At 38.1% G+C, this 144,179-nt stretch overlaps 1 protein-coding gene across 1 annotated transcript; it reads left to right on the top strand.

The window, feature by feature from the left end:
• Positions 1–26,225: 26,225 nt before the first annotated feature.
• BRDT (bromodomain testis associated) lies at positions 26,226–132,319 on the top strand. The gene is given in 18 exon segments (XM_049875564.1): positions 26,226–26,417; positions 33,112–33,249; positions 35,734–35,848; positions 36,657–36,829; positions 43,932–44,285; positions 48,626–48,754; positions 49,369–49,557; positions 50,175–50,347; positions 50,426–50,715; positions 50,814–50,927; positions 51,003–51,143; positions 58,147–58,208; positions 59,475–59,528; positions 61,625–61,781; positions 78,496–78,596; positions 100,904–101,109; positions 131,045–131,225; positions 132,251–132,319. Coding segments are annotated over 18 exon segments (2,835 nt in total). The 5' UTR covers positions 26,226–26,228.
• The last annotated feature ends 11,860 nt before the right edge of the window (positions 132,320–144,179 follow it).

Genomic DNA, 144,179 nt, shown 5'->3' with positions numbered 1-144,179 from the left:
GTACATCACAAACAAACCTGATAGAAATTCTTGCCCTTATGGTACTGAGTATTTAGTAGCGGGAGGAGCCAATGGATAAGATACCCAAATCCATTGCCTTTGACTCATAGCGACCCTATAAACACAGTACAACTGTCGCATAGGGTTTCCAAGGATGTAATCTTTACAGAAGCAGACTGCCACATCTTTCTCCTGCAGAGAAGCTGGTAGGTTTGAACTACCAACCTTTTTGGTTAGCATCTGAGCACTTTAAACACTGTACCACCAGGGCTCCTCAATAGATAAGATAAATAAGTAAAAGTATATCTTAGTGATTAGAATTAAGAAGAAAAGTTAAGTAGGAAAGTAAACAGGAAATGTGTGTGGATGAATAATTTTTCAATTTACATAACCTAGCCATGAAGGCCTCACTGAGAAGTTGATAGCTGAGTGGAGACCTGAAGAAAATGAGTGCAGTGGGCTATTCAGCTTCCAGACAAAAGGAATAGTTACAGCAAAGACTCTGAGGCATGAGCGTGGCTATTGTGTTCTAGGATCAGAAAGGAGGCCAATCTGACTGCAGTTGAGTGAGCAAGGGGGAGAGTAGCAGGCAAAAGGTTAAATAATAATGCGGGTGGGGGTGGGAGGCGGGGGGCAGGTGATGTAGGGCCTTGAAGATCATTGCAAGGACTTTGGCTTTTACTATGAGGGAAATGGAAAACCACTGGGGGGTTCTGAGGAGTGAAGATGTGGAATGACCTAGGTATTATCCAGGTCATTCTATTGTTGTGTTGAGGCTAGCCTGAAGGGGGCCAAAGTCAGAAGTAGAAGCATTGGAGAACAACTACATGTCTGTTGCAGTAAACTAGCTGAAAAATTATATTTGGACTAGTGATTGGATTCTGAATATGTTTTGAAAAAATGTAGCAATAAGTATTTGCTAATGATTGGGCATTCACCATTTTCAATTGCCTCATACATGTGTGAAAGCTGGACAATGAATAAAGATCGAAGAAGAATTGATGCCTTTGAATTATGGTGTTGGTGAAGAATATTGAAAATACTATGAACTTCCAAAAGAATGAACAAATCTGTCTTGGAAGAAGCACAGCCAGAAGGCCCCTTAGAAGCAAGGATGGTGAGACTTTATCTCACATAGTTTGGACATGTTACCAGGAGGGATCAGTCTCTGGAGGACATTGCACTTGGTAAAGTACAGGGTCAGTGAAAAAGAGGAAGACCCTCAACGAGATAGGTTGACACAATGGGCTCAAGCATAACAACAATCATGAGAATGGTGCAAGACTAGGCAGTGTTTCGTTTTGTTGTATGTAGGGCCGCTATGAGTTGGAACCGACTTAATAGAACTTAACAACAACAACAAGAGATGATTGGGCTGTAAACTTTCACTTCCACCCATTGCTGTCCAGTTGATTCCGACTCATAGAGACCCTACAGTGACCCTATAGGACAGAGTGAACTGCCCCACAGAGCTTCCAAGGAGCGCCTGGTGGATTCGAACTGCTGCCTTTTTGTTTAGCAGCTGTAGCTCTTAACCGCTACACCACCAGCATTTTCAAACTTTCACCTAAAGCACAATTAAAAAAAAAATTCGCTAATGAATCAAATACTTTTGGACTTGACTGGCTGATTCGATTGGCTGTGATATGTCAGAAAGCAGATGAATATGAAAATTTTGGCCTGAGCAACTATAAGATTGGAGTTGATATTTACTGACATGGAGAGGATTGCGGGTAGAGCAGTGTGAAAGGGGATTGTGAGGAGCTCAGGTTTGGACAAATTACGTTTAAGATGTTCATTAGACATTTCAAGTGAAGATATCCAGTAGGCAGTTGGATATATGAGCCTGGAGTTCAGAAAAAGGTTCCAGGATAGACATATAAATTTGAAAACCAACAGCAGATAAGCCTTAAGACTAGATGTGTTCCTCAGGGTATATAAATGGGGAGAAGGTCCAAGGACTGAGCACTAGAGCATTCTAACATTGAGAATGAATGGTTAAGAAGAAACCAGCAAAGGAGACTGAGTTTTGGCTGGAGAGCTAGGAGGAAAAAAAAAAAGGAATGGGTGTTCTGTAAGCCAAGAAAAGGAAATGTGCTTTGAGAAGGAGGGAATGATCAACTATGTCAAATGCTGCTGGAAGATCAAGTAAGATGACGTCTGAGAACTGATTTTTGGATTTAGGAACACAAAGGTAACTGAAATATTTTTATTTTTAATAACAAATTTTCTTATATGTCTCCAATGTATTATAACCAAACCAAAACCAAACTCACTGCTGTAGAGTCAATTCTGACTCATAATGACCCTATAGGACAGAGTAGAACTGCACCGTAGGGTTTCCAAGGAGTGACTGTGGATTTGAACTGCCGATCTTTTGGATAGCAGCCACAGCTCTCAACCACTGTGCTACCATGGCTCCCCTGTATATTATAAATAACCAAAAAAAGGTAAACCCATTGCAGGCAAGTTGATTCCAACTCATAGCGACCCTATTGGACAGAGTAGAACTGCCCCCATAGGGTTTCCAAGGAGTACCTGGTGGATGTGAACTGCTGCCAACCTTTTAGTTAGCAGCCAAATTCTTAACCACTACGTCACCAGTGTTTCCTACATATTATCAAAAAAAAAAAAAAAAAAAAGCCATTACCCATTGCCGTCAAGTCAATTCTGACTCATAGCGAACCTACAGGACGGAGTAGGACTGCCCCACAGAGTTTCCAAGGATTATGAATTATATTGCCTCCTAATTCCTACACAAAATCATTTGTAAATTTAAATTCTTTAACTCTGAATTCTGGGACACTTGTCAAGTCATAACTGCCATGGAGACTAGAAAGATGGGCTTGTTCTTCTTAAATCTGATGCTAGAATGAAGGATGGAAACTTTAAATAAAAATGTCTTTTACCTATATTTGTGTGATATCCTGATTTAAGCTAAAACGCATGCTACATGGAACTACATGGGAACCTGTGCTGAGAGAAGTACAGCCAGAATATTTCTTAGAAGCAAGGATAGCGAGACTTTGTCTCAAGTACTTTGGACATGTTATCAGGAGGGACCAGTCCCTGGAGAAGGATATCATGCTTGGTAAAGTAGAGGGTTGGCGAAAAAGAGGAAGGCCCTCAAAAAGATGGATTGACACAGTGGCTGAAACAGCGGGCTCAAACATAGCAACGATTGTGAGGGTGGTGCGGGACCAGGCAGTGATTCATTCTCTCATACATAGGGTCACTATGAGTCAGAAATGACTCAATGGCATCTAACAACGGCAACCTACACTCCTGGAGTTAATTCCTCTGCTTCTTCACTTTGCAGCCATTCCAACCTTAAAAAACCCAAATCTGGTATTTTTACTCTCTGTCACACTCCCTACTCCATACGCCGTTAATCAGTTACAATCTGATTTGCCACATTCCTTAAAACATGGCAGGATCAAATGAGAATGTACTCAATAATAATACACTTTAAAGGCTTTTGATACTCCACGCTGATAGTGCGTTCATGGCTGCATATAATTGCTATTGTAATAAGTGCTGTTGTAATTAGGATCCAAGGAGTACATAACAGGAAGACCTAATCTAGTGGAGGTTTCCCTGAGGAGGTGACCTTAGGCTGAGACCTGAGGAATGAGTGTGGGAGTGGGAGAAAGGAAAAGCTAATGATAGAAGCCCTAAGAGAATGGGGACAGGGTACTGGGAAGAGCTGAAAAGTCAATGTAGCTGGAAACAGGGGTGCTGCTAGAGGCTTTCTTGGAGCTGAAGGTAGAAAAATCATGTAGGACCTTGTAGCTCATCCTAAGGGTTTTGATCTTCACCCTGAAAAGAATGGAAAGTAATTGAAAGGTTTTAAGGGTACATATTAACATGATGAGATTTAGCTTTTTAAAAGATCGTTCAGGCTGCTCCATGAAGTGTGCTCTTCTCCTTTCCGTTGGTTCTCGGTTTCCTGAAGAAAGCTAAGAAGTTGACAGTTGGACAAGCTTTGCAATGAGTCATTTCTGGCTTTTATTTCCCTTGACCTCCCTCAGATGGAGAGAATCACACCCTAGGTCGGTACCAACCTATCTTTTCCCTGCATAATAAGATTTTAAACAACAACAACAACAAAAAAAGAGCAGGAAAATCAAACCTGAGCAAAAGCTACACCATGTAGTGACTCTTCTATACAATTCTTGATCATCAGGCTACTTGGAAATAAGGGTCGCCATGATGGCAACTGGTGGACTCCTTTTTTTTGACTAAAGTAGGAGTTTTGAGTAAAAAGCACCTTTGTAATTTAAAAATACCTGCTGCTTCAGCTATTTGGCACCTAAAAATATTTGGTCCTAATGACCCCCAGATTTGGACCTCAGGAAACTGGAGTTTTATTTTCTGTAGTGGTTATCAAGCAGCTCATCAGCTTCTTCTGTTTTTGCCCTTTCCTCCCCATGCATTCATCTATCCATCCATCCATCCATGCAGGAATTTAGAAACATTGTTTGCAATTGGATCCTAACATTCTCCTAATAGATGTCAGCACTTTTAAAGTATTAAGAAACCATAAGGTGGTAGTTACCAGCCAAACCCACTGCCCTCGAGTGGATTCCAATTCATTGTGACCCTACCGGACAGAGTAGAAGTGCACACATAGGGTTCCAGGGCTGTAATCTTCACGGAAGCAGACTGCCACTTCTTTCTTCCGCAGAGTGGCCGGCTGCGGGTTGGAACTGCCGGTCTGTCAGTTAGCAGCCCGACGCTTTAACCACTGGGCCACCAGGGCGCCTTGGTAGTTACCAAGACTCTCAGTATCCTAAATCACTCTCCTCACGCAGCTGTTGTGAAACAGCTAAATGCCATTTTAAACCCAGCAAAATCCTGTTGCCTCTAGCCTCAGCTGCTACCTAACATTTACTAAACACCCACTATGTGCAAGGGTTGAGGAGTGGTGTGGACACTGGAGAAAAATTATGAAAGAGATGAAAATACCGCAAGCCAAAACTCACGAATCCCCAAAATAAAAACATAGGGTTAATGGATTACTTGAAAAAGGTGCTTTTAGCAGTAAATGCCTCGAGAGCACCACTCCTACTCCTAAGTCCCCAGGGCTTTTCGTGGTGTCAGGTCTTCAGTACCCAAAATCCATTGCCCTGGAATGGATAACGACAGTATGCACCCAACAAACAGAAGCTGAGTAAAAACTCCTCCCCGCCCTGCCCACCCAAAAGCCCCTGACTGCTGAGTTCAGACCTCACACACCTCTTTTGGGCGGCTTTGGACTAGGTCACGTGACAGGCCCAGACCAATGGGCGAGCCGCCCGCCGCGGGTCTCCTATAAAAGCGCCTGTCGCAGCCCAGCCAGCGGCCGCCATTACGGCGAGAGCTGGCGGCGACGGACGCCGTGGTACGCTGCCCTGCACAAATTCATCTTGTGCAAGCTGAAGGGACTGATCATATAAGGTCCTATTCACAAGAGGTAATACAGCTCTTGAAGGGAGCACTGCCCAGGGATCCGGGTCCAGGGTGCGACCTCGGGCGAGAGACAACCGTTTTTCCTCTCCTCCCCTCCCCCATCAGCGTTGTGCGACGGCCCGGACAGTTAAGAAGCGCCATCCCGTGTGTGGCTGCAGCCCAGGCGAGTTGTCAGTTACTTTCCTTTGGCCTTTGAAAACTCCAGAAGCCCCAGTGGACCCTTTTTTGTTTTGGCTTTGACTCCAAACGCTTGTTTTTTCTGTGAGGGAGGACTGGGAGGGAGCTTGGGACGAGGGGGATGGAGGCCCAGTTGTGCTCTTGCAGCAGCCTCCTCCCTACCCAGGAAATACTCGTGGTCTTTGTGGTTTCTCTTAGGTCATGGATTGGTGGATCGCTGCCTTCACTGCTAATTTCAGGGCTGCAAGAGAGTACGGAGCTTTAGCTGGCATTTTCCTTTATGTTTATTATGTGCATCATCATTTCGGACAGGAAGGCCCTTGATTAATTTGTTAGTTCATTTAACCGTGTTAGGCCTTTGGAACACTGTAAACTCTCTGCTGGGTGCCACAGAATCAGATGTGGGCCTGACCTCAGGGCACTAGATTGTACTCAGACATAAGATAGGTATGTACAGGGTACTTATGGGACTTGTGTATGGAAGGAAGCCATCCAGGGTGTTTTCTGAAGGAGGCTTCTGGGTAGAGATGATAACTGAACTGGATCTTGAGGGATAAATAGAAGTTAGGGTAAAGAGTGATGAGGGGTGCTCTGGTACGCTACTACAGAGTAGTGTAGTTTGGTGGAGAACTGCAAATTGTTGTGTGTGGCTGGCGGCAACTATGGGTTGAAGGGAGTAGCAAAAAATAAATCTAAGGAGATAGACAATAGGCCAGATTATAAAGGTATTTGTAAAAAGAGATTATAAAAGTTTTCACTCCATGATCTTAAGCAAGTTGCAGGATAAAAATAAAAACACCATTGTTGCATTAGTAATTCAGGTGGTGACAAGTGGCAGTTTTGGGGGGATGGAGAGTGGGAACGCAGTAAGTATCCAGAGTATGTAAATTTATATTTGGGAATCATTTGTGTAGAGATACTTGATACCTTGGAGTGGCTAAGATTAGCATAAAAGGAGTGTATAGACAGAGTGAAAAAAAGGAAAGGGCAAAGCAAGACCCCTGGAGAACATAAATGGGTTAGCAGAATATGAGATTATGAAGGAGACAGCTTTCTTTGGAATCCCACTTTGATCCTCCTATTTGTTCCCTTAGCACCTTGTTCTTACCTCTGTCACAGCGCAAATTATATGTACTGTGTTATACTTGCCTGTTTACAAGTCTTTTTACAAGACTGTATCCCTAGTTCCCAGCTCAGTGCTTGGTACCATTGTAGGTGCTTTATAAATATTTAACAAACGAACAAATAGAACCTGAAAAAAAAATGGTGTCCTGGAAACAAGAGAAGAGTTTCAAGAGGATCACAATAGTTTAGTGACAGATGTTGCTGAGGTGTCAAGTAAGATAAGAATCAAAAAGAATCCATTGGATTTAACAACTGAAGATGGTAAGTGTTAGCCTTAGTGTAAGGGGAGTTTTAGTGGAATGGTGGGCATTGAAGCCAGAAAGCCAAGTGTGAAGTGGGGCGTAAAGACAGTGTAGTTATTTTGGGTGCTTTGGTGTGAGGTACAGAAGAGAGATTGAGGTCTCAAGGAGGCAGTAGAATCAAGGGAAAAATTTTTCAGACTTGAATGTTTATATGAAAGGTCAGATGTTTAGATGCAGGAGAAAGATGTGGCGGTCTGTTTCCATAAAGATTTACAGCCTTGGAAACCATATGGGGCAATTCTGCTGTGTCCTGTAGAGTCGCTGTGAGTCTGAATCAACTCAGCAATCATTTTTTTTTAGTGTCTCTTGAAGGGAAAGAATGAAGGGAGGAGATGAGAAGACTGAATCATTGTGAAGAATATGTTTTCTACAAATTATCTCTGCTTGATCTTAACTGAAGCCTGATTTTATTTTGAAGAAGCCATTTTTTCTCTTGAATTGAAGACTGCTCATTTGATGATACAGAATTGGGAGTCAGTTTTTGAGCTCATCACAGGGCAGATTCTCTGTAGTTATGTTATATTCCTTTCCTGCATGTGTAAGATCCACTTGGAAGTCCTACCAGAAGTGCTACTCAGCAGAATAACTTAAAACATTTATGAAAATGCATCAAAAGTATTTTTTCAAAAGTCTTTCTTTTTAAAGCCTCAAAAGATTCAACTGTATTTATCTAAAGTGGAGGCTTGTAGGCTCAAGATGTTAACGTATTTTTTTGGTTTTTAATAAGCTGAATTCCTTGAGACCTCAGTATGCAGATAGGGCAACACAACTTAATGTCTGCACCATTGAGATAATTGAGCAATTAAATTTTTTTCTTGGCAAACTCAAGAAATTGGTTTGTCCTGATGTTTTTGAAAGAGTGAAGGGCAGATGAGAGGGTAGGGGGGTTCGAAGATGGCGAAATGGACACGAAAAGAGAGGGTGGAGGGAGGGAGCTGGCTGTCTCATTAGGGGGAGAGCAATTGGAAGTATGTAGCAAGGTGTATATAAGTTTTTGTCTGAGAGACTGACTTGATTTTGTAAACTTTCACTTAAAGCACAATAAAAATTAAAAAAAAAAAAGAGTGAGACCTTTGTCAAAGATTGGACCGTTCCTGATATGTTGTACATCCATTCAATTACAGGTAGACTTTTATGTTTCTTGTAACATTTTGGAAACTTTTTTTAGTTTAATGTATACGTTTATGAAAATCTTTGGTATATATAGTATTGTCAGGGATAACCTTGAAATATTCACAACTACCTCAAAGGCTCTCTTTTTCTTAGAAATTTAAATTTTTACTCTTGTACACTGTTGTTAGGAATATAAATTGGAATAACCTTTGGAGAACAGTTTAACATCTAGCAAAAGTTAAAAGCATTGGTCAGAAATTGTTTCCAATACCTATATCCAGTAGGTATTGGCGTACATATTGAGTGATGTATTTATAAGGGTATTCATTGCCACACTGTTTATAATAGCAGAGGATTGGAAATAGCCATAATGTCCATATGTACACATCCATGTGATGGCATTCTGTATAGCCATTTAAGAAGAAATGGGCCATAATGTATGTGCTGACCAAGGACAATTTCTAAAATGAATTAAGTACAAAAAACCAGGTTATTTCTGAAAGGAAGCACAAGAAATTGCTAACACTAAGGAGGGGATCTGACTGGCTGGGGGACAAGAATGGGAAAGGAAACTTTTTGTTGTATACTAGTTTCATCAGGATTTTGTAACACATGGATGTTAAAATTCAAATAAACTGGTTTATTTTTAAAAGTTCTTAAATATTGTGTTATCTCTTAGCTTTAAGAATTTCCCCGGAATTCCCAAAGTTGTTTTATAATGAGGTATTGAGTGGGCAAGAGACTTCTGATTTTCAGGCAACTTGCTTATGGAACCATGGAATGTTTTGACAAGATAATGCTACACTAAGCATGTGATTGTAGTCATCAGAGTAAACCAGAACTTTTCATAATCATTTATTATACTTTGTAACTGGCAATTACTACCCAAACATGTGATTCTTAATATTAGATTCATTTGCCCATGCCATCTTTCTTTTTAGAAATGTATCCATGAGTGACAAATGTTTTGAAACCACAAGTAACAATAAGATAAGAACTCAGCATAAACATTAGAAACAACAGTGGACTTTCACACAGACAGGGGAAAGTCCCAGTCCTATGTTGCAAGCAGAGAGCGTCACTTCACACTAATAACCAGGGCCTCCAGCCAGGATGTGTAGAGCATCTGCCTCATCAGATTATCAAATATTATCTATTCTTTTGCTCAGTGACAATTATCAGAGCTCTTCTTATACCTGGTCCATCCCTCTACAGGCTTCAATCACAGTGTACTTTATTATTAAAAAATTTAAACACATTCCTGGCTCTCTTCCAATCAGTTTTTAAGGTTCCATTCAGTAGGAACTCCCAGGAAGACTCCTCTTCTCTCCTAGGCTGGGTTAGGTATCATACACCCAGGAGTTCCCACAGCACCCTGTACTCTCTTGCCTCATAGCCTGCATCACACTATACATGGTAATCCCATGTTTACTTGTCTTTCCAACTCTAGAGTAGAAGCTGCTTGAAAGAAGGGAATGATTGGTTCTCAGGTGTATGCCCAGAACCTAGCATACTGCCTACCACACTGCACAAGCTCAAAGAATTTTTAATGAATGAATGAGTAGTGTGGGAATAGATGGTAAAAGGAAAGACCTTTGTTGAGAAGTACTGCTGCCAGAGAAGGAAAGTAGTAGACCTGTAGCTAGCAAGAACATCAAGGTCAAGTGAAATGATGACCTTTCAAATTAAGGCTGGTTTGAGCCCAGTCCTAAAACCATCTAAACTGTAAACTAAGAATGTACCCAACATCAGGCTTTGAACTCAGCATTAAGACAACATCCGTATTAGTCTTGTCTCTTGGAAGACCAAAAAAAAACTAAGCACATATCATTTCTGGTCTTCTGTGCACAATCGACAATCATGTGATAATGCAGATTCCCCTCATATTTAGTCAACACAGCAACATTTGTGGAAGGAGAAAGACGTTATTCTGATTTATTGTTATTATTTGAATGTTCACATTCAAATTGGTAGGCATTCTAGATGTAACTTGGAATAAAAACAAAAATCTAAAAAAAAAAATTTCAAACACAGAAAATAGTACAAAGAACACATATATCTGCCACCTAGATCCAGCAATTGTCAACATTTTGTCATGTTTGAGTATCTGTATAGGTTTTTCCCCAGACCATTTTAAAGTGTATTACAGATGTGACTATTCATACCAATTATTTGAACACATATTTAAAAAAAAAAATGTTTTTTTCTGTATAATCACCATACTATCATCACACCTATCAAAATTTACTCCCTAGTTTTCACTGGTTGCCTCCTAAATGTCTTTTTTAGCTAATTGTATTTTCAAATCAGGATTTGATACAGGCTCATACTTTGATTTTTATTATGTCTCAATTTAGAACAGTTTCTCCTTCCTTTAAGGACCTTGACCTTTCTTTTTTTTAAGATAGGCCATTTATCTCGTAGATGTTTCATATTATAGATTTGTCTGTTTCCTTGTAGTTTTAATTTGTTCTAGCATTGTCCTATAGAACTTTCTGCAGTGACGGAAATGTTTTATATCTGTACTGTCTAGTACAACAGTCGCTAGCCACATGTGGTTATTGAGCACTTGAAATGTGGCTAGTGCAGAACTGAATTTTGTGTGGTAATGGGCTATCATGAAGGATAGTACAGATGTAGCCTCTAAATTTCTTGTGTTAGTCAAATGAAAGTTAAATCTTAAAAAGCTTGATTACATTCAGTTAAACAGTTTTGGCAAGAATCCTTCATAGGTGATGGTATGTACTTTCATACTTGGTCTCGTCAGGAGGCACTTAGTCTTTTATCCCAACATATTCTAAGTTCTTGCTGGTTAGTATTATCTTCTTAAGTACTACAAAAAAACCCTTAATTTTAGACTTGACAGACTTGGTACAGAAGTTATAGTTTGGTCAGAGTGCTAGAAGCAAAAGAATTATGGACAAGGGTGGCTGGAATGTAAGGTTCATATGAGGAAGCAGTAGTATGTAGCTAGGGATGTATGGGATCCAAAGGAGAAGAACAGTTTACAAAGCGCGTTATTAGCCATGTTATATACTGCAGAGAAAGAAGTCTTCAACGATAACTGAGGAAGGCCAATGAGAGATTTGAAATGTTTCAAGGTACTGGTGACTTTTGGGAAAGCAGTTTCAGACAAGAGTTGAAGTAAGAAACAAAAACAAAACTTGGGTGCAAAATTTTTATCAGTAAACAAGCAGGTAGACGGAAAGGTGTTTTTAAGGAAAAAAAAAATTTTTCAAAACACAGACCAGAGCATGTCTTTAGGCAGAGATGATAGCAGAAGTTAATTCCAGATAAAGAATTTTTTTTAATTTTTATTGTGCTTTAAGTGAAAGTTTACAAGTTAGTCTCTCATACAAAAATTTATATACACCTTGCTATATACTCCTAGTTGCCCAGATAAAGAATTTAATGTAGAAAATGAAACTTAAGACAGAGCAGAAAATAAAAGCAGGTATTGTATAATCTTTAAGTAGGGAATGGCCTTCATAAATCTAATAATAAAAGAAATTTTACACAATAATGGCAATACACAACAATGAAACAACAGGGTTCTGGAAAAAGGAAAAGATCCTTATGGAAAAAAGATAAGGCACTTATGAAATAAGAGAGAATGGGAAATAGAGTTAGGGGAAGTTAATTTTTAAAGATTTTCTCTTGTAAACGAAGAGATGAGGTCCTCTGCAAATGAGTGTAGTGGAATTGAGGGTTTGAGGAGTGGAAAAGGTTTGGAAAAAGCTTTTTGCAATTAATAGTCTTTATTTATTTGAAGGTAGGTTCTTAAACAGCAGTGAAGGTCTAACTTAGAAGTAAAGCACTCTTGATTTCTCTCTCCACTTCCTCCCTTTTATAAATGAGTCATATCTACTCCATCTCTAACATAAAACTGGATCTGAACACTTTAACATATGTAGGCTGTTCCTAGGCATTTGAGTATAACTTATATCAATACAAACAAGGTCCCTGATCATCAGGGTGGGGTGGGGAGTAGAGACAGTAAACAAGTAGACAGAAAAATAAGGATGATAGTGGTGCAAGCAGAGTAGTTGATGATTAAAGAATTGGAGTGTTAGGGAGCAGGGAGTGAGTATGCCTGTTTAAAACGGGGTTGCCAAGAAAAGGTCTCCTTGAGGAGCTAACGCTTGAATAGAGATGGGAGAAGAGCATTTCAGGCAGGCTGTGAAGGTTCGGAGGCTGAAACGGCTTGATGCATTGCAGAGTACTGAAAGAAGAGCATGGCTGGAGTGAAGTGACTGGGCAGGGATAGTGAAGGCAGAAGTAGTTGAAAGAGCAGTAGAGGCTATGACATTAGTCCTTTTGAGAGATGATGGGGTGGGCTGTGGCTAGGGTCATAGCAGTAGAAGTAGTGAAAAGAACTTGGGATTTGTTCTGAAGGAAGAGCTAAAAGCATTTGCTGATGAATTGATGGGGGGAAGTGTACACTGGTGGGGGGGCTTAAGGAAAAGAAAAGTTGGGAGATCCTACATTTTTGTCTTGAACCATTGGTTAAATGGTAGTGCCGTTGTCTGGTAATGGGAAGGACTGAGAGAAGAACAAGCTTGAGAGATGGTCGGGGCTAAGATCAAGACCAGTCATGATGTCTCTTGCCTGGACTAGTTCAAAAAGCCCTTACTGATTTCCCTGCTTCTGTTACTGCTCTCTAGTTTTCACTTACACAATAGCCTGCATTTAGACATTTATAAAATTCAAATTCTTATCATTGCACAAAAGTCCTACATAATCTAGTCACTCACTGTCTACACTTTTTTTTAGTACTTCATCTTTTACAACTCTCACTCCCATTGTCTATACTCTGCTGACCTCCATGCTTTAAGCACAGAAAACTTGTTCCCACCTAAGGGGCTTTTCACATGCTGTTTTTTCTGCCCAGAGCTCTTTCCCCAGTCATTGCAGCTCCAGTGTCATCTCAGAGTGGCCTTCCCCGACTACCTTCCCAACAAATCACATTATTTTTTTTCTTTTTGGTCTTCCTCCATTAGAACGTAAAAGCCCTTAGGCTGCGAGCTCTATTTTGTGTACTGCTATATTGCTTTTTTTTTTTTAGAACAGCGTCTGGCCTAAGCCAGTGTATAACAAACATATTGAATGAATTGAATTGGGTAACGCAAATTTGTATTGTCTGGGTCCAAGAAGAGAAATTGCAGGATTTACCAAGAGCGGGCTGGGGCTTAGGCCCAAAGATAGGAGATTAAGGAGAGAAGGGAACATTGGATGCTGGGAAGAATATAATAGAAATTGCTGTCAGGGGAGAGGGCTGTAGTCCAGGCTGTATAAGGAGACAAATGAGTTGAAAAAGCATTGGAGGAAATGATGAAGGTCAGTAGTACAAGCAGTACTGTATAGATGAGCACAACCCAATATAATTTTCTGCAGTGATGGAAATGTTCTACATCTGCTCTGTCCAATCAGTAGCCGCTAGCCATATGTGGCTATTGAGTACTTGAAATGTGGTTAGTGCTACTGAGGAACTCAATTTTAAATTTTATTAAATTTTGATAAAAGTTTAAATATCTCCATGTGGCTATAGTATTGGACAGCGTCACTTTAGATTAAGGAGATAAACCAAAAAGAAAAAAACAAGTTTATTCAAAGGGAAGTTTAAAACATATAAAGCACTTTCTTTAAAAAAATGATTATAAATGGTGCAATGGTTAAGCATTTCGCTGCTAACCGAAAGGTTGGTGGTTTGAATCCACCCAGTCTGCTCTGTGGGAGAAAGACTTGGTGGTCTGTTTCTGTAAAGATTACAGCCTGGAAAACCCTATAGGGCAGTTCTACTCTGTCACATGGGGTTGCTATGAGTTAAAAATAGACTTGACAGCACCTAACAACACAACAACAAGAACTTTAAATCTGGTTCCTTGGGACTTCGAATTACTAATACTTCGTTAGATATATTCAGAAACAAAAAAATAAATTCAACTTTATTCAGAGAGTTTCTTCTGTATTTGTTAACTTTAGGAATATTTTATATAAATATATTTCATTAACAATAATAACTTCACTTCATCCAAAGACACCATTTAGGGACTGAAATGTAAGCCACAGCTTGAGAAAAGATATTTGCCACACACGTAAGAGCGAATGTTTCGTATTCAGAATATGTGAAGAACTCCTACAAATGAGTAAGATAATGGCAGACAACTCAATAAAATGGGTAGAATGCTTCTACAGGTGCTTGACAGAGATAATATTCATGCAGCCAATAAATATACAAAAAGATGTCTAATATCGTGAATTATCAGAAAAATGCAAATTAAAGTCACAGCGACGTGCCATAACACACTCACTAGAACAGCTGAAATGGAAGACACCGATGATACCAATCATTGACAAGGATATGCAGTAACTGGAATCCTCAGAGTGCTGTTGTATATATGAACTGGTATAACATTTTGGAAAACTGTTTGGTAGTCTCTGCTAATGTTGAACGTATAGATAACCTGTTGTTAGGTGCAGTTGAGTTGGTTCCAACTCATAGCGACCCTATGCACAACAGAATGAAATACTGCCCGGTCCTGCTCCATCCTTACAATCGTCGTTATGCTTGAGCTCATTGTTGCAGCCACTGTGTCAACCCACCTCGTTGAGGGTCTTCCTCTTTTCGGCTGATCCTGTACTTTGCCAAGCATGATGTCCTTCTCCAGGGACTAATCCCTCCTGACATGTCCAAATTATGTAAGATGTGGTCTCACCATCCTTGCCTCTAAGGAGCGTTCTGGTTGTACTTCTTCCCAGATGGATTTGTTCGTTCTTTTGGCAGTCCATGGTATATTCTCCGCCAACACCACAATTCAAAGGTGTCCATTCTTCTTCATTCTTCTTATTCATTGTCCAGCTTTCACATGCATATGATGCAATTGAAAATACCATGGCTTGGGTCAGGTGTACGTTAGCCTTCAAGGTGACGTCTTTGCTCTTCAACACTTTAAGGAGGTCCTTTGCAGCAGATTTACCCAATGCAATGTGTCTTTTGATTTTTTGTTTTAATTTTTATCCTACTTAAGTGAAAGTTTACAAATCAAGTCAGTTCTCTCACATAAAAACTTATATATACCTTGCTCTCCGCCTAATGAGACAGCCCTTTCCCTCCCTCCACCCCATCTTTTCATGTCCATTTCACCAGCTTCTAGCCCCCTCTACCCTCTCATCTCCCATCCAGGGAGGAGATGACAACATAGCCTCAAGCGTCCACCTGATCCAAGACGCTCACTCCTCCCCAGCATCCCTCTCCAACCCATTGTCCAGTCCCATCCCTATCTGAAGAATTGGCTTTGGGAATGGTTCCCGTCCTGGGCCAACAGAAGGTGTGGGGGCCATGACCACCAGGGTCCTTCTAGTCTCAGTCAGACCATTAAGTCTGGTCTTTTTATGAGAATTTGGGGTCTGCATCACACTGTTCTCCAGCTCCCTCAGAGGTTCTCTGTTGTGTTCCCTGTCAGGGCAGCCATCGGTTGTAGGCCGGGCACCATCTAGCTCTCCTGGTCTCAGGCTGATGTAGTCTCTGGTTTATGTAGCCCTTTCTGTCTCTTGGGCTCGTAATTACCTAGTGTCCTTGGTGTTCTTCATTATCCTTTGGTCCAGGTGGATTGAGAGCAATTGATGCATCTTAGATGGCCGCTCGCTAGCGTTTAAGACCCCAGACGCCACTCTCCTAAGTGGGATGCAGAATGTTTTCTTAATAGATTTAACTATGCCAATTGACTTAGATGTCCCCTGAACCATGGTCCCCAAACCCCCGCCCCTGCTACACTGGCCTTGGAAACATTCAGTTTATTCAGGAAACTTCTTTGCTTTTCGTTTAGTCCAGTTGTGCCGACCTCGCCCGTATTGTGTGTTGTCTTTCCTGTCATCTAAAGTAGTTCTTATCTGCTATCTAATTAGGGAATACCCCTCCCTCCCTCCCCCTCATAACCATCGAAGAATATTTTCTTCTCTGTTTAAACTATTTCTCGAGTTCTTATAATAGTCATTTCATACAATATTTGTCCTTTGCAGCTGACTAACTTCACTCAGCATAATACCTTCCAGATTCCTCCATGTTATGAAATGTTTCACAGATTCCTCACTGTTCTTTATCGATGTGTGATATTCCATTGTGTGAATATACCATAATTTATTTATCCATTCATCCCATTGATGGGCACTTTGGTTGTTTCCATCTTTTTGCTATTACAAACAGTGCTGCAGTGAACGTGGTTGTGCATATATCTGTTTGTTTAAAGGCTCTTATCTCTCTAGGATATATTCGAAGGAGTGGGATTGCTGGATTGTATGGTAGTTCTATTTCTAGCTTTTTAAGGAAGCGCCAAATTGATTTCCAAAGTGGTTGTACCATTTTGCATTCCCACCAGCAGTGTAGAAGTGTTCCAATCTTTCCACAGCCCCTCCAACATTTATTGTTTTGTGTTTTTTGGATTAATGCCAGCCTTGTTGCAGTGAGGTGAAATCTGGTTGTACTTTAGATTTGTATTTTTCTAATGGCTAATGATCCTGAGCATTTCCTCACATATCTGTTAGCTACCTGAATGTCTTCTTTAGTAAAGTGTCTGATCACATCTTTTGCCCATTTTTTAATTGGGTTATTTGTCTTTCTGTAGTTGAGTTTTGCAGTATCATGTAGATTTTAGAGATCAGGTGCTGATCGGAAATGTCATAGCTAAAAACTTTTTCCCAGCCTATAGGTAATCTTCTTACTGTTTTGGTGAAGTCTTTGGATGAGCACAGGTGTTTGATTTTTAGGAGCTCCTTTTTTTTAGTTACCTAGTTTTTCTTTTGCACTGTTAGTAATGTTTTGTATACTGTTTATGCCGTGTATTATTATTTTTTTTTTTATTAGGGCTCCTAACATCCCTATTTTTTCTTCCATGATCTTTATTGTTTTAGATTTTATATTTAGATCTTTGATCCATTTTGAGCTCATTTTGTGCATGGACTGAGGTATGGGTCTTGTTTCCTTTTCTTACAGATCGATATCCAGTTATGCCAACACCATTTGTTAAAAAGACTGTCTTTTCCCCATTTAACTGTTCTGGGGGCTTTGTCAAATACCAACTGCTCATGTGTGGATGGGTTTATGTCTGGATTCTCAATTCTGTTCCATTGGTCTATGTATCTGTTGTTGTACCAGTTCCAGGCTGTTCTGACTACTGTGGTGGTATAACAGGTTCTAAAATCAGGTAGAGTAAGGCCTCCCACTTTGTTCTTCTTTTTCAGTAATGCATTACTTATCCGGGGCCTCTTTCCCTTCCATATGAAGTTGGTGATTTGTTTCTCCATCTCATTAAAGAATGTTGTTGGAATTTGGATCGGAATTGATCGCTTTTGGTAGAATAGACATTTTTATAATGTTAAGTCTTCCTATCCATGAGCAAGGTATGTTTTTCCACTTATATAGGTCTCTTTTGGTTTCTTGCAGAAGTGTCTTGTAGTTTTCTTCGTATAAGTCTTTTACATCTCTGGTAAGATTTATTCCTAAATATTTTATCTTCTTGGGGGCTACTGTAAATGGTACTGATTTGGTGATTTCCTCTTTGATGTTCTTTTTGTTGGTGTAGAGGAATCCAACTGATTTTTATATGTTTATCTTGTATCTGGATTCTCTGCTGAACTCTTCTGTTAGTTTCAGTAGTGTTCTTGAGGATTCTTTAGGGTTTTCTGTATATAAGATCATGTCATCTGCAAATGGAGATACTTTTACTTCTTCCTTACTAATCTGGATGCCCTTTATTTCTTTATCTAGCCTAATTGCTCTGGCTAGGACCTCCAGCAAAATGTTGAGTAACAGCGGTGATAAAGGGCATCCTTGTCTGGTTCCCGATATCAAGGGGAATGTTTTCAGGCTCTCTCCATTTAGGGTGATGTTGGCTGTTGGCTTTGTATAAATGCCCTTTATTATGTTGAGGAATTTTCCTTCTATTCCTATTTTGCTGAGAGTTTTTATCATGAATGGGTGTTAAACTTTGTCAAATGCCTTTTCTGAATCAATTGATAAAATCATGTGATTCTTGTCTTTTATTTTTGTGATGGATTACATTAATTGTTTCTCTAATGTTGAGACATCCCTGCATACCTGGTATGAATCCCACTTGGTCATGTTGAATTATTTTTTTGATATGTTGTTGAATTCTGTTGGCTAGAATTTTCTTGAGGATTTTTGCATCTAAGTTCATGAGAGATATTAAAAAAAACCAAACCCACTGCCGTCAAGTCTATTCCAACTCACAGCGACACTATAGGACAGAGTGGAACTGCCCTATAGAGTTTCCAAGGAGCATCTGGCAGATTTGAACTGCCGACCTTTTGGTTAGCAGCTGTAGCACTTAACCACTACGCCACCAGGGTTTCCGTGAAGGATATAGGTCTGTCATTTTCTTTTTTAGTGGTGTCTTTACCTGGTTTTGGCATCAGGGCTATGGTGGTTTCATAGAATGAGTTTGGGAGTATTCCGTGCTTTTCTATGTTGTGAAATATCTTTAGTAGTAGTAGTGTTAACTCTTCTCTGAAAGTTTGGTGGAACTCTGCAGTGAAGCCGTCCAGGCCAGGGCTTTTTTTTTGTTGGGAGTTTTTTGGTTACCTTTTCAATCTCTTCTTTTGTTATGGGTCTATTTAGTTGTTCTACCTCTGTTTGTATTAGTTTAGGTAGGTGGTGTGTTTCTAGGAATTCATCCATTTCTTCTAGGTTTTCAAATTTGTTAGAGTACAGTTTTTCATAGTAATCTCTTACAATTCTTTTAATTTCAGCTGAGTCTGTTATAATATCGCCCATCTCATTTCTTATTTGGGTCATTTGCTTCCTCTCCTGTTTTTCTTTTGTCAGTTTGGCCAGTGGTTTGTCAATTTTGTTGATTTTTTCAAAGAACCAGCTTTTGGTCTTGTTAATTCCTTCAGTTGTTTTTCTGTTTTCTATTTCATTGAGTTCTGCTCTAATTTTTATCATTTGTTTTCTTCTGGTGCCTGAGAGTTTCTTTTGTTGCTCTCTATTTGTTCAAGTTGTAGGGATAATTCTTTGATTTTGGCCCCTTCTTCTTTTTGGATGTGTGCATTTACTGATATAAATTGACCTCTGAGCACTGCTTTTGCTGTGTCCCAAAGGTTCTGATAGGAACTGTTTCCATTCTTGTTGGATTCTATGAATTTCTTTATTCCATCCTTAATGTCTTCTATTATCCAGTCTTTTTTGAGCAGGGTATTGTTCAGTTTCCAAGTGTTTGATTTCTTTTCCCTACGTTTTCTGTTATTGATTTCTACTTTTATGGCCTTTTGGTCAGAGAAGATGCTTTGTAATATTTCAGTGTTTTGGATTCTGCTAAGGCTTGCTCTATGACCTAATATGTGGTCTATTCTGGAGAATGTTCCATGTGCAGTAGAAAAGAAAGTATACTTGGTTGCTGTTGGGTGGAGTGTTCTGTGTTTATGAGGTCACGTTGGTTGATTGTGGCATTTAGATCTTCCTTGTCTTTATTGAGCTTCTTTCTGCAAGTCCTGTCCAAGTCTATTTTGTCAGAAATTAATATTACTATTCCTGATCTTTTTTGATTATTGTTTGCTTGATACATTTTTTTCCATCCTTTGAGTTTTAGTTTGTGTCTCTAAGGCTAAGGTGTTTCTTTTATAGGGAGCGTATAGACGGATCGTGTTTTTTAGTCCATTCTGCCACTCTCTCTCTCTCTTTATTGGTGTATTTAGTCCAGTTACATTCAGCGTAATTATGGTTAGGTATGAATTTAGTGCTATCATTTTGATGTCTTTTTTTGTGTGTTGTTGACAGTTTCTTTTTGCCATGTAATTTTATGTGCTGAGTAGATTATATATTGTCCTTTCCTCATATTTGTTGTTGTTGATTTTGTTTCTGCTGAGTCTGTATTTTTTTGTTGTATTTTATTTTGATCAGTAGTATAGTTTGTATCCTTTGTGGTTACCTTATTATTTACCCCTATTTTTCTAAATTTAAACCTAACTTTTATTTCTTTGTATCGCCATTATCTTCCTCTCCATATGGACGACCTATGGTTATATTTCTTAAAAAAAAAAAAAAAAAAAATTTTTTTTTCTTAGTCCCTTGTTATTGTTTTAATGTTGTCTTCTTTTATAAAATAACATGACTGTTATCCAGTTTTGAGCTTTTTTTTTTAAATCTTGTTTTGTTTTTTTGATTTCCTTGCCTGGGCTAACTTCTGATTGCTCTGCCCAGTGTTCTAGTCTTGGGTTGATACCTGGTATTATAGATTTTCTAACCAAAGAACTCCCTTTAGTATTTCTTGTAGTTCTGGTTTGGTTTTTACAGATTCCCTAAACTTCTGTTTATCTGGAAATGTCCTAATTTCACCTTCATATTTGAGAGACAGTTTTGCTGGATATATGATTCTTGGCTGGCAATTTTTTTCCTTCAGTTTTTTAAATAAGTCATCCCATTGTCTTCTTGCCTACATGGTTTCTGCTGAGTAGTCTGAGCTTATTCTTATTGGCTCTCCTTTGTAGGTGACTTTTCATTTATCCCTAGCTTCTCTTAAAATTCTTTCTTAATCTTTGGTTTTGGCAAGTTTGATTATAATATGTTTTGGTGACTTTCTTTTAACATCTACCTTATGTGGATTTTGATGAGCATCTTGGATAGATATCTTCTCATCTTTCACAATATCAGGGAAGTTTTCTGCCAACAAATCTTCAACAATTCTGTCTGTAATTTCTGTTATCCCTCCCTGTTCTGGTACTCCAATCACTTGTAGGTTATTTCTCTTGGTAGAGTCCCACATGATTCTTAAGGTTTCTACATTTTTTTACATCCTTTTGTCTGATTTTTCTTCAAATATATTGGTGCCAAGTGTTTTATCTTCAAGTTAGAAATTATGCCTTCCACTTGCCCAGTTCTGCTGTTCTGACTTTCTGTTCAGTTTTCTACTTCTGTAATTTTATTGTGAATCTTCTGAATTTCTGATTGCTGTCTGTCTATGGATTTTTCCACCTTATTAAATTTTACATTATGTTCCTGAATAATCCTTTTCATTTCTTCAATTGCTTTATCTGTGTGTTCCTTGGCTTGATCTGCATATTGCCTGATTTCCTTCCTGATGTCTTGAAGAGTTCTCTGTATTAATCTTTTGTATTCTGCCTTTGGTAATTCCAGGAAGGCACTTTGATCTAGAAGATCCCTCAGTTGTTTGTTTTGAGAGCTTGTTGAGGTAATCATGCTCTGTTTCTTTATGTGACTTGATATTGACTGTTGTCTCTGAGCCATATATAAGTTATTGTGTTAGGTTATTTTGTGTTCGCTTACTGTGTCATAGCTTCTTGCTTTGTTTTGTTTTGATATGCCCAAATGGGTTGCTTGAGTGAGCTAGCTTGATTATTTTCACCTTTGGAGCTTTGACATCCTGTCCCCAGATGGCTAGAGCTGTTATAAAGTGTATCCATCTAGGAGTCCGTTCAGTTTTCTTGTATGAATTCAGTTCAGGTGTCCAGGTGGCTGATCATCAAGTGTGTGCTATAGGCTCTGTCCTACAGTCTTTGAGGGGCAGTGGTGATTGGTGTAGGTACCGGTACCTGGTTGCAGCAGGGGGTTACATTCTGAACAAGGCAGGGGGCTGAGAATCATCCCCCACGTGACTCTTAGGAAAGCGTGTCCCTGTACCCTAGAGGGTACAGTTGGTTGGGTTCTGCAGGGGGACCATGGGCACCCAATATTTTTGGTTGTAAGGACTGGGAGGTATCACTTATCCTTGGACCCCTGTCATGGGTGGCTGGGTAACCTGAGTGGAACTACCAGTCCTTAGGCCCCTGATGTCGGTAGGTCAGGACCCTGTTTAATTGGCAAAGCAATGTCAAACATCAAACACCCAGTTCTCTGCCGCACAGCTGAAATGGTTGGAGTCTGCCAGCAAGGGCCTGTTCTACTGAAATAGGCCCACACTGGTCCATGCGGAGGGGAAAGGTACTCGAAGTCCCCGGACCATTTATGCCTGGTCAGGAGCCCCTTCTGACCTGAGCTCCTCTGGTTAGTGGAGCTGGCAAATTATCTTTTCCCCAAGTTGCCTATTTTTTCCTTCTCCAAGGTTGGGAGGATGGCTCTAGACGCTCAACAGGGCCTATCTCAGCCCCAGGGAAATCAGCTGCTGAAGCTGGCTTGGCAGCGGGGGTGGTAAAATATACGCAGGTACTTAGCTTTTGCCGAGAGCTCCGTTCTTCTCTGGTTCCGGAGGTGTGAGTGGGCTGTGTGGCTGGCTTCTTCTCCCTGAGGAAACTGCGGCTGAACACTAATACCAGCCTGCCACCGCTGCTCCCTGGAATGGTGCCTGAGGTCTCCCTGCGGTTCAGGTCTGGTAACTTCTCTCCGCTTCTCATTTCATTTTCTAAGCTTGCCTTTGATGCTCAGGGCTCCTAGCTTGTCATAAATATACTCGTTTCATTTGTTTTTTTGGGTCTTTGTTGTAAAGAGGGCTCACCAGAAGCATCTGTCTATTCTGCCATCTTGGCTCCACCTCATCTTTTGATTTTTTGACTTTTGCTTCCATGGCTGTTGATTGTGGATCCAAATAAAATGAAATCCTTGACAACTTCAATCTTTTCTCCATTTATCATGATGTTGCTCATTGGTCCAGTTGTGAGGATTTTTGTTTTCTTTATATTGAGGTGCAATTCATACCGAAGGCTGTGGTCTTTGATCTTCATGAGTAAGTGCTTCAAGTCCTTTTCACTTTCAGCGAGCAAGGTTGTGTCATCTGCATAATGCAGGTTGTTATTGAGTCTTCCTCAAATCCTGATGCCCCTTTCTTCTTCATATAGTCCAGCTTCTTGGATTATTTGTTCAGCATACAGATTAGATAGGTGTGGTGAAAGAACACAACGCTGGAGCACACCTTTCCTGATTTTAAACCAATCAGTATCCCCTTATTCTGTCCGAACAACTGCCTCTTGATCTATCTCTTGATCTTTCTAAAGTTTCCTCATGAGCACAATTAAGTGTTCTGGGATCCCCATTCTTCGCAATGTTATCCATAATTTGTTATGATCCATACAGTCGAATGCCTTTGCGTAGTCAATAAAACACAGGTAAACATCCTTCTGGTATTCTCTGCTTTCAGCCAGGATCCATCTGACATCAGCAATGATATCCCTGGTTCCACATCCTCTTCTGAAACTGGCCTGAATTTCTGGAAGTTCCCTGTTGATATACTGCTGCAGCCGTTTTTGAATGATCTTCAGCAAAATTTTGTTTGCGTGTGATATTAATGATATTGTTCTATAATTTCCACATTCGGTTGGATTGCCTTTCTTGGGAATAGGTGTAACTATGGATCTCTTCCAGTCAGTTGGTCAGGTAGCTCTGTCTTCCATATTTCTTGGCATAGATTAGTGAGCTCCTCCAGCGCTGCATCTGTTTGTTGAAACATCTCAATTGATATTCCATCAATTCCTGGAGCCTTGTTTTTCGCCAGTGCCTTCAGAGCAGCTTGGACTTCTTCCTTCAGTACCATCGGTTCCTGACCATATGCCACCTCTTGAAATGGTTGAATATTGACTAGTTCTTTTTGGTATAATGACTCTGTGTATTCCTTCCATCTTCTTTTGATGCTTCCTGTATCGTTTAATATTTTCCCCATGGAATCCTTCACTACTGAAACTCGAGGCTTGAATTTTTCTTCAGTTCTTTCAGCTTGAGAAATGCTGAGCGTGTTCTTCCGTTTTGGTTTTCCAGCTCTTTGCACATGTCATTATAATACTTTACTTTGTCTTCTCGAGATGCCCTTTGAAATCCTCTGTTCAGTTCTTTTACTTCATCAATTCTTCTTTTTGCTTTAGCTGCTCGATGTTCGAGAGCAAGTTTCAGAGTCTCCTCTGACATCCATCTTGGTCTTTTCTTTCTTTCCTGTCTTTTCAGTGACCTCTTGCTTTCTTCATGGATGATGTCCTTGATGTCATTCCACAACTCGTCTGGTCTTCACTCACTAGTGTTCAGTTCATCAAATCTATTCTTCAGATTTCTCTAAATTCAGGTGGTATATACTCAAGGTCATATTTTGGCTCTCGTGTACTTGTTCTGATTTTCTTCAGTTTCAACTTGAACTTACATATGAGCAATTGATGCAAGGATAGATAACGTATGACCGAGCATTTTTACACCTGGATACATACCCCACATAAATGTATGCATATATATACTACAAACATATTTATAGCAGCATTATTTGTCATAATCAAAGCTGGCAACAGCCCAAAGGTCACCAACAGGAATAGATAAATTATGGTATATATTTCTATAGAAGAGTACTATACAGGAAGGAAAATGAGCAAACTACAGCTATAGGCAATAGCATAGTTAAATCTTGCAAACAGTGTTGAACTAAAGAAGTTAGACATGATGTAATACTTAATAAATACATACTATATTTATATAAAGTTCAAAAACAGTCACAGCATCGTGATTACCTTTGTGGAAAAGAAAGGGTGTAGTGTTTGGGACAGTCAGAAAGAAGTAAGCTAGCTTTAAATAATTACAAAACCAGGATATGAGTCAGTTTTAGTTGTAACAACCTTTAAGAATATCTCCATCTTTTTTCTCAACGACTTTTATTAGAGTTTTATATATATAGCAAAGAATAGGAGTCCCTGGGTGGCACAAATGGACTGACTACTAACCAGTTGGTGGTTCAAACCCACCCAGAGGTACCTTGAAAGAAAGGCCTGGTGATCAGCTTCCGAAAGGTCAGAGCCTTGAAAACCCTATGGACCACAGTTCTGTTCTGCAACACTTGGGGTCACCGTGAGTCAAAATTGACTTGCGGGCAACTGGTACAGCTGGTATATTAAATAAATAAATATATACCCACACAAACTCACATATACATGGAAGAGAGAAGTCAAATCATGAGATGAAATAAATTATAATATTGGTAATCATTCAAAGTTAATTCATTTTAATGCAGTGTTCTTAATCCTGGCTACACATCAGAAGCCTCTGGGGACTTTAAAAAACGAGCAAAATCTGATTTCCAGGCCCTATCTCCAGAGATTGAGGCCTGGGTATTGATATTTTTTAAAAGGGTCCCAAGAAATTAATGTGCAGCCCGAGTTGAGACTGACAGTGAATTAATGCAAAGAAAGATATACTGGTTAAGTGTAACATCAGTCTCTAAAAATGAACAATTTACTTGATCATTATATTTTTATTTTGCTAATATAGTTGAGCAATTGTATGCACACTGGTAGTACCTTTGCTCTTTTATCGTTATAGTAATAATACTTTCTAGCAATATTAAATACTATCTGAAATACTCATGAAGTTTTAAAGTATTTTATATGTAGCAATATGTACCAAAGAGTAACGTTTTTCTATCTAATGAATTAAGTTTTTTAAATAAATGACTTTAATTAGCTAGAAAATTCCTTTGCTTTGGCTTTCTCCCTTCACTGAATTATTCAATTCAAGAACACCTATCTACTAATAGTCTCTTTAACATTCTTCTGTTATTTCTTTTTTTGCCAGGAACTTAGAGACTTTTCCTGCTAAGACCTCAATTTGTGTTTGTTTTAGAAAGGCAGAAAGAAATACTGTGAAAGGTTGAAATAACTTAAACTATCCAAAACTAAGGCATACATAATGAAGCTTTAAGTACTTGTATACAAAAAGGTTTGTATTTGTTAAAATTGATTCATTTTTGTCCTTTGACTTTTTTTTGCCATCTTAATCATGATATGGAAACCCTGGTGGTATAGTGGTTAAGTGCTTTGGCTGCTAACCAAAGGGTCGGCAGTTCGAATCTGCCAGGCGCTCCTTGGAAGTTCTATGTGGCGGTTCTACTCTGTCCTATAGGGTCGCTATGAGTCGAAATCGACTCGACAGCACCGGGGTTGGTTTTGGTTTTGGAATCATGATATGCTTTAAATACTGCAACTGTTACTTTTGAATAACACTAGTTTTCTGCTTTTATAGAAACCGTTTTTGAAGTGCTTCTGCGATAACTCAGTCTTATAACAGATTTTTCTTTTCAGGACATATATTTGTAGACAACATTAAAACATCTGTATTTGAAGCAGTTAAGAATGTCTCTACCAAGTCGACAAACAGCTATTGTTAACCCACCTCCACCAGAGTATATAAACACTAAGAAGAATGGCCGATTGACAAATCAACTGCAGTATCTACAAAAAGTTGTCCTGAAGGCTTTATGGAAGCACAGCTTTTCTTGGCCCTTTCAGCAGCCTGTGGATGCCGTGAAACTAAAGTTGCCTGTAAGTGTGTCTTATAATCATGTCAGTTTAGAAAAGAAAAGTCCGGTAAACCTTCAAGAAGTAAACTAGTCTTTAATAGTATAAATACATTTAATTTAATAAACATCTGATTTATTCAGCACTGTCAAAGAATGTTCCAATGAGTATTTTTTCCTAATTAATGACAAAGTTTGTTTTTCTGAGCATTGAAATTCTTATTTTAGTAGTTTGTGATAATTGTAATTTTGTATTTTTACACAAATATCGAGCACAATTTACAAAAAAATTGACATAGCATGGTTACGAAAATACCCCACAGGGGGAGGGTGCCGTTGGGAAACGAATATACAACACGTGAGTTTTTGTGTAAAAATAACACTTTCTTGTTATAGCACGTGTCACTTGACCTTCTGACTCAGGGCAGTCCTCATGAATGCCTTCAGTGATTATCGAGCTATTAGGCTTTTTATAGTATTTTATTATAGATAATTCATATTTCTACATCTGTGTTGTTATTGTCATTTCTAACTATTGACACTGTTTCTACTTTTAGCAAACCTTCCCAAATTACACTTTCCTTCTACGTGCTAACACTTCTAATCTCCTATCATTATAACTTACAGTAACCGGAAGACTGTCAGGAAAACTGACTGGTAACTTAGCTGCAGAAGTTTAATGGGCTTTACTGTCTTTGGGTAAATATAAATAACCTGGTATTTCTGAGCTGAAATGAATTTTGCAGCATAATTGTATGGATCCCATAAGAATAGCTAACATATTTTGAGTATTGTTCATTTAATCCTCACAATGATTCCATAATATGTTGTTGTTGTTGTTGTTGTTAGATGTCGTCGAGTCGATTCTGACTCATAGCGACCCTATGCACAAAAGAACGAAACACTGCCCGGACCTGCGCCATTCTTAAAATCGCTGTTATGCTTGAGCTTATTGTTGCAGCCACTGTGTCAATCCACCTCGTTGAGGGTCGTCCTCTTTTCCGCTGACCCTGTACTCTGCCAAGCATGATGTCCTTCTCCAGGGACTGATCCCTCCTGACAACATGTCCAAAGTATGTAAGACACACTTTTGCCATCCTTGCCTCTAAGGAGCATTCTGGCCGCACTTCCTCCAAGACAGATTTGTTCGTTCTTTTGGCAGTCCATGGTATATTCAATATTCTTCGCCAACACCACAATTCAAAAGCGTCAACTCTTCTTCGGTCTTCCATATTCATTGTCCAGCTTTCACATGCATATGATGTGATTGAAAATACCATGGCTTGGGTCAGGCGCACCTTAGTCTTCAGGGTGACGTCTTCGCTCTTCAACACTTTGAAGAGGTCCTTTGCACCAGATTTGCCCAGTGCAATGCATCTTTTGATTTCTTGACTGCTGCATCCATGGCTGTTGATTGTGGATCCAAGTAAAATGAAATCCTTGACAACTTCAATCTTTTCTCTGTTTATCATGATGTTGCTCGTTGGTCCAGTTGTGAGGATTTTTGTTTTCTTTATGTTGAGGTGTAATCCGTACTGAAAGCTGTGGTCTTTGATCTTCATTAGTAAGTGCTTCAGGTCCTCTTCACTTTCAGCAAGCAAGGTTGTGTCATCTACATAATGCAGGTTGTTAATGAGTCTTCTTCCAATCCTGATGCCCCGTTCTTCTTCATATAGTTCAGCTTCTTGTATTATTTGCTCAGCATACCGATTATATAGGTATGGTGAAAGAATACAACCTGATGCATGCCTTTCCTGACTTTAAACCAATCGGTATCCCCTTATTCTGTCCAAACAACTGCCTCTTGATCTATGTAAAGGTTCCTCGTGAGCACCACTAAGTGTTCTGGAATTCCCATACTTCACAGTGTTATCCATAGTTTGTTATGATTCACACAGTCGAATGCCTTCGCATAGTCAATAAAACACAGGTAAACATCCTTCTGGTATTCTCTGCTTTCAGCCAGGAACCGTCTGACATCAGCAACGATATCCCTGGTTCCACATCCTCCTCTGAAACCGGCCTGAATTTCTGGAAGTTCCCTGTTGATATACTGCTGCAGCCGTTTTTGAATGATCTTCAGCAAAATTTTGTTTGCATGTGATATTAATGATATTGTTCTATAATTTCCACATTTGGTTGGATCACCTTTCTTGGGAATAGGCATAAATATGGATCTCTTCCAGTCAGTTGGCCAGGAAGCTGTCTTCCATATTTCTTGGCATAGACAAGTGAGCACCTCCAGCACTGCATCCGTTTGTTGAAACATCTCAATTGATATTCCATCAATTCCTGGAGCCTTGTTTTTCGCCAGTGCCTTCAGAGCAGCTTGGACTTCTTCCTTCAGTACCATCGGTTCCTGACCATATGCCACCTCTTGAAATGGTTGAATATTGACTAGTTCTTTTTGGTATAATGACTCTGTGTATTCCTTCCATCTTCTTTTGATGCTTCCTGTATCGTTTAATATTTTCCCCATGGAATCCTTCACTACTGAAACTTGAGGCTTGAATTTTTCTTCAGTTCTTTCAGCTTGAGAAATGCCGAGCGTGTTCTTCCCTTTTGGTTTTCCAGCTCCTTGCACATGTCATTATAATACTTTACTTTGTCTTCTCGAGATGCCCTTTGAAATCTTCAGTTCTTTTACTTCATCAATTCTTCTTTTTGCTTTAGCTGCTCGATGTTCAAGAGCAAGTTTCAGAGTCTCCTCTGACATCTATCTTGGTCTTTTCTTTCTTTCCTGTCCTTTCAGTGACCTCTTGCTTTCTTCATGAATGATGTCCTTGATGTCATTCCACAACTCGTCTGGTCTTCGGTCACTAGTGTCCAATGCGTCAAATCTGCTCTTCAGATGGTCTCCAAATTCAGGTGGAATATATTGAAGGTCATATTTTGGCTCTCGTGGACTTGCTCTGATTTTCTTCAGTTTCAGCTTGAACTTGCATATGAGCAATTGATGGTCTGTTCCACAGTCAGCCCCTGGCCTTGTTCTGACTTTTGATATTGAGCTTTTCCATCGCCTCTTTCCACAGATGTAGTCGATTTGATTTCTGTGTGTTCCATCTGGTGAAGTCCATGTGTATAGTCACCGTTTATGTTGGTGAAAGAAGGTATTTGCAATGAAGAAGTCGTTGGTCTTGCAAAATTCTATCATTCGATGTCTGGCATTGTTTCTGTCACCAAGGCCATATTTTCCAGCTACTGATCCTTCTTCTTGTTTCCAACTTTCACATTCCAATCACCAGTAATTATCAATGCATCTTGATTGCATGTTTGATCAATTTCAGACTGCAGCAGCTGATAAACATCTTCTATTTCTTCATCTTTGGCCCTAGTGGTTGGTGTGTAAATTTGAATAATAGTTGTAATAACTGGTCTTCCTTGTCGGTGTATGGATATTCTATCACTGACAGGGTTGTACTTTAGGATCTTGAAACATTCTTTTTGATGATAAATGCAACACCATTCCTCTTCGAGTTTTCGTTCCCAGCATAGTAGACTATAAGATTGTCCGATTTAGAATGTCCAATGCCAGTCCATTTCAGCTCACTAATGCCTAGGATATCAATGTTTATGCGTTCCATTTCATTTTTGACAATTTCCAATTTTCCTAGATTCATACTTCGTACATTCCAGGTTCCGATTATTAATAGATGCTTGCTGCTGTTTCTTCTCATTTTGAGTCGTGCCACATCAGCAAATGAAGGTCCCAGAAGCTTTACTCCATCCACGTCATTAAGGTCGACTCTACTTTGAGGAGGCAGCTCTCCCCCAGTCATCTTTTGAGTGCCTTCCAGCGTGGGGTGCTCACCTTCCAGCACTATATCAGACAATGTTCCACTGCTATTCATAAGGTTTTCACTGGCTAATTCTTTTCAGAAGTATATTGCCGGGTCCTTCTTCCTAGTCTGTCTTAGTCTGGAAGCTCAGCTGAAACTTGTCCTCCATGGGTGACCCTGCTGGTATCTGAATACCGGTGGCATAGATCCACCATCACAGCAACACACAAGCCCCCACAGTACGACAAACCGACAGACACGTGGGGGATTCCATAATATAGGTACTATTATTCTTCCCCATTTTGTAGTTGGGAAGACCAAAACAGATAAGTAATCTGCCCAAAGTCATCTTGTAGGTAGCAGAGCTAGGATTCACTCTTTGTACTTACTAAAGTTTAGAGGGCCATGACCCAACAGATTAATGAGAAGCCAGCTTTAAATGAAACTAGAGAAAGTGACTGACAATTATACAAATTAACCTTGAACCCTCCAGGTCTCTCAAAATTCAAAGTGTCAAGTATAATGTTGTTAGGTGCCATGGAGTTGGTCCTAATTCATAGTGACCTTATGTACTGCAGAATGAAACACTGCCCGGTCCTGCACCATCTTCACAATTGTTTTTATGCTTGAGCCCATTGTTGCAGCCACTGTGTCAATCCATCTCCTTGAGGACCTTCCTCTTTTTCGCTGATCCTCTACTTCCAAGCATGATGTCCTTCTCCAGGAAGTGATCCCTTCTGATAACATGTCCAAAGTCTGTGAGACAAAGTCTCGTCATCCTTGCTTCTAAGGAGCGTTCTGGCTATACTTTTTCCAAGACAGGTTTGTTCATTCTTTTGGCAGCCCATGGTATATTTGTTGCGGGACAAAGCTCCGAAGCTTGGGACCAAGTCCTTTTTAGGTTCTTGCCTTCTACTGACCAAGAATGACCAGAAGAGGCTCAGAAGTTCCACACGAACAAAGGTTTATTAGTGACAGAGAAAAAAAAACAAAGGCTCGCCAGGGAGGGACGGAGAAGGGCTTCTACCTATGCTGGGCTCCAGTCTCTCCCTGAATGGGGGTTTTCCTGCAGTTTACAAGGGGCTTTAGGCACGAAGGATCTCATGTTTTATTCACTGCTTTCCGGGGAAAAAGGCAGGGCTTTCGGAGAAATAGATGGGTTAAGAAATTAGGTGCATCCTCATCTGGAATCCAAGGTGGAGTCAGTTTGGACATTGTCACGTCATCACTGTGCAGTCTCAGTGGCCACTTGACAAGACTGTAATGTTGTACCCATTCTCACTGCGCATGTCCTGGGGATCAGCTGATTGTGTTCATCTTTGGAAAGCAGCTTGTAGGGAAGATATGTGGAACTTGGTGTGTCAGGATGTGGGTTATCTTGTAACACCACCCCCTATGGTGGAGTCCTGAAAAACAACTTACAAGAGAGAGATGCAGGATGCCACCCCCATAGTGGGGTCCTTAGACCCCAGCTTGGGAGAGAGATATGTAAGACTTTGTGCATCACGGGCTGCATGTGTGGGTTGTCTTGTAACGTCCCCCACAGGATAGAGTCCGAGATCAATGGGCCTGTTATTCCGGCCTTGACGCTCTCCAGCCTTCTGTCCCTGTCTCATACTCAGTATTCTTCACTAATGGCATAATTCAAGGGCATGAATTCTTTGGTCTTCCTTATTCATTGTCCAGCCTTCACATGCATATAAGGCGATTGAGAACACCATGGCTTGGGTCAGGCACACCTTAGTCCTTAAAAGGCCAATATGATACAATTCATTTTTTTTAAATATTTGAGTGTTAACTCTATACCAGACTTTTTTACCCAAGTTACAACCTCTAAATTACCCAAACCAAATGCTGACACCTAAAGTTGATGCAAGTTCTCCCTCTCCTATGTATTTCCACCACACTTTGTATGGATCTCTGTTTTAACAATTTAATGTGTTATGGTTACCCATTTATATGACAAATTCCTTAAACCTAGTAAGCTAAGGAAAGAAACTATCTTCATCCCCACAATCCTTGTTTGAAGACTTTATCCCCTCTTCACAGCCTAGAGTTCTAAGCCCAAACTCCTTGAAAAACAACACAAGGGCCTTGACAACTAAAATACTTTTAACTCTCTCCATCCATGAATGACCCTGTGCTGGAGACACGAGGAACTTTCACTGCTGTCCAAACAGGCCATCCCTTTTTCAAGTTCTTTCTTCTGCCTGCAGCACTCCTCCTTACCATCTTTACACAGCCAGATGATGATCAGGCTCACGTGTTACCTTCTCCATCAAGTCTCCCCTGACACTTCCAGGCAGAAGTAGTTTTCTCACACACAGAGCTTAACATTAGGTCTTATGTTAAGAATTTTTAACCTAATAATAATCTGATAATACCAGTTCTTACATAGAGTGGTTAAAGGATTTGTAATATACCTAGTTAACTGTGGAGCTGGGATTGAACTTTGGATCTGTCAGAGAGACTCTATAAATACTAGTTTTTTTCTCATACACTTTACTTTTTATTTTCCAGGATAGTTTTGCTCTTAAATTCTTATCTTTGTTATTATTTCCTGGTTTTTTCCCCCTCTGAAAAGTAATTCCATGGCAGTCAGCTTTGTTTCTCCTTACTAAAGATTTTGGTTTCCAGCATATGGCTTTTTTAAGGTAATCAGTTGCTCTTTGGAGTTACAGGTGTATAAAACCAAAAAACCAAACCCATTGCCACCGAGTCAATTCCGACTCATAGTGACCCTATAGGACAAAGTAGAACTGCTCCATAGGGTTTCCAAAGAGCGCCTGGTGGATTCAAACTGTTGACCTTTTTTTGGTTAGCAGCTGAGCTCTTAACCACTGCTCCACCAAGGCTCCTGCAGTTGTATAATCATGTACTAATAGTTGTAGTGAATCATTTTTATTACTAATATTTAGAATTTCTTCTTCAAAACTGTAGGATTATTATACCATTATTAAAAACCCAATGGATTTAAATACAATTAAGAAGCGCTTGGAGCATAAGTATTATGTGAAAGCTTCAGAATGCATAGACGACTTCAATACAATGTTCTCAAATTGTTACTTATACAACAAGGTATGTAAACTTTATACTTGCTATTCTTTGCTATTACCTATAGGAAATATAGTATAGTATATATAATATACTATAGTATTTTTTTATAGTATATATATATATTTTTTTATTTTATATAATATAAACAAGTGTGCTGATTTCAGATTTTAAGCCTTGATTTGAGGTATTTTATATATTTTAAGGAGAATATCTTTTTCACTGAATTCTGTCATTTTTACATATTAAAATTTACACAATCTATTTGCCATGACGTTTCTTCCTCAATAGCTGTAGTGGCTTACTTGTTCTAAAAAATGAAATACCAAATGATAACTGGTTTCTATGACTAAAGTATTATTTTAAAATGTCCTCTACCATACTCCTAACATATTAATTGTAAGATGAATGAAAAACCTTTCTATACAATAATCTTAGTTAAATTTTCATGGTGTGGATCCCTGGCAATAAGCTAAGAAGTCAAAGAAATTAAGCTGTTCTCTGACTCATGTGGTTGCCATGAGTCTGAATCGACTCGATGACAAATATTCTTTTGTTTTTAATTCATGACAAGATGATTTAAAGATGAGACATATTCTTTGTTACATCCTGGTGATAGTACTTGCATTCCTGTTAATCCGTTGTCCTGTGTGATAATGCATGTGGACATTCTGAACTTGTTCTTCACGTTTGCGCTTATCTATAAAATTGTATTTGTATCTTTGTTTTTTCCCCATATTGTATTCCTGTTTCCCAGAGTACTATATCCTTTTCAAGCTGTTCTGTGGTATCTAAAAATTTTAAAGCACAGATCCCATTTAAAGAATTATGCTGTTATCATTCATTTAAATATGAGAAATCCAAGTATATGCCATGTAATTTATTTAAAAATCACTAGTAATACACAAGGAATTCTTACTGAAATGTAATAGAAGTTTTGGCTTGGTTCCTAATGCTACCTTATATGTGTAAAAGATTTAAGACATTAGCCAATGTGAATTTTTTAAAAAAAAATTTTATTGTGCTTTAAGTGAAAGTTTACAAATCAAGTCAGTCTCTCACACAAAAACTTACATACATTTTGCTACATACTCCCAATTGCTCTCCCCTACAGCCCACTCCCTCCCTCCACTCTCTTTTCGTGTCCATTCCACCAGCTTCTAACCCCCTCTACCCTTTCATCTCTCCTTCAGGCAGGAGATGCCAACATAGTCTCAAGTGTCCACCTAATCCAAGAAGCTCACTCCTCACCGGCATCCCTCTCCATCCCATTGTCCAGTCCAATCCCTGTCTGGAGAGTTGGCTTTGGGAATGGTTCCTGTCTTGGGCTAACAGAAGGTCTGGGGGCCATGACCACCAGGGTCCTTCTAGCCTCAGTCAGACCATTAAGTCTGGTCTTTTTATGAGAATTTGGGGTCTCCATCCCACTGCTCTCCAGCTCCCTCAGGGGTTCTCTGTTGTGTTCCCTGTCAGGGCAGTCATCCGTTATAGCCGGGCAACATCTAGTTCTTCTGGTCTCAGGCTGATGTAGTTTGTGGTTTATGCGACCCTTTTTGTCTCTTGGACTCTTAATTGCCTTTTGTCCTTGGTGTTCTTCATTATCTTTGGTCCAGGTGAATTGAGACCAATCGATGCATCTTAGATGGCCGCTTGCTAGCGTTAAGACCCCAGACGCCACTCTCCTAAGTGGGATGCAGAATGTTTTCGTAATAGATTTTATTATGCCAGTTGACTTAAATGTCCCCTGAAACCATGGTCCCCAAACCCCTCCCCCTGCTTCGCTGGCCTTTGAAGCATTCAGTTTATTCAGGAAACTTCTTTGCTTTTGGTTTAGTCCAGTTGTGCTGACCTCACCTGTATTGTGTGTTGTGTTTCCCTTGAATGTGAATTTTTTTTTAAAAATTGGAAGAAAGGTTATCTCAAAGTATCATTTGCAACTATGTTTTAACAGTTTCAACAAGTTCTTTCATATTTAACATTTTAATATGAAGTTGACTAATTTCCCTGTACTACCTAGTCTGGAAATAAAAAAAAAAAACCTAGTCTGGAAATACTTCTCTGCTTTAGGCTGTTACTTTGTAATTCACTTAGTTTTTTCTCAGTAGTAAAGTAAAAGCAAGAGGAAGTCTTCTAAGCAGATAGTTAGAATTGTAAACTGAATCACCTCAACTCAAACTGTAAGGTACTTTCATGGCCATGAAGTTTTGTTTTAACCTATTTATGAGGTCGAAATTCCAAATTCTAATAATTTTTCTTAATTAGTAGGATTGGTTGGATTATAATCTTCTAGTGCTCAAATAGACATACTGGATCCTTTTTAGACATTGAAGGGGTAGGATGCTAGAATTTAAAATGTGAACTGCTTCACTATTTTCTATAGTTAGTTTCTATGAGATAAATATTGTCTAGGATACCATATCACACCTTCTCTTGGGCAGCCTGAATTATAGAAATGTGATACCATAACCATGTGGTATAACCTTATGGTATATTTAATGTATTTTGTAGCCTGGAGATGACATTGTTTTAATGGCACAAGCTCTAGAGAAATTGTTTGTGCAAAAATTATCTCAGATGCCACAGGAAGAACAAGTTGTGGGTGGTAAGGAAAGAATGAAGAAAGGTAAGCCAGAATATAAACAACTTATGTTCATTATATGTGTTTCTCTTATATACTCGCAAGCTTATTTCAATATCGGTTCTAGCCTTACTATACCACCAGAAGACAGAGCAAACAGGGTTTGCTGGTGGATTATATAACATGTTTGAGAGAGAGTAGAGTCAAAGATGACTCTGAGGTATTTGGTCTGAGGAATTAGAAGAATGAAATGCGTTGATGGAAGGGTAGAATTTGACTAGGACTTTTGATGTAATAGAAAATCTTAGAGTGATGTGATCCAAATGTCTCAAGTCATGGCATTCTCTGAGAAAATACAGGGGAGAACATGCATAATTGTTCATTTGGCAGAATTGTCTGAAGGACATACTGATAAAAGAGTCATGTGCACATCTGTTACTCTGTGTCAGCCAGCGATGGATGGTGTATAATCATTTTGAAGTCCATGGGTGTTTATGCAGAGCACTCTGAAGACCTTACATAGTACCAGGTAGTTTGTCTCCACGGTGTCTGAAATGTTTGCTTGGGTCCACAGTTACCTGACACTAGCCACAGAACTTTGTGTGAGTTTAAGCCAGGCACCTTTCTGAACAACAACCATTGATAACAGGTTTTGAGATCTCCAGTACTTTGTGTAAATTGGTCCAACACTGTGAGTAAGTGTGGGGAGTGTCAAAGAGGAATGGAAGTCGACTGTGTTTATATTGCTGAAAAGCTGAACTACATGAATTAAAATAGAATAATAAGAGAGAAAATGGTGTTAGCTTTATATTTTACTCTCTCAAATATTTGACTCTGATTTCAGCTTTACTAGGCACACAGCAGGATATGGTGGTTTCTTCTGTTAAAGAAAAACCGTACACCAAAGCACCAGAAAAAGTCGTTAAGCAGCAAGTGATTCCGTCTGCGTTTCCTGAGAAATCCCTGTCGACCTTAAACGTGACACGAGGAGCTGCACTCAGCTGTGCCTCGCAGACAGTTGCTCAGGTAAGTTTACTGTACTTTAAAATCATCGGTTCCTGAAATGTTTCGATGTAAGTTTGAATGTTGTGATATTTATGACTTTTTTTAAGTTGATATGAAAATTGGTCTTAGGCATACAGTAATCTTTTTTGTCATGTTATTTATATGTCAAATTATATCTATACATTTTGTAAACAGTGACACAGGATAGAGATTTCTTAGATAGACTTTGAACTATTTTAACATCTTTGCAGTATTAATATCAGAAGTTGTCGAACTACTTAGTTTTTTTGTTAAAATTCTATACCCTACCATCAACAGATGTATGGATAAACAAAATGCAGTACATAAAATACATACAATGAAATACTTTACAACGATAAATTATAATGATGAGTTTGTAAAACAACATGGATGAATCTGGAGGACATCATGCTGAGTGAAATAAATCAATCACAAAAGGACAAATATTGTATGATACCTCTTTTATAAAAAGTCAAGATTAGGTTTACACATAGACAGCAATGTTATTTGGTGGTTACGAGGGATGGGATTGGGAGGAAGAGAGACTCACTCACTAGATGGTAAACCAAACTAAACCCATTGCCGTAGAGTTGATTCCCACTCATAGCAACCTTGTAACAACCCTATGGGACAGAGCAGAAGTGCCCCAGAGGATTTCTAAGGAGCAGCTGGTGGATTCGAACTGCCAGCCTTTTGGTTAGGAGCTGAATGCTTAACCACTGCACCAGCAGGGCTCCCACTAGACACATGTTAATTCTGAAGGGAAATTCAATACAGAAATATGGGGGAGGTCAGCACAATGTGACCAGGGAGAATGAAGACACTGAGAGGTGCACAAGAATAAAGGACACCTACACTAAATGCTATACTGTATACAATTCTGCAGCAACAGAATCTGTAAGTGGTTATGCAGGTATATATGTATGCTATATAGGTGACAGAACATGCGTGGGAGCGCATGCTTGTTCATATATAGGTGTGGTGGACATCTTGGTATACTTATTTGTATGTGCTGCATATTTGTTAATATATATAATAGAACACACGGGGCACAGTTATGGAAACTCCTTAGACATATTCAGATACCTCGTGGGACTGAGTTACTGGGCTTGAAGACTAAGGACGATGGTCTCGGGACATCTGAGTCAGTTGGCATAACATAGTTCGTAAGGATAATGTTCTACATCCTGGTTTGGTGAGTAGAGTCTGGGGTTTTAAAAGCTTGCAAGCAGCCATCTAAGATACAACTAGGAAACCAAAGACTCAAGGAAGCAACTAGTCCACAGAGTCCTGGCCCACACACACCACAGCTTCCTCTAGCCTGAGACCAGGAGATCTAAATGGTACCCTGCTACCACCACCTACTGCCCTGACCAGAGACACAATAGACAGTCCTGGTTAGAATGGCAGAAAAATGTAGAACAAAACTCACATTCATAAAAAAGACCAGGCTTACTTGACTGATAGAGATGGAAGGAATCCCTGAGACTATCGCCCTAAGATACTTGTTTAAACCTGGAACCGATGCCACTCCTGGAGGTCACCTTTTAGCCAAATAATAGATTGGCCTATAAAATAAGTAATAACACCCTTGAAGAATGTGCTTCTTAGGACAATCACCTGTATAAACGGGCAACATTTGCCCAGAAGCAAAGATGAGAAGGCAAGGAGAGGCAGGGAGACTGGAGGGATGGAGTTGGGGAAGGCAGGATGGAAATGGGGAGAGCACTCACACATTGTGGGGTTAGCAACCAGTGTCACAGAATAAATTGTTTATAAATTGTTGAATGGGAAATTAATATGCTATGTAAACTTTCACCTAAAACAGAGTAAAATGTTAAAAAGACCATGTTAAGCAGCCCCCAGCCCCCCCGCCAAAATCTATACCCTGGTTGATTTCATATATTCAGAAACTTTCTTGGCATAATCATGAGTTTTTCCCCTACATTTCATTGGTCTCGAGGGTTTGTACGAGCAAATTCTCTGGGGTAGGGGAAGAAAATGTTGTTGTTAGGTGCCACTGAGTCAGTTCCAATTCGTAGTGACCCTGTGTACAACAGAATGAGACACTGCCCCATCCTGCACCACGTTTACAATCGTTGTTATGCTTGAGCCCGTTGTTGCAGCTGCTTTGTCAATCCATCTCATTGAGGGTCTTTCACTTTTTTCGCTGACCTTCCACTTTACCAAGCATGGTGTTTTTCTGCAGGGACTGGTTCCTCCTGATAATGTGTCCAAAGTACGTCACATTCCTTGCCTCTAAGGAACATTCTGGCTGTACTTCTCTGGATTTGTTTGTTCTTCTGGAAGCCCATGGTATATTCAGTATTCTTTGCAGCACCGTGATTCATAGGTATCGGTTCTTTTTCAGTCTTCCTTATTCATCGTCCAGCTTTTGCATGCATGTGAGGCAATTGAAAATACCATGGCTTGGGTCAGGCACACCCTAGTCCTTGTCATAGATTGAATTGTGTCCCCCAAAAACATGTCAACTTCATTAGGCCATGATTCCCAGTATTGTGTGGTTGTCCTCCCTTTTGTGATTGTAATTTTATGTTAAAGAGGATTAGGGTGGAATTGTGACACCCTCATCCAGGTCACATCCCTGATCCAACGTAAAGGGAGTTTCCCTGGGGGTGGGGCCTGCACCATCTTTTATCTCTCAAGAGAGAAAAGGAAAGGGAAGCTAATAGGGGGGACCTCATACCACCAAGACAGCAGTGCCAGGAGCAGAGCATATCCTTTGGACCTGAGGTTCCTGTGCTGAGATGCTCCCAGACCAAGGAAAGACTGATGACAAGGACCTTCCTCCAGAGCTGAGAGAAAGCCTTCCTCTGGAGCCAGCTCCCTGAATTCGAACTTCTGGTCTACTGGACTGTGAGAGAATAAGCTTTTGTTTGTTAAAGCCATCTACTTGTGGTATTTCTGCTATAGCAGCAGTAGATAACTAAGACAGCCCTCAAAGTGACATCTTTGCATTTTAACACTCTAAAGAGGTCTTTTGCAGCAGATTTGCCCAATACATCATTTTATTTCTTGACTTCTGCTTATGAATCTAAGTGAAATGAAATCCTTGACAATTTCAGTCTTTCCTCTGCTTATCATGATGTTGCTTATTAGTCCAGTTGTTTTCTTTATGCTGAGGTGCAGTCTATACCGAAGGCTGTAGTCTTTGTTCTTCTTCATAAGTGCTTCAAGTCCTCTTTGCTTTCAGCAAGCTAGGTTGTGCCATCTGCATATCACAGGTTGTTCATGAGTCAACCTCCAATCCTGGTGCCACATTTATCATAGATTGAATTGTGTCCCCCAGAAATATCTGTCAACTTGGCTAGGTCATGATTCCCAGTATGATTGTCTACCATTTTGTCACCTGACGTGATTCTATGTGTTGTAGATCCTATAACTATGATGTAATGAGGTCCATAAGATTAGAGGAAACAAGATTAGGTAGTATCTTAAGCCAATCTCTTTTGAGATGTAAAAGAGAGAAGCCAGCAGAGAGACAGGGAGACCTCATAGCACAAAGAAAGCAGCGCCAGGAGCAGAGCATATCCTTTGGATCTGAGGTTCCTGGGCTGAGGTGCTTCCAGTCCAAGGGAAGACTGATGACAAGGACCTTCCCCCAGAGCTGAGAGAAAGCCTTCCCCTGTAGCTGGCGCCCTGAATTCAGACTTCTAGCCTTCTGGACTGTGAGAGAATAAACTTTTGTTTGTTAAAACCATCCATTTGTGGTATTTCTGTAACAGCCAGCACTAGATAACCAAGACAGCATTCTTCTTCATATAGTCTAGCTTCTCAGATTACTTGCTTAGCATACAGATTGAATAAGTATGGTAAAAGGATACAACCCTGATGCACACCTTTCCTGACTTTAAACCAGGTAATATCCCCTTGTTCTATTCGAATGACTGCATCTTTATCTGTGTGCAGGTTCCTCATGAGTACAATTAAGCGTTCTGGAATTCCCATTCTTTGCAATGTTATCCATAATTTGTTATGATCCACACAGTCGAATGCCTTTGCATAGTCAATAAAACACAGGTAAATATCTTTGTTGTAGTCTCTACTTTTAGCCAAGATCCATCTAACATCAACAATGATATCCTTCTGTGATAGTTAAGATCTTGTGTCAACTTGGCTGGTTCGTAATTCTCAGTGTTTTGGCAATTGTATAACATGATCACTTCCCTGTTGAGATTTGATATGTGATCACCCCCATGATGGGATCTGCCATGAGTACCCAATCAGTCAAAAGGGAGTTTCCTTGGGCATGTGACCTGCATCAAATATAAGTAGACATTGTGGCAAGTCTTGGGTGCTTTTTCCTTGTGCTGGATCCTACAGCTGGCTCCTGTTCGTCTGACTTCCGGTTCTTGGGACTTGAGTTAGCAGCTTACCTGTGTTTTTGCCTGCCAATCTTGGGATTCGTCAATCTGCGCAGCCTGTAAGAGCCCTGCTCCCTGACCTGCCGATCTTGAATTTGCCGTCCCCTTTTCTTTTTTTGGCTATGTGAATCAGGAGAAGCCTCTATCCTAACCCATGGACTTGGGACATTCTAGCCTGTACAATTGCATAAGCCATTTCCTTGATATAAATCTCTGTCTATATATATATTTATTGGTTTTGCTTCTCTAGAGAACCCAGCCTAAGATGCCCTCATTCAACATCCTCTTCTGAATCTGGTTTAAATTTCTGGCAGTTCCTCGTTGATACACTATTGAAACCACTTTTGAATGATCTTCAGTAAAATTTTACTTTTGAATGATATTAATGATATTGTTTTATAATTTCCACATTCTGTTGGATCACCTTTCTTTGGAATGGGCACAAACATGATCTCTTCCAGTTGGTTGGCCAGGTAGCTGTCTTCTAAATTTCTTAGCATAGAAAAAGGAGCACTTCTAGCGCTGCATCCTTTTGCTAAAACATCTCAGTTGGTTTTCTGTAGATTCTTGGAGCCTTGTTTTTCCACCAATGCCTTCAGTGCAGCTTGGGCTTCATCCTTCAGTACCATCTGTTCTTGATTATGTGCTGCCTCCTGAAATGGGTGAACATCGACCAATTCATTTTGGTATAGTGACTTTGTGTACTTGGTTCATCTTCTTTTGATGCTTCCTGCATCGTTCAGTGTTTTCCCCATGGAATCCTTCAATATTGCAACTCAAGGCTTGAATTTTTTTTTCAGTTCTTTCAGCTTGAGAAATGCTAAGTGTTTTTTCCTTTCAGTTTTCTAACTCCAGGTCTTTTGACATTTTATTATAATACTTTATTTTGTCTTCTTGAACTGCCCTTTGAAATCTTCTGTTCAGCGCTTTTACTTTGTATCTTCTGTTCACTTTAGCTACTTGAGGTTCAAGAGAAAGTTTCAGAGTCTCTTCTGACATCCATTTTGGTCTTTTATTTCCTATATTTTTAATGACCCCTTGCTTTTTTCATGTATGATGTCCTTGATGTCATTCCCCAGCTCATCTGGTCTTCGGTCATTAGTGTTCAATGCATTAAATCTGCTCTTGAGGTGGTCTCTAAATTCAGGTGGGATATACTCAAGGTTGTATTTTGGTTCTTGTGGACTTTCTCTAATTTTCTTCAGCTTTAGCTTGAACTTATATATGAGCAATTAATGTTCCGTTCCACACTTGGCCCCTGGCCTTGTTCTGACTGATGATATTGAGCTTTTCCATCATCTCTTTCCACGGATGTTGTCGATTTGATTCCTGCGTGTTCCATCTGGTGAGGTCCACGTGTATTACCGCCATTTAGGTTGTTGAAAAAAGATATTTTCAATTAAGACGTCGTTTGTCTTGCAGAATTCTATCATGATCTCTGGTGTTGTTTCTATAACTGAGGCCATATTTTCCAATTACCAGTTCTTTGTTCCCAGCTTTTGCATTCCATTCACTAGTAATTATCATTGTATCTTGATTGCATATTTGATCAATTTCAGACTGCAGAAATTGGTAAAAATCTTCAGTTTCTTCGTCTTTGGCCTTAGTGGTTGGTGTGTAAATTTGAATAATAGTCGTATTAACTAGTCTTCCTTGTAGGTGTATGGATATTATCCTATCACTGACTGTGTTATATTTCAGGATAAATCTTGAAATTTTTTTTTGTTGATGAATGTGATGTCATTCTTCTTCAGTTTGTCATTGCTGTGGTAGTAGCCCATGTGAGTGTCCAATTCAAAATGGCCAATACCAGTCCATTTCAGCTCACCGATGCCTAGGATATTGATCTTCATGCATTACATTTCATTTTTGACGATTCCAGTTTTTCTAGATTCATACTTCATAATTTCATGTTTTAATTATTAATGAATGTTTGCAGCTGTTTCTTCTCATTTTGCAGCGTGCCATATCAGCAAATGAAGGCACCCAAAGGTTTACTCTGTCTACGTCATTAGGATTGACTCTACTTTGAAGAGGCAGTTCTTCCCCGGTCATATTTTGAGTGCTTTCCAACCTGAGGGGCTCATCTTCCAGCAGTATATTCAGAAAATGCTCTGCTGCTATTCATAAAGTTTTCACTGGCCAGTTTTTTCAGGTCATTCTAGTCTGTCTTAGTCTGGTATCTCCACTGAAACCTGTCCTCCATGGGTGACCCTGCTGGTGTTTAAAATGCTAGTGGCATAGCCTTCCAGCATCACAGCAACACGCAAACCACCACAGTATGACAAACTGACAGATGAGGTCAGTATTTTGCCTATAAAAGAGGAATTAGCCCTGGTGTACAGTGGTTAAGCACTCGGTCGCTTACTGAAAGGTTGGCGCTTTGAACCCACCAGCCACTCCACAGGAGAAAGATGTGGCAGCCTTGCTCCCATAAAGATTGCAGCCTTGGAAACCCTATGGGGGTGTTCTACTCTGTCACACAGTGTCCCTATGAGTTGGAATCGACTTGATGGCAACGGGTTTGATTTTTTAGTTAAATGTTTAATACATGGATTCACAGCAGTGTGTGTAAGTTATCTATCTATAGATTTGGTACAGGTAATCCTTTCCTTTTTTAAAACCAATAGGATAATGATCAAAAAAAGAGTGGGGAGTATTGCTCTGAATGTTACTTTAAATATAGTTTTTGTTGTTGTCGAATTCCTTTGTTTTAGGTTACAAGAGGTGTGAAGAGGAAAGCAGATACTACAACTCCTACAACTTCAGTAGTTAAAGCAAGTAGTGAATCTTCCCCAACATTTACACAAAAAAAATCATTGAAAATGCCACCTATAAAAGAAAGTGTGCTGAAGAATGTTTTACCAGATTCTCAGCAACAATATAAAGTTGTAAAGAATGTTAAAGTAACCGAACAATTAAAGCACTGTAGTGAGATTCTTAAAGAAATGCTTGCAAAGAAACACTTATCATATGCATGGCCCTTTTATAATCCTGTTGATGTTAATGGTTTGGGACTCCATAACTACTATGATACAGTCAAAAATCCAATGGACCTTGAAACTCTTAAGGTAAATGTTGTCTTAATAGGAGGAACTTCTTTTCTTGGTTGTAAAAATAACTTCGTTGTTGTAAAAATATTTAAAAATCCCGAAGAAGATCAGGAAGATAATTAAAATCACCAGTAGTCATACCACCTGCAGTGTATCCTTGGTGACATTTTTAAATATATCTTTATTTTCTTCTATTCAAACACATCTGTGGTTCTTTACCACAACATTTGAGTTACAGTACATACTGTATACCCTGAATTTTCACATACTGTATAGTAGACATTTTCTGGTTACATATTCTTAAAGAATATTTTATAATAATTGCCTGATTCTAATGTAATTTTTTTTTTGTTAAGATATTTGTGTAACCTCCAATCCCCTTCCTCCTTTTTTGTTTTTAAATCTTTTGCTGGATTGGTAAGATTTCTATATTGCTGATTTGGAAGCTTTAAATTACTGAAAAAAAATTTAATTATTGAACATATCATTAATATCATATGCAAGCAAAATTTTGCTGAAGATCTTTCAAAAGTAGCTGCAGCAGTATATCGACAGGGAACTGCCAGAAATTCAAGCTGAATTCAGAAGAGGACGTGGAACCAGATATATCGTTGTTGATGTCAGATGAGTCCTGGCTAAAAAGCAGAGAATACCAGAAAGATATTTACCTGTGTCTCATTGGCTATGCAAAGGTGTTCAACTGTGTGGATCATAACAAATTATGGATAAAATTGCCAAGAATAGGAATTCCAGGACACTGAAGAATCTGTATGTAGAACAAGAGGCAGTCGTTCAAACAGAACAAGGGGATACTGCATGGTTTAAAGTCAGGAAAGGTGTGCATCAGGGTTGTATCGTTTTACCATACTTAGTCTGTATGCTGAGCAAATAATCTGAGAAGCTCGACTGTATGAAGAAGAACGGGGCATCAGGATTGGAGGAAGACTCATTAATAACCTACATTATGCAGATAATATACAACCTTGCTTGCTGAAAGTGAAGAGGACTTGAAGCATTTACTGATGAAGATTAAAGACTACAGCCTTCAGGATGGATTACACCTCAACAAAGAAAACAAGTATCTTCACAACTGGACTAATAAGCAACATCATGGTAAACGGAGAAAAGATTGAAGTTGTCAAGGATTTCATTTTATTTGGATCCACAATCAACACCCATGGAAGCAGCAGTCAAGAAATAAATCTGTTGCAAAAGACCTCTTTAAAGTGTTAAAAAGCAAGGATGTCACCTTGAAGACTAAGGTATGCCTGACCCAAGCCATGGTGTTTTCAGTCACCTTATAAGCATGTGAAAGCTAGACAATGAATAAAGAAGACCGAAGAAGAATTGATGCCTTTGAATTGTGGTGTTGTCAAAGAATATTGAATATACCACGGACTGCCAAAAGAACAGAAAAATCTGTCTTGGAAGAAGTACAGCCAGAATGCTCCTTAGAAGCAAGGATGGCAAGACTGCGTCTCATATACTTTGGACATGTTGTCAGGAGGAATCAGTCCCTGGGGAGTAACATCATGCTTGATAAAGTGGAGGGTCAGCGACAAAGAAGACCCTCAACAAGGTGGATTGATGAACAGTGGCTGCAGTAACGGTCTGAAGCGTAACAATTGTGAGGATGGTGCAGGACTGGGCAGTGTTTCATTGTGTTGTACATAGGTCGCTATGAGTTGGAACCGACTCTACAGCACCTAACAACAACAACAACTGAAAGAATAGAGCTGGAGCATCTACAATATTATTCAATATCTTAATCTTCCTCCTGTATAACTACCCATTTCAGTGATTTCTTTATTACTATGTAGAATTTTTGTTAGTTGTTGTTCTTTAGGTGAAGGTTTACAAACTAGTTTCTCATCAAACCGTTAGTACACAGGTTGTTCTATGACACTGGTTAACAACCCCACGACGTCAGCACTGTCCCTTCTCAACCCTGGGTTCCCTATTACCAGCTTTCCTGTTCTCTCCTGCCTTCCAGTCTCTGCCCCAGGGCTGGTATGCCCCTACTGTGTAGAATTTTGTTCTTCTTTTAAAACACTTTAATTTTTTCTTCATGTACATTAAGTTTATTAATATGTTACCAATTTTTGTGCTAATCCTTATTTTTTGCATCCTAGTCTCATCTGGGTTTGTGTTTCTTTTTGTTGACATGCAAACTTTAGTGATTCTTCCGTGAGCATCTATAGATAGTAAACTTGTATTTGTGTCTGAAAACGTCTGTATTTTGTCCTTACTCTGGAATGGTACTTTAACTGACTTTGGAATTCTAGAATGACAGTTATTTTCCCTCAATACTGGGAAGATATCTTCTGACATTTATTATTGCCAATAAGAAGTCTGCTATCAGTCTATTTGTCATCCCTGTAGGCAATCTGTCTTTCCTCCGTCTAGTTTTGCATTTAATTTTATTCATCTTGATTGCAAATTAGCACTTTCAGTCTGAAGATTCATGTCTTTCTTAAGTTCCCAAAAAGTATAAGCACTGTCTCTTAAAATACTGCTTTTCTACCTTTCCTTGTATTCTAACTCAGACCGAGAGGTCATGGACCATTACCTGAAGTACATAACATTTGATCAGAGTCTTAAAGGATAAATAGGATATAGTAAGTTATAGGACAGTCCCGGTATGGGGAGCCACTTGTAGAAAGGCTTTGAAGTGCGCAGAACATATTCAGAATACTATATTTAGGCCAATTTGGAACACATGGAAAATATGAAGAAATGACTGGGGAAAAAATGAGATTAGAAGGAAATCATTAAAGCCTTATTGTAAAGAGCCCTAGAGCAGCCATTTTCATATTAAATGCAAGAGTAATGTCCTCATATTTGATCATCATAGTGGTTACTGTAGCAGCAGTGTGGAGAAAGGTTTGAAAGTGGGGCAAAACTGGATGTAGGGAGACTAGTTAGGGGGCTGTTACAGAATTTCAAGGACGAGAAAATTGTGACTTTATTTTTGTTCTCTATGCCTATTATCTGACTGATGGAAAATTATGTTTCCTCTTTTATTTTAATAAATGAATTTCTTTAATTACAAATGAGGCTATCATGTTGCCTTTGTTGGCTTTTATATTTGTGAATTGTCTATTAATATATACATGTTTTGCCTTGTAGTCTACAAGATTATCTTTTTTGTTTGTTTTCTTTTTCTATTGACTGTCTAGTCTACATCTCCACTCTTCTATACACTTTTATGCAGCCACCTAATATATTTCCTTATATATACATTTTTTTTTTAACTCTTCAATTTTTAATGTCTATTCATTCCCAGGAGAATTTTTTTTCCCTTTGTTTCCTAATTTTATTACTTATTGAAATTGAGCATATATCATATGTGCCTAACTATAAGTAGTTAAAGTAGTCCCCGATTTTCTTTATAAAAAAAGTCCAAAAACTATTTTTTTGTCAATTTGAAAACACGTATACTTTAGGTATTTTATTTGTTTCCTGGGGCTGTGGTAGCAAATTCCCACAAACTGGGTAACAGAAATTTATTGTCTTAGAGTTCTGGAGGCTAGAAGTTCAAAATCAAGGTAGGGGCGACGCTTTCCCTAAAGACTCTAGGGGAGATCCTTCCTTGTCTTGTCCTTGCGTCTGGTGGTTCCTGGCAACCCTTGACGTTCCTTGGCTTGTAGATGCGTTGGTCCAGTCTCTGCCTCAGTCTTCTCATATTGGATTAGAACTCTACTCCAGTATGACGTCATGTTAGCTGATAGCACCTTCAAAGACCCTATTTCCAAACAGGTTCACGTTCATAGGTACCAAGGGTTAGAACTTTAACGTATCTTTTTAGGGGACACAATTCAATCCATAACAGGTATGTAGATGAATTAATCAAATGCCTAGATTTATGAAATTTATATTTTAAATTTAGGTACATATACCTGTTTAAACTTGTTACTTTGTAAAATAACACTAATTTAGACACACTGTTTTCTTCCCCTTATTATTCACAGAACATTTTTCTTCAAACCATAAACTTAAACTCTTCATTTAGATGTTCAAGGTTGGTTTAAAGGGTTCATCTTTTAACTGCATCCCTTCTACAGAACTTGTCTACCCAAGGTTATCTGAAAACACTGTTGTTGTGGCTTTTTTTCCTGTTCTTTTCTTTACCTGCAATGTCTCCCTTCTTTACTTGTCAAAAATCCACTGGATTTTTCAAAGTCTAAAGGTATGAGACAACTGTTGCAGAGTTTTAACATTTGTCAAATCTAGCTGGTAGGTGTCTGTTTTTTTAGTATTTTCTGTATGTTTTAATTATTTTATAATAGAAACACTTACTATAAGTGTTCAAATAATTATTGAATCGAACTATGTTGTTTGTGAGTCCCTTCATTTAGTGAAAAATGGACAACCAAGAATATAAGGATGCATATGAATTTGCTGCAGATGTTAGATTAATGTTCATGAATTGCTACAAATACAATCCTCCACATCATGAAGTAGTGACAATGGCAAGAATGCTCCAAGTGAGTTGTTACTGTCCTCTGAAAGTGTTTTTCCTCTGAACACAGTTTAGAAATTTTAGAACCATAATTCAAGAGATAAAAAATACACACACACACACACACACACACTACTCCAAGTAGTAAAAAGCAGTTTTACAAATTATACTCTTAAAACGTTGTGGTTTTTTTTTTTTTTTTTTGAATGCTGCTACCTTGAATACAGAGGAAATTGTGAAGAGGGGACAGTCGATATCTGAGATAGGGTTGATTGGAGCCCATGTCTCACTGAAGGGAAGGCCACAGACTGTTGAAACTGAGTCATTGAGAGGTAGTAGAATGATGCACCAACTAAAGAATGAAAAACCCTTTGAAGAGGGTCCCCTGTATAACTTCAGAGGTCCTAGAAGCCTGTCTTGTCTAAAAAACAGAGAAAAGTTGCCAAAATTGGCAAGAAGGGAAGCATAAGTCTTTTTACTTATACTTTCTGCTTACTATATTTCTTCTATTATATCTTAAAGGGGAAAAAAAATTCTGACAAAAATATGATACTAAAATGCTCCCTTTGTTAAAAAGTATTTCTGTAGCATTAAATTAGAAGTGCAGAAAACCTTTACAGTCTAATTTTTTTGTTATAGGATGTTTTTGAAAAGCATTTTGCAAAGAGCCCAGATGAACCTGTTGAGAGTATGCCTGTATGTTCCAACAAAACAGATACCACAAAAACCCACGGTAGAGAAAGTAGTAGTGATGCTTCCTCTGAAGATAACACTTCTGATGATTCTGAAGATGAACGAGTTCAACGTCTTGCAAAGCTTCAGGAGCAGGTATTTGACTGTATTGATACAGCTTTTGTTATTCCTTTCTATGAGCTGTTACTGTTAGATCATTTATAAAATTCTTCTTGTAGATTAAAAGCTATTGTATTTAGACCACCTAGCAGCTATGGCTTTATTTACTTTTTAGCACAATTGTAATGTTTAATAGTGTTTCATACTCAAAAATCTATGTATCTTAAAATTTTATTTATATTCCTAACCACAATAATTAGTGGTTAGGAGTATAAATACTGAAGCAATTTATATGATATAATCTGAGATGTTTTATGGATGAAATCTTTACTTAACGTTTGCTACCTTTTGTGATAAAATGTTAACCTGCACTGAGCTTAAGCCTGAAAAATCAATTATTAAAAACTTAAGACTACCAGGAAATGTAAACTATTCTTGCTCAGTTATGGATGAATCTTCTAAGGTTGTGCACATGATGGTGTATGTAGTTTAATGTATGCCCTTCAAAACAATGAATTTATGAAATGAAATGAGAACTTGAAGGAAATATATGAATTTCAGGAAGGATACTCGACTTTTGAATACCTTCATTTTTTTCTAGTGTCTTTAGTTATTTGGAGCCATGAATGTTTAAAGACTTTTTCCTTTATCAGCTTAAAGCTGTTCATCAACAACTGCAAGTTCTGTCCCAAGGACCTTTCCATAAGATGAAGAAAAAGAATGAGAAGTCTAAAAGAGAAAAGAAAAAAGAGAAGTTTAATAACAGAGACGAACAGCCAAGGAAAAAGGCTAAGCAAACGAAACTAAAGGAAAAGTCCAAGAACAAGTAAGTATCTTTTACAGTGGCTTATTAAAACATAACATTATCTAAAATAAATCAGACTAAACCTAATTTTTGTTACAGTCAGCCAAAGAAGAGGCAACAACAGGTCGTTGCTGTGAAATCTGAGGTTGAAGATAATGCTAAACCGATGAATTACGATGAGAAGAGGCAGTTAAGTCTGGATATAAACAAACTCCCCGGAGATAAACTTGGGCGGATAGTTCATATAATACACTCAAGAGAGCCTTCTCTGAGGAGTTCCAATTCTGATGAGATAGAGATAGACTTTGAAACACTGAAAGCATCAACATTGAGAGAACTAGAAAAATATGTTGCAACTTGTCTAAGAAAAAGACCACTAAAACCTCATGGTATGTAAGTATATTAATAGAAATCAGCATGCTACGTGTGTTAGTTTTTGGTTATACTCAGTTTTGGTTTTTTTTCTCCCTCCTCCTGAAATACACAGCTAAGAAAATAATGAAGTCCAAAGAAGAACTTCAATTACAAAAAAAACGAGAGTTGGAAAAGCGGTTACTGGATGTCAATAATCAGTTAAATTCTAGAAAATGTCAAACAAAATGTAAGTGGCAGTTTTAAAATGTTCCTGAGGCTATTTAATTTTATTGGCATTTTAATGTGTTTCCCTGTATTGCAGCTGAGAAGACTCAATCATCCAATCCAATTGCACAGGGTTCCCGACTGAGTGAAAGCAGCAGCAGCAGCAGCAGCAGCAGCTCCTCGGCGTCTGAGAGTAGCAGTGACTCAAGTTCTTCAGACAGCAGTGATTCTGAATCAGGTTAGCTGTCCCCTTAAGCGTACCTCTGTTTTGAGGCAATTCTTTTCATGTAATACTGAGACATATTTTCATATTTTGAAGAAATATTTGTTACTTACCCAGAACCTATGGTTTGGATGTCACACTTATTTAATTGCATGTAGACAGTCTTAATATTTTCTCATGTCATAAAATAGATACTGTATAAAATGAAACTTTATATTATAGCTTTGTGACTTATAGACTTGTAATGTTGAAAATAAGTGTTTGAAAGGTGGGATAGTCATTTAATAAATAATACCAGATCTTAATACCAGGAAATATGAGATAATAAAATACCAGATCTTCACTTCTTTTTTATAAAAGATTACTTGAGGACATCTTTCACTTTATTGTCATAGATACATGACACATGTTATAGTGTGGATAGATCACTCTAATGTTGCAGAGTATTTCCTGTTGTGACAATGCATTTTGAATTGCATTAGCATCTTAAATTAAGAAATCAATACTCCCAGAAACTATGTAAAGCATATTTTCACTTCTGTAGTTTCTTCACAGTAGAATATTATCGCCCATTTATAGAAAAATGTACTTTAAATTCAGGTTGTCAGTTATGCTAAAGTATCGTATTACTTTGTATGATTTAGCATCAGCTGTTCCAAGCCTAAATGATTCATGCTTTCTTTTTGCCTTTTTTTTAATGGTTCTATAGTTGACAAAGCAATCACTGCCCCAAGGATACTGAGTTAGCAGTGGTGTTCCATCATTGTTGACCAAAAGACACATTCAGAATATGACACTTTTGTACCTAAAATTTTGTTTTATTTTTAAATGAGATGTTTCTTGTTTGTCAGTGAAATTTAATTCTCTTCTCTTTTAAAAACACCCCACACAGAATGTTGTCACATCAGGAATTCTTAGTGTTTGTTAAGAGCATTCCTCTTAATCTCTGTCTGATAGTAAAGATCTGCTGGCTTGCAATACATTCTGTGTCACGTTTTGTTTCGTGTAGTTTCTGTTTCTGTGGTGTCGATTGCTGCATTTTGTTTTTTACATTTCTCAAGTTTATAGTGGTAAACACATTGTGTTTTTTGTAAGAATAAACAAAATTTGCACTTTTGTTGAATTTTGTCATAGTAGAAAATTGAAAAATTAATTTGGGGCTCTGATTATAAATTATTTCCTTATATTTGACTTTTAAGCATAAAACAATGCTGGAAAAAATCTAAGTTCCATTTAGTATTTTAAACTGTAATTAGCATTTGTAATTTCATCTAATAAAGCGTTTGTGGCCTAATAAGTTAGAGCACTTTGTCTTTTATTTGTAGGACAAAATTCTTATTTGTTAGTTTGAGTTACCTAATTATATATTGAAAGCTGGTCAATAAATGCCTTGAGTATTAGAGGAAAAGCACTATATACACAGTGCTTCAATAAAGCACCTTGATTTTAATTTGAATTATCAGTTTCTGATAGAATATTCCAATATGTTACTCAAAGGAAAGACTGTTTATCAAATGTGCATTGTTAAAATGGTACAATATGTATTTTCTGTTTTCCCAACTTTCCAACAGAATAACTCAGGCACAGAATTCTAATCTTAAAACACTGCTTGTGTTGAATTTTTATTTTGTGACTGATATTCTTTAATGTCATCTTTTTTTATTAAAAAGAGCTGTTTTATGTATTATTACTAAAATAAAATCAAAGTAGCATATTTTTATATTTCTGTCTACATTGTGGATAGTGTACAGGTTTGTGACACTAAGATCAGTTTGTCTTCTAACGTGATAGTATGAGTTGTCATTTAGCATTGAAATTTTAACTGTCTTATGAACATTCAAACTGTATGCTTTGTTGGAAAAATATTGTATATGTATATTATGAATTGTGAATGCAAAGTCTAACTTAATGGGGAAAAAAGTGTTCATAAAATAAATCAGTAAATGAAGCTATAGGACCTTGTCTTCTAAATATTAACTTCAGTTGTACGCATTAAAATACTTTAAGGCTCAAGAACATACTTTACTTTTCTGGGAACAACAACAAACTGTAAAGAGAAAGATTGTAAGTTGTGAAAAATAAGCAAGTCAGACCATATCAACAGTAATACCTATTGTAAAAATAAGTGTTGATTCTTGATTGTGCACATGACGTTCTGAAGGAATAGATGACAAATCCTATGTCCAGGTTCAGGGAGGAAATAGAGCTATTTACTAAGAAAATACAGTTTGTAAAAATTAGGTACATCAGCAAAAACTTTTTCTGAGGTTACGTAAGTAAAAATCAACTGAAAATAAAAGATTTTATAGCTTTAAAAGTATGATTTATCCAGAACTGAAACTTAGAGTTGAATACCATCTTCATTCTCAGAGCTCTGGTTAATTAGGCTTTTGACTATTTAAGATGGTAGATATGAATATACTTTCATCTTTTCTAATTCCTAATGGAGGAAACTTTTCTGAACATCTCTGTGAGAAATTATTTTCTGATAGACATTGATCTTTAGTAATTTTTTCTTAATTTGTTTAATACTTGTCTTCTGGGGCCTTTATAATAATTTAGCTATATTCAATTTTCTTAATCAAGTCACAGTCTTTTAGAATTTTGGTTTTCAGGGTCAGAGCTCTAAATTCACTTTTCTAAATTCTTTAAAATTATTGACTTGCTGTTCTTATAGTTATCCTGTATTATGAGTTTAGTTTCTCTTTACTGAAATACTCTGTTTAGGTGTGCCTAAATTTTTAAGAATAGTATCTGTGAAAAACCTTTAAGTGCCATAAGTAGTGTTAGGACTATTTATTCCATTATTATTTAAATAGTTATCTTTCATGTATCCTCAAACTTCAGATTATGCACTTGTGAAAAATATGGACTCACTATTTCTGCTCTATTGCAAAGGATTAGTTACGTGGCAGAGTATTGATTTCCAAGGAAAGTTTTATTTAAAAATATAGGAAACTCACTTTAATTCTTATCATTTCAAATAGCATATTAAATCAGGTTTAAGGAGGAGTTATGATGAAATCTCAAATCCATGAAGAATCAAAGTGAGAAATAAGTGGGCTAGAAGTACTCTGTTACAAATTTCAATGTGATTCAATTTTATCGTTGAAATTATCTTCTGACTGACTTCAAAAGTCAAACCAAACCCACTGCCCTTGAGTCAATTCCAATGCATAGTGACCCTATAGGATAGAGTAGAACTGCTCCATAGGATTTCCAAGGCTGTAAATCTGTGGAAGCAGACTGCCACATCTTTCTCCCCCAAAGCAACTGGTGAGTTTGAACCACTGACCTTTTGGTTAGTAGCCCAGCATTTTAACCCCTGTGCCACCAGGGCTCCTGATTGACATCAGAATATGCAAGTAGTCATGTACAGATAAGTCAAGACCATTTATTAAATATTGTATAAGTATAAAACCTTAACAAAATATCATTAAATGTCAGATCAAAGGTGTAAATTAGGCTTGAGAATAAAATTAATTCCAGATGTCTAAGTTGGCTGTACTGTCCTAGTATGAACACACAAGCTATTCAAAGTTTTCCTAATGCACAGTAATTTCAGGGCTATCTAGAGTGGTATAATACAGAGTTATATAACTAATAAGTAATGGCTTCAATTCTGTGATTCAAATATTACTGAGAAAAAGCAATCAAATAGAGCAGTTCAACAGTAGTAGTGCTTTTGATTGAAATCTTGTGGGAAACAACTACAAGAACTGTCTAAAATGGAATCTCATATTAGTGTGAAATAGAATATTTTTCAAGAATGTTCAACTTCAATTGTGAAACAGTGAAATATAAGCTCAATGTTATGACATCAATTCACTATTTTTCTTTACTTGGTTAAGATTTAAAGTGAGTTTGGACTTTTTGCTTTTATTAGCTTTAATGTAATCTTTAGGCCTTCTATAGAAGTGACAAGAATGTGATTTTTTTTTTCCATGCAAGAGCAAAAGGACTAACTTGGTTCAAGCCTAGATTTTGTTATAATTTTTTGGAATGATGATTTAGTAAATGTAGGAAGTATGCAATGACAATCTTGAAATAATCTTTTTTTATTCAAGCTAGTAAGTTTAAAACAAATGATTAGAGTTCATCATTTAAAATATTATTTAGCTTTTGATCAAAGCACTTTGGTTCAAAGTACTAGAAGGATAAAATTCAGGAACCCGGGCTTAATAAAAAATGCACATATTGAGGCCTATACTTGAACCCCGCTTGGGCCTTAGAAATAGTGGTAAATTATGTCTTAAGCATTTAGAATTTTTTTCTGCTCGAACTGGGTCACCCTGAATAAACAAGACTGTCAAGAAGAATGTTTCTAAACCTTAGCATGGTACATTAGAATCACCTGAAAAACTCTTCGATAAAATATTGTGTCTGGATTTTAATTGAATCAGGAGTGGGGCTAGGTATATGTATTGTTAAAAGTTTCCCAGGCGATTCCAGCATGCTGCCAAGTTTGAGAATCATTTGTCTAGATTTTTTTTTTCCTACCTAGTTCCAATGCCCTTGATAAAAGTAACAGGCATTTCATAATTGGTTTGCTCTTTCAACTACTTTGATGAAAATTGCCAAAATATACTTGACAGGGAGGAAGTTTTTTTTAGTTCAAAAACAGATTGCTTGCTTTTCATCAATAGAACATGGCTTGAGTGATGGTGATAAACTTGGACAAATCATTTAATATCTCTGGACCTGCTTGCCTTCCTATAAAATAAGGTAGCAGAACCAAATAGTAACTTCCAATCACTTTTCTATACCCTGTCCTCTATACCTGAAGTGAGTAACTTGTCTTTTTAATTAAAAAATCTTCAGTAATGATTTCTGCTACATGTAGCATTGTATTCTGTTTTTGGATTATGACTATATAATTTTAGTCCAAATTGCTGATAATTTTTGGTATTTCTGTACCATCTATCTCAGTGCCTCGGTAGGTGGTGGGAATTAAATAAAGCCTTTAATCGAATCTTCACGGTTCTTTCCAGCTTTTTTTATTCTGTAATTAAATGATTTTTGGCATAGTTTACAAGGCAGACTTTCTAATCCAAGCTTTATATTGAGGTATTTGGGGAGATGTGAAATGAGCCCATATTGTGTAATGCTCATAGTAGGCATTTGTTTATTAGTTTACATACATTACCTAATTTGATCCTTATAAGGTGGGTGTGCATGTTATCATGGTTCCCCAGAGAAATTTTTTGACGTATATGTTGTCATTATAGTGCTCAATTTAATTGATATTTGTTAGACCTGGTAGGGCTTCGTTGCTAATTGAAATGTGATCTTAAGCTTGATGGTGAAAATATGTATGCTTGCCTTTTAATTCCAAAGACCAGGAACTCATTTGTAAAGAGAGAGATTTAGCAGTTTCGGTTCACTGTGCTCCTGAAAAGTCAATTATGTATGATTAGAACGAGAAGCAAAATTTTGAGTTACAGGCTATCATTATTCATCTATCTATAATTGTAAGACTTTTATGAGACATAATATACTTGGTAGTTTTGATTTTTCTATTAATTCTTTGATGCCTTTGCTAGTGTTTTCATTTTTTGAGGAGCTAATTTTATAGTAATTCTGAGCTTTAATTTCATATCTCAGAAAACTATGGGTTATGCCCTTGAAGTTTTTAGCAGAATAGTAATGTGATATGTCATATTTTTTAGTATAGCTTATATTGCAGGATAATGTAGTTTAGGTACATATTTGAATAACTAAAATAGATATATAGATGTGAATATATTATATAATCATATTAATGAAGTCTGTCTTTTTTTTTTTTAATTCAAAGCTGAAACCATAATTTCTCCCCTAAATGTGAACTACTTGGATCTGTACCCTCAATCTTTGCAGTCTGTCTTCTTCTCTTTCCCTTCCACTTAACCCCTGACACTTAATAATACTTAGTGGAGTAACAATAAGATGGCTCATATCATTTTAAATACTTGAATTCTTTAAATTAAAGCACGTCATTGAGTGGCATGTAGCAATTTTAACAATGTCCAGCATCAAACATTTTAGGAAAGAACAGTAACACATCCAATGGAAACTGATGGCATTTCAGGAGGCAGAAGGTAATTATTAAAATTAGAATGTTTTAAGTTTGAATAATATTTGGTGTTGACCAGCCTTGGTGCCCTGGAGCCTGCAGCAAGTGGCACATAGGTGGTTCATGAAAGCTGGCCTGAAGAGATGGATCAGGCAGTAACTACCAGCTGGATGCTTTGCCACACTGACTTAGGCTTGTGATTGGGGAGGATAGCACCAGATTCAATTGTAGGGTAAAGATAGAGGGACTGATTAGCACCCTGACAGATCTCTTTACATCTACTCCCAATGTCAGCTGTAAAGATATTTCTAAAGGTAAAGAAGGTACTATGTATTATAAAACTCATTTGTTGTTATATAGTTGAGGCTGCCAAATAGCTTGGAAGTAAATAGAGTATTAATTAGGTGGGATATTTGTTATAGTGCTTAGCAAGCAGAACACACTTTACCACAGAGATCAAATGGCTTCACTTTGAATAAAAGGCTATATCCATTCAGATAAATGATCCATAACCCTTCTCTTATAATAAATTCTTAATTATTTTAATTAAGCCTCTAATGGCTATTATTTATAACTATTTGGTAAAAGATGATTTTAATATGATTGGTACTGCTTATTTAAAACCTTGTTATCTCTGTTGTAACTTGTTCCTTTTGAAGCTATCACTTATTCAAGCTCTTTACTGTGAAGTAACACACTGTTCTTTTTTGCCTAAACATAATCCAAATTGAAATTTGGAATGGATATTTATTCCATTGTGTGGAAAAGACAATATCGTAAAAACTAGTATACCTTCAGAAATATTGACTAATTCATAGAGGGCCAAGCCCTGTGACTACTAAGAGTTTCTTGATTTAAGAGGTTGGTATTAAAGAAATTCTCCTGAAATCACCATTTTATTTCTAATTTAGATGATAATTTCTTAAGCTGGCAAATATTGAAATACTTATTTATGTACATTTGCAGAAGCATTTCCTAAATTTACCGGAGTGAAACAGAATGATTCTCCTTCTAAAGAGAACATAAAGGTAAGTCAACTCTTTATTTGTACTTTAGACTTTATAAAGTATGTATGTTATAACTCACTGGCATAGTAATTAGCTTTCTTAGGTGACTTATATGAAAAGAGTTATCACTTTTTTCAGCTTATAAACTAAATGCTCAAAGATGTCTTTCTGAAAAAGATTTAATAGAGAAGCTATTTGGCTTCATTTTTCTAACAGGATAGAGCTGTTACATAAGTCAAACAGATTAGTACAACAAATTCCAGAAGCTTCAGTTTAGCTTTGGGAATCTGAATGCAGGCGATGGTGTTACCAGGTGGAAACCCCAGGTTCTTCCTCGGCATGACTCATAAAACCCAAAAAAATCAAACCCGTTGCCGTTGAGTCAATTCTGACTCGTAGCAATCCTATAGGGCAGAGTAGAACTGCCCCGTAGAGTTTCCAAGGAGCACCTGGTGGATTACAAACTGCTCATCTCTTGGTTAGCAGCTGTAGCACTTAACCACTACGCCACCAGGGTTTCCCATGATTCACATTGGCCAATAAATGAGAGACCGAGGTGGGAGAACAGGAAAGGCACCTTTATTTCGTTGTACAAGGCAAAGGAGCCAGTCGGAGCTGCTGCCGCCAAGACTGCTCTCCAAGGGTGGGCAGGCAAGTTACTTTTAAAGGGGTTTACAAGTAGGGACTCATATAAGTTACGGCAGCAGCATTCTTAATCATACTATGCAGGCGCAGTGGGGTGTACGTATAACCTGCAAGCAAAAGCAGGATGCAGGTACAAAGTTGGGGGCGGTGGGGTGGTCGGGGAAAGCCCAGCAAAGGAAATCAGATTTTTAATACAACACTGTAGGGGCTCTGTCTCAATGGCCTTGCTGTCTCCATGCGTGCACAGTACTGTGTGCATAGTAAGTTGGAGTTTCTTAAAAAAAAAAAAAAAGTATGGGAATGACAGCTAGGGTTTCTTAAAGATGAAGCTTATAATTGCCAGCTATCAATTTTAGCAGTTCTGTGTTCGATTAGTAGTTGACATGCTTTGTAAAGGAAAGAAGTAATTTTTTTTTTTACTACTTCAGGTTGTCATCCTTATATACGATTTTTTTTTTATCCTTTGTGCCCATCCCAGGTATAGGATTATAGTAAATTTATTTGACAACATGTAACTACATTAGGAGAATATAATGATAACACTGTCTTGAAGGACCTCTGAGTTGTGAGAAGGGGTATAATCACACAGTTAAGAGACTGTATGATTAATGTTATGATAATCTATATTCAAAATTTATTGAGAAAATGAGAGAGGAATACATATTGCCTGAAGGAGGGACAGGTTTCACAGAGGAGGTAATGCTTAAACTGCATTTGAAAGGATAGGAAAAGGAAGAAATGGGTAGTATACTGACATGCAGATTAAGGGTTTATTTTTTTAAACAAAGGCATGAAGAGAGGCAAAGAAGCACAGCAGGTGTCAAGGAAATGTAGCAGCAAGGATATTTGTAAGGAAGCAGGGGATTAGATGATTTGGGTAATGTAATAGGGAGTACTTTGAATATCTAAGTGAATTGTTGTCAGGTGCTTTAAGATTTTCTAGGCTGTCATCTTTACCGGAGTAAATTGGCATGTCTTACCCCCCACCCCCATCCCGCAGGACTTGCTGGGTAGGTTCAAACAGCCAACCTTTTGGTTAGCAGCCAAGTGCTTAACCGTTGCACCACCAAAGGCTCCTTCTAAGTAAATTACTAATATTTAATTGGATAGGGGGTGGGCAGACAGTAGTGGTTCATTAGAATTCTTACCTTCCATGTAGGCACCTAGGTTTGATTCCCAGCCAATGTACCTTAACTGCAGCCACCACTTATCTATCAGTGGAAGCTTGCATGTTGCTGTGATTTTGAATAAATTTCAGGGAAGCTTCCAGACTAAGACTAGAAAGAAAGGCCTGATAATCTACTTCCAATAAAATCAGCCAGTGAAAACCCTGCGGATCACAACAGTCTTATCCCATTGTGCATGGGGTTGCCACGAGTCAAGGGCCAACTGGAAGGCAGCTAACAACACTTTGCTGGGGAGGAGTGAGTTCTCAAAAGATTTTGAATAGGAAGAAGATACAGGTGGTCTGTCTTTCCATAGGTATTAGTAGAATCAGAAAATAATGCCAAGTTAAGAAAGAACTTTGAAAACATTTTTAATATATACCATGTGGAATACCACCATTATTGTCTATTTGTGGCCAAAATGTTTTGCTCATGCAGGAAGAAGATGCCCATTAGTGATAAAAGAGGGTATATATTAATTTATAGATTAATTAATGAATGAGTGTATTGAATATTTCTGAAAATGACCTTTTGTTTATTTAAACCTCAATCTTTGATTTTAAGTTTTGGGCTTGGGTCTACATTATTGTTGGGATAAATATTCCTATGGAATTCATTTCATCAGGCTAGCATAAGGGCTATACATACACTTGCCTTATCTACCCACTCATCCCCAATCCCCTTATTAGAAATCAGGAAAAAGACTGCCCTGTTCATCCCTGCAACTCAACGCTTAATAAATAAGGTACCGGGGCTTTGAAACTGTAACTGAGTTTGCCACTGGATAGGTGCGAGATCTTAGGCAAGTTACTTTTCTTATTTCTAAGTCCTCTTAAAAAACTGTAAATAGGGATAATATTTATATCTAAGGCATGGGCGTATTAAAGAAAAAAATATAAAGGGCCTTAGCCTGGTGCTTCACACATAGTAAGCATTAAATAAATGTTTATTATTACAATACAGCTTTTACTAGACAGTAAACACTGATTCAGAGTTTGTTTTAAATTCCCCCCTCATGTCTGTAATTCAGTAACGAAAAAGGGGGTAAAGAAAGTGGATTGGTCTCTAAACTTGGTATAAAAGCTTAGTTGTTATTTTCAGTAGATCACTGGAATGTATTTGAAAATGAGTTGTTGTTAAATGCCATTGAGCCAATTTTGATACATAGCAACCTCACGTGACAGAGTAGAACTGCCCCATAGGGTTTTCTTGGCTGTAATCTTTATAGGAGCAGATTGTCAGATCTTTCCTCCCGCAGAGCTGCTTGGTGGGTTACAGTGCCAGCTTTTCAGTTAGCAGCTGAGTGTTTAACTGTTACACCACCTGGGCTTCTTTTTGAAATGAATAGTACTGTTTAATAACATATTATCTACGTGTACCAGTAACTAAGATACTAGGATTTGACTAATTCTACTTCTGATTTGCTATATGATGGCCAACTTATTTAATCTTGCTAAACCTTACTTTCTTCATCTGTGAGATAGGGATAATTGTACCTCACAGGGTTGTGTGACTTAAATGATACGGTGTTCAAAAGGTAGTATTAAATTCTTTCCTCTTCTGTTTACATTCTCTTAGTTGAATTTCTTGTGTGGTTAAAATTCTGAAAGATAATTGTTTTTACAGACACAGTCTTTTATGCAAGACACGACTCCTGTTCATCAGACCACACATTCATGTGGAATACCACCAAATCACTACCAGTTAACATTTCATTATCAAGAATTAGAAAAATTACAGAGTGTGAAAAACATTTCACCTTTACAAATCTTGCCTCCCTCAGGTAAGAAATTAACAAACGGCTGTGATTGAGAAGCTGACTTCTTAAACTTTGTATATGAAAATGTTAAAATGTCATTATAAGTATTACATACCGGGAAATACTGAAATCCTAACCAGAAAATTCCAGGTTAGAAATAATTACTGAAGTATATTGTTAGAAATAATATGCTTTATACCCATAGGTATTCATTACATTTGGATGAAGAAAAAAACATGTATGGTTCACACCCAACATACCTTCATATTGATTATATACATTGGAATGTGGGCTAGATATAAAAAACTGTCACTGCCAAAGCCCACACTATCAAGTTCTGAGCAGACTTGGAAAATATTACTCTAACCTCCATGATGCCCATGTGGGTTGGAAAGGTAGGATGGAATCAGGAAAAGATATTTAGGGATTCCATAGGTACAGAAATGAAGTTATGTAAATCAGAAATGTTTTACAGTTCAGAAACTTGGGCTAGAAGACTTGCCTAGTGTTGGTTCTTATTTACCTAAAACATCTTTCCAAACTAGCTAAATTTTATATTGTTAGATTCATCTGATTGTGTAGTTATATTGTGTTTTAGTATTGTCAGAGGTGAAGGACCAGTTAAGGAACTGATTGCTGAAGTCTAGGAAAGAAATTATGAGGACCAAAATTAAGTCAGTGAGAACGGAAAGGATGTGGACATATTAGAAAGATATTTTTGAGGCAAAATTATTAGATTTTGTTAGACTGCATCATCTACCAGCAGATATCCAATAGTTAGATTCCAAATAGGAAGAAGAGCTCATTTTAGATATATTTGAGGTGCTGCAGAACATATGATTGGAAATAACTAATACACAACTAGAAATCGGTTTCTGAAACAAAGAAGAAATAACAAGAATTTAATTTAGGAATTAGTCACATAGAAGCCTTTTATGTCCCTGGGTGGTGCAAACAGTTAATGTTCTCACCTACTAACCAAAAGGTTGGCAGTTTGAATCCACCCATAAGCACTTCAGATGAAAGGCCTGGTTATCTACTTTTCAAAATTTCAACCATTGGAGCGAACATGGCACCCTAGACAGACACATCATGCCATCACTCTGCAGCAAAAACCGGAATAATAAATAAAACAGATATAAATGTCAATCCTGGAATCCTAAGCATCAAATGAAGGGGTAAAGAACTAGGTCAAACACAGAATGGGAGAAGAAACTGATGGAAAACAGAGAACAAGGAAAGATATGGAGTGGAGGACCTTTGCCAGCCAGCACAGTTGCCATCTTGGAACACAGTCAGCAATGATGCTGGACAGGGAATGCAGAAAGGCAACTTCATGGAGCTCTGAAAAGGAGACAGAGCACCCAGTAACCAGAGAAACACGCTTTCCTACCCCTCACTCTTCGGCACCATCGGGCCATGCTGTGCCACCTTGGCTAGCCTGCTGCCACCCTGGATTCACCCCACCCCTACCCGTTAGCTTCCACTACTGTTTTTTTTTTTCTCTCTCCCACCTAGCCCCAAACCCCACCTCTACCCCTTCCTGCCTGGCCACGCCACACTCCCTTGGCTAGAGAGTTACCAGTCTGCCGCCACCACAAATCCACCCCACCCCCACCCACTAGCTCCCACCACATCATTTTTATTTTCTTCCTTTTCTTTCTCCCTCCCACCTAGCCCTGTACCCCACCTCTATGTCCTCCCACAGGGTTGCACCGCACCACCTTGGCTAGAGAGCCCACTGGCCTACTGCCACCCTGGGTCTACCGCACTACCACCCTCTGGCTTCTGTTGCGCCACCATTTTTTAAAAAACTTTCCCCTTTCTTCCTTCCTCCCACCTAGCCCCACATAACACTTCTCCTCCTTTCCACTGGGCCATGCCACACTGCCACAACTAGAGAACCACCAGTCCGCCACCACTCTGGGTCTGCCCTGCCCCAACTTGCCAGCTTCTGCACCACCTTTTTTTTTTTTGCTTTTTTCTCTTACTCTTCTTTCTCTCTATCACCTAACCTTGTACATCATCTTCCCTCCCTTCCAACTGGGCCCCAGGTCTGCCCTACCTGCATTCACCAGCACCCACTATGCTGCCAGTTTTTTCATTTATTTTTTCTCTTTTCTTCCTTCCTCCCACCTAGTCCAGTATGTCATTTCACCCCCCTGCCTCTAGACCCCACCATGCCACTGTGGCTAGAGAGCCACTGGCCCACAGCCATCCTGGATCTGTCCCACCAGCTCCTACTGCCCTCACCCCCTTTTTTTCTCTTCCTTTCTTTCTTCTTCACACCCAACCCCATATGTCACTTCCCCTCCCCTGCCACTGGCCTTCAGGACTGCCCCACCCTACCATGCTGCCAGTTTTCTAAGTTTTTTTTAATCTATTTTTTCTTTCTTTTCTTCCCTCCTCCCACCTAGCCCTGTACACCACCTCCCCCACTTCATGCTGGACTCTGCTGCACTGTCGCAGCTAGAGAACCACCAGCACATCAGCCCGCTGCTGCCCTAGGTCTGTCTCGCTTCCACCAGTGGCCCCCACCGTGTCACCATTTTCTTTTCTTTCTTCCTCCCTCCTAGCCCAGTACATCACCTCCCCTCTGTTCCTACCAGCCCCCAGTTCCACCCCACCCCTACTTGCTGACCCCTGCCACACCGACTTTTTATTTTTCTTCTTCCGTTTCTTACTTTTCTTTCTTCTTCCCACCTAGCCCCAATATCAAAACATATAAAAGAGCAGGACAAGATGGCTCCAGCAAGTGACCAAGATAAAGAATCAGATGCCCATCTGGTAGAAGAAAGAACAGTGGAACAATCTGATGAGGAATTAAAAATACTAATATATAGGGCTCTCCAAGAGATTAGGAAAGGGATCAAGTAACACACAGCAAAAAAGGGAAAACATACCCAAAATCATGGAAAACACAGACAAAGCAATTGAACAATTCAGGAAAATTATACAAGAACAAAACGTTTAAATAATTAGTAAGCATACAAAAATAGCAACTAGAAATCCAAAAGGTAAACTATAAAATTTCAAAATGGACAACTCAGTAGAAGGGCTTAGGAGCAAATTTGAAACAATGTAAGACAGAATTGGTGAAATTGAAGACAAACCATGGACATCACTTTGAGGAAAAAATCAGAGAAAAGAATGAAGAAAACCTAAGAATTATGTGAGACAATCAAGAGCAAAACTTGCACATGATTGGAGTTCCAGAACAGGGAAAAAATGGAAAACACAGAGAAGATTGTTGAAGATTTCATAGCATAAAACTTCACAAATATCATGAAGGACAAAAAGTTGACCATCCAAGAATGTCAACAAATGCCATGTAGGATAGACCCCAAAAGAAAGTCACCAAGACGTATCATAATCGCACTAGCCAATATAAAAGACAAAGAATACTAAGAGCAGCTTGAAAAAAACAAAAAGTCAAAAGAAAAACATTAAGTCTAAGCTCTGATTATTTGGCAGAAAGCATGCAGGCAAGATGACAATGGAATGACATATATAAAACCTTGAAAGAAAAAAAAAAACTGCCAACCAAGAATAATATATCCTGAAAAGCTCTCCTCAAAAATGAAGGCAAAATTAGGTCATTTTCATATAAGCAGAAATTAAGGGAATTCATAAAAACCAAACAAAACTTATGAGAATATTAAAAGGAAGCCCTTTCATTAGAGAACCAACACTGGACAACAACCAGAATCTATGACACAGGACAGCATCAGCCAGATACCAACCTAGCTAAACCCAATAATAAATAATAAAACAAAACTGAAAGACTTAAAACAGGGAAACAGATGTCATTCTGTAAATAATGACAGCATCAAAACAATAAAAGGGGGAAGAGACAGTGTAGGTATAGAACTTTCAAATGGAGAAGAAGTCAAGGTGATATCAAGTAATAAAAGACTGGTTCAAACTTAGGAAGATAAGGGTAAATTTTAAGGTAACCACAAAGTTAACAAACCTCTTTATCAGAATAAAAAGTAGAAAAACATAAGGTCTCAGTAACACAAAATCAACAATAACGAAAGAAAATAAAAGAAAATCTGCAAACAGAAGGAACTCAGGACAGGAAAGTAGGAGGAACAAAGACAATGTCAGCACCACCAAAAAAAAGGACAGCAGTACAACAACAATAAGCCATTACCTACTGAATAACACTGGATATAAATGGATTAAATGTACCTGTAAAAAGAGAGAGTAGCAGAATAGATAAAAAGCACGACCCATCGATACGCTGTCTACAAGAGACACATCTTAGACACAAGGACATAAATATATTAAAAATCAAAGGATGGAAAAAATACTTCAAGTAAACAGTAACCAAAAAAGGCAGGAGTAGCAAGGCTAATCTCAGATAAAATAAACTAAGGCAAAATCAACCATAAAAGACAAGGAAGAATGTTGTGTAATGGTCAAAGGGACAATCCACCAAGAAGATACAACCTTAATAAATATCTACACACCCAACAACAGGGTTCCAAAATACATGAACTCTGACAGCACTGAAAAGAGAAATGGTCCTGCAATAATAGTAGGAGACTTCAACACATCACTCTTGGTAAAAGCATAAATTCAATACAAACCGTAACTGACAGTGCACAAACACCAGAAGATAAACTAGGTAAGTGGGAGCTCCTAAAAATTAAACACTTAAGTTCTTCAAAATACTTCACCAAAAGAGTAAAAAGAGAACTTAGAGACTGGGAAATTTTTTTTGGTTACCTCATATCCAACAAGGGTCTAATCTCTAAAATCTATAGAATACTTCAACACTTCAATAACAAAAAGTCAAATAATGCACTTAAAAAGTGGACAAATGATATATGAACAGACACTTCACCAAAGAAGACATTCAGGCAGCTAATAAAGGCATGGAGAAAATTCTGGCAATCATTAGCCATTAAAGAAATGCAAGTCAAAACTACAATGAGATACCATCTCACCCGACATTACTGGTACTAATCAAGATAACAAATGTTGGAGAGGTTGTGGGGATATTGGAACTCTTGTGCACTGCTGGTGGGAATGTAAAATGGTACAACTGTGGAAAATGTTCTAACACCTCCTTAAAAAGCTAGAAATAGAAATACCATTTGATTTAGCACCCCCACTATCAGGATTGTATCCTGGAGAAATAAGAGCAGTCACACGAATAGACGTATGCACACCCATGTTTATTGCAGCATTATTCACAATAACAAAAAGATGGAAACAACTTAAGTGCCCATCCATAGATGAATGGACAAACAAATTATGGTATATACACAGAGTGGAATACTACAGAACAATAAAGAGCAACGATGAATCTGCGAAACATCTCACAACATGGGTGAATCTGGAGGACATTATGCTGAGTGAAAGTCAATCACAAGAGGACAAATATTGTATGAGACCACTGTTATAAAAACCCAACGAAAGGTTTACACACAGAAAAAAACAATTTTTCAGGATTGGGGGGAGGGGAGGGGAAGGTGAGAAAGTTACTTACTAGGTACAAAAAAAAGTGTTAACTTTGGTAAAGGGAAAGACAACACACAGTATAGAGGAAGTCAACACAACTTGACCAAGACAAAGCTGTACATAGAAGCTGCCTACACACATCCAGATATCTTCAGGGATTGAATTACTGGGCCTGAGGGCTGGGGACCATGGTCTCAGGGAACATCTAAGTCAATTGGCATATTATAGTAAAAAAATGTTCTACATCCTACTTTGGTGAGTAGCGTCTGGGGTCTTAAACCTTGCAAGTGGCCATCTAAGATACATCTGTTGGTCCCATCACATTTGGAGCAAAGGAGAATAAAACCAAAGACACAAGGAAAATATTAGCCTAAAGGACTTCAACCACAGCCTCCACCAGCCTGAGCCTAGGAAAAACTAGATGGTACCCAGCTACCAACACTGACCACTCTGACAGGATCACAATAGAGGGTCCCGGACAGAGCAGGAGAAATATACAGAACAAAATTTAAATTCACACACATTAAAAAAAAAAGACTAGACTTACTAGTCTGACAGAGACTGAGGAGCCCTGACACTGTGGTCCCTGGACACCCTGCTAACTCAGAACTGAAGCCACCCCTGAAGTCCACCTTTTCGCCAAAGATTAGACAGGCCTGTACAACAAGCAACAACACACATGAGGAACTTGCTTCTTAGTTCAATCAAGTTGACAAGAACAAGTGGTCAACACCTTCCCAAAAGTAAAGATGACAAGGCAGGAAGGGACAGGAAAACTGGATGGACAAGGAGAACCCAGGATGGAAAGGGAAGCGAGAAAGTGCTGACACATTGTGGGGATTGCAGCCAATGTCACAAAACAACTTGTGTATAAATTTTTGAATGAAAAACTAAAAAAAAGAAAGAAAACCTTAAGCAGCACAGTTCTACTTTTATATAAGTAGGAGGCTGGGGCTGCCTAAAGCTGAGAGTGCAGAGTTGCCATTCATTGGGCCTGGAAGGTGGAGCTGAAGGGCAGGGCTGAGGGGCCTCCACCCTAGAATCCAGAGAGTGCAGCCAATACCCAGAATCTCGAGGGCAGGGCCATTGCCTCAAAGAAGAAAGGATTAATTCAACAACATATCAAAAAAATAATTCACCATGACCAAGTGGATGCTTCAACATTAGAAAAACAATGTAATCCATCATATAAATAAAACAAAAGACAAGAACCACATGATCCTATCAATTGATGCAGAAAAGGCATCGGACAAAGTTCAACACCCATTCATGATAAAAACTCTCAGCAAAATAGGAATAGAAGGAAAATTCCTCAGCATAATGAAGGGTGTTTATACAAAGCCAACAGCCGACATCATTCTAAATGGAGAGAGTCTGAAAGCATTTCCCTTGAGACTGGGAACCAGATAAGGATGCCCATTATCACCACCCTTATTCAACATTGTGCTGGAGGTTCTAGCCAGAGCAATTAGGCTAGATAAAGAAATAAAGGGCATCCGGATTGGCAAGGAAGAAGTAAAAGTATCTCTATTTGCAGATGACATGATCTCATACACAGAAAACCCTAAAGAATCCTCAAGAAAACGACTGAAACTAATGGAAGAGTTCAGCAGAGAATCAGGATACAAAATAAACATACAAAAATTGAGTTGGCTTCCTCTACACCGACAAAAAGAACATCGAAGAGAAAATCACCAAATCAATACTATTTACAGTAGCCCCCAAGAAGATAAAATCCTTAGGAATAAATCTAACCAGAGATGTAAAAGACCTGTACAAAGAAAACTACAAGGCACTGCTGCAAGAAACCAAAAGAGGCCTACATAAGTGGAAAAACATACCTTGCTCATGAATAGGAAGGCTGAACATTGTAAAAATGTCTGTTCTACCAGAAGTGATCTATAGATACAATGCAATTCCGACCCAGATTCCAACAACATTTTTTAATGAGATGGAGAAACAAATCATCAACTTCATATGGAAGGGAAAGAGGCCCCGGATAAGTAAAGCACTACCGAAAAAGAAGAACAAAGTGGGAGGCCTCGCTCTACCTGATTTTAGAACCTATTATACCAGCACAGTAGTCAGAACAGCCTGGTACTGGTACAAGAACACATACACAGACCAGTGGAACAGAATTGAGAATCCAGACATAAATCCATCCACCTATGAGCAGCTGATATTTGACAAGGCCCAAAATCTGTTAAATGGGGAAAAAACAGTCTGTTTAACAAATGGTGTTGGCGTAACTGGATATTGATCTGCAAAAAAAAAGGAAACAAGACCCATACCTCACATCATGCACAAAAACGAACTCAAAATGGATCAAAGACCTAAATATAAAATCTGAAACGACAAAGATCATGGAAGAAAAAATAGGGACAATGCCAGGAGCCCTAATACATGGCATAAACAGTTTACAAAACATTACTAACAATGCACAAACACCAGAGGAGAAACTAGATAAGTGGGAGCTCCTAAAAATCAAACACCTATGCTCATCCAAAGACTTCCCCAAAAGAGTAAACAGATTACCTACAGACTGGGAAAAAGTTTTTAGCTATAACATTTCCAGTCAGTGTCTGATCTCCAAAATCTACTTGATACTGCAAAAACTCAACTACAAAAAGACAAATAACAGAATTAAAAAATGGGCAAAGGATATGAACAGGCACTTTACTAAGGAAGACATTCAGGTAGCTAACAGATACATGAGGAAATGGTCACGATCATTAGCCATTAGAGAAATGCAAATCAAAACCCCAATGAGATTCCATCTCACCCTAACAAGGCTGGCATTAATCCAAAAAACACCAAATAATACATGTTGGAGAGGTTGTGGAGAGATTTGAACACTTACACACTCCTGATGGGATTGTAAAAATGGTAAAACCACTTTGGAAATCGATTTGGCGCTTTCTTAAAAAGCTAGAAATAGAACTACCATACAATCCAGAAATCCCACTCCTTGGAATATATCCTAGAGAAATAAGAGCCTTTACACGAACAGATATATGTGCGCCCATGTTCATTGCAGCACTGTTTACAATAGCAAAAAGATGGAGGAAGCAACCAAGGTGCCCATCAATGGATGAATGGATAAATAAATTATGGTATATTCACACACTGGGATCCTACACATCGATAAAGAACAATGATGAATCCGTGAAACATTTCATAACATGGAGGAATCTGGAAGGCATTATGCTGAGTGAAATTAGTCAGTTGCAAAAGGACAAATATTGTATGAGACCACTATTATAAGAACTCAAGAAATAGTTTAAACAGAGAAGAAAATATTCTTTGACGGTTATGAGAGTGGGGAGGGAGGGAGAAAGAGAGGTATTCACTACTTAGTAGACAAGAACTATTTTAGGTGAAGGGAAAGACAACACACAGTAAGGAGAGGTCAGCACAACGGGACTAAAGCAAAAGCAAAGAAGTTTCCTCAATAAACTGAATGCTTTGAAGGCCAGTGTAGCAAGGGCGGAGGTTTGGGGACCATGGTCTCAGGGGCCATCTAGGTCAATTGGCATAATAAAATGTATTAAGAAAACATTCTGCATCCCACTTTGCAGAGTGGCGTCTGGGGTCTTAAATGCTAGCAAGCGGCCATCTAAGATGCATCAATTGGTCTCAACTCCCCTGAAGCAAAGGAGAACGAAGAACACCAAAGACACAAGGTAATTAACGAGCTCAAGAGACAGAAAGGGCCACATAAACCAGAGAGTACATCAGCCTGAGACCTGAAGAACTAGATGCTGCCTGGCTACAACCAATGACTGTCCTGACAGAGAACACAACAGAGAACCCCTGAGGGCGCAGGAGAGCAGTGGGATGCAGACCTCAAATTCTCATAAAAAGACCAGACTTAATGGTCTGACTGAGACTAGAAGGACCCTGGAGGTCATGGTCCCCAGACCTTTTGTTAGCCCAAGGCAGGAACCATTCCCCAAACCAACTCTTCAGACAGGGATTGGACTGGACTGTGGAATAGAAAATCATACTAGTGAGGAGTGAGCTTTTTGGATCAAGTAGACACATGAGACTGTGTGGACAGCTCCTGTCTGGAGGGAAAATGAGAAGGCAGAGGGGTTCAGAAGCTGGCTGAATGGACACGAAAATAGTGGTGAGGGTGTGCTGTCTCATTAGGGGAGAGCAACTAGGAGTATATAGCAAGATGTATATAAATTTTTGTGTGAGAGATTGACTTGATTTGTAAACTTTCACTTAAAGCACAATAAAAATTAAAAGAAAAAAAGAGGATTATTTTCAAGGCTTGAGAGCTTGTATTATGTTTGTGTTCTGCTGACTTGCTTGCATCTGTTATCCCTTCTTTCCCTCTAATTCTTCCCATTTGTAATGGAAATGTGTATCTTGTGCCTGTTCAGCCATTGTACTTTGGATGCAAATAACTTGTATTCTAGATTTCACAGATGAAGAGGAATTTTTGGGTTTTGGACTTGGAGTTGATTTAAGACTTTTGCTTGGGGTGAATGTGTTTTACATGTGGCAAGGGCATTATTTTGGGGGGGGGAGGCAAAGGGTGGAATGTTATGGATTACATTGTGTCCCCCCAAAAATGTGCATCAACTTAGCTAGGCCATGATTCCCAGTATTGTGTGATTGTTCACCATTTTGTCATCTGATGTGATTTTCCTGGGTATTTTAAATCCCACCTCTATGATGTTAATAAGGCAGAATTAGAGGCAGTTATGTTAATGAGGCAGGACTCAATCTACAAGATTAAGTTGTATCTTGGGTCAATCTCTTGAGAGGTAAAAAAGAGAGGCCATCAGAGAGGAGAAGGACCGCCTACCACCAAGAATGAAGAACCAGGAGGGGGGCGCATCCTTTGGACCCAGGGCCCCTGCCCCGAGAAGCTCTTGGACCAGGGTAAGATTGATGACAAGAACCTTCCCCTAGAACCAACAGAGGGAGAAAGCCTTCCCCTAGAATTGGCACCCTGAATTTGGACTTCTAGCCTCCTAAACTGTGAGAGAATAAAATTCTGTTTTTTAAAGCTGTCCACTTGTGATATTTCTGTTATAGCAGCACTAGATAACTAAGACAGCTTGACGGCAACTAGTATGGTAAAAGCTATTTGAAGCCATGAAAACACCTATGAATATGAGAAGAGAGAAAGGTCAAGGACAGAATTCTAGGAAACAAAATCTCCTCTAGGAAACAAAAGTAGAAGAAATTAATAAAATAAAAGGAGAAGTAATCAAAGGTAGGAGGATAGGAAAAATGCTATAGTAAGAACCAAGGAAAATAGGCTTTTATAAGGGAAACAACATCAATAGTATCACCTACTGCAGAGTATTAAATTAGGATGAGGAATTAAAAAGGAGAATTAAAATAGACAATGCAAGATATTTTGCTTTTGCAAAAGATTTTTTAGTAGCCATTGTGATGGGAGCAGAGCCCTGGTGGCGCAGTGGTTAAGAACTTGGCTGCTAACCAAAAGGTTGGCAGTTTGAATCCATCAGCTGCTCCTTGGAAACCCTATGGGAGCAGGTCTACTCTGTCCTATAGGGTTGCTATGAGTCGAAATCTACTCAATGGCTATGGGTTTGGTTTTTTGGTTTGGTGATGGAAACAGAAGCCAGGTTGTTATAAGTTGAGAAGTAATGGAAACTGGATGTAGTGAATGTAAACCAGCCTTTCGTGAAGTTTGTTGGTGAAGAGGATGGGAAAGATGGCTGTGGCTTTACAGGAGATGGATTTTTTTTTAGGGAGGGAGGGCTGTTTCGTTTTCATTTTTTGAATGGGAAAGATTTGAATATGTTTGAAGGCTGATCATAAAGAACTACGTAGGGGAAAGTTGCTGCTTTTTCTTTAGAATAAATTTATAGAAAAATGGTTAGGGATATCCTTGGAAATGGATAAAACCAATGAAAAAAATGCAGTCAGATGTACTTTTGTTCCTGTTTTAAGAAAACAACCTACCTATGAAAAGTCAGGCTTTTAATAATAGCTAATTCTGCAGTCAAGAAAAATTTAGTGTATTACTTCAGATACTGTTTGTATGATGCCTGCGAGTAACAAACTGTTTTGTAAAGGCCAAGTCTGGATGATGCTAGAATGGCCATTCCCTTACTGCAGTGATCAAATTTTTCAGAACCAAAGTGGTTTGCATTTTAACAGTAGGTGTCGCTACGCCCAAGGGAATAAGCTATAAACTATATATAGAAATGTACTTTTCTGGAGTTCATCTTGATGGAAATAAAATTTTGGTTAAACCTCACCTTAAATATAAACAATGAAAGTAAAATTTGTTTTTATTGTAGTGAAAATATACATAATAAAACATAACACCATCTCAACAATTTGTGCATGGACAATTCAGTGGCATTGATTACATTCTTCAAGTTGTTCAGCTGTTCTTGCTATCCTTTTCAGTCATTCCACCACCATTGTCATAAACTCACTGCCCCGTAAGCAAAAACTCTTCCTTCCCCTCTCCCTCTCCTTCCCACCCTTGGCAACCACTAATAAGCTTTGGTTTCTGTATATTTACTTCTTTTATATAAATGAGATCATACACTTTTCATCCTTTTGCAGCTGACTTATTTCACTCAGACTGTTTTCAAGGTTCATTCATGTACTGGCATGCCTCAGAACTTCATTTCTTTTTATGGCTGAGTAGTATTCCATTGTGTATGTATATCACACTTTGTTCATCCATTCATCTGTTGATGGACATTTCAGTTGTTTTCAGCCTTTGGTATTGTGGTATTGTACAAGTTTCTGTTTGTGTTCCTGTTGTCACTTCTGGGTATATACCTAGGATTGGAATTGCTGAGTCATATGGTAGTTCTACCTTCAACTTTTTGAGGAACTGCCAAACTCTCTTTCACAGAGCATTATACATTCCCACCAACACCTGTTATTGTCCTTTTTTTTTTTTTTTTTTTTGAGTCATTGCCGTTCTAATAGGGATGAGGTGGTATCTTAATGTGGCTTTGATTTGCATCTCTCTAATGGCTGATGATATTGGGTATCTTTTCATGTCCTTGTTGGCCATTTGAATTTTTTTTTTGGTGAAATGTCTGTTCAAGTCCCTTGCCTATACTTCGATTGGATTGTTTATCTTTTTGTTGCTAAGTTTAGAACATTTTTATAGAAAGTAATAAGCTTTTATGTGGAAAAGTTTAGTAAAGTTTTCTTGTTATAAAAATACTTTGACAAAATGTTAGAGTACTTAAAAGATTTATGAAACTGAGAATTTTGAAGTGTTAATGAGTTTTTTTTTTCCCCAAAATACCCATCATTATCTCCACATCAGCTAGAAGATGGCTAATTTTTTCCTTATGATAAGTTGAAGTTTATTCACACGGAGAATTACCAACCTTATTACTTACCCTTTCCTTGCATTAAAATCTCCACTGGATTTGCATTAAGTTTTTGGGTTTTTTAAAAATAAATACTTATGCCATTATATCAATTTGAGTTCAAATGGCAAATAAAAAGGTAAATCAGGGAGCTTTCCACCTAGTAGGAGAAATGAGCAACTGGCATATAAAGTAAAAATAATATGTCCTAAAAGGAGCAAAGAAACCCTGATGACGTAGTGGTTAAGCACTCAGCTGCTAACTGAAAGGCTAGTGATTGGAACCCATCCAGCGGCTACGTGGGAGAAAGACCTGGTGATCTCCTGTAAAGATTACAGTCTGGAATCCCCTGTGCGGAAGTTCTGCTCTGTCACGTGAGGACTCTGTGAGTTGAACTTCACTCGATGGCACCTAACAACCACCACCAAAGAAATGTGAAAACTAAGGGGTGAAAAAGGCAGAATTATTTGATCTCTTTGCCAGATGCACATTTTATAGGAAAAATATCATTTGAGCCGGATATTGGAGAAAAAATAGAGTTATTTATATCTAGGGTGGAAAGGCATTCCAGGTGGAAGGTTAACTAATAGATAACAGTTCAATGCAATTAAAGTGATTAAAGTTTTGGTTGGATAAACAAGAGTGTAGGGAAGTAACTTTGAAAAAGTTGATCAGGTTCAGATCATAAAGAACCTTGAGATCTTAATGGTATAGTCAGTGGGGCTTAATGGTATAGTCAGTGCGACTTAATGGTATAGTCAGTGGGAACCAATGAAGGTTTTTTGAAAAAGACATGTACTTCAAAGAAATCTGCCAATATTATGTAAGGTCGGTTGGGCGAATGGGGCATAGAGATCAGAGGTGGAGTAGACCAATTAGGTCGTTAGAGTACTAGAAAAAAAATAATGAAGTAAGGTGATGGAAAGAAAGAAAAGAAAAAAATTGAAAGAAATTACGAAGGTAGAATTAGCATGTCTACAAATGATGAGTGTATGTTAGGTTTTAATAAGGGTGAGTATACATACACTTTGGTGGCTCAGAGGTTACAGATCATGGTTAACAGGTCTGGAACACAGATAAAGAACCAGTGTTGGAGGAGAGATAAGCTTTGTTTTTATAGTGTTTTGAGGCACCAGATGGTTATTCATAGAAAAATGTTTTTCAGAGTTGGTCACACTTCCTAGACTTCTGTGACATTCTTCCCCTGACCGTCCCATCTGTCTGAATGTTCCTTTACCATTCTCTTCCATCTGCTTACATTTAAATGTTGATACTGCTTTGGGTTGTATTCTTAAGCCTCTTTTTACCCTGCTCCAGAGCTTCCCAACTATGTTACAGAGCACAAACTTAGGAGCTAACATACCCTCAGCTCTTCTAACAATAGACTTGGAGGAGATTCCCCACTCTCCCAGGTATGCCATACATTAACTATTTTCTACATGTGATTACATTGGAAAGTTGGAAAGTAATACTCTATATATTTTTCCTAGGTTATCTCCTTGGTGTCTATGACTTCTATTCCCATTTTTTTAACTCACACCTATCCATGCCCAAGGCATGTTTATAAATCTCCTGGATGTCTTTACCTGAGTATCACATAGGTATTTCAAACACAGTATGTCAAAATTGAATTTAACTTTTTTTAATTCCCAAATTTTAATCTTTCCCTTTTAATTCTTGATAATGGCACCAATACCACTTACCAATATAGAGAATTTACTTTAAATTACCAATTTTAGAATTTACTTCACTTGCCATATATTTTTTCACTTCCTAATATATCCAGCCCCAAGTAGATAAGGGATATAGTTCTATATTTATAGGTTTTCTCCCGAGTTTTATCTCTTTTTAAAAAAATATTTTCTTGTGTTTTTGGTAAAAATTTATACAGTGAATTAGGTTCTCATTTAACAATTTCTACACATTTTTCGGTGACACTGGTTACATTTTTCACAATGTGTATCATTTTCATTCTGCTTGTTCTGTTTTCATTAATCTAGTTTCCCTGCCCCCTCCTTACTTCTCATCTTTGTCCTAGGGTAAATGTTTATCATTTGGTTTCATTTAGGGGATTATTTACAGAAGCGAAGAACTCACAAGTGGTATTATTTATTTTATGAGTCAGTTTGTCATTTGGGTGAAAAGTGACCTCCAGGAGTGATTTGAGTTCCATATTTAAAGGGTATCCCTGGGCAGCAGTCTTGGGGGTTCTTCTAGTCTCTACTGGTCCAGTAAGTGTGGCCCTTTTTTAGGAATTTGAGTTTTCTGCATTCTTCTCCTATTTTACCATCTGTTGTGCCCCTGGCCGGAACAGTTTGTAGCGGTAGCGGGCACCATCTAGTTCTTCTAGTCTCACGGTAGGTGAGGCTGTTGTTTGTGTAGACTATTAGTCCTGTACACTAGTTTCTTCTTTGAGTCTTTGGTTTCTTTCTTTGTCTTTTGCTCTGGACGAGTAGAGACCAATAGTTGTATCTTAGATGGTCTCCCCATTTTTCAGTTTCCTGTTGAACAGAAGAAACACAGGTACATTGGGCTGTGTAGGGACAATACAAATTAAAAATTTGTTCTTTCATTCATGTACGCTTTGACAGTGTTCCTACTCTAACCACTATCCCCTTGATGTTTCTTTCTGTCTTTTACCGTCAACTTCAACTAGTGTGATTTAGCAGAGAATTGGTCAATGGATATATCAGGATAATTGAGTAATAGTGTATCCTTGTATTAAAGAGACTTATAGATAAGTGCTCGAAGCTTATTTGTAAGTTCCTACAGTATATAAGTGGCCAGGACTCTGTGAGCTGGAGAAGTTAATTAACAAAGATAGAAACTCAGTAAATACTTGATTTGTCGTCTCTGTTCTTTTGCCACTAGTTAGAACTTCTAGACAAGGACTGTGTGTAATTGAAACAGAAATGACGCCATTAAGTCATGCCTCAGGATGTTCTTGATTGCAAATGACAGGAAACTCAGCTCAAATTAGCTTAAAAAATAAAGAGTTTTGCAGGCATACTTACCGTATTTTTACACAAATAATGTACGCATTCTACGTTTGTTTGCCAACCAGTCCTTCCCCACAGGAGGTATTTTTGTAAGTGTACTAGACTAATTTTTTACAGCAGCATGTAAAAGAAAATTGCATTGTTGCACTTACGAAAGTACCTCTCGGGGTTGGGGAGCTCAGTTGGCAAATGTGGAAGGTGTACATTATTTGCATAAAAATACAGTAAATAGTAGTCCAAAGGTAGGTCAGTCATTTCGGTATGGTTTGATTAGGGCTGAAACTATTTCTGTAGTTGTCTTCACCCATAATAAGAAATGAAATGTTTGGACAAAAGCTCAAGAACCAATTGGCTTGTGTAACTTTTCTCTTCACTAGGGACAGTCAGACAAACCTTTTGCACTTGCCATTCCTCTTCTCTTGCCTGCTATTAATCTAGCTATTAATCGGTGTCTAGTTAGTGTCTTAGTTCTTCCATTCTCTGTGTTTTATTCTCAAATTGGCTACCAGGCAGCATCTTTCCCTGGAAGTCCTGTATTGGCTTAGACCTTCACTTTCCTAGACGAGTTACTGTTAGAGGGATAAGATTACCATGATTGGTTTGGACTAACCAAGATCCATTCCTAGTGCTGAGGTCAGTCTATGTACTGGAGAGTGGCTATACCATGGAGACAGGTAAAATGGATTCTTGTCTGTGTGCCACAGTGTTTGCTATGCTTCACACACACGAAAATAATAAAGCATTTCTAGTGAAAAATGCTTATTTTACTGTAAAACAGTTTCCCGACTAAGATTACTCCAAAGTTAAGAATCATCAAGGAATTTGGCACTTTGTTTTCACAGTTTCTGACTTAGAAGGAAAAGAAATCAAATTCCAGACAAGCATGATGAAATATCTTGATTGTAGTGTTCTAAAAATGTTTGCATCCAGGTGAGTCTGAGCATGGCTTGAATGACCTAACCATGAAGCATCAGCCTGGTGATTTTGACACAATTGTGGTAGTACCTGAATGTCAAGTTCCTGTGCAGAAGGTAAGAGTAATGTTATTTTTTTTCCCCACAAATCTTGAAGAGATTTTAAATTGTGTGTGGTTCATTTATAAACTCTTCTCCCTTTCCATCCAAATTAAGTATCTTCAAAATATCATCTAAATTTCAGCGTTGGCTTCTTTTGAAGCATATAAAATGCCATATTATTAAATCATGTTGTCATGTATATAAAATGGCTTGGTAGGCCAAACTGTTCTGTGTTAGAGAAGTTAGGAAGATGTTGTGAAGACTCATTCATATAATGAAGTAGTGAGCTATTTTAGCCCTAACTTGAATGAGATTTTGAATCTCTAAGCCTAATTTTTGCCAATTTAAATTAAAAAAAAAAAAAATTACCTGTGAGTAACACCCTTCCCCCACTCCATGCTTGTGTGTAATTGCAAATTCTATAATGCTGGTATTTGCCAGTCATCCTAATTTGAAAGCATTGACATAAAACTACCTTTTAGAATTCATTAGGATTTTCTAATGGAATCTTATGTGTACTTCATCTCAAACTAGAACTGATTGTCATTCTTTCAACAAATATTCTAGATGTTTGGGATATATTAGATACATCAGGTATTGTTCTAGGCATTTAATTCTAGTTCTCAAAAAGTGATTATGAAGGGGATATTTACATATACCCCTCTTTTTTCTGTTTTCTTTTTTAACAAATGCTTCAGAGGACAAATCTTACCCTTAGTGTATTGAAATTATTATTTGGGCACACTTAGGAAATCTAACATTCCATCACAAGGGGTATATTCTTTTGGCTTTTGTGTATTCATAGTATGCTTGATGTTCTTACTACTGTATTAATAATTATCATTAAAGATGAACTGTTTAATTTGGATATTTAGTCATTAATAAGTATGATAAAACATCATACTTATTTAATAACAATAATTGTTATCATTAAAGGTGAACTGCTTAATTTGGATATTTTGTTATTAATAAGTATGATAAGAACCATTTAAAAAGTGCCTTTTCTGATAACCAACATGATTGCTTGGTTGATTGACTGACTGGCTAATTTGAACAACAGAAGTGTCATCTATCCCTCTTTAGGATGGAAAAAATAGTACTGCAGAATTTCCTAAATTAAACCCTTAGTTTACTATGTAATCTTTATGTACACCATTTCTAATTTAATAAAACTATAATTTTGATTGACCCAGAACAGTGTTTGAAAATAGTGAGATTTCCAAAAGGGCAAAGGGATTACAGCAAAAATAAGCAGCAAAACATCAAGTATATGTCATACCATTGAAGTTTATTGTTGAAAATACATACAGCAGAATATACACCAATTCAACAACTTCTACTTGTACAATTCAGTGACATTGAGTACACTTTTCAAGTTGTGCAACCATTCTCACCCCCCTTTTCCAAATTATTCCTCCCTCATTAACATAAACTCACTGCCCCCAAGCTTCTTATCTAATCTTTCAAGTTGTCCGTTTGACCCCATATACATAGTTCTTTAAAAGAGCACAACGCTCAAGGAAGACATTGTTAAGCTAATCTATTGTTTGGCTTTAAGAAGACTTCAGGGGATATTTTTGGTGTAAGGTTTAAAGATTATTTCAGGGCAATAGTTTTGGGGGTTCATCCAGCCTCCATGGGTCCAGAAAGTCTAGAGTCTGAGAATTTGAAATTCTGTTCTGCGTTTTCTACCTTTTGATAAGAATTCTTCTATAAACTCTTTGATCAAAACGTTCAGCAGTGGTAGCGGGGCACTATCCAGTTCTACTGGTCTCATGCCAAGGAGGCAGTTATTTGTTCATGGAGAATATTAGCCATGCATTCCATTTACTCTTCCTATTCCTGACTCTCCTTCTTCCTCTGTTGCTCCAGGTGAATAGAGGCCAATTGTTATACCTTGAATGGCCGCTTGAAGCTTTAAGACCCCAAGCACTAAAGTCTAATCTTTTTATTCCCAATGCCTAGCACATAGTAGATATGGAAATGTTGAAAGTTTAAGAAGGAATGAGATTGTATATAGCTTGTTCTCTTCATAGCAAATGGTCAAGCTAACTGTTTCCACTCTTGACATCATTTCCTATCCTTGCCTTCTCACTATCAGCAGTGTTACCACTTATTGAAAAGAGAGGCTACTGGAATTTGATTATAGAAGAGAGCTTTCAGAACTAGTCTTTATGAATTGTTATCGATTGAGTTGTGTCCCCCCCAAAATGTGTGTCAGCTTAGCTAGGCCATGATTCCCAGTATTGTGTGATTGTCTACCATTTTGTCATCTGATATGATTTTCCTATATGTTGTAAATCCTACCTCTATGATGTTAATGAGGAGGATTAAAGGCAGCTATGTTAATGAGCTAGGACTCAATCTACAAGATTAGATTGTATCTTGAGTTGATCTCTTTTGAGATATAAAAGAGAGAAGCAAGCAGAGAGGGGAACTTCCTACCACCAAGAATGAAGAACCAGGAGGGGAGCTTGTCCTTCAGCCCCAGAGTCCCTGCACTGAGAACCTCCTAGATCAGGGGAAGATTAATAACAAGGGCCTTCCCCAGAGCTGACAGAGAGAGAAAGCCTTCCCCTGGAGCTGAACTTCTAGCCTCCTAAACTGTGAGAGAATAAACTTCTGTTTGTTAAAGCCATCCACTTAAAATATTTCTGTTATAGTAGCACTAGATAACTAAGACAGGGATAAACTGTGGCCCATATTGTTCAAGCATCTTGCCCAAATAAGAGCTGGGGTTAAAACTAAATACTTCAGCAAACTCAGCTTCTCCTCTTTGTACTCAGAACCCCTAACTTTTGTCATTCTTCTATTGTTTACTTCTGCCTCAGGAAAAGATGTCTCTTCTTGCCAAGACTAATCCATCCGTGTCTATTCCTAATTTTCTTTTTATTCAACAGAGTTATCGTGGAACTCTTACTGCTATCTCTTTAACTTCTATTTCTGTCTTATTTCCCCATTACCTATTTACACCTTACCACCAGGGTTTCTCAACCGTGGCATTACTGGCACTTTGAGCTAAATAAGTTTGTTGGAGGCTATCCAGTGCGTTATAGAATATTTAACAGGAACTCTAACCTCTGCTCCCTAGACGATAGCATGTCCTACCCCTATGTGACAACCAAATTATTTCCAGACGTTGCCAAATATTCCCTGGAGGGTACAAGATTGCCCCCAATTAAGAATCACTGCCTTATTTTTACCTAGCATCTGGCCACTTTCCTATCCCTGTAATTTGCCCTCTCAGAGGAACTGGTGACCTTCAGAATTGTTGCTTCACTCCCAAAGCCTAAATAAAGCCTTAGCCTTGAGAGGGTGAGAAACCAAGATCCATCATTTGTCTCTCTTATTGAGCACCCACTATAGTGACTTCAGTTATAGTTTTTATGCAGATGACTCAAATACATACTTCTAGACCCAACCTCTTTTAAGTTTTAATTTTTCTTTTTTTACAATGTCTCAGCCTCTCAGGCAGAGCTGCTAAATTCTTTGGATTCTACTTCGTAAGATGTCTCCTCCTTTTCTTTTCTGTCCACATAAACCATGTGTCATTGCTTTTAATCTGAGCTTCCTTTTTCTAAATTTTTTTTTTTGTGTGGTAAAATACATACAGCAAAATTTGCCTTTTTAACCTTTTTAAGTGCAGAATTCAGTGGTATTAATTATATTTACAGCGTTCGTCAACCATCACCATTTTTATTTCCAAAACTTTTTTATCACCCCAAACAGAAGCTCTATACACATTGAATCGTAATTCCACATTCCATCTTCCCGCCAGCCCCTGGTAACTTCTAATCTACTTTCTGTCTCTATTAATTTGCTTATTCTAGATATATCATAATGGGAGTCCTGGTGGCGCAGTGATTAAGTGCTCAGCTGTTAACTAAAAGGTCAGCCGTTTGAACCTACCAGCTGCTCCATGGGAGAAAAGGGTGATCTGTTCCTGTAAAAGATTTTGGCCTAGGAAACCCTATGGGGCAGCTCTTCTCTGTTCTGTAGGGTCACTGTGAGTCAGAATCAACTCAACAGCTCACAGCAACAACAGATATATCATAAAGTGGAATCTTACAGTATTTTCCTTTTATGTCTGATTTATTCATTTAGCATAATGTTTTCAAGGTTTGTCTATGTTGCAGCATATATCAGAACTTTATTCCCACTTATTGTTGAATAACATTCCGTTGTATGTCCTTTTTTTAATCCATTCATCTGTTGATGGACACTTCAGTATCTCCACTTTTTGGCTATTGTAAATAATGCCGCTGTGAACATTGGAGTACAAGTATCTGTGTGAGTTTCTGCTTTTAAAGCTTTTAGGAGTGGAATTACAGGGACATATGAGGAACCACCAAACTGTTTTTCACAGTAGTTGTACCATTTTACCTATCTACCAGCAATATTCAAGGTTTCCAATTTCTCCACATCCTTGTCAATACTTCTTTTCTTTTTTTTAATAGCCATCCTATTAATGGATGTGAAGTGGTATCTCATTGTGATTTTGACTTGCATTTCCCTAGTGATGAATGACATTGAGCTTTTTTTCATGTGCTTATTGGCCATTTGTATATCTTCTTCGATGAAATATCTATTCAAGCCTTTTCCTCGTTTTTTTCAGTTATTTGTCTTTTTGTTTTGAATTGTAGGAGTTCTTTATATATTATACGTATTAAACTCATCAGATATATACTTTACAAATATTTTCTTCCATTCTGTACATTGTGTTTTCACTTTCTTGATAATGTCCTTTGATGTAAAAAGGTTTTAATTTATTTTTAAATATTAACTTTGTTGGAGTTCAGTTAATCTGTATTTTTCTTTTGTTGCTGATGCTTTTGGTATCGTATCTCAGAATCCATTGTCAAATCCAAGATCATGACAATTTACTTCTCTGTTTTTTCCTAAGAGTTTTATGGTGTTAGCTCTTATATTTAGGTCATTGATCCATTTTGAGTTAATTTTGAGTTTATTCTTTTGCGTGTGGAAATCCAGTTGTCCCAGCACCATTGGTTGAAGAGATGTTGAATGGTCTTGGCACCTTTGTTGAAAATCAGTTAGCCAAAAATATATGAATTTATTTCTAGACTCTACTTCTATTCCATTGGTCTTTATATCTATTCTTGTTCTAGTACCACACTGTTCTATTTACTGTAATTTTGTAGTAAGTTTTGCGATCAGGAAGTGATCTCCTCCTACTTTGTTCTTTTTAAGAGTGTTTTGGCTATTCAGGGCTCCTTGTAATTCCATATGAATTTGAAGATCAACTTTTCTATTTCTGCAAAAAAAAAAAAGACTGTTGGAATTTTGATAGGAATTTTCATTGAATCTGTAGATTACTCTGAGTAGTACTGATATCTTAATAATACTAAATCTTCTAATCCGTGAACACAGGACATCTTTCCATTTATTTATGTATTATTAATTTCTTTCAGGAACATTTTATCATTGTACAAGTCTTTCACCTCCTTGGTTAAATTTATTCCTATTGTTTTAGAAGCTGTTGTAAATAGAACTGTTTTTAATTTCCTTTTCATATTGTTCATTGCTGGTTTACGTAAGAACTACAACTGATTTTTGTCTGTTGATCTTATACTCTGCAACTTTGGTGAACTAGTTTATTAGTTCTGGTAGCTTTCTTGTAGATTCTTGGGAATTTACTGTACATACAGGATCATGTCATTGTGAATAGAGATAGTTTTACTTCTTCCTTCCCAATTGGGATGTCTTTTCTTTTTCTTGCTTAAAAACTCTTGACTAGAATATCTAATAAAATGTTGGATAGCAATGGTGAAAGCAGGCATCCTTGTTGTTACTGGTCTTAGAGGAAAAGCTTTTATTCTTTCTCCATTGAGTATGATGTTAGCTATGGGTTTTTCATAAATGCCCTGTATCGTGCTGAGGACGTTTCCTTCTATACCTAGTTTGCTGAGTGTTTTTTAATGAAAGTGTGTTAAATTTTGTCTTTTCTGCATTGAAATGATCATTTGTTTTGTCCCTCTCCCCCTTCATTCTATTAATGTGGTATATTATGTTGATTGATTTTCTAATGTTGAACCCGACCCTTGCTTTCATGGATGAATCCCACTTAGTCATGTGTGTATAATCCTTTTAAAATGCTGTCGCAATCAGTTCATTAGTATTTTATTGAGAAATTTTTGCATCTATATTCATAGGGGGTATTGGTCTGTAATTTTCTTTCACTGTGATGTCTTTACTAAATTTGGTATCAGAGTGATGTTGGCCTCATAAAATGAGTTAGGAAGCGTGGTGCAATTAATTATTTTTGTGTGTGGCCTTTCTAGCCATGGTCTTGTAACTCCCACCCAGGTGATTGTGTGATAGGGTAATCATGGCCTACCAAGGGGATTTGGTCAGTTTTGCCTTAAAAGAGAGCCAAGTCCAGACCAGAGAGAGAGAGCCTACCACCACCAAAAAAGGAGAGACACACAGCAGAGACCAACAGCAGAGACCCATAGGAGATGGTGCAGTGGGCTTCTTGGCCCACGGAGCAGGAAAGCTGAGTGGCTTTGGGCAGAGACTGAGGGCCAGGGAGAAGCCTATGCCTGACCCATGAATTTGGGACTTGCCAGCTTCCACAACCACAGAAGCCATTTCCTTTATACGGTTTGTGAGTTCTGTGAGACATTACAGCGAATTAGGGAGAGTACTGAGGCAAGAGGGAGTAGGTGATGTTAGAGATGATGAAGTGGTACAACAGCTTGGCAAAGTTAGACATTTGGGACGTCTTTTAACCTCTGGTTCATAGGAACCAGCTTTGTGCTGATCCTTATAAAAGAAATTGTTCATCTAGGAAGTGTTTCCTCTTCTATTTTTGGAAAAGTTTGAGAAAGATTGGTGTTAATTCTTTTTTAAATGTTTGGTAAGTTCACCAGTGAAGTTGTTGCCAGGTGAAAATCCCAGGTGTTGCTTGGCGTGACTTGTCACAGCAAGTAAACAAGAGTCCAAGGTGGGAGATCAGAAAGACACCTTTATTTCATTGTACAAGGAAAGGAGCAATCGGGGCTGCTGACTCTAAGACTGCGCAGGCAGCTTGGGGAGGGGGGCTTTTACAGAGAGCAGAGAACGAAATTTAAATTCATCATGAATATTCAGGGTTGACCTTCATGCAGGTGCTCAGGGCTTGGGGGTGATTATGTATTTTCTCTAGACAAGGGTTCAATTTTCCAGCGGGGTGCTTTTGTGTATTTTGCACTTAATGAGCTGATAGGTCACTTGAAGTGTTGAGATAGCATAGAAAGCCTGCTAAGACCAGTTGGGGCCACCACTAAGGCTGTTCTGTGGTTATCTTGCCAAGGACAGTTTTGGGCCCATTCTATAGCTACCTCGTCAAGAACAGTTTCAGAAGAACGTGTAGCCTGTTTTGCTCAGTGTAGGAGGGTAAGCCAGAGCAGGTGTCTCTTAGAAGTGCCGAGCTCTGAGGCTGCCTTTGTCTCCTTGAAGTGTTGAGCTTTGAGGCTGCCTGTCTTAAAGCCATCTGGCCATTTGGTTTTGGATTTCTCTTTGTTAGGCGTTTTGTTTTTTTTTTAATTACTGATTTAATCTTGTTCTGTTGAGATTTTGTTTCTATTTTTTATTGTTATTGAGAATATGCACAACAGAATGTACACCAATTCAACAACTTCTACATGTACAATTCAGTGACATTAATTACATCCTTTAAGTTGTACAAGCGTTTTTGTCCTTTTCCAAGTTGTTCCTCCCCCATTAATATAAACTCGATGCCCCTTAAATTTCCCATTTAATCTTTCAAGTTGCAGTTGTCAATTTGATCCCAAATAGATACATATTAGAAGAACACAGTGCTCAAGGCAGACATTCTTTACTAGTTAAGCTAAACTATTGTTTGCTTTTAAGAAGGTTTCAGGGGACATTTTTGGCTTAAGCTTTAAAGATGAGATTTTCTGTTTGTTGAGTCAGGTTAGGTAATTTGTGTGTTTTGAGGAATTTTTCCATATTATTTATATTACCTAACTTGTTGGCATACAGTTGTTCATAGTATTTTCTTATATAACCAATCCCTAGGTTACCAACAACTGAATTACTTACAACTCATAGTCATGAACCAACCCCCATAAAGCCTATCAGAAAAAAAAACTAACTCAGAGAAAGCCAAAAAGGGATGAGGGACTGGCCCATTCCAGACACTCTAGCCCTCTCCTCTCTGCAGCCCCACTGGTTGACAAGCTCAGAGCAGCAAGGCTCCTTTATTATTGGATGGGCAGCCCCTTGTAGGCAGCCCGCTCATTTCGCAGCATACTAATTGGCCAGGGCTGCCATGCTGAAAGAAGCGGCAGTGCTTAGAGCACATAGATGGTGGGGCCCGCCTTTTCCAAGATCTGAGGGAGGTGGATGCACACATGCTCTCTGCTTGCTCCTGCCGGCTGTAGTTGGCGCACCATGTCACAGGAGCCACCCAAGGACCTGCTGCAGCATCTGCACACGTGGGAGAAGCGCCGCTCATTGTAGGAGCCTGGGGGGGCCTGAATACCGTGTACTTGCAAGTGGTAGCGGCTTTTATTTTGCAACAAGCATCAAAACATTATGATTTTTATTACTCTACTATTATGTTAAAGATGTTTTAGTGTATCTGGAAGCGTTTCTGTAATGTTTTCTATGCATAGAAATGTACACCGTATACTAAGACAAACATTTCACTAGCTGATGTTAGATGCTAACCATGCCTTACTGTTCCAATTTATGTAAAAATTTGACCTGAAGACAGTTTTAGGAACAGAACTAGCTCATAATCCCGGGACTGCGTGTAATCCATTTTATTTCACTAAAATCCCCCGTTTTCATTTTTTATTTTAGTTATTTGTGTCTTTTTTTTGGTCAGTCTGGTATAAAGGCTTGTCGCTTTTGTTTCTCTTTTCAAAGAACTAACATTTGGTTCTGTTGACTTGCTCTGTTATTTTCTATTATCTATCTCATTTATGTCCACTCTAATTTTTATTGTTTCCTTCCTTCTGGTAGCTTTGCGTTTAGTTTATTCTTGTTTTTCTAGTTCCTTAAGGTGTAAAGTTAGGTTATTGATGTGTACTCTTTCTTCTTTTTTAATGTAGGCATTTACTGCTGTAATTTCCCTCTGAGCACTGTCTTTGATGCACCCCATAAGGTTTAGTTTGTTGTGTTTATGTTTTCATTTGTTTATAAGTATTTTCTAATGTCCCTTTTGATTTCTTTCTTGACCGATTGGTTGTTTAAGACTGTGTTGTTTAATTTCCACATACTTGTGAATACTTCAGTTTTTCTTCTTTTTTCTTTTTAATTGTGCTTTAGTTTCTCATGAAACACTTAATACACAAATTGTTTTGTGACATTGGTTGCCAACCCTGCAATGTGTCAACATTCTCTCCTTCTCAAACTCAGGTTTCCCATTTCCATTCGTCCCCTTTCCTGCCTTCTCATCTTTACTTTTAGACTGGTGTGCCCATTTAGTCTCACATACATGGTTGAACTATGTGTGTTATTGTTTGTTTTATAGGCCTGTCTAATCTTTGGCTGAAGGGTGAACCTCAGGAGTGACTTCAGCACTGAGTTAAAAGGGTGTCTGGGCGTCATACTCTTGGAGTCTCTACAGTTTCTGTCAGACCAGTAAGTCTGGTCTTTTTTTGTGAGTTTGAATTTTGTTCTACATTTTTCTCCTGCTCTATTTGGGACCCTCTATTGTGCTCCCTGTCAAAGCAGTCAGTGGTGGTAGCCGGTCACCGTCTAGTTGTTCTGGACTCCGTCTGGTGGAGGCTGTAGTAGTTGTGATCCATTAGCCCTTTGGACTAATCTTTCCCTGTATCTTTTGTTTTCTTCATTCTCCTTTGCTCCAGACAGGATGAGACCAGTAGCTCACAAGCTCTTAACACCCCAGACTCTACTTACCAAAGTAGGATGTAGAACATTTTTTTAATAAAGTATGTTAACACCAATTGAGCTAGATGTCCCCCGAGACCATGATCCCCAGCCCAGTAACTTGGTTCCTCTTGGAGTCTGGATGTGTCTATGAAGCTTCTATGATTTTGCCTTGTTCAAGTTGTGCGGACTTCCCCAGTATTGTGTACTGCCTTACCCTTCACCAAAGTTATCACTTATCTGTTGGCTAGTGTTTTTCCCTTCCTACCTGTCTCCTCCTTCGTAACCATCAAAAATTGTTTCTTTCTGTGTGTAAACCTATTCATGAGTTTTTTTTTTTTTTTTCTAATTGTGCTTTAGGTGAAAGTTAACAGCTCAAGTTAATTTCTCATACAAAAATTTATACACATATTCTTTTATGACATTATTGCAATCCCCACAATGTGGCAGCACATTCCCCCTTTCCAGCCCAGGTTCCCTGTGTCCATTCGATTCAGTTCTTGTCCCTTCCTGTCTTCTTATCCTGCCTCCAAACAGGAGTCACCCATTTGGTCTCATGTATCTGACTGAACTAAGAAACACATTTCTCATGTGTATTATTTTTTTGTTTTATTATCCTGTCTAACTTTCATCTGAAGAGTGGGCTTCAGGAATGGTTTCAGTTCTAGGTTAACCATGTGCCCAGGGGCCATAATTTCAGGGATTCGTCCAGTCTCTGTCAGACTGTTAAGTCTGGTCTTTTTACGTGAATTTGAGTTCTGCTCCACACTTTTCTCCTACTCTGTCTGGGACTATCTGTTGTGCTCCCTGTCAGGGCAGTCATTGATAGTAGCCGGGCACCATCTAGTTCTTCTGGTCTCATGCTGGTGAAGTCTCTGGTTCATGTGGTCCTTTAGTCTCTTGGGCGAATATTTTTCTCGTGTCTTTGGTTTTCTTCATTCTCCTTTGCTCCAAGTGAGATGGGGCCTATTGATGCGTCTTAGTTATCTAGTTAGTGAATTCCACTCCCCCTCTCTCTCCACCCTCATAACCACCAAATAATTTTTTTAATAATTTTTATTGTGCTTTAAGTGAAAGTTTACAAATCAAGTCAGTCTCTCAGACAAAAACCCATATACACCTTGCTACACACTCCCAATTGCTCTCCCCCTAATGAGACAGCCCGCTCTCTCCCTTCACTCTCTCTTTTCGTGTCCATTTTGCCAGCTACTAACCTCCTCCACCCTCTCATCTCCCCTGCAGGCAGGAGATGCCAACATAGTCTGAAGTGTCCACCTGATCCAAGAAGCTCACTCCTAACCAGCATCCCTCTCCAACCCATTGTCCAGTCCAATCCATGTCTGAAGAGTTGGATGCAGGAATGGTTCCTGTCCTGGACCAACAGAAGGTCTGGGGGCCATGACCACCAGAATCCTTCTAGTCTCAGTCAGACCATTAAGTCTGGTCTTATGAAAATTTGGGGTCTGCATCCCACTGCTCTCCTGCTCCCTCAGGGGTTCTCTGTTGTGTTCCCTGTCAGGGCAGTCATCGGTTGTAGCCAGGCACCATCTAGTTCTTCTGGTCTCAGGATGAGGTAGTCTTTGGTTCATGTGGCCCTTTCTGTCTCTTGGGCTCATAATCGCCTTGTGTCCTTGGTGTTCTTCATTCTCCTTTGATCCAGGTGCGTTGAGACCAATTGATGCATCTTAGATGGCTGCTTGCTAACGTTTAAGACCCCAGATGCCACTCTTCAAAGTGAGATGCAGAATGTTTTCTTAATAGATTTTATTATGCCAGTTGACTTAGATGTCCCCTGAAACCATGGTCCCTAGACCCCTGCCCCTGCTACGTTGGCCTTCGAAGCATTCAGTTTATTCAGGAAACTTCTTTGCTTTTGGTTTAGTCCAGTTGTGCTGACCACCCCTGTATTGTGTGCTGTCTTTCCCTTCACCTAAAGTAGTTCTTAATCTACTATCTAATTAGTGAGTGCCCCTCTCCCACCCTCCCTCCCTCCCCCCTCTCATAACCACAAAAGAATGTTTTTGTCTCAGTTTAAACTGTTTCTCCAGTTCTTACAACAGTGGTCTCATAAAAAATTTGTCCTTTTGCAGCTGACCAATTTCACTCAGCATAATGCCTTCCAGGTTCCTCCATGTTTCCTCACTGTTCTTTATCAATGTGTAGTATTCCATTGTGTGAATATACCATCATTTATTTATCCATTCATCCACTGATGGGCACCTTGGTTGCCTCCATCTTTCTGCTATTGTAAACAGTGCTTCAGTGAACATGGGTATGTGTATATCTGTTCTTGTAAAGGCTCTTATTTCTCTAGGATATATTCCAAGGAGTGGGATTGCTGGATCATGTGGTAGTTCTATTTCTAGCTTTTTAAGGAAGTGCCAAATCAATTTCCAAATGTACCATTTGCAGTGACCATGGGTGTGCATATGCCTATTTTTTTTTTTATATTCCTAGGAGTGGGATTGCTGGATTGTATGGTATTTCTATTTCTAGCTTCTTAAGGAAGCACCGAATCATTTTCCAAAGTGGTTGTGCCATTTTACATTCCCACCAGCAGTGCATAAGAGTTCTAATCTCTCCAGAACCCCTCCAATATTTATTATTTTGTGTTTTTTGGATAGCGCCTTGTTGGGGTGAAATGGTGTCTCATTGTAGTTTTGATTTGCATTTCTCTAGCTGCTGATGATTGTGAGCCTTTCCTCATGTGTCTGTTAGCCACCTGAATGTCTTCTTTGGTAAAGTGTCTGTTCATATCATTAACTCATTTTTTAATTGGATTTTTTGTCTTTTTATTGTAGAGGTGTTGGATTTCCCTATAGATTTTAGAGAGATTAGACCTTTGTCAAATATGCCTCAGCCAAAATTTTTTTTCCGGCCTTTTTACTTTCTGGGCGACTCCCGTTGCTGTCAAGTCGATTCCAACTGATAACAACCCTATAGGACAGAGTAGAACTGTCCCATAGGGTTTTCAAAGAGCGGCTGGTGAATTCAAACTGCCGAATGTTTGGTTAGCAGCTGTAGCTCTTAACCACTGTGCCATCATGGCTCCTTGAGGAGCATAAAGTGTTTAATTTTTAGAAGATCCCAGTTTTCTAGCTTATCTTCTGGTGTTTGTGTATTATGATCGTTAAGTTTGTGTGTCATCTTGGCTAGGCCTTGATTCTCAGTGGTTTGACAGTTGCATATGATCGTTTCTCTGATAAAATTTGGTATAAAGTGATCACCTCCATGATGGGATCTGCTGTGAGTAACCAGTCAGTAGAAAGGGAGTTTCCTTGGGCGTGTGGCCTGCATGGAATATAAGTGGACATTCTGGCAAGGCTCGTGGGCTTTTGCTCGTTCTGGATCCTGCAGTTGGCTCTTGTTCATCTGACCTCCGGCTCTTGAGACTTGAGCTAGCAGCTTACCTGTGGTCCTGCCTGCTGATCTTGGGATTTGTCAATCTTCGCAGCCTCTGAGCAAGAGCCCTGCTCTCTGACCTGCAGATCTTGGGTTCACCAGCCCCTGTGGCTACGTGAATCAGCAGAAGACTCTATCCTGACCTACAGATTTGGGACAGTCCAGCCTCTACAACTGAGTGAGCCACTTCCTTGATAAAAATCTCTGTCTATATATGTATTTATACGCTTCAGTGGTTTTGATTCTTTAGAGAACCCAGGCTAAGACGTACATCGTTAGTTAAGGTTTATGCCATATATTAAGGCCCCTGTTGTTGACACTGATAGCATAGTGGTTAAGTGCTACAGCTGCTAACCAAGAGGTCAGCCGTTTGAATCCACCAGGCGCTCCTTGGAAAAGCTATGGGGCAGTTCTACTCTGTGCTCTAGGGTCGCTATGAGTCAGAATCGACTCAATGGCACTGGGTTTGGTCTTCTTTGGTTTATTGTTAACACTATTTTTTCTTCCACGACCTTTATAATTTTTGGTTTTATATTTAGGTCTTTGATCCATTTTGAATTAGTTTTTGTGTATGGTGTGAGGTATGGGTCCTGTTTCATTTTTTTTACAAATAGACATTAAGTTTTTCTAACATCATTTGTTAAAAAGTCTGTTTTTTCCCCATTTAATGGACTTTGGCCTTTGTCAAATATCAGGTGACTGTAGGTGAATGGATTTATATCTCAGTTCTCAATTCTATTCCATTGGTCAGTGTGTCTGTCATTGTACCAGTACCAGGCCGTTTTGACTACTGTAGCTGTATAGTAGGTTCTGAGGTTAGGTAGTGCAAGGCCTCCAACTTTGTTTTTCTTCTTTGATAATACTTTAATTATCTTGGGCCTCTTTCCTTTCAATATAAAGTTAATGGTTAGTTTTTCTCTCTCATTAAAGAATACTGTTGGTATTGAGGTCGGGATTGCATTGTATTTGTGAGATTGCTTTGGGTAGAATTGACATTTTTACAGTATTGAGTGTACCTATCCATGAGCATGGTTTGCTTTTCCATTTATGTAGGTCTCTTTGGTTTCTTGCAGTAATACTCCGTAGTTTTCTCTGTATAGGTCTTTTGTATCTCAGTTTAGATTTATTCCTAAGTTTTTTTTTTTTTTTAGGGGCTATTATAAATGATATTGCTTTCCTAATTTCCTTTTCATAGTTTTCTTAATTGCTGTATAGGAATCCAATTGATTTTTCTGTGTTTATCTTATATCTTGCAACCGTGCTGAATCTTTAAATTAGTTTCAGTAGGTTTCTTGTGGAGTCTTTAGGCATTCTCTAGGTATAATATCATTCATGAATAGCAATAATTTTACATTTTCCTTACCAATTTGGATGGCCTTTATTACTTTTTCTTGCCTGCTTGCTCTAGATAGGACCTCTAGCACCGTGTTATATGGGACTAGTGATAAAGGGCATCCTTGTCTTGTTCCCATTCTCAGGGGAATGCTTTCAGCATCTCTCCATCGAGAATGATGCTGTCTGTTGGTTTTGTATGTTGTTGTTAGGTGCCATCAAGTCAGTTCCAACTCATTGAGACCCTGTGCACAACAGAACGAAACACTGCCTGGTCGTGCTCTATCCTTAACAATCGTTGTTATGCTTGAGCCCATTGTTGCAGCCACTGTGTCAATCCACCTCGTTGAGAGTTTTCCTCTTTTCCACTGACCTTGTACTTTGCCAAGCATGATGTCCTTCTCCAGGGACTGATCCTTCCTGACAACATGTCCAAAGCATGTAAGATGCAGTCTTGCCATCCTTGCTTCCAAGAAGCATTCTGGTTGTACTTCTTCCAAGACAGATTTGTCTGTGCTTTTGGCAGTCCATAGTATATTCAGTATTTGTCTCCTTTTTACCACGATTCAAAGGCATCAATTCTTCTTCGGTCTTCCTTATTCATTGTCCAGCTTTCACATGCATATGAGGCGATTGGAAATACTATGGCTTGGGTCAGGCACACCTTAGTCTTCAAGGTGAGGTCTTTGCTTTTCAACACTTTAAAGAGATCTTTTGCAGCAGATTTGCCTAGTGCTATGTGTCTTTTGATTTCTTGACTGCTGCTTCCATGGCTGTTGATTGTGGATCCAAGTAAAATGAAATCTTTGACAACTTCAGTCTTTTCTCTGTTTATCATGATGTTGCTTATTGGTCCAGTTGCAAGGATTTTTGTTTTCTTTATGTTGAGGTGTAATCCGCACTGAAGGCTGTGGTCTTTGGTCTTCATGAGTAAGTGGTTCAAGTTCTCTTCACTTTCAGCAAGCATGGTTGTGTCATCTGCATAATGCAGGTTGTTATTGAGTCTTCCTCCAATCCTGACGCCCTGTTCTTCTTCATATAGTCCAGCTTCTCGGATTATTTGCTGAGCATACAGATTGAATAGGTATGGTGAAAGGATACAACCCTGATGCACACCTTTCCTGACTTTAAACCACTCAGTATGCCCTTGTTCTGTCCAAACAGCTGCCTCTTGATCTATGTACAGGTTCCTCATGAGCACAATTAAGTGTTCTGGAATTCCCATTCTTCACAATGTTATCTATAATTTGTTATGATCCACACAGTCAAATACCTTTGCATAGTCAATAAAACACAGGTAAATATCCTTCTGTAGACCCGGCAGTCTACTTCTGAAAAGAATTAGCCAGTGAAAACCTTATGAATAGCAGCAGAACACTACTGGTTTTGTATAGATGCCCTTTATTACATTGATGAATTTCTCTTCTGTTCATATTTTATTGGGAGTTTTTTATCAGGAATGGGCGTTGGACTTTATTAAATCCCTTTTCTGCATTGATTGAGATAATCATGTGATTCTTTCCTTTTTATTTATGTGGTAGATTATGTTGATTGATTTTCTAATGTTGAAGCATCGTCGCATACCCAACATGAATCCCACATTGTCATGGTATGTTATTTTTTTGCTATGATGATGAATTCTATTGGCTAGAATTTTGTTGAGAATTTTTGTGTCTATATTCACAAGAGATGTTGGTCTATAGTTTTCTTTTTTGTGGCATCTTTGCCTGGCTTTGGTATCAGGGTTATGCTGGCTCCATAGAACGAATTTTCTGTGTTCTGAAATAGTTTGAGTAGTACTGGTGTAAGCTCTTCTCTAAATGTTGGTAGAATTCTCCATTGAAGCCATTTGTGCCAGGAATTTTTTTGTTGGTTTTTTTTAACCTTTTCAATCTATTCTTTTGTTATGCGTCTGTTCAGATTTTCTATGTCTCTGCTAGTTCAGGTAGGTAGTATGTTTCTTGAAATTTGTCCATTTTCTCTAGGTTTTCAAATTTGTTTGGAGTAGTTTTTCTTAGTACTCTGTCATGATCCTTTTTATTTCAGTTGGGTCTGTTGTAATGTCCCCCATTTCATTTCTTGTTTGGGTTTTTTGCTTCCTCTCTTCTTTTTCTTGTCAATTTGTCCAGTGGTTTCTCCATTTTGTTGATTTTTTCAAAGAACCAACCGTTGGTTTTGTTGATTCTTTCTGTTGTTTTTCTATTCTCTATTTGTGCTCTGATCTTTATTGTCTTCTTTCTTCTGGTGGCTGTGGGTTTCTTTTGCTGTTCCCTATTTGTTAGAGTTGTAAAGCTAACATTTTGATTTTGTTATTTTTTTCTTGTTTGATGTGTGCATCTATTGCTATAAATTGACCTCTGAGTACTGCTTTTGCTGTATCTCAAAGGTTTTGGTATGATGTATTTTCATTCTCAGTTAATTCTAGGAATTTTTTTTATTTCCCCTTTAATTACTGTATTACCCATATTTTTTAAGCAATGCGTTATTCAATTTCCATGTAACTGATTTTTTTTCCTTGTTCTTCCTGTACTGATTTCTACTTTTTTATAGCATTGTGATCAAAGACAATGCTTTGTATTATTTCGATGTTTTGGATTTCATTGAGGGTGGCTTCGTGGCTTAAAATGTGTTCTATTCTGGAGAATGTTCCATGTGCATTGGAAAAGAATGTATACTTTTCTGCTGTTAGGTGGAGTGTTCTGTATATGTCTATGAGGTCAAGTTGGTTGATTCTGGCCTTTAGATCTTCTGTATCTTTCTTGAGTTTCTTTCTAGATGTTCTGTCCTTTACCAAGAGTGGTGTGTTAAAGTCTCCTACTGTGATTATGGAACTGTCTCTCTTTTCAGTGCTGTTAGAATTTGTTTTATGTATTTTTGAGCCCTGTCGTTGGGTGTGTAGATATTTATTAAGGTTATGTCTTTTTGATGGATTATTATATAATGTCCTTCCTTGTCTTTTATAGCTGATTTTGCCTTAAAGTCTGTTTTATCCGAGATTGGTATTACCACTCCTGCCCTTTCTTGATACTGTTTGCTTGATATATTTTTTCTATCCTTTCATATTTAATATGTTTATATCTTTGTGTCTAAGTTGTGTCTCCTGTAGACAGCATATTGATGGGTTGTGATTTTTTATCCATCCTGTTATTCTCTGTCTCTTTACGGGTGTGTTTAAGCCATTAATGCTCAGTGTGATTATTGATAGGTATGAGTTTATTACTCTCATATGGTTGTGCTTTTTTTTTTTTTTTTTGTGGTGCTGACATTTTCTTTGTTCCCCTTACTTTGTTGTACTGAATTCCTTTTGTTTGTAGAATTTCTTTTCTTTCGTTATTACAGATTTTGTGTTTACCAATTCTTTTTTTATGCTGATGAGATTTGTTAACTTTCTTTGTGGTTACCTTGGAATTTATCCTTCCTAAATTTAAACCAGTCTTCTATTACTTGATATTACCTTGCCTTCCTCTCCATTTGAAAGTTCTATACCTACTACACCCAGGTGGCACAGTGGTTAAGAGCTCAGGCTGCTACCCAGAAGGTCAGCAGCTCAAATCCACCAGCTTCTCCTTGAAAACCCTATGGAGCAGTTCTACTCTGTCCTGTAGGGTCGCTATGAGTCAGAATTGACTGGATGGCAATGGGTTTTTTTTTTTTTTTTAATACCTAACAGCATTTATTCACCCTTTTATTGTTTTGACATTGTTATCATTTATGGATTGGCATCTCTCTGTTGTCCTGTTTTAAGTCTTTTAGCTTTGTTTTATTATCAAGAGTTCTTTACCTAGGTTGGTATCTGGCTGATGCTGTCCTGTGTCCTAGACTCTGGTTGTTGTTTGATGTTGTTGGTTGTCTAACCAAAGGGCTCCCTTTAATATTTCTTGTCAGTTTGGTTTGGTTTTTACAAATTCCCTTAATTTCCAGTGTCGTTGCTGGCTGTGGTGCAAGATGGTTACACCGTACTTTGTTAGTTGGCAGGGGACCTCCACTCGATATCTCTCCTGTTGTCTCTTTTTTCCATTAGTTTGTTCTTCCATTCAGTGTTTGATCTAGTTCCTTATCCTTTCATTTGATTCTTAGGGTCCCGAAGTTGATGTCTGCATCTGTTTTACTTAGTTTTTCAGATCTTTGCTGCAGAATGATGGCATGGCACCATGTTGGCTTCCTAATCTCAGCTAATTTTTTTGACAGAGCTAAAAAAAAAAAGACAGGAAAGAAAGAAAAGACCAAGATGGATGTCAGAGAAGACTCTGAAACTTGGTCATGAACATCAAGAACCTAAAGCAAAAGGAAGAATTGATGAAGTAAAAGAACTGAACAGAAGATTTCAAAGGGCAGATCAAGAAGACAAAGTAAAGTATCATAATGACATGTGCAAAGAGCTGGAGATAGAAAATCAAAAGGGAGGAACACGCTTGGCATTTCTCAAGCTGAAAGAACTGAAGAAAAAATTCAAGCCTCGAGTTGCAATAGTGAAGGATTCTATGGGGAAAATATTAAACGATGCAGGAAGCATCAAAAGAAGATGGAAGGAATACTCAGAGTCATTATACCAAAAAGAATTAGTCAATCTTCAACCACTTCAAAAGGTAGCATATGATCAGGAACCAATGGTACTGAAGGAAGAAGTCCAAGCTGCTCTGAAGGAGTTGGCAAAAAACAAGGCTCTAGGAATTGACGGAATATCAATTGAGATGTTTCAACAAACGGATGCAGCGCTGCAGGTGCTTACTCATCTATGCCAAGAAATAAGGAAGACAGCTTCCTGGCCAACTGACTGGAAGACAGCCATATTAATGCCTCTTCCCAAAAAAGGTGATCCAACCGAAAGTGGAAATTATAGAACAATATCATTAATATCACACGCAAGTAAAATTCTGCTGAAGATCATTCTAAAACAGCTGCAGCAATATATCAACAGGGAACTGCCAGTTGCGCATAGGGTCACTATAAATTGGAACAACTCGACAGCACCTAACAACAACTAAAAAAAAAAAAAGTGGAAGAAGAAAGAAAAAATACCTCTCCTAGTTTTTGCAGGTTGACTCTGTGTGGGGGCTGTCCTTCAACACTTGGCCAGGCTTGCTCTGAGCCTAGTGATCGGTCAGAGGTGAAAACTTAGGGTCTTCTTAGCTCTTTCTGAGTGTGTGCCTTGCCCTGGGCGTGCATGTGGCTTTATGAGTTTTCCAGTATACACAGGTGCTTTTGAATGCCCTAATTTCCCACAGCAACCCAGATTTTCCTCTGAGGCTTAAGCAGCCTGTGTTATGTCAACCATAATATGTTACCCTAGGCAGTTGTAGGTTGATGGTTACCTTACTGTGTTTTCAAGCAATGTCTACTGCATTACCACCTTGAGTAGGTTCTGTGTGAGGTGAAACAGGAAAGGTACCTTGTACCAGTCCTCATGTAGCCCCCATACAGGTTAGAACCAACATACACAATAATTTGCAAATAAGGTCTGTTATACTCCCACTGGAACCAGAGACCAGAGTCCCACACTGGGCACATGGGCTGCCATCTTCAAGACTGGCACTGAGCTGGGGAGACTGTGCCACAAAGGCATGTAAAAATGCCACAAAGCTTTCCTACTATGTTTGAGTTGTCTTTTTCTTGATTCAGCATTTACGGTTGCTGCATAGTTTTCCATAGTTCTGGAAAAGTTGGTTCTTATATTTTCTTGTTTACAAACATACAAACTTAAGTATATTTTGTGATGTTTCTGTGAAGAGATGGGAACTTGGAGTGGCCTGCACTACCGTTTTGCCAACATCAATGCTAGTCTTAGTTCTTTTAACATTCATTATTGGTCTGACTGACTTGAGACTCTACTTGCTTTAATTCATTCCACTTTTAAATTCTTAGATTAGCCATCTTGATGTACTGCTGTGGTTGTATTGTTCATCTGTGTGAAACCTTTATTGGTTTCCAACTTGTGCTGGAAGAATGATAATTAAATACCTCTACGTTCTGACCCCAGTCTAGCTCTTCAGTCTTAACTATATGCCTTGAAATTCATTGAAACTAAACTACTCATTCCTCGTCAGATACATCTGGTAGATTATGTTCCTTCTTCCATGAGAAATGCTTTCCACCTTCATCTCTGTCTGTCAAAAGATTTCTCATCCTCGGTAATACCTGAAAAACTTTGCTGTGCTCCAAACCCACATGTGAACTTTCTCCTGTTATAGGGCCTGCCAAAATTCGTTGCAATGAAATAGACATTTCAGGACACAGAGCGAGAGACCAGGGTATCATCCTTCCTTTAACAGAATATGCTACCTAAATACACTACCAGGTATTACCTGCCCTGTTTCAAATCTTTGTGTGAAGGTGAGATTTTTTAACTGACTGAGTAGTCACATTAGCTCTGGAACTGGTATTTAGCTCGTTCTGTAGATAGGGAAAAAACAGAGGTTTTATCGGCAACTTATAAGGAAGGTGTTGTAAGTACAACTAGATGGTCATTGGCAAAGGTCTTTGCGTGCGTTGGTGGGGGTTCATTCTGATCCCTTTTATTATTTCAGGACAGAAATTAAAGGCCCAAAGGTATATCTAGTCATAAATTTTCTTTTTCCTTATATGGGACCGTGGATAAGTTTTTCCCTAATATTTCATGGAAATATATCAAAACAGCAATCAAGCATAATTATCAAGTAGACAATTATTAAAAAAGAAAATTCAGCAGAAGATGTTTAGGCATTGCCTGATTCTCTTTCCTTAGCCACAGATAGGCAGGTTAATTTCTAGAAAGGCCATCGAAACTTGTAATATTCAATATGGTAGCTACTAGCCACATATGGCTATTGAGTCCTTGAAATGTGGCAAGTGTAACTGAGGAACTAATTTTTTAATTTAATTTATTTTTAATGTAAATTTAAAAAATGATATTCAGTTCAGTTATTATAAAGCTTAAGTATATTTGGAACAGCTCAGTTATATACATCTACTTTTTCAGCTATAAATTTTATGAAATATAAATACAAATCAGTTATTTCTGATCAGAATATAGCACCTGAATTGAGATGTACTATAATTGTAAAATAGATACTGAATTTTGAAGAATTAGTATGAAATAAAATATCTTAAGTTTTTTATATTGATCACAAGTTGAAATGATTCTGCTTTGTGTGTATTGGGTTATCTAGAATATTAATTTTACTTTTGGCTACTGGGAAATTTGAAATCACATATATTTCTATTGGATAGTACTGATCTAGACCATGGCGTATCTTATTTAGGAACATTGGTCACAATCAGTTATTTTTTTCTTTCTATCACGGAAAGGAAAAACATACCAATGTCAGGAGTTCCCAACAAATCCTATGCCATTCTTATGGCCTAATCTTACCTAGCCTCTTATTAATCATCTCATTAATGCTTTATTCTCCCTATAGGGTCAAAAATATCTTCATTACAGTGACTAGTTTATTTCTGCAGATTGTCATGCAATTAATATATTTTAAGTTAGTTAATATATCTTAAATTGAAATAACTAGCAAGCATACTACTTTTATTTAATCTTAGATGAATAATTATGTTTAGATTATCTATTCTGAAACTTTTATCTTGTTTTTCTGATTTTTGTAATCTTTAACTTAAGTTTAAGTAAAAGTTATGAGAATCTTTGAAAACGTAATCTGATCTATTACTGTATAAAAAATTATTGTCCTCCTTCCAAAATTTCATTGATATCTCTAGACATAGACTGAGTCATACATTTGTTTTAGGATATAAAGATCAAGAATGCAGACTCTTGGAAAAGTTTAGGCAAACCAGTCAAAACATCAGGTGTACTGAAATCCTCAGATGAGCTCTTCAACCAGTTTAGAAAAGCAGCAATAGAAAAGGAAGTAAGAGCTCGAACGCAGGAACTAGTACGGAAACATCTTGAACACAATACAGAGGAACTCAGAGTATTTCAAGAAAATCAGAGGTATGTAATTTACTTGATTAAAGGAGGCCTTGGGAGGTATATAGCCATGTATATTAAACATATTAAATTTCAAGTTCGTCAAGTGACTATGATTCAACTGTTCAGTAGTACAAAGAGCAAACGATAATCGGTAAAAGAATAAATCTTTGTTTTTTTTCAATTTTTATTGTGCTTTAAGGGAAAGTTTACAAATCAAGTCAGTCTCTCACACAGAAACTTATATACACCTTGCTACACACTCCCAGTTGTTCTCCTCCTAATGAGACAGCCCGCTTCCTCCCTCCACTCTCTCTTTTCATGTTCCTTTCACCAGCTTCTAACCCCCTCCACCCTCTCATCTCCCCTCCAGACAGGAGATGCCAACATGGTCTCAAGTGTCCACCTGATCAAGTTCACTCCTCACCAGCATCCCTCTCCAACCCATTGTCTAGTCCAAGACCTGTCTGAAGAGTTGGCTTTGGGAATGGTTCCTGTCCTGGACCAACAGAAGGTCTGGGGACCATGACCACCGGGATCCTTCTAGTCTCAGTCAGACCATTAAGTCTGGTCTTTTTATGAGAATCTGAGGTCTGCATCCCACTGCTCTTCTGCTCCCTCAGGGGTTCTCTGTTGTGTTCTCTGTCAGGACAGTCATTGGTTGTAGCCCGGCACCAACTAGTTCTTCTGGTCTCAGGCTGATGTAGCCTTTGCTTTATGTGGCCCTTTCTGTCTCTTGGGCTCGTAATTACCTTGTGTCCTCGGTGTTCTTCATTCTCCTTTGGTCCAGCTGGATTGAGACCAATTGATGCATCTTAGATGGCAGCTTGCTAGCGTTTAAGACCCCAGACACCACTCTCCAAAGTGGGAGGCAGAATGTTTTCTTAATAGATTTTATTATGCCAATTACTTAGATGTCCCCTGAAACCATGGTCCCACTACGCTGGCCTTCGAAGCATTCATTTTATTCAGGAAACTTCTTTGCTTTTCGTTTACTCCAGTTGTGCTGACCTCGCCTGTATTGTGTGTTGTCTTTCCTGTCACCTAAAGTAGTTTTTATCTACTATCTAATTAGTGAATACCCTTTTGCCACCCTCCCTCCCTCCCCCCTCTCATAACCATCAAAGAATATTTTCTTCTCTGTTTAAACTATTTCTCCAGTTCTTATAATAGTGGTCTTATACAATATTTGTCCTTTTGCAACTGACTAATTTTACTCAGCATAATGCCTTCCAGATTCCTCCATGTTATGAAATGTTTCACAGATTCCTCACTGTTCATTATCAATGCGTAGTATTCCATTGTGTGAATATACCATAATTTATTTATCCATTCATCCGTTGATGGGCACCTTGGTTGCTTCCACCTTTTTGCTGTTGTAAACAGTGCTGCAGTAAACATGGGTGTGCTTGTATCTGTTCGTATAAAGGCTCTTATTTCTCTAGGATATATTCCAAGGAGTGGGATTGCTGGATCGCATAGTAGTTCTATTTCTAGCTTTTTAAGGAAGCACCAAACCGATTTCCAAAGTGGTTGTACCATTTGACATTCCCGCCAGCAGTGCATAAGTGTTCCGGTCTCCCCACAACCTCTCCAAGATTTATTATTTGGTGTTTTTTTGGTTAATGCCAGCCTTTTTGGAGGGAGATGGAATCTCATTGTAGTTTTGATATGCATTTCTCTAATGGCTAATGATCATGAGCATTTCCTCATGTATCTGTTAGCTACCTGAATGTCTTTTTTTTTTTTTAATTAACTTTTATTGAACGTTTACAAATCAAGTCAAACTGTCACATATAAGTTTACATACATCTTACTCCGTACTCCCACTTGCTCTCCCCCTAATGAGTCAGCCCTTCCAGTCTCTCGTGACAATTTTGCCAGCTTCCAACTCTCTCTATCCTCCCATCCCCCCTCCAGACAGGAGATGCCAACACAGTCTCAAGTGTCCACCTGATACAAATAGGTCACTCTTCATCAGCATCTCTCTCCTACCCACTGTCCAGTCTCTTTCATGTCTGATGAGTTGTCTTTGGGGATGGTTCCTGTCCTGTGCCAACAGAAGGTTTGGGGACCATGACCGCCGGGATTCCTCTAGTCTCAGTCAGACCATTAAGTATGGTTTTTTTATGAGAATTTGGGGTCTGCATCCCACTGATCTCCTGCTCCCTCAGGGGTTCTTTGTTGTGCTCCCTGTCAGGGCAGTCATCAGTTGTGGCCGGGCACCAACTAGTTCTTCTGGTCTCAGGATGATGTAGGTCTCTGGTTCATGTGGCCCTTTCTGTCTCTTGGGCTCTTAGTTGTCGTGTGACCTTGGTGTTCTTCATTCTCCTTTGATCCAGGTGAGTTGAGACCAATTGATGCATCTCAGATGGCCACTTGTTAGCATTTAAGACCCCAGATGCCACATTTCAAAGTGGGATGCAGAATGTTTTCATAATAGAATTATTTTGCCAATTGACTTAGAAGTCCCCTTAAACCATGGTCCCCAAACCCCCGCCCTTGCTCCACGGACCTTTGAAGCCTTCAGTTTATCCTGGAAACTTCTTTGCTTTTGGTCCAGTCCAATTGAGCTGACCTTCCATGTATTGAGTATTGTCCTTCCCTTCACCTAAAGCAGTTCTTATCTACTAATTAATGAGTAAAAAACCCTCTCCCACCCTCCCCCCCTTGTAACCACAAAAGTATGTGTTCTTCTCAGTTTATACTATTTCTCAAGATCTTATACTAGTGGTCTTATACAATATTTGTCCTTTTGCCTCTGACTAACTTCGCTCAGCATAATGCCTCCCAGGTTCCTCCATGTTATGAAATGTTTCACAGATTCGTCACTGTTCTTCATCGATGCATAGTATTCCATTGTGTGAATATACCACAATTTATTTAACCATTCATCCGTTGATGGACACCTTGGTTGTTTCCAGCTTTTTGCTATTGTAAACAGAGCTGCAATAAACATGGTTGTGCATATATCTGTTTGTGTGAAGGCTCTTACTTCTCTAGGGTATATTCCGAGGAGTGGGATTTCTGGGTTGTATGGTGGTTCTATTTCTAACTGTTTAAGAAAACGCCAGATAGATTTCCAAAGTGGTTGTACCATTTTACATTCCCACCAGCAGTGTATAAGAGTTCCAATCTCTCCGCAGCCTCTCCAACATTTATTATTTTGTGTTTTTTGGATTAATGCCAGCCTTGTTGGAGTGAGATGGAATCTCATCGTAGTTTTAATTTGCATTTCTCTAATGGCTAATGATCGAGAGCATTTTCTCAGGTATCTGTTAGCTGCCTGAATATCTTCTTTAGTGAACTGTGTGTTCATATCCTTTGCCCACTTCTTGATTGGGTTGTTTGTCTTTTTGTGGTTGAGTTTTAACAGAATCATATAGATTTTAGAGATCAGGCGCTGGTCGGAGATGTCATAGCTGAAAATTCTTTCCCAATCTGTAGGTGGTCTTTTTACTCTTTTGGTGAAGTCTTTAGATGAGCATAGATGTTTGATTTTTAGGAGCTCCCAGTTATCGGGTTTCTCTTCGTCATTTTTAGTAATGTTTTGTATTCTGTTTATGCCTTGTATTAGGGCTCCTAAGGTTATCCCTATTTTTTCTTCCATGATCTTTATCGTTTTAGTCTTTATGTTTATGTCTTTGATCCACTTGGAGTTAGTTTTTGTGCATGGTGTGAGGTATGGGTCCTGTTTCATTTTTTTACAAATGGATATCCAGTTATGCCAGCACCATTTGTTAAAAAGATTATCTTTTCCCAATTAACTGACCCTGGGCCTTTGTCGAATATCAGCTGCTCATATGTGGGTGGATTTATATCTGGGTTCTCAATTCTGTTCCGTTGGTCTATGTGCCTGTTGTTGTACCAGTACCAGGCTGTTTTGACTACTGTGGCTGTATAATAGCTTCTGAAATCAGGTAGAGTGAGGCCTCCCACTTTCTTCTTCTTTTTCAGTAATGCTTTGCTTATCCGAGGCTTCTTTCCCTTCCATATGAAGTTGGTGATTTGTTTCTCCATCACATTAAAAAATGACATTGGAATTTGGATCAGAAGTGCATTGTATGTATAGATGGCTTTTGGTAGAATAGACATTTTTACTATGTTAAGTCTTCCTATCCATGAGCAAGGTATGTTTTTCCACTTATGTAGGTCCTTTTTAGTTTCTTGTAGTAGTACTTTGTAGTTTTCTTTGTATAGGTCTTTTACATCTTTGGTAAGATACATTCCTAGGTATTTTATCTTCTTGGGGGCTACTGTGAATGGTATTGATTTGGTTATTTCCTCTTCAATGTCCTTTTTGTTGATGTAGAGGAATCCAAGTGATTTTTGTATGTTTATCTTATAACCTGAGACTCTGCCAAACTCTTCTATTAGTTTCAGTAGTTTTCTGGAGGATTCCTTAGGGTTTTCTGTGTATAAGATCATGTCATCTGCAAATAGAGATAATTTCACTTCCTCCTTGCCAGTCCGGATGCCCTTTATTTCTTTGTCTAGCCTAATTGCTCTGGCTAGGACCTCTAGCACAATGTTGAATAAGAGCGGTGATAAAGGGCATCCTTGTCTGGTTCCCGTTCTCAAGGGAAATGCTTTCAGGCTCTCTCCATTTAGAATGATGTGGGCTGTTGGCTTTGTATAGATGCCCTTTATTATGTTGAGGAATTTTCCTTCAATTCCTATTTTGGTGAGAGTTTTTATCATGAATGGGCGTTGGACTTTGTCAAATGCCTTTTCTGCATCAATTGATAAGATCATGTGGTTTTTGTCTTTTGTTTTATTTATATGGTGGATTACATTAATGGTTTCTCTAATATTAAACCAGCCTCGCATACCTGGTATAAATCCCACTTGCTCATGGTGGATTAATTTTTTGATATGTTGTTGAATTCTATTGGCTAGAATTTTGTTGAGGATTTTTGCATTTATGTTCATGAGGGATATAGGTCTGTAATTTTCTTTTTTTGTGATGTCTTTACCTGGTTTTGGTATCAGGGAAATGGTGCCTTCATAGAATGAGTTCGGTAGTATTCCATCATTTTCTATGCTTTGAAATACCTTTAGTAGTAGTGGTGTTAACTCTTCTCTGAAAGTTTGGTAGAACTCTGCAGTAAAGCCATCTGGGCCAGGGCTTTTTTTTGTTGGGAGTTTTTGGATTACCCTATCAATCTCTTTTTTTGTTATGGGTTTATTTAGTTGTTCTAGTTCTGATTGTGTTAGTTTAGGTAGGTAGTGTTTTTCCAGGAATTCATCCATTTCTTCTAGGTTTGCAAATTTGTTAGAGTACAATTTTTTGTAATAATCTGATAGGATTCTTTTAATTTCAGTTGGGTCTGTTGTGATGTGGCCCATCTCGTTTCTTATTCAGGTTATTTGTTTCCTTTCCTGTATTTCTTTAGTCAGTCTGGCCAATGGTTTATCAATTTTGTTAATTTTTTCAAAGACCCAGCTTTTGGCTTTGTTAATTCTTTCAATTGTTTTTCTGTTCTCTTTTTTTTAATTCATTTAGTTCAGCTCTAATTTTTATTATTTGTTTTCTTCTGGTGCCTGATGGATTCTTTTGTTGCTCACTCTCTATTTGTTCAAGAGTAGGGACAGTTCTCTGATTTTGGCTCTTCTTTTTGTATGTGTGCATTTATCGATATAAATTGGCCTCTGAGCACTGCTTTTGCTGTGTCCCAGAGGTTTTGATAGGCAGTATTTTCATTCTCATTGCATTTTATGAATTTCCTTATTCCCTCCTTAATGTCTTCTATAACCCAGTCTTTTTTCAGGAGGGTATTGTTCAATTTCCAAGTATTTGATTTCTTTTCCCTAATTTTTCTGTTATTGATTTCCACTTTTATGGCCTTGTGCTCTGAGAAGATGCTTTGTAATATTTCGATGTTTTGGATTCTGCAAACGTTTGTTTTATGACCTAATATGTGGTCTATTCTAGAGAATGTTCCATGTGCGCAGGAAAAAAAAGTATATTTTGCAGCAGTTGGGTGGAGAGTTCTGTATAAGTCAATGAGGTCAAGTTGGTTGATTGTTGTAATTAGGTCTTCCCTGTCTCTATTGAGCTTCTTACTGGATGTCCTGTCCTTCTCCGAAAGTGGTGTGTTGAAGTCTTCTACTATAATTGTGGAGGTGTCTATCTCACTTTTCAGTTCTGTTAAAATTTGATTTATGTATCTAGCAGCCCTGTCATTGGGTGCATAAATATTTAATATGGTTGTATCTTCCTGGTCAGTTGTCCCTGTTATCGTTATGTAGTGTCCTTCCTTATCCTTTGTGGTGGATTTAAGTTTAAAGTCTATTTTGTCAGAAATTAATATTGCTACTCCTTTTTTGCTTATTGTTTGCTTGATATATTTTTTACCATCCTTTGAGTTTTAGTTTGTTTGTGTCTCTAAGTCTAAGGTGTGTCTCTTGTAGGCAGCATATAGACGGATCGTGTTTCTTTATCGAGTCTGAGACTCTCTGTCTCTTTATTGGTGCATTTAGTCCATTTACATTCAGCATAATTATAGATAAGTATGTGTTTAGTGTTGTCATTTTGATGCCTTTTTATGTGTGTTGTTGACAATTTCAATTTTCCACTTACTTTTTTGTGCTGCGACTTTTCTTTGTAAATTGTGTGTTCCTCATTTTCATAGTATTTGACTTTATGTTTGCTGAGTCGTTACGTTTTTCTCGGTTTTTATTTTGAGTTATGGAGTTGTTATACCTCTTTGTGGTTATCTTAATATTTACCCCTCTTTTTCTAAGTAAAAACCTAACTTGTATTGTCCTATATCGCCTTGTATCACTCTCCATATGGCAGTTCTATGCCACCTGTATTTAGTCCCTCTTTTTGATTATTGTGATCTTTTACATATTGACTTCAATGATTCCCTGTTTTGAGCATTTTTTTTTATTTAATCTTAATTTGTTTTTGTGATTTCTCTATTTGAGTTGATATCAGGATGTTCTGTTCTGTGACCTTGTGTTGTGTTGTTATCTGATGTTATTGATTTTCTGACCAATTTCCTTTAGTATTTCTTGTAGCTTTGGTTTGGTTTTTGCAAATTCTCTAAGCTTGTGTTTATCTGTAAATATCTTAATTTCGCCTTCATATTTCAGAGAGAGTTTTGCTGGATATATGATCCTTGGCTGGCAGTTTTTCTCCTTCAGTGCTCTGTATATGTCATCCCATTGCCTTCTTGACTGCATGGTTTCTGCTGAGTAGTCTGAACTTATTCTTATTGATTCTCCATTGTAGGAGACCTTTCTTTTCTCCCTGGGTGCTTTTAAAATTTTCTCTTTATCTTTGGTTTTGGCAAGTTTGGTGATAATATGTCTTGGTGTTTTTCTTTTTGGACCAATCTTAAATGGGTTTCGATGAGTATTTTGGATAGATATCCTTTCATCTTTCATGATGTCAGGGATGTTTTCTGCCAACAGATCTTCAACTATTTTCTCTGTGTTTTCTGTCCTCCCTCCCTGTTCTGGGACTCCAATCACATGCAAGTTATCCTTCTTGATAGAGTCCCACATGATTCTTAGGGTTTCTTCATTTTTTTAAATTCTTTTATCTGATTTTTTTTCAGCTATGTTGGTGTTAATTCCCTGGTCCTCCAGATTTCCCACTCTGCATTCTAATTGCTCGAGTCTGCTCCTCTGACTTCCTATTGCATTGTCTAATTCTGTAATTTTATTGTTAATCTTTTGGATTTCTGAATGCTGTCTCTCTATGGATTCTTGCAACTTATTAATTTTTCCACTAAGTTCTTGAATAATCTTTTTGAGTTCTTCCACTGTTTTTATCAGTGTGTTCCTTGGCTTTTTCTGCAGATTGCCTTATTTCATTTCTGAGGTCATCCCTGATGTCTTGAAGCATTCTGTAAATTAGTTTTTTTATATTCTGTATCTGATAATTCCAGGATTGTATCTTCATTTGGGAAAGATTTTGATTCTTTTGTTTGGGGGGTTGTAGAAGCAGTCATGGTCTGCTTCTTTATGTGGTTGGATATCGACTGCTGTCTCCGAGCCATCACTAAGATATCGTAGTGATTTATTCTCTATTTGCTCACTGAGTCTTGCTTTGTTTTCTTTCAATATATGTGGATGGGCTACTAGATTGTGCTGTCTTGATTGTTGTCGCCCTTGACTTACTTATGACCTATTACCTGCTGGTTTGGGCTGTTACCAGATATATATGCCTGAGTCCATTCACTATTTTTGAGTAGAATCTGATTTTGGGTCATCAAGTGTGTGACGCACCCTGTCACCTATCCACCTTGAGAAGTAGTGGTGATAGTTGTGTGCACCAGATTCTAGTAGCAGCTGGGGTTCACACTCTGGGGGTGGGGGGCAGGATGCTGACAGGCTACCCCACGTGTCAGTGAGGTAGGTGTGTCTCTATTCCTAAAGCACCTTGGTGGGTGGGCTCTGCAGCTGTACCTTAGGCCCCCAGTGCAAGTACCTCTACAGATTGGTAGGTGTCACCCTCCTTAGACCCCTAAGGCAGGAGGCTAGGTGGTCTGGGGGGAGCTTCAGCCCTCAGTTCCCTGTTGTGGGTCAGTGAGGGCTCTGCTGAATATGCAGAGATATCAGACCTGGGAAACTTGTCTTTCTAGTAAATCCGCTAAAAAAAAAATCTTGTCAGATCCCTATCAGAAATGCCTTTGCATTATAATAGCCACCTTGTTGCCTGTAGGGACGAAAGCCGGAGACTGTGGATCACATATGCTTGGCTGGAGCTGGTTCTGTGTTTTTAGTCCAATTAGGGAAGGATTTTTGGTTCCTGGGTTATGTGTGCTGGCTGGGTAGAGATTGCACCCCCCTGAGGGTCAGGCCCGCAGGAGCCGCAGTCAGTTCCTCTGCTGCCAGTCCAAAGCCCAGCGTCAAGGTAGCCCGGCTGGGACGCTTCACTCCTGGCTCCAGAAGTAGTCGCTGCCTCCTGGGGACTTCTCCTCCCACCAGCCGCGTCGCCGTGCCACCCTCGTGGACTGGCTGGGCGCCCTCCTGGGGTCAGTTCAGGGGTGTAGGGCTGCACCCCGTGTTTGCACCATCACAAGATGTGGTACTCATCTCCCCTGCGCCCAGTCCAAAGCCCAGCACCAAGGTTCCCCACCTGGGACGCTGCACTCCGGGCTCCAAAACCAGTCGCTGCCTCCCGGGGACTTCTCCTCCTGCCAGCCGTGTTGCCGCACCGCCCGCCCGGACTGGCTGGGCCCCCTTCCGGAGTCAGTTCAGGGGTATAGGGCTGTGCCCCATGTTTGCACCGTCACAGGATGTCCTGCTCAGCTCCCCTGTGCCCAGTCCAAAGCCCAACGCCAAGGTTCCCCGGCTGGGACGCTGCACTCCTGGCTCCAAAACCAGTCACTGCCTCCCGGTGACTTCTCCCGCCAGCCGCGTCACCGCACCGCCTGTGCTGACCGGCTGGGTCCCCTCCTGAGGTCAGTTCAGGGGGTAGGGCTCCGCCCGTGTTTGTGCCGACACAGGATGTTGTGTTCAGCTTCCCTGCGCCCAGTCCAAAGCCCGGCTCCAAGGTTACCTGACTGGGACACTGGCCCCAGGCTCCGAAAACAGCCTCTGCTTCCCCATACTTGTTCGTTCTCCGTCTCTGTCACTCAGGTCAACTCTTTAAATCTGTGTTTGTTGGTCAGGGTTCATAGATTGTCATGTTTGTGATCGATTCACTTGTTTTTCCGAGTCTTTGTTGCAAGAGGGATCCGAGGTAGTGTCTACCTAGTCAGCCATCTTGGCCGGAACTCCCTGAATGTCTTCTTTAGTGAAGTGTCTGTTCATATCTTTTGCCCATTTTTTAATTCTGTTATTTGTCTTTTTGTAGTTGAGTTTTTGCAGTATCATGTAGATTTTAGAGATCAGGCACTGATTGGAAATGTCATAGCTAAAAACTTTTTCCCAGTCTGTAGGTAATCTTTTTACTCTTTTGGGGAAGTCTTTGGATGAGCATAGGTGTTTGATTTTTAGGAGCTCCCAGTTACCTAGTTTTTCTTCTGCATTGTTAGTAATGTTTTGTATACCGTTTATGCCATGTATTAGTGCTCCTAACATTGCCCCCATTTTTTCTTGCATGATCTTTATCATTTTAGATTTTATATTTATGTCTTTGTTGCATTTTGAGCTCATTTTGTGCATGGAGTGAGGTATGGGTCTTGTTTCCTTTTTTTGCAGATGGATATCCAGTTATGCCAGCACCATTTGTTAAAAAGACTGTCTTTTCCCCATTTAACTGTTTTGAGCATTTGTCAATAATCAACAGCTTATACGTGGATGGATTTATGGCTGGATTCTGAATTCTGTTCCACTGGTCTATGTATCTGTTGTACCAGTACCAGGCTGTTTTTACTACTGTGGTGGTATAATAGGTTCTAAAATCAGATAGAGTTAGGCCTCCCACTTTCTTCTTCTTTTTTCAGTAATGCTTTACTTATCCAGGGCCTCTTTCCCTTCTGTATGAGGTTGGTGATTTATTTTTCCATCCCATTAAAAGATGTTGGAATTTGGATCGGAATTGTATTAAAGCTATAGATCACTTTTGGTAGAATAGACATTTTTATAATGTCCAGTCTTGCTATCTATGAGCAAGGTATGTTTTTCCACTTATGTAGGTCTCTCTTGGTTTCTTTCAGAAGTACTTTGTAATTTTCTTTGTATAAGTCTTTTACATCTCTGGTAAGATTTATTCCTAAGTATTTTATCTTCTTGGGGGCTACTGTAAATGGTAGTGATTTGGTGATTTCCTCTTCGATGTTCTTTTTGTTGGTGTAGAGGAATCCAACTGATTTTTGTAAGTTTATCTTATATGCCGATACTCTGCTGAACTCTTCTATTAGTTTCAGTCATTTTCTTGAGGATTCCTTAGGGTTTTCTGTGTATGAGACCATGTCATCTGCAAATAGAGATACTTTGACTTCTTCCTTGCCAATCTGCATGCCCTTTATTTCTTTATCTAGCCTAATTGCGCTGGCTAGGACCTCCAGCACAATGTTGAATAACAGTGGTGATAAGGGGCATCCTTGTCTGGTTCCTGATCTCAAGGAGAATGCTTTCAGGCTCTCTCCATTGAGGATGATGTTGGCTGTTGGCTTTGTACAAATGGCCTTTATTATGTTGAGGAATTTTCCTTCTATTCCTATTTTGCTGAGAGTTTTTATCATGAAATGGTGTTGACCTTTGTCAAATGCCTTTTCTGCATCAATTGGTAAAATCATGTGATTCTTGTCTTTTGTTTTATTCACATAATGGATTACATTAATTTTCTAATGTTGAACCATCTCTGCATACCTGGTATGAATCCCACTTGGTCACGGTGAATTATTTTTTTGGTATGTTGTTGAATTCTATTGGCTAGAATTTTGTTGAAGATTTTTGCATCGAATTTCATGAGGGATATAGGTCTGTAATTTTCTTTTTTTTGTGGTGTCTTTACCTGGTTTTGGTATCAGGGATATGGTGGCTTCATAGAATGAGTTTGGGAGTATTCCGTCCTTTTCTATGCTCTGAAATACCTTAATAGTAGTGGTATTAGCTCTTCTCTGAAAGTTTTGTAGACCTCTGCAGTAAAGCAGTCCAGGCCAGGCCTTTTTTTTGTTGGGAGTTTTTTGATTACCTTTTCAATGTCTTCTTTTGTTACGAGTCTATTTAGTTGTTCTACCCCTGTTTGTGTTAGTTTAGGTAGGTAGTGTCTTTCTAGGAATTCATCCATTTCTTCTAGGTTTTGAAATTTCTTAGAGTACAGTTTTTCATAGTAATCTGATAGGATTCTTTTAATTTCAGTTGGGTCTGTTGTAATGTTGCCCATCTCATTTCTTTTTCAGGTTATTTGCTTCCTCTCCTGTTTTTCTTTTGTCAGTTTGGCCAATGGTTTATCAATTTTGTTGATTTTTTCAAAGAACCAGCTTTTGGGCTTGTTAATTCTTTTTATTGTTTTTCTGTTTTCTATTTCATTTAGTTCTGCTCTAATTTTTATTATTTGTTTTCTTCTGGTGCCGAGATTTTCTTTTGTTGCTCTCTATTTGTTCAAGTTGTAAGGATAATTCTTTGATTTGGGGCTTTCTTCTTTCTGTATCTGTACATTTATTGATATAAGTTGACCTCTGAGCACTGCTTTCACTGTATCCCAAAGGTTCTGATAGGAAATGTTTTCATTCTCGTTGGATTCTGTGAATTTCTTTATTCCATCCTTAATGTCTTTTATAATCCAGTCTTTATTGAGCAGGGTATTGTTCAGTTTCCATGTGTTTGATTTCTTTTCCAAACTTTTTCTGTTATTAATTTCCATTTTTATGGCCTTATGGTCAGAGAAGATGCTTTGCAATATTTCGATGTTTTGGATTCTGCTAAGGCTTGCTTTATATGCTTTAATATGTGGTCTATTCTGGAGAATGTTCCATGTGCACTAGAAAAGAAAGTGTACTTGGTTGCTGTTGGGTGGAGTGTTGTTCCGTATATGTCTGTGGGGTCAAGTTGGTTGATTGTGGCATTTAGATCTTCCGTGTCTTTATTGAGCATCTTTCTGGATGTCCTGTCCTTCACCAAATGTGGTATTATTGTGGAGCTGTCTATCTCACTTTTCAGTGCTGATAAAGTTTGTTTTATGTATCCTGCAGCCCTGTCTTTGGGTGCATAAATATATAATATGGTTATATCTTCTTGGTATATTGTCCCTTTAATCATTATATAGTGTCCTTCCTCATCCTTTATGATGGATTTAACTATAAAGTCTATTTTGTCAGAAATTAACATTACCACTCCTGATCTTTTTTTATTGTTGTTTGCTTGATATATTTTTTTCCATCCTTTGAGTTTTAGTTTGTGTCTCTAAATCTGAGGTGTGTCTCTTGTAGGCAGTATATAGCGGATCATGTTTTTTAATCCATTCTGCCACTCTCTGTCTTTATTGGTGCATTTAGTCCATTTACATTCAGTGTAATTATGGATAGGTATGAATTTAGTGCTATCATTTTGATGTCTTTTTTTTTGTGTTGTAGACAGTTTCTTTTTCCCACTTAATTTTATGTGCTGCATAGATTATATATTTTCCTTTCCTCATATTCGTTGTTGTTGATTTTGTTTCTGCTGAGTCTTTATTTGTTTCTTGTATGTTATTTTGATGTGTAGGATAGTTTGTCTCCTTTGTGATTACCTTATTATTTACCCCTATTTTTCTAAATTTAAACCTAACTTTTATTTTTTTGTATTGCCTTGTCCTCTCCATATGGAAGAACTATGACTACATTTCTTAGTCCCTCTTTATTGTTTTGATGTTGTCTTCTTTTACATAATAACAGCGCTGTTACCCTGTTTTGAGCATTTTTTTATCTTTTGATATCCCTGCCTGGGTTGACTTCTGATTGCTGTGCCCAGCATTCTAGTCTTGGGTTGGTACCTGATATTATTGATTTTCTAACCAAAGAACTCCCTTTAGTATTTCTTGTAGTTTTGGTTTGGTTTTTATGAATTCCCTAAACTTCTGTTTATCTGGAAATGTCCTAATTTCACCTTCATATTTGAGAGACAGTTTTGCTGGATATATGATTCTTGGCTGGCATTTTTTTTCTTTCAGTTTTTTAAATAAGTCATCCCATTGCCTTCTTGCCTGCATTGTTTCTGCAGAGTAGTCCAAGCTTATTCTTATTGGCTCTCCTTTGTAGGTGACTTTGTTTATCCCCAGCTTTTCTTAAAATTCTCTCTTTATCTTTGGTTTTGGCAAGTTTGATTATAATATGCCTTGGTAACTTTCTTTTAACATCTACCTTATGTGGAGTGCGATGAGCATCTTGGGTGCATATCTTCTCATCTTTCACAATATCAGGGAAGTTTTCTGCCAACAAATCTTCAAGAATTCTCTCTGTATTTTCTGTTATCCCTCCTTGTTCTGGTACTCCAGTCACTCGTAGATTATTTCTCTTGATAGAGTCCCATGTAATTCTTAGGGTTTCTTTGTTTTTTTTAATTCTTTTATCTGATTTTTCTTCAAATATGTTAGTGCCAAGTGCTCTATCTTCAAATTCAGAAATTCTGCCTTCCACTTGCCCAAATCTGCTTCTTTGAATTTCCTCTGAGTTGTCCATTTCTGTAATTTTATTGTTAATCTTCTGAATTTCTGATTGCTATCTGTGTATGGATTTTTCCAGCTTATTAAACTTTTCATTATGTTCCTGAATAATCTTTTTAATTTCTTCAGTTGCTTTATCTGTGTGTTCCTTGGCTTGTTCTGCATATTGCCTGATTTCCTTCCTGATGTCTTGAAGGGTTCTGTATATAAATCTTTTGCATTCTGCCTCTTGTAATTCCAGGAAGGCACTTTCATCTAGAAGATCCCTTGATTCTTTGTTTTGAGAGCTTGTTGAGGTGATCATGGTGTGTTTCTTTATGTGACTTGATATTAACTGTTGTCTCCAAGCCATCTATAAGTTATTGTATTAGTTTATTTTATGTTTGCTTACTGTGTCATAGCTTCTTTCTTAGTTTTGTTTTGATATGCCCAAATGGGTTGCTTGAGTGAGGTAGCTTGATTATTTTCACCTTTGGAGCTCTGACGTCCTGTCCCAGATGGCTAGAGTTGTTATCAGGTGTATTAGTCTAAGAGTCCACTCAGTTTTCTTGTACGAATTCAGCTCAGGTGTCCAGGTAGCTGAGAATCAAGTGTGTGGTACAGGCTCTGTTGTACAGTCTTCGAGGGGCAGGGTGGCTGGTGTAGGTACCAGTATCTAGTTGCAGCAGGGGATCACACTCTGAACAAGGCAGGGGGCTGAGAATCGTCCCCCAAGTGTCTCTGAGGAAAGCGTGTCCCTGTTCCTTAGAGCGTACGGGTGGGTGGGATCTGCAGACAGACTGTGGGCACCCAATGTTTTTGGTTGTAAGGACTGGGTGGTACCAGTTATCCTTGGACCCCTGTCGTGGGTGGCTTGGTGACCTGAGTAGAACTACCAGTCCTTAGGCCCCTGATGTGGGTAGGTGAGGACCCTGTTTAATAGGCAAAGCTGTGTCAAACATCAAACACCCACCTCTCCGCCACACAGCAGAAACGGTTGGAGTCTGTCAACAAGGGCCTGTTTTCCTGAAATAGGCCCACACAGGTCCATGCAGAGGTGAAATGTACTCAAGGTCCACAGATTGTTTATGCCTGGACAGGAGCCACATCTGTCCTGAGCTCCCCCAGTTAGTGGAGTTGGCAAATTATCTTTTTCGCCAATTGCAAATTTATTCGTTCTTCAAGCCTAGGAGGATGGCTCTAGGCACTCAATAGGGCCTATCTCCAGCCCAGGGAAGTCAGCCACTGAAGCCGGCTCAGGAGTTGGGGGCGCGGTAAAATATACGCAAGTACTTAACTTTTGCTGAGAGCGCCGTTTTTCTTTGGTTCCGGAGGTGTGAGTAGGCTGTGTGGCTGGCTGCTTCTCCCTGAGGAAACTGTACCCGAACGCTAGTACCAGCCCACCGCCAGCGCTCTGGGAATGGTGCCTGAGGGTTCCCCATGATTCGTGTCCAGTAACTCCTCTCCACTTCTGAACCATCTCTTACTCCCCCTGCCCCTCGGTTCGTTTTCTAAGCTTGCCTTTGATGTTTAGGGCTCCTAGCTTGTCATAAATATACTCGTTTCACTTATTTTTTTGGGTCTTTTTGTAAAGAGGGCTCGCCGGAAGCATTTGTCTATCCTGCCATCTTGGCTTCGCCTCCTTCAAAAGAATAAATCTTACTGACCTTTTTTCTAATAGCAACATCTACTCCGAAAAGGATAGTAATTATAAAGTACTTAACTAAAGTATTAAAGGTATTAATATTGTTGTTAGTTTTCAATGAGTCCAGTGCAGTGCAACCTTATGTATAACAGAACAAAACATTACCCAGTCCTGTGCCGTATTTATAATTGTCAGTATGTTTGACTTCATTGTTGTGGCTGTTGGGTCAATCTGCTTCATTAAGGACTTCCCTCATCTTTTGCTGCCCCTCTCTAGCAAACATGCTGTCTTTTTCTAGTGATAAAAAAAAAAAAGTGATAGATTATAAAAATACCACTATTTTCCAGAAATGTCTAAATGTTGTTTTATATGTAAGAAGAGAGTAATGCACCTTGGCTACAGTTTTTCAGACTTTTTCTTTGTTAACATAGATTGCCCTATGTAAAATTTGACACAGCAGAAATAAAACTTAAAAATAATGTCATAATGTGGGCTTAAGCATAGCAACGACTGTGAAGATGGCCCAGGACCAGGCACTGTTTCATTCTTTTGTACATAGAGTGGTTATCAGTTGGAATGGACTCAATGGCACATAACAACACCATGTGAGAATAGATATCTGAAGCATTGTCTTGTTTGTCGTTTAGTAATGTATCTTTGTAATAAAAACTTTTAAGGAACTTGAAACCTAATTTGTGCTATGACTATTTTTTTTCTAATTTTATTGTTTTAGGTGAAAGTTTACAGCACAAATTAGTTTCTCATTCAAAATTTATAGACATATTGCTTTGTGACATTGGTTACAACCCCCAAATGTGTCAGTACTCTCCCCCTTTCCCTTTATGCCCTGAGTTCTTTGCATTTATTTATGCAGGCTTCCTGTTCCTTCCTGCCTTCTTGTCTTTACTTTAGGGCAGGTGTTGCCCATTTGATCTCATATACTTGATTGAACTAAGATGCGTATTCCTCACATGTGTTATTGTTTGTTTTATAGGCCTGTCTAAACTTTGGCTGAAAGGTGGACTTTGGGAGTGGCTTCAGGTCTGAGTTAGCAGGGGTGTCCGGGGGCTGTAGTCTCAGGGGTTCCACCAGTCTTTGTCAGACCAGCAAGTCTGGCTTTTTTGTGTGAGTTTGAATTTTGTTCTGCATTTTTCTCCTGCTCTGTCTTGAACCCTCTATTGTGATCCCTGTCAGAGTGGTCAGTGGTGGTAGTGGGACACCATATAGTTCTTCTGGGCTTAGGCTGGTGGAGGCTGTGGTTCATGTGATCCTCTAGTCCTTTCGATTAATATTTTCCTTGTGTCTTTGGTTTTCTTCATTCTCCTTTGCTCCGGATGTGGTAGGACCAATAGATGGTTCTTAGATGGCTGCTCACAAGATTTTAAGGTCCCAGATGCTACTCATCAATGTATAATGTAGAACGTTTTCTTTATGAACTATGTTATGTCAGTTGACCTAGATGTCCCCCAAGACCATGGTCCCCCACCCTCACCCCAGTAACTTGGTCCCTGAAGATGTTTGAATATGCCTAGAAAGTTTCTATGGCTTTGCCTTGGTCATATTGTGCTACCTTCCCCTATATTGTGTGTTGTCTTTCCCTTTACCAAAGTAAACACTTGTTTTCTATCTAGTAAATGATTTTCCCAGCCTACCCCTCCCTTCCCTCCTAATTATCAAAGTTTTTTTTTTCCTGTGTGTAAACCTTTTCTTGGATTTTTATAATAATGGTCTCATATAATATTTGTCCTTTTGTGATTGACTTATTTCACTCGGCAAAGTGCTCTCCAGATTCACCTGTGTTGTGAGATGTGCAGATTCATCATTGTTCTTTATTGTTGTATACCATTGTATGTATGTATCATAATTTGTTATCCATTTATCTGTTGATAAGGCACTTAGGTTGTTTCCACCTTTTTACTACTGTGAATAACGATACAAGGTACATGGGTGTGCATATGTCTATTTGTGTGACGGCTCTTATTTCTCTGGGGTATATTCCTAGGAGTAGGATTGCTAGATCATATGGTCTTTCTCTTTCTAGCTTTTTAAGGATGCACCATATCGTTTTCCATAGTGGATATACCATTTTACATTCCCACCAGCAGTGCATAAGAGTTCCAGTCTCCCCACAAACTCCCCAACATTTGTTTTTTTCTGTTTTTTTTATTAGTGCCAATAATGGCAGGTGAGATGGTATCTCATTGTAGTTTGGATTTGCATTTCTCTAATGGCTAATGATCATGAGCATTTCCTTGTGTGTCTGTTAGCTGCCTGAATGTCTTCTCTGGTGAAGTGTCTGTTTGTATCCTTTGCCCATTTTTTAATTGGATTATTTGTCTTTTGTTATTGAAATGTTGAACTATTGATAGATTTTAGAGATTAGACCCTTGTTGAATATGTTGTAGCCAAATTTTTTTCACAGTCTGTAGGTTCTCTTTTTACTTTTTTTTTTTTAATAACTTTTATTAAGCTTCAAGTGAACGTTTACAAATCCAATCAGTCTGTCACATATAAGTTTACATACATCTCACTCCCTACTCCCACTTACTCTCCCCGTCTTGAGTCAGCCCTTTCAGTCTCTCCTTTCTTGACAATTTTGCCGGCTTCCCTCTCTCTCTATCCTCCCATCCCCCCTCCAGACAAGAGTTGCCAACACAATCTCAAGTGTCCACCTGATATAATTAGCTCACTCTTCATCAGCGTCTCTCTCCCCCCCGCTGACCAGTCCCTTTCATTTCTGATGAGTTGTCTTCGGGGATGGTTCCTGTCCTGTGTCAACAGAAGGTCTGGAGAGCTTGGCCGCCGGGATTCCTCCAGTCTCAGTCAGACCATTAAGTTTGGTCTTTTTATGAGAATTTGGGGTCTGCATCCCACTGATCTCCTGCTCCCTCAGGGGTCCTCTGCTGTGCTCCCTGTCAGGGCAGTCATCAATTGTAGCCGGCCACCAACTAGTTCTTCTGGTCTCAGGATGATGTAGGTCTCTGGTTCATGTGGCCCTTTCTGTCTCTTGGGCTCTTAGTTGCCGTGTGGGCTTGGTGTTCTTCGTTTTCCTTTGCTCCAGGTGGGTTGAGACCAATTGCTGCATCTTAGATGGCCGCTTGTTAGCATTTAAGACCCCAGATGCCACATTTCAAAGTGGGATGCAGAATGATTTCATAATAGAATTATTTTGCCAATTGACTTAGAAGTCCCCGCAAACCATGTTCCCCAGACCCCCGCGCTTGCTCCGCTGACCTTTGAAGCATTCATTTTATCCCGGAAACTTCTTTGCTTTTGGTCCAGTCCAATTGAGCTGACCTTCCATGTATTGAGTGTTGTCTTTCCCTTCACCTAAAGCAGTTCTTATCTACTGATTAATCAATAAAAAACCCTTTCCCACCCTCCCTCCCTCCCCCCCTCGTAACCACAAAAGTATGTGTTCTTCTCAGGTTTACTATTTCTCAAGATCTTATAATAGTGGTCTTATACAATATTTGTCCTTTTGCCTCTGACTAATTTCGCTCAGCATAATGCCTTCCAGCTTCCTCCATGTTATGAAATGTTTCACAGATTCGTCACTGTTCTTTATCGATGCGTAGTATTCCATTGTGTGAATATACCACAATTTATTTACCCATTCATCCGTTGATGGACACCTTGGTTGCTTCCAACTTTTTGCTATTGTAAACAGAGCTGCAATAAACATGGGTGTGCATATATCTGTTTGTATGAAGGCTCTTGTATCTCTAGGGTATATTCCTAGGAGTGGGATTTCTGGGTTGTATGGTAGTTCTATTTCTAACTGTTTAAGATAACACCAGATAGATTTCCAAAGTGGTTGTACCATTTTACATTCCCACCAGCAGTGTATGAGAGTTCCAATCTCTCCGCAGCCTCTCCAACATTTATTATTTTGTGTTTTTTGGATTAATGCCAGCCTTGCTGGTGTGAGATGGAATCTCATCGTAGTTTTAATTTGCATTTTTCTAATGGCTAATGATCGAGAGCATTTTCTCATGTATCTGTTGGCTGCCTGAATATCTTCTTTAGAGAAATGTGTGTTCGTATCCTTTGCCCACTTCTTGATTGGGTTGTTTGTCTTTTTGTGGTTGAGTTTTGACAGAATCATGTAGATTTTAGAGATCAGGCGCTGGTCGGAGATGTCATAGCTGAAAATTCTTTCCCAATCTGTAGGTGGTCTTTTTACTCTTTTGGTGAAGTCTTTAGATGAGCATAGGTGTTTGATTTTTAGGAGCTCCCAGTTATCGGGTTTCTCTTCATCATTTTTGGTAATGTTTTGTATTCTGTTTATGCCTTGTATTAGGGCTCCTAGGGTTGTCCCAATTTTTTCTTCCATGATCTTTATCGTTTTAGTCTTTATGTTTAGGTCTTTGATCCACTTGGAGTTAGTTTTTGTGCATGGTGTGAGGTATGGGTCCTGTTTCATTTTTTTGCAAATGGATATCCAGTTATGCCAGCACCATTTGTTAAAAAGGCTATCTTTTCCCCAGTTAATTGACACTGGTCCTTTGTCAAATATCAGCTGCTCATACGTGGATGGATCTATGTCTGGGTTCTCAATTCTGTTCCATTGGTCTATGTGTCTGTTGTTGTACCAATACCAGGCTGTTTTGACTACTGTGGCTGTATAATAGGTTCTGAAGTCAGGTAAGGTGAGGCCTCCCACTTTCTTCTTCTTTTTCAGTAGTGCTTTGCTTATCCGGGGCTTCTTTCCCTTCCATATGAAATTGGTGATTTGTTTCTCTATCCCCTTAAAATATGACATTGGAATTTGGATCGGAAGTGCGTTAAATGTATAGATGGCTTTTGGTAGAATAGACATTTTTACTATGTTAAGTCTTCCTATCCATGAGCAAGGTATGTTTTTCCACTTAAGTATGTCCTTTTGAATTTCTTGTAGTAGAGCTTTGTAGTTTTCTTTGTATAGGTCTTTTACATCCTTGGTAAGATTTATTCCTAAGTATCTTATCTTCTTGGGGGCTACTGTGAATGGTATTGATTTGGTGATTTCCTCTTCGGTGTTCTTTTTGTTGATGTAGAGGAATCCAAGTGATTTTTGTATGTTTATTTTATAACCTGAGACTCTGCCAAACTCTTCTATTAGTTTCAGTAGTTTTCTGGAGGATTCCTTAGAGTTTTCTGTGTATATAATCATGTCATCTGCAAATAGTGATAACTTTACTTCTTCCTTGCCAATCCGGATACCTTTTATTTCTTTGTCTAGCCTAATTGCCCTGGCTAAGACTTCCAACACGATGTTGAATAAGAGCAGTGATAAAGGGCATCCTTGTCTGGTTCCCGTTCTCAAGGGAAATGCTTTCAGGTTCTCTCCATTTAGAGTGATATTGGCTGTTGGCTTTGCATAGATGCCCTTTATTATGTTGAGGAATTTTCCTTCAATTCCTATTTTGGTAAGAGTTTTTATCATGAATGGGTGTTGGACTTTGTCAAATGCCTTTTCTGCATCAATTGATAAGATCATGTGGTTTTTGTCTTTTGTTTTATTTATGTGATGGATTACATTAATGGTTTTTCTGATATTAAACCAGCCTTGCATACCTGGTATAAAGCCCACTTGATCAGGGTGAATTATTTTTTTGATGTGTTGTTGGATTCTATTGGCTAGAATTTTGTTGAGGATTTTTGCATCAATGTTCATGAGGGATATAGGTCTATAATTTTCTTTTTTTGTAATGTCTTTACCTGGTTTTGGTATCAGGGAGATGGTAGCTTCATAGAATGAGTTGGGTAGTATTCCGTCCTTTTCTATGCTTTGAAATACCTTCAGTAGTAGTGGTGTTAACTCTTCTCTGAAAGTTTGGTAGAACTCTGCAGTGAAGCCGTCCGGGCCAGGGCTTTTTTTTGTTGGGAGTTTTTTGATTATCGTTTCAATCTATTTTTTTGTTATGGGTCTATTTAGTTGTTCTACTTCTGAATGTGTTAGTTTAGGTAGGTAGTGTTTTTCCAAGAATTCATCCATTTCTTCTAGGTTTTCAAATTTGTTAGAGTACAATTTTTCATAATAATCTGAAATGATTCTTTTAATTTCATTTGGTTCTGTTGTGATGTGGTCCTTCTCATTTCTTATTCGGGTTATTTGTTTCCTTTCCTGTATTTCTTTAGTCAGTCTAGCCAATGGTTTATCAATTTTGTTAATTTTTTCAAAGAACCAGCTTTTGGCTTTGTTAATTCTTTCGATTGTTTTTCTGTTCTCTAATTCATTTAGTTCAGCTCTAATTTTTATTATTTGTTTTCTTCTGGTGCCTGATGAATTCTTTTGTTGCTCACTTTCTATTTGTTCAAGTTGTAGGGACAGTTCTCTGATTTTGGCTCTTTCTTCTTTTTGTATGTGTGCATTTATTGATATAAATTGACCTCTGAGCACTGCTTTTGCTGTGTCCCAGAGGTTTTGATAGGAAGTATTTTCATTCTCGTTGCTTTCTATGAATTTCCTTATTCCCTCCTTGATGTCTTCTATAACCCAGTCTTTTTTCAGGAGGGTATTGTTCATTTTCCAAGTATTTGATTTCTTTTCCCTCGTTTTTCTGTTATTGATCTCTAGTTTTATTGCCTTGTGGTCTGAGAAGATGCTTTGTAATATTTCGATGTTTTGGACTCTGCAAAGGTTTGTTTTATGACCTAATATGTGGTCTATTCTAGAGAATGTTCCATGTGCGCTAGAAAAAAAAGTATATTTTGCAGCAGTTGGGTGGAGAGTTCTGTATAAGTCGATCAGGTCAAGTTGGTTGATTGTTGTAATTAGATCTTCCGTGTCTCTGTTGAGCTTCTTACTGGATGTCCTGTCCTTCTCCGAAAGTGGTGTGTTGAAGTCTCCTACTATAATTGTGGAGGTATCTATCTCGCTTTTCAATTCTGTTAAAATTTGATTTATGTATCTTGCAGCCCTGTCATTGGGTGCATAAATATTTAATATGGTTATGTCTTCCTGATCAATTGTCCCTTTTATCATTATATAGTGTCCTTCTTTATCCTTTGTGGTGGATTTAAGTCTAAAGTCTATTTTGTCAGAAATTAATATTGCTACTCCTCTTCTTTTTTGCTTATTGTTTGCTTGATATACTATTTTCCATCCTTTGAGTTTTAGTTTGTTTGTGTCTCTAAGTCTAAGGTGTGTCTTTTGTAGGCAGCATATAGATGGATCGTGTTTCTTTATCCAGTCCGAGACTCTCTGTCTCTTTATTGGTGCATTTAGTCCATTTACATTCAGGGTAATTATAGATAAATAAGTTTTTAGTGCTGTCATTTTGATGCCTTTTTATGTATGTTGTTGACAATTTCATTTTTCCACATACTTTTTTGTGCTGAGGCGTTTTTCTTAGTAAATTGTGAGATCCTCATTTTCATAGTGCTTGACTTTATGTTAGTTGAGTCGTTACATTTTTCTTGGTTTTTATCTTGAGTTATAGAGTTGTTATACCTTTTTGTGGTTACCTTATTATTTACCCCTATTTTTCTAAGTAAAAACCTAACTTGTATTGTTCTATATCGCCTTGTATCACTCTCCATATGGCAGTTCAATGCCTCCTGTATTTAGTCCCTCTTTTTGATTATTGTGATCTTTTACCTATTGACTTCCATGATTCCCTGTTATGTGTATTTTTTTTTAATTAATCTTAATTTGTTTGTTTTTGTGATTTCCCTATTTGAGTTGATATCAGGACGATCTGTTTTGTGACCTTGTGTTGTGCTGATATCTGATATTATTGGTTCTCTGACCAAACAATATCCTTTAGTATTTCTTGTAGCTTTGGTTTGGTTTTTGCAAATTCTCTAAACTTGTGTTTATCTGTAAATATCTTAATTTCGCCTTCATATTTCAGAGAGAGTTTTGCTGGATATATGATCCTTGGTTGGCAGTTTTTCTCCTTCAGTGTTCTGTATATGTCGTCCCATTTCCTTCTTGCCTGCATGGTTTCTGCTGAGTAGTCAGAACATATTCTTATTGATTCTCCCTTGAAGGAAACCTTTCTTTTCTCCCTGGCTGCTTTTAAAATTTTCTGTTTATCTTTGGTTTTGGTGAGTTTGATGATAATATGTCTTGGTGTTTTTCTTTTTGTATCAATCTTAAATGGGGTTCGATGAGCATCTTGGATAGCTATCTTTTCGTCTTTCATGATGTCAGGGAAGTTTTCTGTCAGGAGTTCTTCAACTATTTTCTCTGTGTTTTCTGTCCCCCCTCCCTGTTCTGGGACTCCAATCACCCGCAGGTTATCCTTCTTGATTGAGTCCCACATAATTCTTAGGGTTTCTTCATTTTTTTTAATTCTTTTATCTGATTTTTTTTCAGCTATGTTGGTGTTGATTCCCTGGTCCTCCAGATGTCCCAGTCTGCATTCTAATTGCTCGAGTCTGCTCCTCTGACTTCCTAGTGTGTTGTCTAATTCTGTAATTTTATTGTTAATCTTTTGGATTTCTACATGTTGTCTCTCTATGGATTCTTGCAACTTATTAATTTTTCCAGTATGTTCTTGAATAATCTTTTTGAGTTCTTCAACAGTTTTATCAGTGTGTTCCTTGGCTTTTTCTGCAGATATCCTAATTTCATTTGTGATATCATTAAGCATTCTGTAAATTAGTTTTTTATATTCTGTATCTGATAATTCCAAGATTGTATCTTCATTTGGGAAAGATTTTGATTCTTTTGTTTGTGGGGTTGGAGAAGCTGTCATGGTCTGCTTCTTTAAGTGGTTTGATATGGATTGTTGTCTCTGAGCCATCACTGGGAAACTAGTTTTTCCAGAAAATCCGCTAAAAAAAAACTGCAGTCAGATCCCTATCAGAGTTCTCCCTCTGGCTCAGGCTATTCAGATGTTAATGAAGCCGCCTGGGGAGGGTGGGGGAGGGAACAGAGAGATAGGAGAGTAGCACCTCAGAATATAGCCAGAGTTGCTTGTCTTGCTTGGAATGACTATTATATCTGAGATTCCCGCGGGTGCGTCGCCTATGTGTGCTGGCTGTGTGGAGATTGCCCCCGGGGGCTCTGGCCCGCTGGAGTCTCGGTCAGATCCTCCGCTTCCAGCCCCATGCCCAGCGTCAAGGCTCCCCTACTGGGACGGTGCACTCTCGACTCCAAAATCAGTCGCTGCCTCCCGGGGACTTCTCGTCCCTCCAGCCACGTGGCCGTGCCGCCCCCGAGAACCAGTTGGGCCTCCTCCCGGGGTTAGTTCAGATGGGTGGAGTAGCTTCCCGTGCTTGTGCCGTGACCGAGTGTCCCTGCTGGGACGCTGTTCTCCCCGCTCCAATACCAGTCGCTGCCTCCCGGGGACTTCTCCTACCGGCTGCGTCCCACGCCGCCCACGCGACCCGGCTGGTCCCCTTCTCGGGGTTAGTTCAGGGGGGTGGAGCAACTCTCCGTGTTTATGGCGTACCTGCATCCAGTCCAAATCCCTGCGGGACGGTTCCCCGGCTCGGGTGCTGCTCTTTCTGCTCCAAGATCAGTCACTGCCTCCCCGGGACTTCTCCTACCAGTTGCGTCCCACGCTGCCCGTGGAACCGGCTGGTCCCCCTCCCGGGGTTAGTTCAGGGGGGTGAAGCAGGTCTCTGTGCTTGTGCCGTACCTGACTGGTATGCTGGCTCCAGGCTCTGGAAACAATCGCTGCTTCCCCGTATTAGTTCGTTCTCCGTCTCTAAATCTGTGTTTGTTGTTCAGGGTTCGTAGATTGTTATGTATGTGATCGATTCACTTGTTTTTCCGTGTCTTTGTTGTAAGAGGGATCCGAGGTAGCGTCTGCCTAGTCCGCCATCTTGGCTCCGCCCTCTTTTTACTCTTTTGATGAAGTGTTTTGATGAGCATTAAGAGTTTAATTTTTAGGAGCTCCTAGTTATTTTATTTATTTTTTTTAGTTATATAGCTTATCTTCTGGTGTTTGTGCATTGTTACTTATGGTTTTTATTGAATTTATGCCGTGTCTTAGGGCCCCTAGTGTTGTCCCTTTTTTTTTTTCTTCCATGGTCATTGTTTTAGGTTTTATATTTAGGTCTTTGATCCATTTTGAGTTAGTTTTTGTGTGTGGTGGTGAAGTATGGGTGCTGTTTCATTTTTTTTACAGATGGACATCCAATTTTGCCAGCACCATTTGTTAAAAAGATTGTCTTTTCCCCTATTTAATGGATTTTGGTCCTTTGTCAAAGATCATAGGTGCGTGGATTCTTTATTGTGTCCCATTGGTCTATGTGTCCGTTGTACCAGTACCAGGCAGGTTTGACTACCATGCCTGTATGGTAGGTTCTGAGATCAGATAGTGTGAAGCTTCCTGTTTTGTTCTTTTTCTTCAATAATGTTTTGCTTATCCATTGCCTCTTTCCTTTCCATATAAAGTTGGTGACCAGTTTTTGCACCTTGTTAAAGAGTGCTGTTGGTATTTTGATCAGGATTTCATTATATCTGTAGATCACTTGAGTAGTACTGACATTTTTACAATGTTGAGTCTTCCTATCCATGAGCATGGTATGTTTTTCCATTTATGTAGGTCTCTTTTGTTTCTTGTAGTAGTATTTTGTAGTTTTCTCTATGTAAGGTTTTTACATCCCTGAATAGATTTATTCCTAAATATTTTATCTTTTTAGAGGCTATTAGCAATCATATTGTTTTCCTAATTTCATTTTCGAGGTTCTTTTTTGATGGGTAAGAATCCAACTGATTTTTGTATTCTGCTCCTGTGCTGAATCTTTCTATTCGTTCCAGTAGTTTTCTTGTGGAACTTTGGGGCTCTCTATATACAGAATCATACCATCTGTGAATAGGAATAGTTTTACTTCTTCCTTTCCAATTTGGATGCCCTTTATTTCTTTTTCTTGCCTTATTGCTCTAGCTAGGGCCTCTAAAAAAAAATTCTAGCAGATGTTAAGTAGGAGTGGTGATAAAGGGCATCTTTGTCTTGTTCCCATTCTAGGGTGAATGTTTTTAGCCTCTCTCCATTTAGAATGATGTTTGTTGTTGGGTTTATATAGCTGCACTCTATTGTGTTGAGGTATTTCCCTTCTGTTCCTGTTTTATTGAGAATTTTTATCAGGAAAGGGTCTTGGGCTTTATCAAATGCCTGTTCTGCATGAATTGAGATGATCAGGTGATTTTTTTTCTTTTGTTCTATTTATGTGGTGGATTATGTTGATTGATCTTCTAATGTTGAAACACCCTTGCATACCTGGTATGAATCCCACTTTGTTGTGGTGTGTTATTTTTTTTTCATATAATGCTGAATTCCCTTGGCTAGAATTTTGTTGAGAGTTTTTGCTTCTATATTCATGAGAGATATTGGCCTGTAATTTCCTTTTTTGGTGGCATCTTTGCCTGGTTTTGCTATCAGGGTTATGCTGGCTTCATAGAATGAATTTGGTAGTATTCTTTCCTGTTCTCTGCTGTGAAATAGTTCAAGCAATACTGGCGTGAGCTCTTCTCTGAATGATTGGTAGAATTCTCCGGTGAAGCTGACCAAGCCAGGGCTTTTTTTTGTTGGGAGTATTTTTGTTATCTCTTCAATCTCTTGTTATGAGTCTGTTCAGATTTCTATCTCAGATTTTGTTAGTTTAGGTAGGTCGAGTGTTTCTAGAAATTCGTCCATTTCCTCTAGGTTCTCAGATTTTTTGGAGTATAATTTTTTATAGTATTCCGTTAAATGATCCTTTTTATTTCAGTTGGGTCAGTTGTAGTGTCCCCTGTCTCATTCCTTATTTGGGTTATTTGCTTCCTCTCCTTTTTTTTTCTTGACAGTTTGGCCAGTGGTTTGTCAACTTTGTTGATCTTTTCAAAGAAACAACTTTTGGTCTTGTTGATTCTTTCTATTGTTTTTCTGTTCTCTGTTTCATTTATTTCTGCTCTAATCTTTATCTGGAACAATGAGCTCAAGCATAACAACGATTATAAGGATGGCACAGGACTGGGCAGTGTTTTGTTCTGTTGTGCATAGGGTCGCTATGAGTCAGAACCGACTTGACGGCACCTAACAACAACAACCTAATCCTTATTATTTCCTTTCTTCTGGTGGCTATGGACTTCTTTCGCTGTTCTCTTCATATTTGTTCAATTTTTAGGGCTAACATTTTGATTTTGGCCTGTTATTTTTTCATATGTGTATTTATTTCTATAAATTGACTTCTGAGCACTGCCTTTGCTGTGCCCCAAAGGCTTTAGTATGATGTACTTTCATTGTCATTTGATTCTAGGAATTTTTTTTATTCCCTCTTTGATTTCTTCTGTTACTCAGTGGTTTTTAAGTAAGGTGTTATTCAGTTTCCATTTCTTTTGCTTGTTTTTTCCTATTACTGGTTTCTACTTATATGGCATTGTGATCCAAGAGACTTATGTTTTGGATTTTATTGAGGGCTGCTTTGTGACCTCAATTGTGGTTTATTCTGGAGAATGTTCCATATGCATTGGAAAAGAATATAGACTTTGCTGCATTATATCCAAATGTATAGAATGGGTGGAGCATTCTATATATTTCTATGAAGTCAAGTTGGTTGATTTTGGCCTTTAGATCTTCTATATCTTTTAGTTTCTTTCTAGATATTCTGTCCTTTACCGAGAGTGGTATGTTGAAGTCTCCTACTGTTATTGTAGAACTATTTCTCTTTTCAGTGCTGTTAGAGTTTGTTTTATGTATTTTGGAGCCATGTCACTGGGTGTGTAGATATTTATTAAGGTTATATATCTTCTTGGTGAATTGTCTCTTTGATCATTTTATAATGTCCCTCATTGTCTTTAATGGATGATTTTGCCTTAAAGTCTATTTTATCTGAGATTAGGTATTGCCACTTCTGCCTTCTTTTGGTTACCATTTGCTTGATGTATTTTTTCCATCCTTTGATTTTTTAATATATTTATATCTTTGTGTCTAAAGTGTGTCTCTTATAGACAGCATATTGATGGGTCATGCTTTTTTTATCTGTTTTGCCACTCTCTGTCTATTCACTGATTCATTTAACACATTTACATTCAGTGTGATTATCAATAGGTATGACTTTATTGCTGTCATATTGTTGTACCCTTTTTTTTTTTGTCATGCCAATGTTGTCTTTGTTCCTCCTACTTTCCTGTGCTAAGTTCCTTTTGTTTGTGGGTTTTCTTTTTTTTTCATTATTATAGATTTTGTGTTTACTGAGACCCATGTTTTTCTACTTTTCTATTCTGATGAGTAAGTTTGTTAACTTTCTTTGTGATTACCTTGAAATTTACTCTTATCTTCCTGAGTTTGAACCAGTTGTTTATTACTTGATATCACTTTGACTTCCTTTTCGTTTGGAAGTTATATACCTGCACTGCTTATTCCCCCTTTTATTGTTTTGACATTGTCATCATTTACAGATTGATGTCTCTGTTTCCCTGTTGCAAATTTTTAGCTTTGTTTTATTATTGAGAGTTCTTTACCTTGGTTAGTATCTAGCTGCTGCTGCCTTGTGTCCTAGACTCTGGTTTTTGTTGGTTCTCTAACCAAAGGACTCCCTTTAATACTACTTCTAAGTGTGGTTTGGTCTTTACAAATTCCCTTAATTTCTCTTTACCTGGAAATGTCCTAATTTCACCATCATCTTTGAGAAAGAGTTTTGCAGGATATATTATTCTTGGTTGGCAGTTTTTTTTCTTTCAAGGTTTCATATATGTCATTCCATTTTCTTTTTACCTGCATAGTTTCCACCAAGTAATCAGAGCTTAGTTTTATTGTTTCCCCTTTGTGACTTTTCATTTTTCTCAAGCTGCTCTCAGTTTTCTTCTTTGTCTTTGGATTTTGCAAGTATCATTATGATATGTCTTGGCAACTCTCTTTAGGGTCTATAATATATGGAGTTCATTGAGCCTCTCAAATGGTCAGCTTTTTGTCATTCATGATATTTGGGGAGTTTTGTGTCAGCAAAATTCGAACAGTCTTCTCTGTGTTTTCCATTTTTTCACCCTGTTCTGGATCTCCGATATCACACAAATATTTGCTCTTGATTGAGTCCCACATAGTTCTTAGGTTTTCTTCATTTTCTTGATTCTTTCCTCTGATTTTTCCTTAAAGTAGTGTCCATGATTTTGTCTTCAATTTTGCTGATTCTGTTTTCCCTTATTTCAAAATTGCTCCTAAGACCTTCTGTTAAGTTGTCCATTTCTGAAATTTTGTTGTTTATCTTTTGAATTTCTAGTTGTATGATTATTTATTTTGACATTTTTTGTTCTTTCATTATTTTCCTGAATTCTTCTATTGCTTTGTTTGTGTTTTCCTTGATTTTGGCTATGTTTCTATGGCATTGTCTGTGTTTTCCATGATTCTGTGCTTTGTTTCTTTAAGGAACCTTGGTAATGGCTTGACTCTAGACTCTTTTTCAAATAAAATGCAAAACAAATACCTTGGAGAAGAGCAGAAAGAACATCAGCAGTCATTGGAAACTCAAGATAAATGCAAACTCTGGCTTCTCAAAGACCGTAATTTAGCAAGGGAGAGAGAGCAAGAGCGGAGGAGGAGAGAAGCAGTAAGTGAACTTTAGCTTACTAAATCTAACTTTAACAAAGGAAAGATTTAACAGAGAAATATTTTTTATATGTTCAAAGATGCATTCAGGATAGTTTTTCAGTAACGATGTAGCTAACTTTTTAGTGAGGATCGGGTTCTAAAATCAGAACCCCAAATAAAAATTTGACGTAGTCAAAAGAAGCAGGCATAGTGTGATAAATAACATAGCATCAACCCTGGAGCTACTAGATTGCCTGAGTTCAAATCCTGTTTTTCCCATTACTTGCCTTTTTTCTGTGAACATGTGCCTTCATTTCTCTTGGATATAACCTAAGAGTGACCCAAAGAGTGAAGTGACTGTTAATTCATGTTCGTGTTCATTCATGTTCTCCTTGATACCTGCTTGGTCAATTTTGAGAGTTTTCTTACCTGGAGACAGAAGTCAGACTTGTTCTTAGTGTTCTTACAGGTTTCAGTTTTTATTTACCACACAAAAATTATATTAAGAAAAATCAGTCATGGTCCCCAGACCTTCTGTTAGCCCAAGACACGAACCGTTCCCAAAGTCATCTCTTCAGACAGGGATTGGACTGGACTATAAAAAAGAAAAAGATACTGGTGAGGAGTGAGCTTCTTGGATCAAGTAGACACAAGAGACTATGTAGGCAGCTCCTGTCTGGAGGGGAGATAAGAAGGCAGAGATGGTCATAAGCTGGCTGAACAGACATGAATATAAAGATGGAGGGAAGAAGGAGCGTGCTGTCTCATTAGAGGGAGAGCAACTAGGAGTATATAGCAAGGTGTATAAATTTTGTATAAGAGACTGACTTGATTTGTAAACATACTTAAAGCACAATAAAAATTTTTAAAAAAGGAAAAATCAGGTTGTATTTGAACAGAAGTAAAAAATTATGAACTTATGTTCAGTAAATGTATTCATTTTTATGATTCATTCTAAGTATTGCATAGTAATTTTTATATAGATGTAATTAAGGCATGAATTTATTAAGTAACATTTGTTTTAAAATTTTGCCTTTTCTACAGATGGCTGGTACCATTGATATGACTCTTCAAAGCGACATTATGACAATGTTTGAAAACAACTTTGATTAAACCTCCATTTTCTGATTAGCCATCAACCCTAAATGAAATTGAGATTATAAAATGTGGATGATAAAATGATTGCTCTCAGACACCAAGATACCAATCTTATATTGTATTTTAACTGCTCTAAAATGATTAAACAATTTTCAGTTACATTTTTAAATAGCTTTATGTTCATTTTTTAAATTATAAAATTTATAGGACATTATATAATTTGGATCCTAAAATATTGAATAAATTCCCACATGTTATTTAGTCTGTAAACAATTATCTATTATAGACCTTGTTCTAAGTAATGAAAATCCAAAAAAGATAGTCTCCACTTGTTTAAAAATGAAGAATATGAACAAATGTATCAAAAACAATGAAAGACTTAGTTCCTGTTGAGTTTTTGAATCAAATATTTGTCTGCCTTCCGAAACTTAGATCCTGTAACAAATAATACTTGGATTCCTTGAGTGTCAGGTTATATAAGGTTCTCTGCTAGCTCTGTATTTAAAATTTATATTTAAATTAAATAAAATATTACCTATGGTTTGAAAGATATTGAATTTAAGGCAAAATAACTAACAGTAGGTATTTTAGATAAGTTTCTATAGGAAATTAGAAGACAGTTCTTAATATGCATATGTGGTAGCAATGAATGTTTGAATTTTTTACTATAGTAGGTTTTTTCATTTAAATATTCTGTAAATTATTTTTTGTTATTCTCCAGTTAAAATTATGTATATATCATGTTTACCAGATGTGTGTATTTTTAAATTTTGAAATCTTGAAGTGTAGCAAATGATTCAGGCACTATTCTGATACCATTTAAAAAGTATGTGTGTATATATGTATATATAGAGAGAGAGAAATAGTTTCCTTGGCTCCATTTGTTTTTATAATCAGTATGATAAATTTCTGAAGTATCTTTAAAGTATCAGCCATTTTAAAAACAAAATGAACTAGTAGCTAAATGGTGGTGTTACTATGAAACATAACCAGAATTAAAGGAATAGTTCTTCCTATTCATATATATATATATATATGGAGGAAATCAGTATGTATGTATTAAACAGTATGCACTATATGCCTTTTTCTTAAGAGATCATATATTTATATATCATGTAAATATATAAAGATACATCAGGGATACATAGTGGTTACCTCTAGGTGATGGGATTATAAATATTTTCTTTAGACTTTTCAGTATATTCTGGTTCTTTTTTAATTTTAATTATGTAATAGTTTCAAGATTTTGAACAGAAAGAATGAAAATACTAAATAAGAATTTATTTCTGTCAAACACACAGTATATATTAAGTCTCTCAGCTGCCTTTAAATAACTAATGAAACCTGATAAATTCAGTGATAGTTTCCACATCTAAAAATCAAAGTCCAACTTAATTAACATATCCTTTTACATTGAAGAATAATGGCATACATGAGGCTTCCCTGTGCACATGTGAAGCAGCCCTTATAGAGAGCTATGTTATGCTTACCCTTATGGTTATTGTGTTTAGTTTAAACAACTTTACCCTTTAACCTGTTTCCAGTCACTAAAGGGCCTGGCACATTCTAGGTAACTAACAAACTTTTGGTAGGTTGGTTAAAGTCAGTTTAGCAGAGAAAAATGTTGGCTTATAAATGATCTTCCCTATATTTACCTTTTTTTTAGGTAAAGAATTGTTTGGTTTCTCTTAACTTCCTTCATGGAATTAACTGTTACTAACTTCAGGCACTGGGAAATCCATGCATAAAAGATTGGGTATAACTTATTTGCCTTGAACTAAAGCCTGGTTTTGTGAGGATCCTTTTTCTGACCCCATCTTTCACCCTTCAACTCCTAAAGCCTTTCCATTGTGTGTTCTGGTATTCACGATCAGTCACTGACAACATCTCATATATAGTCAATGTTTTGCTTATTTCTTTCATCTTTTTGTCCTAAGTTGTTGTGGAAGTGTGATCCCCAGACCAGCAGCATCAGCATTACCTGGAAACTTTTTAGAAATACAAATTCTAAATTCAGTCTTACTAACCAAAAATTCTGGCAGTGGGGTCCAGCAATCTATAGTTGAACAAGCTCTACAGGTGAGTCTAATGCACACTAAAGTCTGAGAACCACTGCTCTAACTGAATCCTGGCTCTCCTGAAGCCTTTGTTTCTCTTGCCTCTGCCACTTACAGCATACTTCCTCCTTCCTCCCTAAAAACCACAAGTTTTAAATTTTTCATGACCATCAGACTATAATAGCCACACTCATTTGCCATCCCCGGTTCACTTCCTCTAGTTCCTCAGAGATTTTAGTCTCCATCTCACAGTCACCCTTCAATTGACACTTCTTGGTCCCTTGATTTCTCTACTAATGATCTTGACCTCTAACCAGTCTCAGCCACTCACTTCTTTGTCATTACTAAGTAACTTAAACCCTTCTTTAGTCTGAATTTCAAGCACCCTGTTCTCTCACTAGGAAACTCTGGTGGTGTAGTGGTTAAGAGTTTGGCTGCTAACCAAAAGGTTGGCAGTTTGAATCTACCAGGACCTACAATCCATTAATCCTAGTGCCTTTGCCCAGTATCTGTCCCGTTCATGCCCTCACTTCTCTCCTTATCCAAAGTTTCTAGTATTATTACAATCACTTTGTTGCATACACCCCTAACTCCATTGCTTTTCTCTTTATCTTATTCACTTGGAAAAGCTCTTATTAAATCTGACTGCCTGCTCTGAACCCATGAAACTGAATGTGGTTATAGAAAAACACAACCGTGATAACCAGTCTTACTTCATGTTATGAGCAATAAATTAAAGCCCGTAAAAAGTGCTGCCCCAAAATTTTACTACATTTCCATGGTCAGTTCACTTTCCCCAGACAGACAACTATTCTATACCTCCTTTCTACTCAAACCTCCAAACGATACTGCCTCTCCCATCCTCACTCTTTTCACTACTACTTTTGTCACTAAGGTAACAAAAACAATCTGAGGAGACCTTCCACATGCTTCCACCACCACATCTATAATCATCACTGTTCATATGCTCTGTTCTCTCTTATATTACTAGGGATGAATTGTCATGCTTCCAGTTAAGGTCATTCTCTCCACTTGGACCCATTGCCATTCTTTTTCACCTCCCCAAGGATATTATCGTAGCAGTTCTGATTTCTACCATCAATGTTCTGGATATTTATCAGCATACAAACTGGTTTTAATTTATGGAAGATGAGTTAGGAGGAAATGTGTTTTTTTCTATAAATTGGCTCCTCACTCCTTTGGCTCATTTTTAATTTTTGTCTTGATAGGAATTCTTTTTTTTATTATTAAGGCATTGTTCACATATCATAAAATTCATCATTTTAAAATGCTTAATTTAGTGGGTTTTAGTATATTCAATCTTTATAGAAATTCTTGTTTCTTTTTCTTATAGTTCTTTATACATTCCAGATGTTAATTTTTTGTTACAGATATTGTCTCCCGGTTTGTCACTTATTAATTTATTAATTTGTACATAATTATATAGAAGTAAATGATTTAAGCCAATTTTCCAGTCTAAAAATCATATTAAAAGTCATTTATACATGAGTATTATCTAATTATGAATTTTGTAATCATTTCTTTTTTTAAATTACAAAGCTTTTAGATATGATTTAAAGATACACTTTAAAGTTTTTTGTTTTTTTTTTAAGTTTCTCCACCTCAGTCCCCAATTACTGAAGGAATCAAAGCTTCTGCATTTTTCTGTCTTCTTTGTGCTCATCCAAGCAAGGACATGTAGAGAATTTGAGGGGTCTGATTTTTTTACAAAAGTATGATCATTTATACATATTACTCTGCAACTGTTTTTTCCTATTGAATCATGAGTCTAGGTCATTAGATCTGTAGATTTAATTCATTCTTTTTTTAAAATACTGGGCAACATTCCTTAGCATAGCTATATCATAATTTATATAAATACTCCACTGTTAATTCAGTTGATTGCAGCATTTTTCTACTATAAACAAATGCTGCAGTAAACATCTGTTTATATAGCCTCACATAATTGTCCTTCTGTTTCTAAAGGGTAGACTTTCTAAAATGTGATTGTTGGATCAGAGATATAGTCAAAGGGTGTAATTTTCATTTTAATGGATGATGCCAGATAACTATTCCAATAAAAGTTACAACAGTGCACATTCCTGTAAGTTTCAGAGTATCACTTTTCCACATCCTCACCAGCACTGGGTGTTATTGACCTAGTATTTTTTGTTAATCTGAATGAAATAAATATATAACATTTCTATAATTTGCATTTCTCAGATTACAAGTGGGATTGATAATTTTATATTTGTTTGCCACGTGACTTGTTTGTTCATTAATACCCTTCAGTTTTCTTTTTGGGTTATGTTTTTCTTATTGATGTATAGACTCTTTCCTTTTTTAAAAATGGATATGACCCTTTGTTTTGCAAAGATTTTTTCACAATTTATTGTTTGCCTTTTGAAGGTTATTGTCTTTTCCATTAAAAATTTTAATTTTATGTAGTCATATGTTTGGCTTTTCTTCTATGGTGTCAGTATATTCTGCCTTCCTTAAGAATTTATCTCCCATATCAAGATGATAAAATATTCTTAAACAGTTTTTACACTTAAAATCCAGATATATTTAATTTATACTCAATTTCAAAATGGATTAAAGATTTTTTTTGTTTATGGTGTGAGATAGGGGTCCAATTTTCTTTCAAATGAATTGTCAGCTACACTATCATAGTTTACTTACTACGGAACAACAGAAGTAGTACCGAAATTCAGCACCACTGAATTTCAGTACTGCTTCTGTTGTTCCATAATAAATTTATAACCACTTTATCTACTTTGTAAAAATTGAATGAAATTAAGCACCATTGGAATTTTGATTGGGATTAGATTAGAATTAAGATATCTACCAATTTTGTTTCCAGTGTTATAAATATATCCTTCATGAAATCCACTTTTTGGGCCATTGCTGGTTTCAAGAGGCAAGAGAGTTTTCTCAGGGTCCCTTCCCACCCCAGAATTAGTTGGGATCAGGGAAGTGAGTAACTGGGATGATGGGGCTTCCTTGAGGAGACATGCTTGGAGCCATGTTATCAGGCTAGTTGTGCTGTGGGCCAAGGGTGAGGTGGGAAAGTTGAAAGAAGTTAGTCAAGAGGCTAAAGAGGTCTCAAGCTGGCTATAGACAGAAGCAGGATGCTGAAAGGGCAGTCTGCTTTTACAACTTCCATCTAGGCCACCTAAGCTGAGGCCTTGGGCTCACAACATTCTCTGATAATGAGGCTGGGAATTGGGTTTCACACTTTCTCCCAATTTCTTCTTGTCAGAGAAGACTTTCTTCCTATTCTGAGCTCACAGTAACCTTCTCTGTCTCCATGACTATAACTGCTTAATTGTAGAGAATCTTGTAGCTAAGAGAAATCTCATTACAGAATGGTCATGCTATTTGCTCCCAAAGGCACCTTCCTAGTCACAGGATGGTTATGCTACCTGTACCTAAACAAAGAAACCCTCTTACCCTCCTTTCTCTCGTTTCTGTGCAGTCCAGCACATATACCCCTCTGATTTATCTGTATAAGCCCCAGGCCTGAGTTCCCTTTTGTTCTCTCTATCATGGTGCATTGAGGGGCATACATGGAAGTGACTAAACATCCCAGCCTTGGATGAGCGCCTTTGGGAAGAACAAACTAAGGTCAGGAAATTAGCTCATGATTAAAGATGAATCACTTAAGAAAGCAAGTTACAATGAATGTCAACAGAAACAACACAAATGTAGATTGCCACCTTACCCCACTCCTGCCCCTGTACTGCAGTAGAAGTAATAGAAGACTTTTTGGAAAAGATCAGCAGATTTGGAAAAATAGAACTTCTAGAAAAGTGTTGAACAAACTCAATTTAAAATGTTTTCATGGGTTAAAATAGACAACAGCTGAAAAAAAAAAGTGACCTGGAAGATTTCTCCAAATATCCCAGTATACAGCAAGGGGAAGGAAAATGCAGAAGAGGTATGAAGAAATCTAGAGCAGTGATTGGTAAACTGTAGCCCCTGGGTCATCTGCCTTGCCACCTGTATTTGTAAAGTTTTATTGGAACACAGTCCCACCCACTTATTTACAAACTATGTCTGTTTTTGTGCTGTAATGCAGAGTTGAGTAGACAACAAAAACTGCCCTCCAAGTCTATTTATTTACTACTTGGCCTCTTACAGTGGCATAGTGGTTAAGAGCTATGGTTGCTAAGCAAAAGGTTGGCAGTTCAAATCTACTAGGCTTTCCTTAGAAACTCAATGGGGCAGCTCTACTCTGTCCTATAGAGTTGCTATAAGTCAAAATCGATGGCAAAGGGTTTGGGCTTTTTTTTTTTTTTTTTTTGTCCTCTTACAGAGAATTTTGCCAACCCTTGATCTAGAAAATAAATAAAAAGGTCTAATACACATTTAAGGTCCCTAGGTGATATAAATGATTCGTGCTCAACTACTAACCTAAAGGTTGGCATTTCGAACCTACCCAGAGGCACTGCAAAAGAAAGGTCTGGCAATCTGCTTCCATAAAGATTAAAAAAAATCCATTGCTGTCACGTCTATTTTGACTCATAGCAATGTTATCAGACAGAGTAGAACTGCCTCATAGTATTTCCAAGGCTGTAATCTTTGTGAAAGCAAACTGCCACATCTTTCCCCCATGGAGCAGCTGGTGAGTTTGAACCACTGATATTTCCATTAGCAGCTGAGTGCATAACCAGTGCACCACTAAGGTTCTTTTCTGTAAAGATTGCAGCCCAGAAAACCCTACGGAGCAGTTCTACTCTGTAACACATGGGGTTGCCATGAGTTGGAATAAACTTGATGGCAACAGGTTTTTTTGTTTTGCTTTTGTTTTGACATATATTTAACCAGAGGCTTTAGGACAAATCAAGAGTGTTTGAGAAAAGGAAGGTCTGCATTTAAGGAGACAGTGATTGTGACCTTGAAATTACGAAAAATGATTCTCTTATCCTGGAGATATAGCATTACAAGCAGGATAAATAAAAAGAAATCCATACCTAAGACATTTTTCAGCAGCCTTCACAACATCATAAGCAAGGAAGATTTTGCAAGCAGCCAGAGAAAAGGCGCTATCATAAATAGAAGAATGAGTTATCAGTGGCAACGAAAACCAGAAAAGTGGAATTAAATATTCAGTTTTGAGAGAAAATAACTTTCAGCATGGGATTGCATACTCAGCAAAACTATCAAAATGAGGGTGAAAAAAAAGTTTACCGCCAAGTGTTCTACCCTAAAGGAAATTAAAAAAGGATATTCTATTTTCATAAAAAGTGAGAATTCATACAGATGGAAATTGGTCTCAAATTTTCTATAAACTGAATGCAATTAACAAAATTTTAATGAAGTTTCTCATGGAACCGATAAAATGATTCTTAAATTTCTATAGAAGAGCATGGGGCCAAGAACAGCCAAGATACTTCTGAAGAAGATAAAAATTAGAGAATTTGCTTTATGAGATATTAAGACTTATAAAGCTATAGTAGTTACAGTGGAACAGTCTTGGGAATATAAAAATTAGAACAGGAGAAAATGCAGAACAGAATTTCTAATTCTCATGGACTGAAACTATTACCCTGAGATAATCTTTAAACATTAAACCAAAAATATCCCCTGAAGACTTCTTAAAACCAAACAATAGCTTAACTAGTAAAAAAATGTCTGCCTTGAGCATTATGCTATTTTAAGAACTATCTGTATGGGATCAAATTGACAACAGCAATTAAAAGATTAGATAGAAACCTTAGGAGGCAGTGAATTTATGTTAAGGGGGGAGGAACAATTCAGAAAAGGAGGGTGAGAACAGTTGCACAACTCAAAGAATGTAATCTAATGTCACTAAATGGTACATGTAGAAACTTGAATTGGTATATGTTTTGCTGTGTATATTCTCAACAACAAATTAAAAAAAAATTTGAACAGAATGCCAAAACAGACCTGTGCATACAGGGAACTCTGTAGTATGCAAGAGGTGGCACTGCAGGTCAACAGGGAAATAAGATTTTTAATACTTGATTCTAAGACAACTGGTTATCATATGAAAAAATATATATATTAAATTCCAGGTGGATTAAGGACTTAAATATAGAAAGCAAAATGATGAAACTTTTAGAAGAAAACAGAGGGTAACATATTTCTAACCACTATGTACGGAGGCATTTGAGACTCAAAAAGATAATCTTGAAAGGACAATTTGATAAATTGTAACAGTTACAAACTTCTGCTCAACAAGACACTTTAAAGAAAGCAAAAAGAAAAGCTACAAACTAGGAGAGGATATTTGCACCGTACATAACTGTCGAAAGTTTAGTATCTAGAATATTAATAAAAAAAAGATAGAAACAAGTATTAAAATAATTAAGGCCAGCTACAACTAGTTTTTTTTTTTTTTTATTACAATGGAAAAATCCAAAATTTCAGTGGCTTAACAAACATTTAGTTTTTGAAGCACAGTTCAGTGCAGCTTGAGTGGCCCTATTACATCTTGTAGTTATGCCACCTAAAACATGTAGTCTCTAATGTTGTAGCAGAGGAAAAGAAAGTTGGGGGATCACACAGGATGTTTTTAAGGGCCAGACATGGAAGTGACTTACATCTATCTCTTCCACCTACATCCTTCTGGCCATAAACCAATCGCTTGACCACAACCCACTTGGCCACAACCCAACTGCAAGTCTGGAAAATTCAAAGCTGCACATGGATATTGGTAATTTTCTGCCATAAATAGGCATTTCACTTAAGAGTAACTAGCTAATAAACATGAGAAGATGTTCAGCCTCTTTAATACTGAAGGAATTGAAAATCGAGGACACAGGAGATACCAATATTACCCATTATATTAGCTAAAATGATGATATCTCTAGCATCAAGTGTTGGAGAGGATCAGTGGGAACTCATACAGTGCTGGTGGTGAGTATAAATAGGTATAACAATTTTGGTAAACAATTTGACATTATCTTATTTATAAAAAATGCAATAGTTGTGTAGACGTAATCCAGCAATTCCACTCCAAGTATATAACCTAGAAAAACTATTATAAACCAGGTGGCATGTACAAGAATATGCAAAGCATGTATAAACAATAAGGATTATAATATAGAATAAAAAAGGAAGAGAGGAGAGGAAGGAAGGAAGGGAGAAAAGGAGGGAAGAAGAGAAAAGAGATAAAGAAAAACAAGAACCAACCTAAATGCTGTTGATAGAAGGATGCATAAACTGGCATAATTTCACAGGGCAATATTAGCATTGAAAATAAATGAATCATAGCTATCTATATGCAGTAACATGAATGACAGAATGCTGAGGTCTCCTGCATTTCTGTGAATGCAGTTTCAATTTCTAATTGGTTAATGTTAGTATATGGAAAAACTATTGATTTTTATGTACTTACCTTGTATCTAGCCACCTTACCAAATTTTCTTTTTAATTTTATTATTTTTTAACTAAAGTTTTTTAAGATTAATAGGAATATAGTAATTTCAAGACAAATGTAACATTGCCTCTTTTCAAATTTTTATATCAATTTTTAAATTATTTGGGCTTTTTTCCCTTGGTCTATTTTTTAGCTAGAATTTCCAAAGCAATGTTAAATAATGGAAGTAATAGAATGAGAAATTTTTACTCCCATTTTTTAAGTAAATGTCTTTAGGATTTCACCATAGCAACTATGTTTTGATAACTGTAATATTTAAGCAGTTTCTTTCTGTCTGAATTAATTTATCTGTTCACAAATAGCTGCTGAATTTTAACGCATGCTTTTTTTTTGCATCTATTGTTGTAATTACGTGGTTTTTCTTCTATAAGCTTTGATGTAACATACTATGATTATAGGTTTCCTATTATTGGACTACTCTTGCAGTACTGAAATAAAACCTACTTAATTATGCTGTATTATTCACATAATACACTCCTAGAATCAATTTCTAATGTCTTATTTAGAAATACTGCAACAATTTTCATAAGTGAAATTGATATATAGCATAATTTTTGTATTGCCATTATCAAATTTTGGTATTATGACCCATAAATTGAGGTACTTAACTATTTGGTCTGAATGAGTTTAACAGGAATTACGTCTTCTTTAAATGTAGATAGGACACAATCAATCAACATGATCTAATTGATATACGTGGAAAATTCCATAAAGGGCCACATAAACCAGAGACTGTATCAGCCTGAGACTGGAAGAACTAGATGATGCCCAACTACAACCAATGATTGACCTGACAGTGAGGAGTGAGCTTCTTGGCTCAAGTAGACACATGAGACTATGTGGGCAGCTCTTGTCTGGAGGCAAGATGAGAAGGCAGAGGGGGACAGGAGCTGGTTGAATGGACAAGGGGAATACAGGGAGGAGAGGAGGAATGTGCTGTCTCATTAGGGGGAGAGCAACTAGGAGTACATAGCAAGGTGTGTATAAGTTTTTGTGTGTGAGACTGACTTGATTTGTAAACTTTCACTTAAAGTACAATAAAAAAATTTAAAAAAGAAAATTTCATGCAACAACAACAGAATACACATCTTTTTCTCAAGCACCCATGGAACACTCACCAAGATAGACCACATTCTGGGCCATAAAAAAACTTCAACAAATGTGAAAGAATTGAAATCTTATACAGTGTGCTCTTTGATCATAGTAGAATCAAATTACAAATTAGTAACAGAAAGACAACAGGAAAATCTCTAAACATGTGGAAATGAAACAACACACTTAAATATAAATAGTCCATGGGTCAAAAGAGAAATCGTAAAGGACTTTTTAAAAATACAATAGAACTGAATGAAAATGAAAATATAGCATATTAAAATATGTTGTGGTGCCAAGGGGGATACCAGTGCCAAGAGGACAATTTTTAAGTCTTAAATATTTGCATTATAAACATGGAGGATCTCAGATCAATAATCTCAGTTCCTACCTCAAGAAACTAGAAAAAGAAGAGCAAAATAAACTAAAAGCAAAAAGAAGGAAGGAAATAATAAAGACCAGAACATAAATCAATGAAATTGAAAATAGGAAAATAGAGAAAAATCAATGGAAAAAAAGTTCACTCTTTAAAAAACAATCAATAGAATTGATAAATCTTTGGTAAGAATGATAAAAATAAAAGAAGACACAAATTGCCAGGATCAGGAATGAAATAGTAAATATCAGTACAGATCCCATAACCAGTAAAAAGATAAAAGGTAAAATACTGCAAACAATTTTACGCTTAGACATCTGACAACTTAGAAGAAATGGACAAATTCCTCAAAAACTACAAACTACCAATATTCAACCAAGATGAAATAAATAATCTAACAGCCCTATAACAATAAAGAAGCTGAACTCATAGTCTGAAAGCTCTGGGAAAAGAAATGTGCTGGCTGAAGTGGTTTCACTGGAGAATTCTACCGTTTAAAGAAGGATTAATACGAATTTAACACAATCTCTTCCAGAAAATGCAAGAGAAGGGAACAGTGCCCAACTCATTCTATGAGACCACTCTTACCCTCATACCAAAACTAAAGACAGTACCAAAAAAAGAAGAAAAAGAAAACGAAAGACAAATATCACTCATGAATTTAGACACAAAAATACTGGCAAACAAAATGCAACAATGTATAAGAATTATACACCATGACAAATTGGGATTTATTCGAGGTACGCAAGGCTGGTTCAACATTTGAAAATCAATGTAATCCACCTAACAACAAGCTAGAGAAGAAAAATAATATGATCATATCAATTGGCACCCAAAAAGCAATTGACACAATGTGATATTCATGATAAACTCAGCATGTTAGGAAAAAAAAAAAAAAAAAATTTTTTTTTTTTTTTAGTAGAGGAAAATTACCTCAATTTG

The sequence above is a fragment of the Elephas maximus genome, chromosome 3 (assembly GCF_024166365.1).
Source record: "Elephas maximus indicus isolate mEleMax1 chromosome 3, mEleMax1 primary haplotype, whole genome shotgun sequence".
Lineage (NCBI taxonomy): Eukaryota > Metazoa > Chordata > Mammalia > Proboscidea > Elephantidae > Elephas > Elephas maximus.
This window is presented reverse-complemented; position numbering and strand designations above follow the sequence as displayed.